The sequence below is a fragment of the Sinohyriopsis cumingii genome, chromosome 3, assembly GCF_028554795.1.
Source record: "Sinohyriopsis cumingii isolate HCF-2022 chromosome 3, ASM2855479v2, whole genome shotgun sequence".
NCBI lineage: Eukaryota > Metazoa > Mollusca > Bivalvia > Unionida > Unionidae > Sinohyriopsis > Sinohyriopsis cumingii.
The window spans coordinates 14,808,562-14,952,740 of NC_142963.1; the positions used below are offsets into that span (position 1 = coordinate 14,808,562).

The following is a 144,179-nucleotide window of genomic DNA, read 5'->3' on the forward strand; positions in this document are numbered from 1 at the left end:
AATTAAATGTGTAGGCATTTAGTAATGCAATTGCAAGAAGGCATCTAATTACAACATACTGAATTGCAACGTCCTGCACAATTATATGAAAATTCTAATATCAACATCATTACCTTTTAGGGTTAATTGCTGTTAATTTGCATTAAAGGGTTACAGAGTTCGACAATCTTAAATTTGAAATCATATATTGATTATCTGAGGTTCGTTTTACGTTTGCAGTTACCATTCTTTTGTAGAATCTTTGATAATCTTTACACTGGTAATTATCTATATAATTCTAGTATAAGCAGATGAATGATAGGTACGGCAGGTGCGGCGGGTACAATAATACCGCATGTGCTGTTTGCCAACCTTGATTTTATTAGATAATGATTACGCAATTCGAGAAAAGCGACCTCGTATTTTGTATATATATTGTGTTCATAAGAACCGTATGGTTTATTGAAATAAGCAAGTGCCGTGTAACCAATAAATGAAACCGTTCAGCTATGACTGGTTATCATTTGTGTTACATAATTTTAAATTTAAAGATGCATAAGATTTAGTATTATTGCTGTTAACACCATTTTTAATTTATATGCTTAATTCTTGATAATTATTGGAGATACCAAAGTATATATTATGAAAAACGCAAACAAGATACTTAAAATCAAGTAGATTTGTATTCAATTTTTTCAAATATATTAGTACTGTATTTGATTTGTGACCAAATGTTTCAAATCTATCAGCTACTTAAGAGTGGTGTTAACAGACCCTTGTATGAACTGACTTAGAATCATGTTAATGGTGAAATAGAAATGGGCCGTTGGAATAAGCCAAATGGTAAATTTAATCTTAAAGGAAAACAACAAAGACAGTTAGGTTGCCGTCCGAATAAATGTAGAGTGCTTCGAACTGAATTTCAGCTCCAGTAACTAAAATGTTGATAACGCTAATGTGTAAAATTTTATACCAATACTGTTTAGCCTGTTAACTTATGATTTTACTGGTACACCACACTGCTGCTTATCATTCGGCCGAGTGGTCTAAAGCGCTCTCCGTTACGGATCACTGCCATCTCACCTCTGTTTGCGTGGGTTCGGGTCTTGTATTCGGTCAGTGTGGGTATGTGAGAAAGCTTGCCAGTAGCTTCTCGTGGGTCGGTGGTTCTTCCCGGGGTTTTCCCGGGTTCTTCCTCCACCATTAATACTGGCCGCCATGCATAGCCTATCGTGTGCTGAAAAATGGCGTTATGAAAAATGGCGTTAAACCCCATAACATTAACAATAACAATTATTATTCGGCCCCGAGTATCTTTTATTACAGTTATGTAAAAAGAAATATGATCCAGACTCGTGCACCCTTAAGATGTGACTCTTGGGTCAATCAAAAGCATCTCTATTAAATAAAAAACAAAAATAAAATTGCCATTTGCTAAGGTCTATTCTTTTTCCTTCTTTGATTAATATTTCATGAATTTGGTGTCATTACTTTACATACATTGTGGCATATTTTGATTTAGTCATCCTTGTATCGTTTAGTTTTACCATCAACATTATCAACATAGTATTCCACAAGCGCCAGAGTCTTTGATTCTGCCGTTTTCGATGATTTCAGCCAAGTTCTTTGAGCCTCACAAGAATATCTGGAATGTTCACATTAGACATTTTAAGAAAAACTTTCTTGATCTTTAAAAATGACAGGCTCACCTTGGCAACACCAACAACATAACTAGTAAACTCAGTCAAATCCGATTTGGTGTAAAACCAGCTCAGATTCACATCAGCTCCGTGTCGTCGGGCTGAGTAACGTCCGTAATTGTTAATATACATTTTGTACAATAATAAACGTACTTCAGTGTAAAATCAAAAGGTTCTTGTGGGATTGAGCTTCCTGTCAGTGCATGCAGCGCTCCAACAACAAGATGGTCGCACGTGGGTCAGTCCATCCGAGTTTTTATTGGTATAGTTTAATAAAGCACTGGTTGCTTTTTCACGGTTCTTTTGTGTTAAATAATCAACAACCGCAGCTGGTGGTGCAAGTTCTTACACGTTAAAATACAATGGATGTCCAGGTGTCACCACATATGCAACCCTATGAGCACCAGGTCCTGTTGTCAACTCCAAGTTAACAAAACCGGTTTTACGTGTGCGTGGCACAGTCAATGCAAGTTCATTTCGCATATAGGCAACACGAAAATGTTTGATTTTACGATCGCGAGTAAATCGAGATTGGCCAATAGGATTTCATCAGTAGCGTGTCATTTTGCGTGTTGCAGCTGGTAAACGAAGACTTCTTCCGGTTGATATTATGCTACATGTTTCTGTTAATCGCATGACATTCCCTTTTTTCTTCGTATGCGACCTCCCAAAGCCTTTTTCAAAAACATTCGTGGTGGAGTTCCGACAGCCCCAAATGCCACAGCTTTTACAACCGCTGGAGCCACTGCTGCTAACAACGTTGAAATCGCTGTAAGGAATGAAAACATTACACCGTTGTTTGTTGTTTATTTTTTGTGGGTCTTTTTGTAATTGTGCCACCTCTGATTTAGATAATTTTAGCACCCCTGAAATTGTATTGTGTTTGTCCACATTATGCTGATTGCATTGTATCTAGGTCAACCATAGAATTACATTTCTGGTACATTTTGTTAAAGAAAGTTTCAATGTGACCCCATAATTGTTTTTATAGCTTTGTTTTTATTTTTCCCAGCTGATTTTCACTAAGGCCGACCTTCATTTTGTGATAGGACATCGTTAATTAAATAATAACAGGTTCAATTATGACTTTTATACAGGCGCGTCAGTGACTCATTCGACACCCACACCCTCCAACAGCAGAGGTGTTAGGAAGTTTATTTAATTTTGATGGAATTCAATTTTCAGTACAAATAAATACCAATGTATTCAACATTATAACGTTTACAAAGTGTATATGTCCTATTTGTTGAACGCGAACACATTTATAATATTTATCACGTCTGCTGGTTCGAAGCAAACACAATCAAGTTTACAAAATTTATCAGTTCTATTTTTTCAAGGTAACCGCGATAGCGGTTATAAAGTTATCACTTATAATGGTTCAAGGTAATAACGATAGTAAAAAAAAATCCCTTTTGAGTGTTGTTTAATTTAGCGTTCATTCAGTTGACGGTAATTTATAACATTTACGAGTCCATTGTGTACCCATGAAAGAGTTTAATCTAATCTTACATTTTATTACATTTCCTATTTTCGCATTTATTAGTATCCATTCTACAGTAATACATTAAACTGGTATCTTTAACTAATCTTTGCAAATATGCAAATATTTTTGATTATATTTAAGTTCTAAAGTCAATATGTAAAGGTAATAATTTCTACTGAACGCAATATGTAAAGGTAATAATTTCTACTGAACGCAATATGTAAAGGTAATAATTTCTACTGAACGCAATATGTAAAGGTAATAATTTCTACTGAACGCAATATGTAAAGGTAATAATTTCTACTGAACGCAATATGTAAAGGTAATAATTTCTACTGAACGCAATATGTAAAGGTAATAATTTCTACTGAACGCAATATGTTATGCCATCTTTAACTGAGATTAAATCATTTATGGATAAGAAATAACTTTATAAAGGTCATAAACGACACTAAATGATATAAAGTGTGCTCATTGTACGTGATTTAAATTATTGGTAATTAATAACATAAACATTGCGAATATTCTAAACACATCTAATTACTGGAATGGTATTTCATTAAATAGTTTAAACGTTGATTGCATTAAAGGTTAAAATATGTAATCAACTACAGTTAATGCAGTAATGATATTCAATCAACGTTTTTTTATTTATGCTTTACATTTCCGTAGAAGAGTTGGAGGTAACCAATTGATACATATGCCTACAATATCATTTCAATTGTTGAAGAGGGTACAATACGAAACGGTGTTGTACGCACACGGATCAGTATAAAATGATTGGAAACGGAACGAAGAACAGGCAATAATTTTGGGAAGAAAGTTCGCGTCTCTCTGAACTTATTTCCCCTTACTTCCTTGACAAATCCGCTGCGATGCATTTCTGAATCGGATTTGCATTGTTTTTCAGACAGGGTCAGGGACTCATGGTACTAATTCAGTTCAAATAGTAAACCTATGCAAACACCATGATATTAAAAATTCAATAACTTAAAATTTTTGAGTGCTCATGATCAAACCTATATTTATCAGTATAGATGAAACCTGGATGTCACCTTCTGTGTAGAGGAAAGGATATGAGGCGCGGCATTTTCTGGACCTGCATGTGTCTGAAACATGTGCTTTCAATTCCGCACCAAAGAGTCAGGTGTTAATTTTAGTACTGAGTGTTCCAAACTCAAGACTGCTAAATGACTGAAATTCCATCAAGAAAACAATGTCTCTGTTTTTACACTTACAACTAGGATAAGCTCTCAAAAGATTCTTTTTCCTACAACATAACTTACATTACTAACCAATCCTGGTCAGCCAAAGCTATATATATGCTCTATTTTATGTCACCCATTTCCAGGCTGGTTCCCATTTATCCATACCATTAGTACTGTGTGCCCTCAAATAGTTTACAAAATGACAAAACCGGAAATTCCTGCGACAGATTAGGTCAATCCAATCCTACTGCTTTCTTAAGTCACGGATACTTAAATCATCAAACTATGAAAGAGGTGAATTTACGCAAAGGAGATTGGGGTGATTGTGTTGTGCCGAAGAGTGAGTTTAATCTTGTAAACTTCGATTCTAGAGCAAGTTCGGTATACAACATAAATAAATGTTTCTTTTCCTAAGTTCATACCGGATATTTTTCATCGTGTGGTACAAATATGGCGTTTTTAGTACCAAATGATGAAATATATCCGGTATAAACATAGGAAAAGAAAATATCCTCTTCTTATTTAATTATTGTTGAAAAGTTAACCAGCAAATGTAATAAATCTCCGTCGATTTAATAATGATCTTACCCTCATGTCTATTACATTTACGGGACATTATAACATTTTCGGGACACAATGACATTTACGAGACATAATGACATTTACGGGACGTGATGACATTTACGGGACGTGATGACAGTTACGGGACATAATGATATTTACGGGACATAATGACATTTACGGGACATCACAACATGTACGGGACATAATGACATTTACGGGACGTGATGACATTTACGGGACATAATGACATTTACGGGACATTACAACATTTACGGGACATAATGACATTTACGGGACGCGATGACATTTACGGGACGTGATGACAGTTACGGGACATAATGATATTTACGGGACATAATGACATTTACGGGACATCACAACATGTACGGGACATGATGACATTTACGGGACGTGATGACATTTACGGGACATAATGACATTTACGGGACATCACAACATTTACGGGGCGTGATGACATTTACTGGACATAATGCTATTACGGGACATTATTTCATTTACGGGACATAATGATATTTAAGGGACATTATCACATTTACGGGACATTATCACATTTATGGGACATTATGATATTTATGCGACATTTTTACAAATACGGGACATATCGACATTTACAGGACATTAGGACATTTACGGGACATAGTGACAATTAGCGGACATAGTGACATTTACGGGACATAGTGACATTTACGGGACATAGTGACATTTACCGGACATAGTGACATTTACGGTACATAGTGACATTTACGGTACATAGTGACACTTACGGAACATCACGACATTTACGGGACATCACAACATTTACGGGACATAATAACATTTCCGGGACATAATGACATTTACGGGACATAATGACATTTACGGGACATAATGACATTTACGGGACATCACAACATTTACGGTACATAATGATATTTACGGGACGTGATGACATTTACGGGACTTTATGATATTTACGGGACATCACAACATTTACGGGACATAATGACATCTACGGGACGTGATGACATTTACGGGACGTGATGACATTTACGGGACATAATGACATTTACGGGACATCACATCATGTACAGGACATAATGACATTTACGGGACGTGATGACATTTACGGGACATTATGACATTTACGGGGCATCACAACATTTACGGGACATAATGACATCTACGGGACGTGATGACATTTACGGGACATAGTGACATTTACCGGACATAGTGACATTTACGGGACATAGTGACATTTACCGGACATAGTGACATTTAGGGGACATAGTGACATTTACCGGCCATAGTGACATTTACGGGACATAATAACGTTTTCGGGAGATAGTGACACTTACCGGACATAATGACATTTACGGATCCGGGACAAACAGTTAATAAATGGGAAACATTCTCGTCGTTCTGTTTCATCCATTTACGAGTATAGCATTTAGCAACGATGTTAAATTTATGGTTAGACTATAATCACATCAATTTCGCAAACACCCTTAAATGTGGTAAAATTACGACAGAAAGTTATGCCCTTGTCTACGAGTTTATTACAGTCACCAACTGAAGTTTAATTATTAAGCTTTATGACCTATAGTAAATATAAGAGTTTGTATAGGTTGAACAAGTATCACATTTACGGGACATTGTACGGTCTGAAGGTAAACCGTAAATGCACTGGACACCACCAGTATAATAAATTGTATCACTTGGCATAATAAACTATTGGTTTCAATTTGTTTCATGTTTTTACTCAAGGGTTAAATAGCAGTTTAACACATTCTAAATAATTAAATACATTGTTAATAATATACAATTGATGCCTTCTTAAACGGCCAACCAGTACTCTTTTCTTCTCAATCGGCGACAATTCTTTTGGGGGGTTTTCTCAGTTGGGGGCAGTTCTGTTTTTGCATGACTATTAATTCAATTGGGGGAAAAAATGCAGCCAGAAGATAAAATGTAACGCAAAATTTAACAGCTAGCATGATCTGAACTGCTCTTTAACCATTTTATTTATTTATTTATTTATTTATTTATTTATTTATTTATTTATTTATTTATTTATCAGTTTGAGCATGCAATTGATAGGTACAATTTCACATGCTTTATTTTTGTCAAATTTGAATCTCTTTTATTCAGAGGTATTGAAATGAACACAAATCTAGTCTCTATGTGAATTATTTGGGCTAATTTCAACTCTATATTGAAAACTGTGTACGTTAGATATTTTTCTACTTTATATCTATTTCAACCGAACATTTTTAGATTTTATTTGCTGAGTACAAGATGCACCCATTAGCCAAATTGTTAATAACGTAATAAGACATAATCAAGAATGCAGGATATAAATATACACGTATTTGATGAATTCAATGACACAATATGTTAAAATTAAAATCCACATTTTCATAAAATTTATTCCCACCTAACTGTTGAAAATACACTCTAAACACCCTCACTCTGACCATGCAAAAGATTGTATAAATTATCAATCAACGGTCCGAAATGACGAAAATACATTTTAAAATACAAATACATTGATAGACTGAATAATACAACGTTCCCGATATGTCCATAACAAACTAATCATAACATATCAAACGTACCTCCCAGACTGAAGAGGTCGTGGGAAGCAGGATGAAGTGTGACATTGTTTAATTAGCGTTAAAAAGCTCGCGACAGTGCGCCATCTTTTCTATTATTGAGTAACACTGTTATGTCTATCATTTTGGACTATTTGATATTTATAGCCTTGTATCAGGCAACTGAAGTCGAGCGGGTAGTAATATGATAGACCCTCATCAAGCATCCAAATTTTGGAATGATTATTTTCCATGAGAAGAGCTTTTGTGATAAGCTATAGTGCTGATGATGTTTGGATAATATATAAACTAAATTCAACTGAATTAGAGAGGCGTGATCTGCTAAATCTAGTTTTCTGATATTTAAAAAATTGTAGTCTACAACAATAATAATACCAAAATTAGTTACATCTGTTATGCTCAAACTAAAAGCGAATTTCTATGTAGGACTTCAGAACGATGAGTACCATATACCGACAAAACTAGTTTGTGTTTAGATAAATTGTCTCTACATGGCTCGTAGATCTATACACACCCTGATCAACCTGGGTGGTCTGCTTCAATGTATGCGAAGGAAAGGCACTCAGCTTCCAATGCCTCAACATTATATCGCCAAGTATGTTTTCAAAGTGTCGTTCAAAAACCAGCAAGAAATAAACAAAACAAACTGACCCCGAAGAATTATGGAACAGTCTTGAATAAAATGCAATAAAATATAATTTTTTGCCGATTATATTCTTTGTTGAGTTACGATTGAAATTGTCTTTCATGATGTTGGAAATTCTACATAGCAAATAAATCGTAATGCTAACGGAATCCTTCGAGTCACCTAGGAAACATATGTAATGATGAGGAAAATCCTTCAAGACACCTAGGTAACATACGTAATAATGAGGATTTCGAGGCTTCTAGGAAACATACGTAATAATGAGGAAAATCTATCGAGGCTTCTAGGAAACATACATAATAATGAGGAAAATCTATCAAGGCACCTAGGAAACATACGGACTAATGAGGAAAACGCTTCGAGGCACCTAGGAAACATATGTAATAATGAGAAAAATCTATCGAGGCTTCTAGGAAACATACGTAATAATGAGGAAAATCTATCGAGGTTTCTAGGAAACATACGTAACAATGTGGAAAATCCTTCGAGGCACCAAGGAAACATACGTACTAATGTGGAAATCCTTCGAGGAAACAAGGAAACATACGTAATAATGCAGTTATTTGCGTTGAAGTCATCCTTTTTGTCCTTTATCTTTGGATTTGTACAGAATTGGAATTTAAAATATTGACAATTTTCCTATTACTAAGTGAAAAGGACACGAAGAAAACTATCCATATATTAAAACATATCTGAGACTGACAGTTAATGAATGACGAACCCGTGGTTATGTTATCTTCTCAAGTGACAGTTAATAAATGACGAACACCGTGGTAATGTTATATTCTCTAGGGACAGTTAGTGAATGACGAACCCCGTGGTAATGTTATCTTCTCTAGTGACAGTTACTGATTGACGAACCTCGTGGTAATGTTATCTTCTCCAGTGACAGTTAATAAATGACGAACCTCGTGGTAATGTTATCTTCTCTAGTGACAGTTAATGAATGACGAACCCCGTGGTAATGTTATCTTCTCAAGTGTTACATAATTTGCATGACTTGATGCATTCGAAAATTCGATACCAGTAAGAGAAATGTGTGACACGAGGTTTGTCTTAAAATGAATTTTCAAAGTAGAAAACGATTTTGTGAAAAGCATGCAAAAGCTATTCTTGTACATAGAAAAATCTTTTCAAATGTTTTCATGTTACACGTTGCTGTTATCCAAAGTTATAGGCGGAAAATTGACGCCCCGTTCTAAGATACTCCAAATACAAAGTGTTTGTGTAAATATATTAATATCCCAACCATTATTGCTTAAGTACAAAATGTCAGAAAAAAGTTGGAAAACTTTACTATAGATATAGAAGTATTATTGATGCATCATTTTGACAATATCATGCATTTCACGCCCTTGATCCTTGAATGGAGAGATTTATACCCATGCAAAGTAAACAACAAATGTGTAACAATAAAAGCAGATTCCAAGTATTAACAGTTACATAAAAAGACTTCTCTCTTCAGCACGGAATGTAAATGTCATAATGAGGACAGTTTTAATTAGACTTAATGACCAATAACAAATTAACAAAAAGATGTGATAATGTCTAATTAAGGGTAAATGCTAGCCTGCATTAGTGGACATCAATTGATGATAATTTCCCATTACAAAAAGTCTTAACATACCTTCGAAGTTTACTTGCTATGTAATATATATATATATATATATATATATATATATATATATATATATATATATATATATATAAAAGTCTAAGACCTTAATGAGTAGGTGTTTTGCAGCAGTGTTTTTGTTTTGCAGTACTGCAACACACGAAGAGCATGCAGTATGGAGGCAATAGAAGTACAGTGTCTGGCTCAGGGAACCACACAATGGTAACTAATCTAGGTTGATTCAATGGTAGAATTTGAACCCTCAGCCTTCTGTTTACTAGTCTAGTACCCCAACCATTAAAATATCGCAATTCTTTTAACCAGTATGACCTTCACTGCGCACTTTAGAGCACAATCACGTTAGTCTGGGAGGTAAACATTCAGACAGTGATGCATATCTACGTATTGAAATTAACACAGTGGAAAATGATGACATTAGTTACTGTAGACAGACATGATTTCTAATTAAATGTATATAAAAGATTCACTGTAGCAAACTAGACATTGATAATCAAGCATACTGTACAAACGCCCATTCTAAATAACCGAATTAACCTCGCAAATCACGCATTACAAGCTACAATAGAACCAAAGATAAATAATTGAATCTTTTGTAATTGATAGTAGTACTCGCTACCGGTTAGGGGCGCTTCAAATAATCTAAGCAGCAGAGGGGGCGAACAGACCGACTTTGGAAGCGTCCAAAAACCGAAATAAGGCTTCTAACTAAAAATATTTCGAGCTGAATATTTGCTTGAAATAAATCATTGTCTAAACAAATTGAGGATTCTCCGGTTAATTAGACCATTTATTTTCGTAAATTGCTTTCCTGATCTGAAAACTCGTGAAATTAAAATTACTATTACAAAAAACGAACCAACTTGAGGTCATGCCCCCCTATGCTGCTATATTAATTTATCCAAATATTTTATCAAGTCCAGTACGATATCTTGTTCTAAGATCGTGCAAATTTATTGTCATAAACCCGTGCGGAGTAGCTTGCGCTCGTGAAAAGAAGTTTTTAAATTTAATTATATCTATATCACCGCTGCACCAGGTTTGATGAGTATTTCTCATCGTGTGTGTATCAACTCCATTAAACACAACTAAAATATTACAGTTATCTCTGATCACTTTTGGTATTTGTGTGTATCGTTGAGTAACATAAATAACATCGCTGTTTTTATGTCTACCTCGAGAAAAAATCCTAGCTGGATTTGATTGTTTGTCCAGCATCACATCGTCGTATACAACTAAATTATTAATAAATCCGTCTATGGAATCAACTGATGGTGCTTCATCAATATCGGTTATAATCTCGATAACATCGTTATCTTTATCTATATGCGCGTTTTCATTAAAATCCTTAAGTACATCATAACATCGTTGATCATCAACTGACGGGGCTACCAAATACAATTTATCCCACTTTAACCATCTCATTATAAGATTAAGTAACAACTGTGTCTTTCCACTTCCAGATGGTCCTATTATTATCATTCTGATGGAATTTGGTAACGCAGGATGGTGCTTGACAGGTTCTCGTTTTCTTGTCGCTGAGAAATCAATTATATTCATGATGTATAAAATATCTATGGATTTATATTGTGCGAAGTGCAGGACACGTATCCCGACGGATACACTAACTACTATTACCACAAAAAATAACATATCAGCGGTTACGGGTAAGTGTACGCGATGTGGTACAAAGAAGTTTCAATTTATTCCCGGTGATAATTCAAGGGCAAAGTCAGCGTTAAAAAAAAAGGCAACACGGGGGTGATATTCCAGCAAAATTAACAAAATTACCGGGAACTCCGTGGGCTAAATACCCAGGAGAAAAACACATACCAGGATATAATTATTGCGGTCCTGGTACTCGACTCGATATCAAGCTTGATAATCAGGGTCAACCAAAACCAGGCGAGGAACCAATAAACGCTATTGATAAAGCATGCCATGCTCCTGATGTTGCGTATAAAAGCAATGATCTACAACATAGACATATTGCAGATGTGAAATTAATTCATGCGCTAGATTCTATAAAAAATAAAAATATCAAAGAAAAATTAGCTAATTGGTTAGTAAGATCCGCGATGAAAGGTAAATTAGTACTAGGGGCTGGTAATATATAAAATGAAATCGATTTATTATTCATCAATTGGATACTGGAAGGGTTAAGCAGCAATTAGTAAACTGGCTGATGCAGCAGCGGTTAAACATTCTACTGCTAAAGCGTGGTTATCCAAACAGGCAATATGGCAAATTTACCTACCGCCACCGAAACAAATTCGATTTGCACATTTCAGTGTCAGTGTTCCTAATGAAGTTCATCAAGCTGATGTTCTGTTTTTACCACATGATACTGTACGCAGAAAAACGTGCAAATACGCGTTAACTGTCATTGACGTTGCAAGTAGATATAAAGATGCAGAACCGCTATCAACGAAAACAGCGTCTGAGGTAGCCGATGCTTTTAAACGAATTTATCAACGAGGTGGTCTGCGATGGCCACAGCTATTACAAGTTGATGCTGGCAAGGAATTACTTGGTCCAGTATCATCGTTAATGAAGCAACATAATGTCAAAATACGACAAGGACATACTGCAATTCATCGCGATCAGGCAATTTTTGAACGATTTAATCGAACACCTGCTGAGCGGTTATTTGGATATCAATACGCGAAGGAATTTATTCAGGATAAAAGATCTCGTGAATGGGTGGCAAAATTACCAAGCGTGATAGCAGCGTTAAATAATGAGATCACTGGAACAACCAACATGAAACCTATTGATGCAATTACAAAAAAAACATATATCCGTACAATGACGTGATTTTTCAGCACAACCATTATTAGGTAATATCACTGTCAGGTATTTATACGAGCCCGGTAAACTTGAAGGTGGTAAAAAAAGAGCCACTGATCCTATTTGGAGTATTACGACGCACAAGATATCCACCGTAACAAGATCCACTGGTAGACCCGCAATCTACAGACTGGATTCAACTGCTTCTCAGCGTGGATTTGTACGTGAACAATTACAAGTAATTCCTGAGGATACACAATTACCACCCAAATCACTTAACTAGCTCCTTTACGTTGGTTACATTCAAGACAGGTCAACATGATATTTTCTCGTGCATGACCAAGATTGTTATTTTTTCTATCTACGGTAAATTGTCTTGGATCATTTTTTAGATACCGCCATAACATAATACAATTACAACTTGCACAATGATTATTCTGTTGTCGTTTCAGCGCATTAATAAAATCAACATCAAGATCGAAATCGCGTTTGTTTTTTTTTTTGTCACACTGTTTATAACCAGATAATTTTTTTTTTATTATATCGCTTTGACATTCGTCAATATCATCACTAATCACTGACGAGTCCATGACGATTCGTCTCAATTGAGATATTTTTCTAACTCGAGACACTGCAAGATGAACTAGGTTCGACCATTCGATACGATCATCAACGATCCAAACACTTGTATCAGTAATAGTTAATCCCTGAGAGGAATGAATCGTCATCGCGTATCCATGCGTCCACGGGGATTTATCAGCACGTAGAGCATCTTCAACAACATCAACATCAACTGCAACACTATTATTCAATACAAGATTCTGTTTCCTTGACTCGGTCTGTCCTGGTATATCAACGTCAATATTTTGCCGTCGCGTATCTGCTGGTCGATAACACTGGACAACAAATTTTTACAAAAGTCATGTTACTGAAATAAAATTAGTCAATTCTTATCAATTTTTATGTGCTGAACACGAATATGACAGTCAAATTGCAAAATTGGCTCTAGTTCTTTTGTAATCGGCAAGAAATTAATGTTTACATAACGAAATGCATTCCAATAGTAAAAGGTCAACTGTAATAGCCTACCTATAAAAAATCAAGTCATTGACTACATCTTAGATTTCTTCGCCTGTCTCTTGTACAGCTGTTCGGGAGCATCTCTGAGGAGTGTCCAGCAGTAGTCAGCCAGCATTGTAGTGGACCATTTTCCCTGGTATCTTTGTTCCATTGTTGCGATATCTTGATGAAAACGTTCGCCGTGTTCATCACTAACAATACCACAGTTGCTAGGAAAGAAATCCAAATGGGAATGAAGGAAGTGAATCTTTAGAGACATATTGCAGCCAAGTTTCTTATACTTCATCAACATGTCTTCTACTAGTTCCTTATAGTTTTCTGCCCTAACATTTCCGAGGAAGTTTGTAGAAACTAGGCGAAAAGCATTCCATGCTTGTTTCGCGTCACCTTCCAGCAAGTTGTTGAACCGGTCATCTTTGAAAAGCTCTCGAATCTGAGGACCCACAAAAACTCCCTCTTTAATCTTTGCTTCGCTGAGTCGAGGGAATTTTTCATGCAGGTATCGGAATGCTGGCAAAGTCCGGTCAATGGCTTTCACGAAGTTCTTCATCAAACCTAGTTTGATGTGAAGGGGTGGTAGCAAGATTTTCTGAGCCTCAACCAGAGCTGGGTGTTGGATATTCTTCTCTCCAATGGCTACATTCTGCCTGTGAGTCCATTCCTTCCTCATGTAGTGCATTTCCCTTGCTCGGCTATCCCACTCGCATAAGAAACACATGTATTTTGTATATCCTTGCTGCAGTCCCATTAAAAGGGCAACTACCTTCAAATCACCACAGAGGTGCCAGCTGTACTTGTTATACTCAATGGAATTCAGTAGCTGCCTTAAGTTATCGTATGTCTCTTTCATGTGGACAGCATACGCTACTGGAATAGATGGAAGAATGTTTCCATTGTGCAAAAGCACAGCCTTGAGACTCAGTTTCGAATAGTCCACAAATAGTCTCCATTCTTGTGGGTCATGAGTGATTTTTAAAGCATTCATGAGGCCCTCAATATCGGAACAGAATATCAGATTACTTTCCTTTCTGAAGAAAGGCTCCAATTGCTGGTGGCGCTTTCGATATGCAGTAATTGTGACATCTTCTTCTAGAAGATTCCATTGTTGGAGTCTTGATCCTAGCAATTCTGCCTTGTTCTTTGATAAGTCCAAATCACGAATCAGGTCATTTAGTTCTTCCTGTGTTATTCTGTGTGGTTTTGATGATGCACCACAGTGAAAATCTGGATCACTGCATGCTGATGGACCAGGAGAAGAACAGGTCGACTCACCTTTGTCTTCGTCAGATGAATCAAGAGAATATTCTGCTGGAGGTTCTGGAATAGGAAGTCCCTCACCATGTGGAACTGGTCTCAATGCAGACGGAATGTTTGGGTAGACTATTCTCGACTTCTTTCGCTTCGTTATTCCGCCGGAAAGAGGAGGCACCAAGCAGAAGTAACAGTCATTTAGGTGGTTGCTTGGCTCTCTCCACACCATTGGGACTGCAAACGGCATTGATGACCTTTTGCAATTCAACCACTGTGAAAGCTGTGTTGTACATGTAGCACAGCATATATGCGGAGCCCAAGGCTTGTCTTGGTCACCAACCTTGCATCCGAAGTAAAGATGATATGCCTTCTTCACTTGAGAATTGATACTTTTCTTCTGGTTGGCAAATGTCACTTCCCCACAAATATAGCAAAAATTGTCTGCGGTATTAACACACTTTCGAGGCATTACTGTTCTTTATTGTACGTAAATGGATAAAATAATAAGTTTTATGTAACAGTAGCTTGAACTGTCTCGGACAACGTCTAAAATATTTTAAATGCTGAACCTATCTGATTGGGCTTTATATAGTACACTGCTTACGTCAGCTTCAGCAGCCGCCTGGCATTAGTATAATAGGCCTACACATGTATAGTACACTGCTGACGTCAACTTACTTCAGCAGCCGCATGGCATTAGTATTGCATTGCATCAGAAAATGATGCAATCAACTGTGGATGATGTGAGCATGATGGTATTATGCAATGTTACATCATTATTCCGGATGTTGCTGCAGTCCTACTGGAGAAATTTACACAGTGAAACATAGAAAATGAGGTATATGAATATCTTCAAAACGAGAGCCAATGCAAATTTTTCACGGTTATATTCGTGTTCGGCACACCAAAATACTACAGATTAGGGCCTTTTCAAGTCAGTAATGATTTCAGTGTTGACCAGTGTAACATAACGGAACTGGCAACGTTCGAAACTTTTCTCGTTGTAAATGAAACAGCTCCCGTTGAAGTGTATCACGAACTATCTTTCTACTTGCAACTGTCAAATCGTTTGGTCTCCACGCGCGCAAAAAGTCTTTCATGGGTGTTTCTGAAATTATCTCGCGCATTACTTCACAATGAATTTTATTCGGTTGTAGTCTGATTAATTTTTTAAATTCCTTCAACGTTGCATCAAGTGCTCTATGATCATCAGATACTTCTTCGAAGTGGTTAACGAAATTTTTCAGCCAATCATGTGCAGATGGTCCAACTACGGGTGGTGGTTGACCGTGATCGCCGCACATTATCACAGCAGTATTTCTTGTTAATAACCAATCAAGAAATGTGTTTAATGTTTCTAGCGGTACAGTGCATATTTTATCCCATATTATAATCCTTGGAACGTATTTCTCGCCCATCCTTAAAGATGTCCATGCATCACCTTTCCATCGGAAAAAGCTGTGATAAGTACATGATTGTACTCCTCGTTGTTTCATTTCTTGCGCGAGTCTATGTGTAGGTGTTAGCACAATCATATCTGAATTCTGAAATAGTTCGATAGCTCGAGTTGTTTTACCAGAACCTTCAGGTCCGTTTAGATAAACTGTTTTGTGTCTAGTTATTGCATCGTATACCGATGGTAACAATGAAGTTGTCGACGATATCTGATTATTTCTGCCTGATTTTATCAGGTAAATATCTTTAACCGCAACATCAATAATCGAGCATATATTCCTTTTTTATTCTCCACGAACCCCACGATGCATAAGTGCCCATGTTTAATTTTTCTAACAGTATTGAATATTTTTTACTTATATAAAACGAATCAGTAGCAACTCTGACAGCGAGTGTAGAAACCTTATTTATCATCGATAATAGGTTTATTGAAACGTACGCGAGCATCGACTATCTTAAAAGAGTACACTGAGGTGACTCATCGTCCATGTAGTTCACAACTGTACCTAGTTTATTTCCATTTGACAAGAAAGCTGTTTCTCGACTTATAAACGTGTTCTTGTTCGTTGTATCAGCGATTATAAAATCTAACTCAGCATCATCCACAATGAATCTTGTACAATGTCGTCTGTGATCATATGCTCCTCCTTGGGTAAACTTGCCGATTATTTTTCTACCAAGATCTTTTGTAATCTTGTTCTCGTAATCGGTTTCATCCGAATACTCCTTTTGTTGTGGTAACCAAACTTCGGTTTGTTTTCGATATGATATAATTGCTTCGCTGATCGTCAGCGATATTAATATCGCACAATCAAGCATATACCGTAATAACACTATTGGTGTCCACATTTTTTCTGAAAAATGTTCTCCAAACCAAACATAACAAATTGGATGAAGTCCTTTAGACATTTCGAATGACTCGATACGAGCAAATCCAGTTAGGTCAAAATCCGGTAATGGTCCATTTATCGATACTCGCGTCATTTCGTGCGTCGGATGACCGAATCGCTCAAAATACACAGAACAATCTCCGTATCCAAGAAAACTTCCTGGATAACACGCGACCATATCAACTTAAATAACATCTGTGTGATTGTATTTAGTATTCCACAATCTGCCTTGTCCATATTCGACACAACTCAGTATTATGTCATCAAGAAAATCAAACCGAGTTGGTTTCCACGAATTGTTCTGTCTAGCAAAATGAGCCGCAACTGACGGAACAGTAAAACAGTTGCTCAATAGTTCGTCAGTGTCATCAGTATATTGCAGTGCAAGATTTTTCATTTTCTCGTGAAGAAGATCTGTTCGATAAATAACGCCATTTGGCCTCACAAACTGATCAAATTTTTTTTTTTCGCAAGACTGAAATAACCGTACTGACACAGGATCGTTTATACTTATTTCGTTAATAAAATCAAACACACCTCCATCAGAATTATCTCCGGGATAACATTTAACAGTTCGATCTCGTGGAAATATTGTTACTGCGTTAGTCCACGCGTGTGCGTTATGATCAATAATTTCGATCGAAGCTCCTTTTGATCTATATTTTAATTCATACAAAATCTCTCCTGTTATCGTCGCTACGGTTATTAGAAATTTTAATCTTTTTCCTAACTCAGCGACATCTTTGATAGACGCACCGGTATCTTTAACCATTTCTCGCAATGTATTTATTATTTATCACATAGATTCCATAAATAACCGCTGTCACAGGATATGCTCGTTCATAATATGGTTTGTCAATACCTGTCAATAGACCTGGTTTGGAATCTTTACTTAGAACGACAGTTTTTTTTATTACCGTGGACAGGATCATATTTGTCACGGATAATCCAATCATCTGTTTCTGTGAACACGACAAATTTTATTCTTAAAAGATATTTGCGATTATCAAGATAGTTAATGATAATTGCTGCTCGTTTGTCGTTCATCATAGCGTCGATGATATCTTTATTGCGTATAATCTTGAACGTTGACCAGACATGAGATGCACCATCTGTGTGAAATTCGTTTTTGGCGTTGTGAATTTTATTAATCAAACCTTTGTTTTTCGGATCAACCAGATCTTGCATCGGTAGGTTAGGAGATATTCTGTCGAGATTAAATTTGTCTCCGCTCAGGGGCTTTATTCGGGATGATCTATCGAAATCGTTCATATTATATTTCAAGCAAATATTTAAATTAAAATATTATGTATACAATGTCTCAATGCAAATGGCTCATGGTGGGTTCATTGACTCGTTGTAATAAATCCTGTAAAAAGGAATTCTGCGGACAACACATGTAAAACGTTCACCGTGGAAGCTTAGGACCAATACCATGTCTGCGATGTGGTGCTGGAGTACGAGGAAAAACACAATTGTGTGCGTGTTGTGGTAGTAAACGATACAGAGAGCTTAAAAGATATTATGACAAAAAAAAAATAATGTCAGTGACGGAGCTATAAAATCCGTGGAGGATTATCTAAGTTTTCAGACAAAGTATGATTTAAACAAATAATCAAATAATATTATTGTATAATGGAGCAAAATAAATTTATTCCACATCCTATTATTACAATCTACGAATCAAATATTGATGGTATGATCAGAAATTGTCAGAAAAAGTACCAGTTGGTTATATTAATAATCATGGTTATCTATTGTTTACTGTTGGTAAGAAAACTTATCTCTGTCATCGTTTCACATGCGAGTGTCACAAGGGGTTGATCAAAGACGGTCTTGTGCTCGATCATATCAACGGTGTGAAAATTGATAATAGTTTATCCAATCTTCGAGCTGTTACACAGAGCGAGAATAATACACGTGGCGATACTGGGAGATGTAAAACAATTGTAAGGAGGGCGGTAAAATCCACAAACATAGAAACTGGCGAAGAAATTATATTTCAATCAATGAACGCGGCTGCGAAATATTTTGATATTATTCCGCCTTCAGTACAATTTCTCGCGGAAAATATATATAAATCCACTTTTTCCAAGAAATATAAACAGAAAATCACCTTCCAATATTGTTAATGAGATAAACTATCATCATTACCTCGAATTATATTTAAGAACCATTTTTCAACCATTTATCCTTTTTTGTCAGAAAGCCTCATTGTTACACTACTGATTTTTCGATTATGTGAAACGGAGATTACTTCTGTAATATATAGTTTTCTTCGTAGATTTCCAATTTTTATGGTCGAGATTGGTTAATTAATCATCTACGTCGTAATTAATTATACCAAAGAAAGATATTTATGGTTTCTAACTTATAAAATAGAAAAATAAACGTATTTCACATCGTACAATGTAGCGAGTTATTTTTAGATCTGTTACGAGAAATCGAGGCACAACACGCTGTTTTTAATGTAGATATTTACAATCTGTTCAGAAATACAGATATATTTAAACCGATCTGTAGGTGGTAAAACGTTTAATTGTGCCGTGGTAGTATGTAAATAGATAGATCACGCAGTTAGTGCAAGATATTATGAGAAATCTTGGCAGAACACGCTGTTTTTAATACAGAAATTTACAATCTATTCAGAACCACTGTTTTAATACAGAAATTTACAATCTATTCAGAACCGCTGTTTTAATACAGAAATATTTAAACCGATCTGTAGCTATATAATAACCTTTGAAACATATATGGTTAGATGAATTCGATAGCTCAATTGATAACGCATCAGGCCGTGATGCTCACGGTCCCAGGATCGAATCCCATGACTGACAACCGGCGGTGGTTACGCATATTAGCGATTTTTATAACTGATTGGGGCACCGCCAGACCCCCTCCGCTCAACAGAACCCCTACAACCACACGTCACTGGTGGTTGATACATGTTTTGTATCACCAACTGGCTGATTATTGGGGGGGGGTGTTCTGTTGAGCGTAGAAAATGGCCTCATATATATTTCATTCATTCATTCATTCAGTCCATCTCATTCATTCATTCATTCATTCATTCATTTCATTCATTGCATATATTTCATTTCATACTTAATGAACTTGCCAAAACACTCGAATTCATTTATATATGTTTGTGCCGTCCTTAATTCATTCATTGCATACTTACTGAACCTGCTAAAACACTCGAATAGAGGTTCATTCATTGCATATATGTTTGTGCTGTTCTTCCTCTTGGGCCTCTAGACCGTTTTTTGACGGGTTAGGGGCTGTCATAGGGGTAGTATTTCGTGTGCCCGTTGAACTTGGTAGAATGCGGTGGCAAGCTACGAGTTCCGGGTTGTGTGCCGTCCTTAATTAAGATTTCATTCATTGCATACTTACTGAACCTGCTAAAACACTCGAATAGAGGTTCAATCATTCATTGTATATGTTGTCCTGTGCCCCTTTCTGAACTTGCTAAAAGACTTGAATAGATCTTCATAGGGGAAATATTTTTTTTTATTTTAAATATATATATATATATATATATATATATATATATATATATATATATATATATATATATATATATATATATATATATATATACACACTAAATAATGAACTACGAAAATATTAATGATGTAATTGTTGCTATTAAAAATTGAAAAAAAATGGAACTAATATATCCGATGATAAGACTTGAATAGATCTTCATAGGGGAAATATTTTTTTTATTTTAAATATATATATATATATATATATATATATATATATATATATATATATATATATATATATATATATATATATATATATATATATATATATATATATATATATATATACACACTAAATAATGAACTACGAAAATATTAATGATGTAATTGTTGCTATTAAAAATTGAAAACAAATGGAATTAATATATCCGATGAACTAAATCCTGAAAAAATAGTTTCTGATTTTGAAATTTTACAAGAACGTAAAAACCAAGGAATACACACACTATCATCTGAATACAAGTTCATGAAACGGATTCAGGCGGCCATGTTCCGGTCGCTAGCTACTGTAGGAGATAATCAGGTGAAGGAATTCGTTCCTCTCTCTGCCGCAGTAGAAAAAATTAGATTGGAGTTATCCCACGAGTACGAGGGAAAAAAAAACAATTAGTACTCGCATAAGACTATTACGAAAAATTATGTTAGATCGTGAAACGATCCAAAGTAACCTCGTTGGTGAAGTAGTACAAAATAATTCTGGTGAAAATGAAAATGAAAGTTTCGGTAACTGGGGCCCCTGTCAACGCTGGCCACGTGTAGATCTTTGATCAGAAATATTATTCTGAAATTATATTTATTCTGAGCTTATATTTATTCTGGAATTATATTTTTTCTGAAATTATATTTATTCTGAAATTATATTTTCTGAAATTATATTTATTCTGAGATTATATTTATTCTGAAATTATATTTATTCTGAAATTATATTTTTTCTGAAATTATATTATTCTGAAATTATATTTTTTCTGAAATTATATTATTCTGAAATTATATTTTTTCTGAAATTATATTATTCTGAAATTATATTTTTTCTGAAATATTATATACTTATTATGAAATAATTTATTTTTTCTGAAATTGATGGGCTAGTTGGTACTCAGATTCATGCAAACCAATCAATTTCGTAATTTTGATAGGCTAGTTGGTACTCAGAACTATGTAAAATGATCAAATTTTCAGAAAAAAAAATAAAATATTTCAACATTTGTTATTTTTAGTCGATTTGTCAGGGAAAATTGATGAATTTTCCAATATCATCGGGTCAAACCTCAAGCGGTTCTCTAATTGATTTATCGATAAATCATTAAAAATCAGTAAAAATAGCTCAAAAAAATGAGTTTTTTCATGCGATTTTTTTTAATTTTCTGATAATTTTCGAAATCAACGAGGATTTTAACGATTAATCGATAAATCAATTAGAGAACCGCTTGAGGTTTGACCTGACGAAAAACTGTAATTTGACAAATTTTCCTTGACAAATCGACTAAAATAGCTGAAAAATAACAAATTTGACTAAAAATATTGAAATATTGCTGATAAAATAAAATAAAATAAAATATTTCTGATAAAATAAAATAAAATAAAATATTTCTGATAAAATAAAATAAAATAAAATATTTATGACAAAATAAAATAAAATAAAAATTTCTGATAAAATAAAATAAGATAAGATATTTATGATAAAATAAAATATTTCTGATCAAAGATCTATGATCAAAAATCAATACGATAAAATTCTTTAAGACGAAGATCTACGATCAGAAATATATGATCTTACAAGTAGATTGACAATCAATTGCTCCCCACGCAGGTCAATTAATCGTCCTATGTGGTCTGTTAGTTTAAAATTTATTCGTGTTAACATAGTATTATGACACCGCAGATAAACAGGATTGGTTGGTACTTGCACGATCAAATCCCCAAGGGGTACTTGTGGTGTGAACGTGTATAGGATGTATCCTTGTTGAGCCTGATTTGATTTTCCAAGATCTATTTGATAACTGCCTTCGATTACGTCACAAACTAGATTAACCGCGATTGTCGATGTTATATTAACGATTCCCGGAGATACGTGTCTGCCGCCGCTGTGTGGATCATTATTATATCTAAGAACAGTTGTTGGTGGGGCTATTTTTCTCCACGCAGCTAGTATTTTAGGAAAGTTCTTATCAATGATGTCATTGACAAATTTTCTCCGAGCGTCCGGGTCATAATCGAAAAATTTGAACGTTGGTGTATCAGATTCCTTGATTTTATGTTTATCAATTAAAAACTTGTTTGAAGCAGGAGAAGATTTTAAAATTAGATCTATACTTTTGTTGTGACTGCGTTCCATAGCTTCTGCGATATAATTCAGAATTTCTATTTGTTTGATAATTTCCCCTCGTGTCTCGTGGGATGTTATATCGAAAAGATACTCAGTGAGGGGTTCACGTAGTTTATTTAGTTGATCTTTATGATCAAGATTGGAACTGTCAACAGTTTTTTTCAATTTCTTCTTCATTAATATGGCCATGGAGTTTACCTTCTGGTAAAGCTGAAAATATGGCACCACCATAACCAATTAAATCATCTAAACTAATGTCCCAAGTTCGACCTCCACGCCACCATCACCAAATATATGTCATTGTAATTTCGTAACGAGAGCTATTTGTTGACGTAAAATCAGCTCGTTTTGGTTCAGGTGGTCCTTCATGCACTGGGGGAACATCAGACCAACCTAGCACGGATCTTATCGTGGACTGATAAATATCAACGACGTAATCAGGCGAGTTTATTTCGATTGCAGAAGACAGTGTTGGTTCATGAACATTAATTGATATTGCTTTTTTTTCGGTTATTGATTTTATTCTACGATCAAATTCATCATTGATTTGTTCGATCTCATAACTACCAGTTGGGATTTCAACAACAACCCAGTCAGGTGTTCCATCGGGTTTGTTTTTATTAGCAAATGCAAGTGAATTATTTGTTGGTGTACCATTAACTAATCTTGATCTGATGTTTGGCCAACTATGGTATATTCGTAATTGCGCTAGTGCAATTTCATTAGCGCGAATTGCAGTTGGAAAATTGATGCTAAATTCAGGATTAATTGAGCTTACCGAGATCATCGTGGTCTTGTGCGGGGTTGTGTTCGTCACGATCTGCTTGAGTTATTCCGTCATTATTAATACTCGTACCTTTAATACCAGCGCAGTTGTATATTTTAATCATCTCTGAAAACTCAAAATCGGATATAATTCCATCACTGAGACTCGCTGATAACAACGAGGATAACTTCGAGTGTGCGACAATTGCTATGTGTAATTTTATCATGTAATCGGATAATTTTTCATTCGTGCAAGTACATATTTTTTTTTTGCAATGATATTAAGCACACCTGCAATCGTTGTTGCTGCTCAAAATACAAATAGTCACAGCTACTGGTGCCATCATTGTTACCGCGGATAATAATATTCCAGCTCCAGCAACAACAGCGGATACTGAATAAACAGCAACGTCGATGATAACTAATCGTCGTTGATACTTTTTATTTTTACTGTATATTGTTCGACTCGAACTTTTAAGTTCGTGTGCCTTTCACGCGCTTGATTGTACCTAAAGTTTTGAACGTCGATTGAGGTACTCATTATATTTTATGCAGTAAATAACTGAGGTGTTTCAGTTACAAATTCCAAACACCACCAGAAAGATGTTGCGGTTAATTTCTTATCAGCTGCTTCCAGAATAAATTTTTCTTCGTTTCCGCTATTTAATACAACAGATGCAACCCCGGAAAACTTATCAGTTGAATGATACCATGGATACGTTGTAAATATTTCAAATTTTGCAGCACTAAACACAGACAACCTGTACACGCCAGTGACTGTTGCGGTATATTTGATAGTCTTATTTTGCTGCGACCATGTTGCGAATCCCGATGATACCGTGTATACGATGTTGGTAATATGTCCGGGAGTTATTCTGGCTAGAATTTTAATCAAACTGGTTTTATTAACGATATCAGGAATCTCCGCTACGATGTTTTCCTGTGTTTGTTTGATCGTGTCGATGTTCGTCTTGATATCAACGAGTTTTACGTTAACGGTGTGCGGATTACCAAAAAATTCCTCTGCGGTTTCATTAATTTTTCTAAAGTTTCTGCGAAGATTTGTGAACGCATTTACGTGAACGTCATACTCGGCCCGCAACGTGGATAATTTACCGTCAACGATGCCATAGTTGACGTCGACGTATTTTTTGTTACTGCGTCTTCGTCGGATGTTGGATCCGCTAAAACTAATATCTTATTTCCGTTCATGCTGAGTTCACCTGTCATTGTGTCACCGGTATTTTTCACGCGATTAGCAGCACTTGCTGTAATTTGATCTCTGATGGTTATAAAAGATATACTTGAATCCCTGATTTTGCCGCTGTCAGTAAACACAGGGATATTATCCGAGACCGCACCGAGTACTCGTCGAATTATATCAATCCAGTTGATATTGCTCGTTTTTAGTTTACCATGTCGATCCTGAAAAATAACACCCTCATCTGGGTCAACTCCAGCCAGGTTCATGATATCAGCGAGTTCATCTTTAGTCGTGTACTTTGACAGATCAACGTCGCCGGACTTTGTCTTAACGCGTGAAGATCTTCTTCCGTAAATATCAAAAATTATAATCTAAGATCTGTTTAAAACGCTTCACGCGCAACGAAGCGGTCGCTTGTATAATCATGCACGACCTTATGTGGCGGTTTGGATGATTTTGATATAGCGCTAAGTACATTAATTACTTCACGGCCGCATATTGGCGGATCTGTCATTGTTTGTGTGGGTAGCGTTGAATACCAAACTTGCGCGTGAAGTGGTGCAACATACTTGATAAATTCAACAGGTGGAGCTAACCCGTATGAATCAAAATAAACGATTCCACGTGGATCAACCGCGTATGATGCCCAATGAGTACCAGGTCCTGAATTCGAGTCAAGATTAATAATACCTATTTCGAGTTTTGTTCGGTTGTTTTGGTAATCGATCTCGCATAAAAACACCTCTGAAGTTTTTTATTTTTAATCGTTTAGCAGCATCAAGTATATCAAAATTTGATGCTGGAACATCTAACGAATTGGTCCTGGAAGCCTGAGATCTCTCCCCCAACGAGATCCTGGCAATCTTAAGCCGCATCCCTTTTTTTATTTCCATTTCCTGTTGTTTTCTTTAGAGCCATTGCAGCAGCTGTTCCAACAGCACCTAACGCGGCTGCTTTTGCTACGGCTGGAGCGGCAGCAGCTATTAACGCTGGAATAACCGCGAGAAGTGGAAAAATACCACCGGTTTTAGCTGAGTCCTTAATCGCACGCCTGCTTTTGATTGTTTAGCGCCGTTGAAATGTTTAAGCTGGCGTTCTGATTATGATAGTTTATTTTGACCACTCGTGATCTGATCTCGCTTTAGTGATATTTTGATTCCACATTTTTTTGCTGAATTTGATTGAAGGTTTTTAATCTGACCAGGAGTTACACTGAAACTAACGTGATGATATGGCATTTTATGATAAATACTTGCCACGCTCCAAGTAATGATTAAAGATTTTCCACTGGTGCATCAATGACTCTCATTCGACCACTACAACTTTCAAGTAACATGGCTTTATTGCTGAGTATAGCCGCGATTGCTCTGTAACTAACACCGCCTGTATTTAATGTTGCTTTAAGATGTATATCAACGGCAGATTGTTTTGATAGATCAAGATGCTCCAGTGAAAAATAATAAATCGGATACAAAGTTCTGAAATCATGTTGTGATATTTGCAACCCAGTATCTACATTTTGATCATGTCCCATGAATGACATCAATCGATGATATGCACGTCCTATATGATTTTGTTCATAATTTAGTTGTATATTATCTGTTGGTTCTTGTTGTCCGTTAATATTTGTGATACCTAGTTTATCAAATATCATATGAGAATGAACTTGTGAGCCTAATCGATCATGGTTCTGAAACGCAATAAAACTATACCGTTGTGTAGAAATACCTTGCTGTGATGCTATATGCCATGTAAACTGACCGTTAACGTCAGTTTGCATACTATCTGTGCTTGTTGTTAACCATGACAACAAGGATTTACCACCTGTGTCCATGAAAGAAATCAATTTCTGTTTTTCTGCGATCGTTGGAGTCATTTCCGGCATCCACAGTGAAAGTTTCGATAATGCTACTTTACCAGCATCACCAATAGGTCTCCACAGAGCATCGTTATCATCACCCTTTCTTACAAGAACAACCGCGTGTCTAGCTCCAAAAATAACCTTTTTAACATTCCTACAAAATCCAAAAATATGCGATAGTGGAATTGTACATGAAAAACTTCTATTGGCTCCTATCAACGTATTTTTACGTGCTGCAAATCCCAAGTTGAAATATGGATGAGAACAATGAACCACTGGCCACACAACAGCATCAGCGGTATTGGTATCGTTTCTTGGTCGTCTTATATTATACTGATCGCTTTCAGGGTTATTAGAATTATCTTTCACAAACATCATTGTGGGACTTGATCTTGTATAATCATCAGAATATCTTGCCAACCCTATTATTGTTGTAGCAACGTCGACATCATTCTGAATCGATTCAATATTTTTTCCATCGATCATGTAAGTGGCACTACTAAATAATGCCATGATCCCGTTGTTGACAAAACCAACTTTTACTGCATCTGCGTAATTAGCAAAGTTTGTTCTTACAATTGTACCGTCTACCTCAATAAAAGCCTCAGCGGGTAGAAAATATCTACTTGTGTCATGAACTTGTAGTTCAATTCTTCCTCCACGTTGATCTGGTGTTCGTGCGTCATAAGAATAAAACTGATAATCACGTACCGATTCATCTTTAAGGACAGGTGTTTCCATGTCAAATGCTGTGTCGGATACGCGCTTGAACATTTTATTATAATTATTTTCGTCTAACACGTTGATTACCGCGTTCGGAAAATTCCACCTCGGGAAGTTCCACTTCCTGATATTAAACTTGAAATATTATTTCCCGATTCACCGAGTCCCCGATCTGCTAACGCTGCTAGGTTTTGATTTGCAGCTTGATTTATTATTTTGCTTACGTCTGCAGGCATAATGTCAGTACCTGGTAATTTTACTGGTTGTTGTTTTCGTCTTATTAATCGTGCTAATCTATCTTTGATCGCCGAGAACGCCTTATCAGCAACATTGACAATTTCAACAGGTGCTACTTTTGGAGCTATCCTTGTAAATAATCCCTGAATAACATCACCAAGTCCATATCCTTAAATAACTCTATAGATTGGTAATCGTGAGTTTACCGCTCTGACCTGTACGGATTTACGATGATTATTGCGTACTATCATCTCGTTTTATTTACCATTTATCTAATCGCGGTGAGTAATCATCAACGAGCTCATCAATAAGTTCCCGGTAAACGCCAATATCCATGATGCCGCCGCGAAATAATCGTTGGCAAATATTAGCTTCTTCATTGGTTATTTCTGGTGAGTTATTTCCGGCATGTTTTCCCCCTATGAGAACTTCTAACCGTGATACGTCATTGAGGATATTATTGGGACAAACAAAATTATTTTCTCCTGATGCAGTCAGAAAACCACTTCCTACAGCGCTCGGAGGATCATCATCATCCTTTCCTGCCAACATCTGTTCTCTTTCTTTTTTAAACTCCTCAATTGGTTCCCTCAATATAGTACGTTGTAGGGTTATAATCGCTGCATGGGTGAAGGTTTTTGCTGCGGTGAAGAAGATTGTTGTTGTTCTATTTGTTGCAGAGGTGGAGGAAGTTGATATGAAGGTTCCTGCTGGGAGAGTTGTTCTTGTTCTAGTTGCTCCAGTCTCTCTCTATAAAGTCTTTTTACTTCTTTATCAAGATTTTTGCATTCTGGACCTCTGGCTTGTTTTTTGTTTCTATATATGCGATCCATCCATCTAATAAGATCATCATTACTTACTTTTTTACGACTGGGTTTTAAAATATTAGATTTATTAAATATACCAAATAACATTATTTCGGGTAATTTTTCTCTTTTAGTATTTCTAATATTTTCAACAAACCCTTCGTTAAATTTTGCAATCAATTCTAAGTTTTCTCCACCTGTTGGTTCAGATGCAAGTTCTTTTCTCACGTCGGCGACTTCAGTACGAAGTTTTCCAATATCTTCACCAACTGGTGGAGGTTGAGCTGCAGCTATATCAGTTGGAAGATCTCGTAAAATCTTTTTGTTTGTTTGGTTCTTCTTGCTATTTTTTCAGTCTGCGCTGCAGTTTGTTCTAATACTGGAAAAATACCTTTTTTCCCCTTCTCATCATCCTCAATATCTCCCCATATAGTTTTTTCAACAGCCGCTACAGCTTTCTTAGTAGCTGTAGTGATGGGTTTAAATAGTTTTTCAGTGTCTTCTTCGTACTTAACTTGTGATTGTTGCTGCGCTTGTAGGTTTTTTCTAAATGAATCTCTAACAGGAAGAAATTTTTTGATTGTTTCTAACCGTTCTCGAGCTATCCTTGCAGTATGAGATTCCGGATGTACCATTTTATTATAACATAATAATTTAATTATAGCAGCCGAGGGGGGCATGACCTCCAGTTGGTTCGTTTTTTGTAATAGTAATTTTAATTTCACGAGTTTTCAGATCAGGAAAGCAATTTACGAAAATAAATGGTCTAATTAACCGGAGAATCCTCAATTTGTTTAGACAATCATTTATTTCGAGCAAAAATTCAGCTCGAAATATTTTTAGTTAGAAGCCTTATTTCGGTTTTTGGACGCTTCCAAAGTCGATCTGTTCGCCCCCTCTGCTGCTATCTGATACGAATATACCTTTTCCAACAACAGGTAAACAGAAACAAAAAGCCTTGAGTTGAGAATGGTTTTATCAGAAGACAACAAAAACTTTTTCAAAAATTGTATATGAAAAATATTAGTGATTATATTGAATTGCCTGGCGCCCACATCATGCTATCCACAAGCTTTCATTTTCTTAGATCAAAGCTTACCAAACCCTTCAAGAAATGTTTTTGTTGTTGTTGTTTTTAAAGTAACACCCTAGCCCCAATCCTCAATATTTCAATTTTTAAAACCAACGCCCCCACCTGCAGTACTGTGAATCAAATCCCAAATAGTCTTAAACGTGCTATCACAAGTCAAAATGTATAAATATCAAACTTAACGTCTGTGATAATCTAAATAAGTTTTAATATTGAATGTGTTGATGTGCATGTAGTTTGGAGCGTGCTAACCAGCAAGTGTCCTGGAGTGTTGCGATGTACTAGAATTTTTTGGTGAAACAAAAAAATATAATCCAAAATGTTGTCTGAATTCACATTCTGCCAAATATTTCAGCCCAAGAATACTATTAATGAGCACTTTGTATCTTCAGTGAAGAATAATTTGGATAGATTCACCTGAAGGAAAAGCTGAAACCATCAAAAAGACTGATTCTGCTTCAAAATATTAAGGCAATAATGAGCAGTTTATCATGTCAACAACATGATATAAGATACTAAGACACAATAATAAAGTATAGATGTAGATCAGCCAGCTTTCGAATATATTCAAAGTTATCAACATGTTTTATGACTTTCCACATGGAAATCCTAGATCCAGACCCAAATGAACATATTGGCTTCCAAATATAATGATCTGGACATATAACCTAAAATCGTTGTCACGGAATTGTATAAATCCCTTTGTTATTTATTAAATACATGTACTCGGGTTTCATTTTTGTGTACAACGATGTCCGAGGGTGACTTATGTATGTTGTATAATAGTTTGAAACAGTGAGTTCGTTTCATCTCATGCCACACATGCGAAGTGCTTTCGATTGGAAAAACCGATATCAAGGATACAGATAATGTAGGGCTACATCGTCTGTGTATAAAGACCTCACTGTATGGCGAAAACATTACACTACGGAAACGTCTTGTCAGTGAGCAGTCTACTTAAGGACTTGCAGATCTCTAGCTGTAGAGGTATGCGAGTTATTTATTACTTTCTTATTTATATTATAGGTGGCCGCTCCGGTGGCCTAGTGGTTAGAGCGTCTGCCTCGGATGCGAAGATCGTGGGTTCGATCCCTGGCCGAGTCATACCAAAGACTTACAAAAATGGTACTAACAGCTGCCTCGCTTAGCTCTCAGCATTAAGAGGTTAATGTTAGGACTAGTCGGCCTGGTGTCAGGATAAACTGACTGGATGTAACATCATGATACATGTCTGCGGCATGATGCCACAGTGCTAGACATCACCATAAACTGTCACACTGCAGACATCATAGCGATATGACTGAAACATTGTTAAGCTACGTTACAAATCCAAATCACACACGCATTATAGGTTATAACTACTGCACCATTACGTTTAATTTTGAATATGTTCTATGTAGCTCCGGCTTGCGTAGTATTTTGCAAATATTTTATATTCTTGTACTTGACTTAACACGGGATATATATTAGCAATACAGTTGCATGTTATTAAGAAACCTTTAGTACAGTAGGATTCGGACACAGGTTGGTTCACTTCTGAACCTGTTTATTCCTTTGTAATGTTGTGCCCATAATAAAATTTGTATAGCTTACCGTATACAACGTCATCACGTGTCATCGTATATGACCGTGTCATTCTTAGTAAACAGTGTTTAATTTATTTTTAGCTGATCAGAGTTGACGGGATAGCAGCTGTAGAGATGACCATAAAGCTGACCACAGTAGCCATAGAGCTGACGATAGAGCTAACAACAGAGATAGTTGAATAGCAGCCGTAGAACTGATTGGACAGTGCTTCGCTGGTTTAGTAGCAGGTGACCGGTCGTTGCTGTCCGATTGTGGGCGCTGATTGCCTAACTGACCAAGTGACTAAATGGTGGTCGGTGATTACCTGTAAATCTGACTGCTTGATTGACCAGTGTGACTATTAGCGAAGTATGCTAGTGATGAAGTGTTTTGTCTAGCTCCATACATGTATTCTTTTAGCCGTGTGCTAATTTTTGGAGTTTGTTATACCCAGTGTTTTGGGACTGTACATATATATTGTTTGATATCTGTCCCATTTTTACATCATTTACATCATTTAACTATTTGAGAAAAGTACATCACTTTTCACTACTTGATTGCATACGTAATTTTTTACTATTTCAGTAAAACGCATTCTTTTCTTTGTGTGAAATTACTGTGAATCATTTACCTTTGTCCTAGTATTTTGTAAGGTTATTTACTTGTATTCCCATTTATGTTACATTATTATATTCCTGTGGATTATGTTAATTTATCCAATAATTGGATCTTATACACGCACGTATTAGTCATACTGTTTTTCCCCATCTAAGTCGTTCATCAATAAACATCGTAAATTTGTCACAATCAAAAGTGCTCTTTTATATATCTGAACCCACCCTGGTTATCTTATTATAATCATAGAGAAATACAAAATCAATGTGACTGGTCAGTACAACATGGAATAGATATTAGACAAAGTCAAGGAGAAAATACAAATATATATATATATATATATATATATATATATATATATATATATATATATATATATATATATATATATATATATATATATAATATAATATAATATAATATAGTCGCTAAGAAAAACTAACAAATGATACAAATTAACTATACAGAACAGACTGAAATGTAACAGACTTTCATATTATGACTGTGACGCATTAGTATCATAATGTTCTCTGAAAACCAAATCAGAGTCTGAAAGCAAGATATCATTAATTATTTCTCTTCAACTTGCGTCAACTTCGGTCTCACAGTAAGTATCCAGAAGACAGAGGTCATCCACGCACCAGGAAAGTCTTACAAAGAACCTACTATCACAGCAAATTGACAAATTATCCTCGCATGAACAAATTCACCAGTAAGTACAGAGGCCGTGTCAAGAAGCTTAACCATTTTCACATGGCTGCCTGAAGAAACTGACGAGATATCAGGACATGGTCCCAGACTCAGAGGTTCTCGCAAGGGCAGGCACTCCAAGCAGCCACTCTCCGCTGATGAAATCAGAAGATTTGCTACGGTTAGCTGAAGGAGGGAAAACAATCTCAGGTTGGTCACAATATGCACTTCAAGATTCCCTAAGTCAGCCTTGAAACATTTCAACATTTACCCTGTGTCCTGGTAAGATCTCGCACAGACCTGCTCCACATGGCGCAGTCTCAGCCATACTGGAGCTAAATACTTTGAACTGAGGAAAAATGCAGAAGCAGTGCAGAAGCTAGAGGCACATGATCAAGCTACCCCAAGTGGCTTCTCATCTGCAGTGTACCACAGACAGTTTGGCTCACTTTAAAGGTTTGTATCATGCTTATCTTTATTATTTTTTTTCAAATTGTAATATAAACGAATGCTCAAAAATTAGTGTTTCTAGTGCTAAAGGATAATTTTAAAGTAGTTGTGCAAAATACCATCAAACGCCTGTTACTTACTCGAATACATTATGTTTCATTTGTTCCCTGGTTGTCCATTGAAACTGTTAGTTACGCAAAGACACTACATTTCATCAATGGTTCTCGTTGCTCGCTTGCTTACTCATCTGAATTATTTGGACGGACATAAGTGAAACACGTTCAAACCCGTTCAGTTTTTGGTACTTGGAAATATAATTAGTGACATTGACGTTTCCATCAACGTTCATATTGCTTCATCATCTGCATATTATTTACAATTTCTTTTACCCTGTTTATCTGTCATCATACCGAATCCTCCTCTAATTGTTGATTTAATTATCTTGAATTTATCATGGACGTAAGCATTTCTAATTCTACCTGATTTAGTTTTGAAACTAGAATAATAATCTGGTGCAGCTGATCTTAAATGATGAGATCCAGTCTCTGATTATTTTTGGTGACATTCGTCACTCTTCAAAAATGTCGCTTCTTTCGTGGCATGTTAGAGTATAAGTGTAAATATACCATTCTGTTTATCTTTTTAAATATTAGTATTGCTATTTATCCGTCCATCTAAAACTCACACTTTCGTTTCCGGAAAAAAATTTATCAGGCATTTCATTTCCTCTTCACATTTTGTAAACCTTCAATGAAATATTTAACAAATACTACTTTATCCGAACAGAGATTTTGACGAAGTGGGAATAATAATGTCTCTCTTTTCTTGCTGTCATGGAAATCACACTACCCACGTATTAATGACTCTCTTTTCTTGCTGTCACGGAAATCACACTACTCACGTATGCTTCGCATTTCTTTAGAATCTTACACCCGAGTGGCCGAGTGGTCTAAAGCGTTCTTCGTTACGGATCACTGCCATCTCACCGCTGTCTGCGTGGGTTCGAGTCTCGGATTCGGCTAATGTGGGTATGTGAGAAAGCTTGCCAGTAGCTTCTCGTGGGTCGGTGGTTCTTTCCCAGGTTTTCCCGGGTTCTTCCTCCACCATTAATACTGGCCGCCATGTATAGCCAATCGCGTGCTGAAAAATGGCGTTAAACCCAACAACAACAACAACAACAGAATCTTACAGTGGTTTGCACGTTCATGTCAGTAATGTATACATATATTCACATGTAAAGTTTAATTTGTATTTGCGATGTCAATGACGATTGTTATAGCAACCTTAGATTTACTAATTTACAGCTGTAAATGAAAGGGGTTTATATTGTTTACTTCAAATGAAACAAAGCGTGTAAAATGGATGATGTAACCTTTAATGGCATCCACTTATACCCAAATGTTTTAAAAACAAAAACGCCAAGGAATGGGAGACACAACACATTTATTGAATGACTATTAAACATTCTAACAACTGATGTATATGTTAGACATACACTTAAGTTAATGAAAGCATTATAAAATTCCTCTTTTATAGTTAAATTTAGACATCAATTTCTGAAAGATGAATGAAAATCACATAATAGTTTATTTTTATTATTTCGTTATTCTGAATTCCTCAATTACTGTTGCTAGGATTTCCCTCAGTCAGTAAATGCAAGTGCATGTAAAGTTTAGCTTTTTGTTCCATACAGCAGTCTTTGGCCACGTTGTCCATGTTTGTTGATAATCTTAGTTAGCATAGTTTTTCATTACGCCTGAATACATTCCCAATTAGTGAAGAAAATTAAGAAAGTCCAAAATCATTTGGAGGAATTATCGGCTATACTGTGTAATTTGCGTGGTCCAAGAATCAAAACAATTTAGTGGCGATAAAATAAATATTGTGTTACAGTATAATCATTCGTATAGTTCAAGCAAATAAAATCGTAGCAGCAAAGAAACTTAGCCACCATAAGAAATTCAACCATTTAACTTTAAGGCATTAATGCACTGTCATTCCAGTTTACAACACTACTAAAAGGTCATTAATGCACTGTTGTTGCAGTTCATAACACTACTAGAAAGGCAATAATGCACTGTCATTCCAGTTTATAACAGTACTAAAAAGGCATTAATACACTGTTGTTGTAGTTTATAACACTACTAAAAAACCATTAATGCAATGTTATTCCAGTTCATAACACTACTAAAAAGGCAGTAATGCACTGTCATTCCAGTTTATAACACTACTAAAAAGGCAATAATGCACTGTCATTCCAATTTTTAACACTACTAAACAGGCATCAATGCGCTGTCATTCCAGTTAATAACACTACTAAAAATGCATTAATGCACTGTCAACCAGTTTATAACACAACTAGAAAGGCAATAATGCACTGTTATTCCAGTTTATAATACTACTGGTAACTAAGTCCACAGATTCAGTAAATAGACAAAGCAGTGGTTAAGAGATTTTGTTTCGAGAATCTAAACTGAACCGATTTTTACTGACCAATATTTAATTAAGAAACCTCTCTAAATATTGCAGTACCTTATTAATGGAACGTGATGTGCATGATAATTGTACAGCATGCCTCATTAAAAAATTTAACATCCGGCAAGAATCAACAATGAGAGAGAAAGTACTTGTGCAATAGCCTCCCAGTAAAGTCTGTTCGTCATCAACCATTCAGTTTGGGCGGTGTGAGAAACATAAAACAAGCTTATATAAATGGGTCACGATCAATTCATTTTGTATCATAATAAACCAGAAATATAAAGCCGATGCATCCGATTGATTCAAAGGACAGTGCAGCATAAATGTCTGATCAAAGCATTCTTTAATTCTGAACACGGTAGAAAAGTTATTTTATGGAAAGTGTAACGCATACTCTAGCCATAATAGTGATAATCCCATTAACGTTTGTGCTAGATAAACAGACTAACACAAACATTCAATATGGACGTAAATGAAGTGAAATAATAATTATTCTATTAGTACCGAAATTTTGTTAATTTGCAGCAAGAAACTTCAAAGAAATATTTTGTTTCTTTTCCTATTAGTTCTTTGTCTTCATGTTTCCATCAAAATACATTCACACTGAAATGCGAAAGTTATATCAAATACAATGAGCAGCCAAAAATAATAGGTTACTTTGCTATTTCGTGCTAATTCTCATTGTAATATAGGGTCTATAACAACAATAAATATGTGACGTTGTGAGTTCAGTATTTCTCACTTTACACCGAGAAGCGCCTTCGCTCGGTTCCACAGGAAATCCATCACCTCGTAATCGTTTTCCTTTTCTTTGGTCCTCTCCCTTACCTCATTGAATGCATCGCCAATAATGGTGAGAAAGATACTCATCAGACCAACATACACGATAAAGACGAACAGGAAAAAGAAAACTGGTCCAAAGATCTTCTGTGCGCCTTGCATACCCTCAAAATCGAAGCTGCCCAGAGTGAAGGCAAATATGGACTCCGCAGACTGAACAAACCCGGTGTAAGCTGTTAAGTTCTGCCCAAAAAGGAGATACCCAGTCAGCGTAAAGGCCAGAAAGTAGAGGAAGAAGGCCAGGGAAAAGACCTTGAGGTCCTTGGTTGCCAGCTTGACGGTCTCCCCCAGCATGTTGATCTTGGCATTGAATTGTAGGAGTTTCAGAAACTGCACTGATGCCAGAAACACAACGACGGCCACCATATAACCATAGAATTCATCATACATTGCCATGGATTGAAAATTCACAAATTCCGCTGCAAATATAGAGTAATTCGTAGATTTTGAATCAGATTAATACGTGACGATTAGCAGTGCAAAATGGCATATAATTCAAATATACTAAATAGTTCTAGTGTAAACGCTATCCATATACAATTTATAATGCTGGTCAGGTGATTACGCTAGATCAATTTATAGTCTTACACATATGGAAATTCTATTGTGCTGCATTGGCAGTCGCTTTATGCATGCTTTTACGCATGTTTAATAGGCTAAATAGAATTTTGAAAATCAATATTGAATGTTTATTAAAAAATAATAAAGACACACAACCTACCTTTAGCAGATTTCTTCAACGCATTTAAGGATACCTCGGTGAGTATATGCTTAAATGTAGACATGGCGATCACGCAGACTGCAAATACCATTAGTACAAATTCTAGTATGTTCCAGAAGCGAAAAAAGTACATGCATTTCTCTTTCTTCACTTTTGTGATGCAACGGAAAAAGAAGTACAAAGTGAAACAGCAGTAGATGACTTCGAAGATGATGACAATAACACCATATGCGCCGACATAGCTATGTAGTCGAAAAATCTGAAAAGAAAAGTATCTTTCGTTTTATTAGCATTGCTAAGACTGAATGGAGAGCTATTAGTTTAGTCAACATTTATCCATCTGTTTCTTCTAACTTTATCAATTAACATTGATAGTAAAACAAAACTTCTTACAATTTTTTATATCAAGTACTCTGGACAGAGTATGTGGTAATGTTGTGACCCGTGTGGATCTCATGTGGCCCAGGTGGTGCTGATTTGGCCAATGACGTGGAGCAAACAAATAACATGAAGGAAACAATGGCTTCCGCGGGCTGCTGCTGACACTTTGCACGTACTGGAACCAAAACTTGAACACTGAGAAAGAGGCGTTAAGTGTGTTACGTCTGTATTATGTAAGCAACTTTCATCTGTCAACGATTTGTTTTCTATTGTAGAACTAGCAAGGCGATCTTTAAATTGAAAAAGATGGATACAAAAGTCAGTCATGTCTTAAAAGTGGCAATACATATGTAATAGGGGCAAGGGCGAACATGTAGTGGTTAGCTATTACGTTTTATGGACGTACGCCAAAACATGTAGTGGTCAGCTATTATGTTTTATGGACGAATGCCAAACTTGTAGTGGTCAGCTATTACGCTTTATGGACGTACGCCAAAACATGTAGTGGTCAGCTATTACGTTTTATCGACGTACGCCAAAACATGTAGTGGTCAGCTATTATGTTTTATGGACGTACGCCAAACATGTAGTGGCCAGCTATTACGTTTTATGGACGTACGCCAAAACATGTAGTGGTCAGCTATTACGTTTCATGGACGTACGCCAAAACATGTAGTGGTCAGCTATTACGTTTTATGGACGTACGCCAAACATGTAGCGGTCAGCTATTACGTGTTATGGACGTACGCCAAAACATGTAGTGGTCAGCTATTACGCTATATGGACGTACGCCAAAACATGAAGTGGTCAGCTATTATGTTTCATGGACGTACGCCAAAACATGTAGCGGTCAGCTGATACGTTTTATGGACGTACGCCAAAACATGTAGGGGTCAGCTATTATGTTTTATGAACGTACGCCAAAACATGTAGCGGTCAGCTATTACGTTTTATGGACGTATGCCAAAACATGTAGTGGTCAGCTATTACGTGTTATGGACGTACGCCAAAACATGTAGTGGTCAGCTATTATGTTTTATTGACGTACGCCAAACATGTAGTGGCCAGCTATTACGTTTTATGGACGTATGCCAAAAAATGTAGTGTTCAGCTATTGTTTTATGGACGTGCGCCGAAACATGAAGTGGTCAGCTATTACGTTTTATGGACAAACGCCAAACTTGTAGTGGTCAACTATTACGTTTTATGGACGTACGCCAAAACATGTAGTGGTCAGCTATTACGTTTTATGGACGTACGCCAAAACATGTAGTGGTCAGCTATTATGTTTCATGGATGTACGCCAAAATATGTAGTGGTCAGCTAATACGTTTTATGGACGTACGCCAAAACATGTAGGGGTCAGCTATTATGTTTTATGGACGTATGCCAAAACATGCAGTGGTCAGCTATTATGTTTCATGGACGTACGCCAAAACATGTAGTGGTCAGCTAATACGTTTTATGGACGTAGGCCAAAACATGTAGTGGTCAGCTATTACGTTTTATGGACGTACGCCAAACATGTAGCGGTCAGCTATTACGTTTTATGGACGTACGCCAAAACATGTAGTGGTCAGCTATTATGTTTCAAGGACGTACGCCAAAACATGTAGTGGTCAGCTATTACGTTTTATGGACGTACGCCAAAACATGTAGTGGTCAGCTATTACGCTTTATGGACGTGCGCCAAAACATGAAGTGGTCAGCTATTATGTTTCATGGACGAACGCCAAAACATGTAGTGGTCAGCTAATACGTTTTATGGACGTATGCCAAAACATGTAGGGGTCAGCTATTATGTTTTATGGACGTACGCCAAAACATGTAGTGGTCAGCTATTACGTTTTATGGACGAACGCCAAACTTGTAGTGGTCAACTATTACGTTTTATGGACGTACGCCAAAACATGAAGTGGTCAGCTATTATGTTTCATGGACGAACGCCAAAACATGTAGTGGTCAGCTATTATGTTTTATGGACGTACGCCAAACATGTAGCGGTCAGCTATTACGTTTTATGGACGTACGCCAAAACATGTAGTGGTCAGCTATTATGTTTCATGGACGTACGGCAAAATATGTAGTGGTCAGCTAATACGTTTTATGGACGTACGCCAAAACATGTAGGGGTCAGCTATTATGTTTTATGGACGTACGCCAAACATGTAGCGGTCAGCTATTACGTTTTATGGACGTATGCCAAAACATGTAGTGGTCAGCTATTACGTGTTATGGACGTACGCCAAAACATGTAGTGGTCAGCTATTATGTTTTATTGACGTACGCCAAACATGTAGTGGCCAGCTATTACGTTTTATGGACGTATGCCAAAACATGTAGTGGTCAGCTATTATGTTTTATGGACGTGTGCGGAAACATGAAGTGGTCAGCTATTACGTTTTATGGACGAACGCCAAACTTGTAGTGGTCAACTATTACGTTTTATGGACGTACGCCAAAACATGTAGTGGTCAGCTATTATGTTTCATGGACGTACGCCAAAACATGTAGTGGTCAGCTAATACGTTTTATGGACGTACGCCAAAACATGTAGGGGTCAGCTATTACGTTTTATGGACGTATGCCAAAACATGTAGTGGTCAGCTATTACGTGTTATGGACGTACGCCAAAACATGTAGTGGTCAGCTATTATGTTTTATTGACGTACGCCAAACATGTAGTGGCCAGCTATTACGTTTTATGGACGTACGCCAAAACATGTAGTGGTCAGCTATTATGTTTTATGGACGTGCGCCGAAACATGAAGTGGTCAGCTATTACGTTTTATGGACGAACGCCAAACTTGTAGTGGTCAACTATTACGTTTTATGGACGTACGCCAAAACATGTAGTGGTCAGCTATTGTGTTTTATGGACGTACGCCAAACATGTAGTGGCCAGCTATTACGTTTTATGGACGTACGCCAAACATGTAGTGGTCAGCTATTACGTTTCATGGACGTGCGCCAAAACATGTAGTGGTCAGCTATTACGTTTTATGGACGTACGCCAAACATGTAGCGGTCAGCTATTACGTTTTATGGACGTACGCCAAAACATGTAGTTGTCAGCTATTACGTGTTATGGACGTACGCCAAAACATGTTTAAATGTGAAATTGGGCGGGGCTAGGACAAGTGCGGGCACAGATGATAGTTAAAATATATAGACATCTTTCTTATTAAAATAAATTTAACAGCAAGTACACAAATATTTTATTCCATGCTAGAAATAATAGTCGAATTCATAGAGTACAAATACTAGTTGCTAAGCAAGAACTTATTCCAGTAATTGTACAATTATTTGCAAGCAGTTCGGTATGATCAATCATTCTTCATTTAACAGAGTAGCTTCTTCAACGGTATGGATATATAAATGCTGACAAGAAATACCGATATGGAGTCAACAGTGTAACTTTTCAGATCCTGCATGAGACCTTTCTAATTCCAATAATCGTTTTGGGTTGGGTTTGTTGGGGGGGGGGGGTAAATAAATTTAAAGATTAAAGTGGAGCCATTCTGTGCAAAGCTGAAAAATATGTATGCACCGGTTCTAACAACAGATCGCAATTTAGTACGTATGCATGCGCACAATTTAAATGCACGCCATCAAACCCCTGACTACACTGCCAATGAAAGGCTAAGTTCTAAAACTTTAAATATATAAAACGTGTCTAGCAACTTCAGAATGCTACATCCTTCAGAATGAATATAAACACATACTGCATAACAAAGATAAAGATACAAAGAAAAATGATTAAAAGATTAAAAAGATAAAGGTAAAACATAAAGTAATATCTTTAAAACATAAACATCATATATTTTGATCAAACTTCATAACACAACCCAAGGCTTTCTCCGGTATGACATTGAAAAATGAGTTCACATCAAGTAATTTGTGTTTCACAGGTGAAGTCTATGCGCTGACATGTCCACCCTTCCGGAGGTAATTATGGGTATGCGTATCTTATACGCACATTGCCACCTCATTGCTGCAAGGTGTTCTATATGCACTTTATAATATTTCAATTCCACATATCTGCTGCCTGGTATATATATATATATATATATATATATATATATATATATATATATATATATATATATATATATATATAACATGCCAATCTATATACTATTTAAAATCATTGAATTTAATATGCCATTCAAACAGGACAGTTAAGATTACTTTGTTTCTTTACCCTGATGCTTTGCTCTCTCTCTCTCTCTCTCTCTCTCTCTCTCTCTCTCTCTCATTTTCTTTAGACCTTTAGTACAAGGGAAATAGACTGCAGACATTATAAAATTATCTTCCAAATTATATTAGTAACTCATGTCCCTGTAAGATTTGGGTTGCCCAATTTAGGGGTTCTTTCCCTGTAAGATTTGGGTTGCCCAATTTAGGGTTTCTGTCCCTGTAAGATTTGTTTTTCCCAATTTAGGGTTTCTGTCCCTGTAAGATCTGGGTTGCCCAATTTAGGGTTTCTGTCCCTGTAAGATTTGGGTTGCCCAATTTAAGGTTTGGCAAGTCTTTTAGTGTGGAAAATGAAAACAAATAAAACCATTCTGGAGAGATTTGGATGCAGCTGAGTGCTTATTAGAGTATAACTATATCGTTATGCTCGAGTTGTGCCTTTGTATCTTTGGAACCGTCTCTCTACAGGGATGTATGATCATGACAGATGTTTTTGATTTCGTTGCATTTACTTTCAAAAACAAAGAGTCTGTGAAAGAAATATTTCCAGGCTACAGTGCAAAACTGGTGTGTAACCAGTCCAAGCCCTTTGGCATTTTTCTGTGCAGACGTATCAAGGAACCAGTCATCGAAATCGCATGCTCTTGCCATTAATTCGTTTTTTCGAAAATATGGTTTTTACTATCTTTTTCTGTATGAACGCCAAATCTTTGGTTTATACTATCTTTTTCTTTATGAACGCCAAATCTATGTTTTTCCCCCTCTTTTTCTTCAAATCTAAAAAAAAGCGTCATAAATCCGTTCATCTTGAATATAGTTTCTACACGCTTTAGGAAACCGCCAGTTCCACAAAATATTAGATCCGGGACAAAAACATTTAATTAGGCAATTGTTGATGGCATAAAGATTTAATTGGTGATAAATTTACTTACGCTGATTATTCCATTGTTATCTTTTATGTAAATATCCAAGCAAACATTTTTTAGATTCTTATAGTAATATTGTTTGTGTTTTGTTCTTGGTTTCATTTGTGTAGTTGTCTTTTGCTGTTGTCTGCCTTTGGGAAAGGAATCGCTAGATTCCAAAAGTGCTTGGACTAGTTTCAAACAGAGTTACACAGCTGTTTCTCAGGTTTCCTTCGAAATGCACAATTAAACTTACTAACACGATCTTTCTTCATCCATTTACAGTGCTACCGGACATACTGTAAATTACTGTGTGAATTGTAACGTAAATATATATATCCTACCTACCTACCTACCTACCTACCTACATACTTTTTAGCAGCCTCACAGAAAATGAGGCTGTGCTTCACGATGAGCCTGGAAATCTACTCTGAAGGTCCATACATCTTTTTGAAAGTAGCGAGTTAGCGTACAGGACAGATCCCGTAGTCATACTGGTTGTAAAAATGCTGCATCAACACAGTAGCCCGGCACGGCAGATGGAAGTACGGGTAGCTCTTAGTATACCCATCTTTCGAATTCCAGTAGTAAAATCTAAGTGGATTATTTATTATTCTTAGGAAAAAATCTGAATTGACAATGGATCAGCAATGCAGGGTCATTTTATTTGGTAATTTGATTTCTCGAGTTAGCAAGGATTGCTTTATTTCAAGGGTTCTTTTCCTTTCGTTTGTTTAGCCACAATATAGACAGTTCTGACTTCTTTAGTACTGAGAATAATTGTGTATGAAATGCGATCGTATAATTCCCGATCGAGAGGCCCCCACCCGTTCTTTGGTTCCAGATAGATTATGATTTAGGATTAATAGCCTCTGTTTGTAACGCAGACACTGGTCGGGAGAACGGTGTAGAGATCTTTTGTTACGATGAAATGGTTTGCATGTGTGATGCCTCCCTTACCGTCCCCTTTCATCTCGATGATAATGTCCTTATTCAACGTTAGAGTTTAACAAGCTCTTCGTACTGATTATATGGCTGAGGTAAAACCATCAACATAAATCTTGTGCTGACCATTTGCAGGGTCCACCTGATTACTGACTTGGTGGCCGCGGTTGTTGAAGCGTCCAGTCATTGTGTAGGTGACATCAAGAATAACATCCGATTTTTTATTTAAATTGTTTCCAGTAATACCAGAAGATGACGATGTAGTATCATTATTATCCACAGAAAAATGCACATTTCCTATTCTACTTTCGGTCATCGCGAGAATTCCATTCATGCTGACGTCAGACATCAAATATTTGGTGGCTGCGTGGGTGTCACCATCTATTCAGTTCTGCCTTGAAGCTTGTTTGGGTCATCGTTCCTCTTTGGTTTCTTCTTTTCTACCATTACGGCTTCCCCTGTGCAGAGAATGTGAAGATTGAGTTGCCCGCTGATAACTATAATGTATCCTATGATTGTCTGTATGACAACCAGCTTCTTTGCCTAAGACGATGAGAAATCTGGAGATATTGCTCTCGACGATACACAGAACGCTGCGATGACCTTTTCTGCAAGCATTCAGAGGTGTTGGCTATTGATTTCATGTGCTCATTTAGCACCGCTCATGTAATTGCTAGTATTGTAATACCCTTCTCACGGATGGGCTTGCGGACGAGCTTGCCTAGGTTCGTGTCCTCGTTCAAGCATGAGTATGATGCTTTTGCAATGCAACTGATCTTAAAACGCACAGTTTCACGGTTAACACTACCAGCCTCAGGTGCACAGAACGCTCGTTCATCTTTATGATACTGTGTCTGGAGTTGTGACCTTTAGTTTCGACTGGCGGTGGACCGACTTCACTTTAAAATTACCAAGCACATATAATTCTAGGTGGTCTTTCTTCTCGTCAACGCGCTGATCCATACAGAGACTACCTCTGTCCTTGTTAGGCTAAAACTTGCTATGATCAACCTCTTGTGAATTTGGACAGGACATGTTTTCTACAACACCATTTAACAAATCCATGTATTCTCCTAACGTTGTTGTCATCGAACCTTGTCAGTAGCTGCTCAGGTTTCTCACCACCTCTGTCGATTCCATGATATTAATATGAACCAGTTACGACAAAATGTACTCTAGGTAATTCGATATATATCGCTTGTTCGTGAAGTGTGCACGTACGTTTGGCTTCTAATGTTCATTTACGTGCATATGTGGCGCTATTACATATACATCCACAAAGGCATAAATTCTTCCACAAGTGATTGGAACAACGGCACCAAAATGCAAAAACAAAATAGCATATTCACAATACAAACGAAAACTTGAGCTCTTAAGCCGCCTGCGGTAGCCTCTCGGTGCGAAATGCACGCATCTGTTTGCTGTCGTTACAATAACCCAAGTACGTTTACGCTGTCCATATTAGATGTTTCAGAATTTATTCTCAATTTCACAGATAGTCAGACCTCTGTCACATAGCGCCATGCTATCATAGGGAGTATGGTCTGTTTCAAGTTAGCCATTATTTTACAAGTGAAAAGACAAATTTAATTAAATTATACGTTGCATGTATCGAATGATGAGTAAGTTTCTAGTTCTTGTAATTCAGTGAGATTATTCATGTCGGGCACAGATTAATCTACGATCGTGGGTATAATAATACAAAACTCTCAACAATAGTTCTGATAAAATATATTAATGTGTAGCCAAGTATCATTCTGCGTAAGAACCACTCCGCCTTTGCAGAAACTATGTATCCAAGATAGTTAGCTGGACTTTATGCTCCTGGGAGAAAATCTCGTACTCATCCTTGTATGAATCGGTTCCAACAACCTAGCATTCTTCGTTTTTTGTTAGTTTCAGCTGACTCGCGGCGCTCTTGCTCTGCCAATCAGTTATGGAATGTCCTCCGTCAGGTCGATCGTTCGTGGTGTTGCCAGTTAGGCCTTGTATTTTCACGCCTGCTGTACTAGTGTCGGCCATGGCATTTTTAAGCTTGCTGTACTAGTGTCGGCCTTGGTATCTTTAAGCCTGCTGTACTTGTGTCGGCCTTGGTATTTTTGAGCCTGCTGTACTAGTGTCGGTCTTGGTATCTTTAAGACTGCTGTACTAGTGTCGGTCTTGGTATCTTTAAGACTGCTGTACTTGTGTCGGCCTTGGTATTTTTGAGCCTGCTGTACTAGTGTCGGTCTTGGTATCTTTAAGACTGCTGTACTAGTGTCGGCCTTGGTATCTTTAAGACTGCTGTACTAGTGTCGGCCTTGGTATTTTTGAGCCTGCTGTACTAGTGTCAGTCTTGGTATTTTTAAGCCTGCTGTACTAGTGTCGGACTTGCTACTTTTAAGCCTGCTGTACTATTTTCGGCCTTGGTATTTTTGAGCCTGTTGTACTAGTGTTGGCCTTGGTATTTTTAAGCCTGCTGTACTAGTGTCGGACTTGGTATTTCTGAACCTGTTGTACTAGTGTCGGCCTTGGCATTTTTAAGCCTGCTGTACTAGTGTCGGCCTTAGTATTTTTGAGGTCCGTGGCGCAGGCGTTGGCTTTTCCCAAAAACAATAAACGCAAGTTCTTAAATGTCGACTCAAGTATATTCATCGCACCTATTCGATGCAATGAATGAAGAGGTCCCGCGTGGTCTAAAGCGATCGCTTTTACTGATCACTGCTATCTCACCACTGCCTGCATAGGTTTCAGTCTCGTTTTCGGCCAGTGTTAGTATGTCATAAAGCTTCCTGTGAGTATAAGGCTTTTACCGGGTTTGTATCGGGTTCTTATCCACCAGTTATGCCGGTTGCATATATAGCCTATTTTGTGCTGAAAAGTGGCTTTAAATACACAGCAACAACCACTTAAGTAAGTGAATGGCCTTGCATTCATATGCTATCACTATGGTGTGTCTCCGTATGACGTTTATACTAATATCTACAGAGCATTCAACCTCATATATTTGTTCTGCCTTCAACAAATTCCAAGCATGATTTCGTGTTTTCCCCCTTTTATTTCCTTCTCGTGCTTACTCCATCGTTGCTCTCCTGTCTATATCTGGAGCGTAATTATTACTGTCTGAAGAACATATCGAGGTGATGACCTCATTCCTGTAGTTAAATATGGCATGGGATTTGGGATGAAAAGGTGGACTCGGATTTCAAAAATCTCTGCTTTTATTGATGCTGACAAAGTAGCATACTGAAACGTCAGAAATTTAAGCGCTTGTGAGAATGACGATTCCTAAACAAGCTCGAAACCATGCCCACTCTCGTTTACATAATAAAATCGTTTCTAGATATCAACAATTATACAATTTTACAGGATTATATTTTCAACTGAATGGTAAATAAATCACAAATTTGAGCAAATACACATAGTTGTTTAGTTATTCTTGCCTGCATATTGGCATTATTTTATTTCTGTCTGTGGGAAAGCCTTTAATTAGATCACCACTTACACCGGACATTAATTGATGTCCCTCCAGTTGGATTTAGGTAATTGGACAAGAACTCCTACCGGACATTAATTGATGTCCCTCCAGTTGGATTTAGGTAATTAGACAAGAACTCCTATGCAAGGGTCACTGACATGTCGGGAAGTCCTAAACACTTCCTGTGACAGTGAATGATATTTAATATCACCTGTAAGACTTTCTAAGATATGAGATTTTCAAGACAACCCTCAAAATATCTATAGACAGCCATCTTAATCCTTAAATCCTTACAGACGTCCATCTTGATCCCTAAAGACTTCAATGTACTTTACAGGCAAACTCTTCTAGCAAATATCCCAGACAGACACAGCTTTGTAATTATCAATGAAGACATAGCATTGTAAGTATCAATGAAGACAAAGCATTGTAAGTATCAATGAAGACATAGCATTGTAAGTATCAATGAAGACATAGCATTGTAATTATCAATGAAGACATAGCATTGTAATTATCAATGAAGACATAGCATTGTAAGTATCAATGAAGACATAGCATTGTAATTATCAATGAAGAAATAGCATTGTAATTATCAATGAAGACATAGCATTGTAAGTATCAATGAAGACATAGCATTGTAATTATCAATGAAGACATAGCATTGTAATTATCAATGAAGACATAGCATTGTAATTATTAGTGTTACTTTTAATATCATACTGCAGGATAGGATGTTCTTAAATAGACCCTTGAATCAAATGCTCGTTTCTTACTCAATAAATTTTAACTGCGACCATGTTCTCCCTCAACAACTATAGATATATACCTTAAACTCTGATCTAGGAATGGCTCCTCCTATGGCTGTAAACTCCTGGACCATTATTATGGATGCAAACAAGTTCATGTTAGGATTGAACACGCTGAACTCCAGGAAGACTGCTCTTGTGTTCAGGTCTAGCCAACCCTCGGAACGAAGTCTCGTCACGTTGCGTATCGTTCTTCTATAACTTCTCTCAAAGTTAAACGTATAGCCACCACCTTTGTATGTTTGAACAGTTGCAACGTATGGCGCGTTCTTTAGTTTCAAGGCGCTTTGGTAAACCCACGGATTGAGTTCATCCATCTTGTCCAAGATACCAGCTTGATCCTCGGTGGGCGTCTGCCAGCCTGGAAGATACGGTTTGGTATCGTCATCCATCCAGTTATAGTCATCGCGACACTCGTGCCCTAAAGGATTCATGACTGGCTGGACAATACAGGAATCTGAAACGGAAACTAGTCTGTTCATTCTTTACTACGTAACAACCCTAATATGGCCCACTTTGCACAGTCGAAATATATCATGGCCTCAAACAAGTAAGGGATATTTAGGGTGGTTACGATGTTCTTAAGAGAGAGATTATTTTCAGATCCGGAGTATTGTTTTACATATGAACTTTCTTCTGATGTCGAACGATATAATGAAGTCATTATTGTATTCCCCAATTTAATAATGTGGACTAACATAGATGATCGCTGCATTATCTGGAAAATAGTCTTCATTCTTGATTTTGATAGAAATAGCTAATACTGACTAGAAATGTATTAATTTGAGTTCATGATGTCGATAATGGATAGACATTCCGAAACTAAAACGAAACGGAGACTAATAGTTATTGACACGAAAACTCACCATTTTGTATTCTCATTTGTCTGAGCCGTGCAATTCCGATTCTCCTAGCCTCCAAGTCAGATATGCACATTTTGTCCCACCAGGCTTCAATATTTGCCCCGTTGTAGTAGGTTGACACGTACAGGGCTGGCAGCAGTACTGTTTCCAGCCAGTCCCAGTACTGACTCACCGTTTTGATCTGTTAAAAAAACAGGGAGATGTTTTAATTTACCTTCGAATTTAAGATAAATACGTCGTAGGAAAAGTGACTGGTTTCCTTTCACATGCAAGGAGAAGACGCATAGCTTTATGAGTTTTTGAGTCTTTCTTAAACTTTGAGTTTGACTATCAAAGTCAAAGTAGTGATAAATCTTAAGGTGTAAAAAGTAAATAATAAACGTCTTAAAATGTACGTAACTTTATTTTAGAACTTGTTTGTTATCGCCATGAAAATACTTCCAACTTTAACTTGTATCCATTTGGACTATAATAATATCAGCATCCCGTTGTTTTCTAAATGTTTTAGGAACATGGAAAATGTTATTATGTTGTGGCCTCTTTCCGGTTTACAATCCGTCTCGGAAATGACACTTAAATGTCTCAACCGAGGCATAAGCTTTTGGACAATTAAGATCTGCCTTAGCAGTGTTATAACAGAGGATTACATTTAATTTTCGATCGAGATCAAGAGTTCTATCTCACATAACATTGCCCTTATATCACTCGAAACTGCAGATTGTAATTTGTCAATGTTATCAACATATGCCAATGCATGAGGATACTTTTGTGGGGTCGAAGGCTCGGACCTAATAGAAGATCCAGAATTGATTGAACCACCTGCAATCTTATGTTTTTCAACCGATCCGCAACAATGTTTTGATACTATCAGTAACTCGCATTGAAACTCATTTAGCGATAAAACAGAGAGCGAATATAAGGCCTCAAGCACCTTGTGTGCTGGTGTGAACATTCCCTGAAAAACATCACCAACGCCAGCTCCGTAATATATTATGCAAGCGGTGTTTCTCGCGTTAACAACACTCACGGACGGTCATTATATTCTATCGGGATAATCTCTAATGTACAGCAGCATCGTCAAGGTTTAACAACGCAGGTCCAGCAAGTGCCCGCCCTGATCGATAATCGTGAAGCAAAGGCTCACCAATCGGGAATTGTTGCAATTAAGATACACGGGCATGGAATTAATCGATATTAGATCACCCGGAGCCTCAGACACGGCAAACCCAAACAATATATAAGATTGCGACTCTTACGTTGACTATGATGAAACTTCATAACTACCACAAATAGCATCACAGGGCAGCAGACTAACCTGAGTCGTGGTGGTAATTCTGACTATGTCTGGAGCGATTTTGTGACCGGCACTGTCAGGTCCTGCAGGTAGGATTCGTGTATCCTCTGAAATCCTATTAATATTTTCAAGAAATCCAAGAACCGTTCTCAAAGATGATTGCACAATATCAACCGTAGAAATTGGAGATAAAATCCAGATAGCAGAGCTAAGGTCATGTGTGCGTATGCTGACTTTGCAATGGCCTTTGGTCATAAACGTGTCCCTCCGACGCTTCTCTTCGTTGATTGACACGGTCTCGTACGTGCTCAGAGAAAGTGCAACTGCGTTCCAGGCGGCGCGATTGTCTGTTGAAACCAAAACCGGGGTATTTGCAGGGAAGTCTCCGAGCGGGAGCGGGAAAGTCTCCAAACGGGAGTGATGGAATATTAGGCCAACTACGATAAACGCGCTAAGACGTTAGCACAAAGCTGGTTTAAAATATTAGGCTGTGGTGTTCGTGACTTGCGTTTGTACGGTACTATTGCCTGCGACGCAACGTCGTGACTTGCGTTTGTGTGCTACTATTGCCTCTGACGCAACTTCGTGACTTTCGTTTGTGTGGTTCTATTGCCTCGGACGCAAATTCGTGACTTGCTCTTGCGTGGTACTATTGCCTCCGACGGAACTTCGTGTCTTGCTCTTGGTGTGGTACTATTGCCTCTGCAGCAACTTCGTGAATTGCGGTTGTGTGGTGCTATTGCCTCTGACGCAACTTCGTGACTTGCGTTTGAGTGGTACTATTGCCTCTGCCGTAAGTTCGTGACTTGCGTTTGTGTGGCATTATTGCCTCTGTCGCAACTTCGTGACTTGCGGTTGTGTGATGCTATTGCCTCTTCGTGACTTGCGTTTGTGTGGTACTATTGTCTCTGACGCAACTTCGTGACTTGCGTTTGTGCGGTACTATTGCCTCTGCCGCAACTTCGTGACGTGTGTTTGTGTGGTTCTATTGTATCTGCCTCAACTTCGTGACTTGCGTTTGTGTGGTGCTATTGCCTCTGACGCAACTTCGCGACTTGCATTTGTGTGGTACTATAGCCTCTGCAACAACTATGTGACTTGCGGTTGTGTGGTACTATAGCCTCTTCCGCAACTTCGTGACGTGTGTTTGTGTGGTACTATTGTCTCTGCCTCAGCTTCGTGACTTGCATTTGTGTGGTGCTATTGCCTCGGACGCAACTATGTGACTTGCGGTTGTGTGGTACTATTGCCTCTCCCGCAACTTCGTGACGTGTGTTTGTGTGGTACTATTGTCTCTGCCTCAACTTTGTGACTTGCGTTTGTGTGGTGCTATTGCCTCTGCCGCAACTTCGTGACGTATGTTTTTGTGGTACTATTGTCTCTGCCTCAGCTTCGTGACTTGGGTTTGTGTGGTGCTATTGCCTCTGACGCAACTTCGTGACTTGCGTTTGTGTGGTGCTATTGCCTCTGCCGCAACTTCGTGACTTGTGTTTGTGTGGTACTTTTGTCTCTGTCGTATCTTCTTAGACCACTTGACAGTCCTAACAAAGGACCATGTTATCCTTTCCCATACATTGTGATAGCTGTTTTCGCAACTTTTTTCACTTGTTCCTTGGTTTCAAGATTTGCTTTATCAGTTGTGCAAACATATGTAAAACGTCCGCTGTGCGTTTTATGCGTCTGACACAACATAAACACATATCTGACGCGTTCTCGTGCATCTTTATAACGGCTAAGATTTAGTCGATATTGGGCAGCATTGTCGCGTCTGTCAGCAGAACTCATCTGGAGTTTTTTTCCTGATTTAAACATAGGTCTAATTAATGTTGCAACACCATGCGCTTCAGTGCTTCGAATTAACATCGTACAGTTTTTTTGTCATCGTCGGAAAAATATGAGTTTACTTGGTGTTTAAGTTTCACATCATCGTACACAACAAGATTATTTGAGCTTGAATCAAGATCATGAATTGTATGAGCATCCTTGATTTTAGACTAGAAATCAGCGATGGAATATTGACTTCTCAAGGACGACTGACGCGCTACTATAAATTCCTTGAGTGCACCATACAATGGCTGATCGATAGCCGACGGCGCATTTACGTACAACCCACGTTAACAATCTCAAAATCATGTTGAGGAACAGTGTGATTTTCCCTGCTTTTTCTCGAAACTGCTTCGCAGTTCTACAATCTCTCAGTCCTGACGACGGTGACTAGAAAAAATCAACAAATTTCATAACGATGTGTGTATTTAAAACGCTCGATGGAAGAACATGCCATTAAGAATACTTTAAATCATCGTTGCTAGCGTTATGTGTTGGTCTAGGTGTTCAACCATGACTTAAATGTGGTAACGACGTAAAATCGGCCATGCGGCTTAGTCGGTCATGCGGTTCTGTTCTTTAGTATTATTGCGCGCGCAGGCGATCACTCTCTAGAAATGATGTTACGGAACCCATTATTGTAGAAACACCCGACGAAGTCTGTTGAGGAGACATAAACAAATGTAATAAAGTCAAAACAAATATTTTTCAGAAGTCAGAAGACTTGCATCAGAAACACAAAAAGTGTACATTACACGAGCAATTGTCGACCATTGGTAATGATTCCGTGTATATTTGATACTCTTGGAAGCACTTGGCAATTCTCATGGATCTGTGGTTTCGCTTATTAGGAGGACAGTCTAATGTTAGTTAGAAGGCTGTGACCTCGATCAGCAACCGAAACATGTAGAAACACTATTATAACACTAATGCTTTGCAATTACCTTGAACAAGTTTATCGGCAGTTATACCGGCGGAATCAACTCCTGTCTATTCAACAGCGTAGTTGAAACACTGGGGTGGGATTTAAGGAACCAATTTTTTATATTAATCTTCTTGATAAACACAGTGGAATATGAATTATCCGAGAGTGAGCATCATCTTGTTATCCCCTTCTTATAGTTTTCGAATATTACTGTCGGTTTTCAAATAATTTAACAGGTTCTGACATGGTCATTGTTCGATAAATTCAAAACTAATTTCATGTTCTTCTCCCTTCATTTCTATGCCTGGGAAATCCAATACTAGTTTTCACTTTTATAGCATTGACTTCTTTCTGTATATAGTATCTGTCTTGGGAGTTATTGTGTGTGTGTGTGTGTGTGTGTGTGTGTGTGTGCGGACAATTTCTTTCCTACCAAAGATGCCTTGCGATAACAAGATTTTCAGGCTGACCACCATGACTGGCATGATGCGTTAAATGAGGAATATTCTATATCAAAGGAATAGTTCTGTATCTGTAAAATATAAAGGATGCTAGTCAGCTAATTAAAATAGGCGTGTGAATCCAAAATAATTAAGCATTTAATTAGGTATAGACACTTACTGACTCAAAATCGTTCAGTAAAATGGACTTGAGGTTCTCAGAGTAGATGTAGGAGTCCGAATCTCGCTGGTGGTAGGACAAGAAGAAAAGAATTATTACAAAGAAGAGATAGACAGCAATCTCCTTGATGACTGTTTCCATCTGAATCTCCTTTAGACGATTTTTCCTAGATACCCCCAGAGCTTCCATGTCCGGCGGCTTAATCTCGGCATTAGCTAGCTTTCGTTTATTAACTATGTCTGAAAGAATAATTCAGATGGGAAGTTATGGTACGCATTTACGTCAACTCTACAGGATGTTCTAAAAGCTTAAAAACCTATACAGATTCCGCGCTCAAGCGTTGGAGCTTGGTGGAACTTGAGGGGGAAACAACAGGACATGCTGAGAAAAACCACCAAACTTGGATTGTCAAACACTTACCATGTCATCTATCAAATAAATATCAAGCCTGGGATGAAAGGATTACAGACCGAACTCTGCCGACAAAACACGCAAAGTTCAAGATTTCTGTGAGGGCGTGGCTGTATTAAGATACTATCAAGGAAACTAAATAAAAATATTTTTAAAGATGTCGTTAAGTATATGCGCAACATAGGCAAAACACGAGGAATAATTTGTAGGACGGTGATCTTGTTTGCGCAAGCGTGGACATGATGCTTTTTTCCAGTTGGTTCTGTGACATTAATTACACTGTTTTGCACTAAAGGCAGTTTCTTTGACAATGTTGTATATAGTCATGAAACCTGGTTAGTGAATATTGTAAATTTATCTTGAAAGGTACTACTCACTACAGACAAACGTTGTCAACAATGAGTAATTGAATCCATGCTGGCGTTTGCACCGAAACAAGGAAATTCGAATCAATGGGTTACATAATTTGTCTCCCCACGAGGCATAGCATCGTGGGGAGACATGCAATGTAACCCCGCAATTGGGATTTCCTTGTCTCTGTGAAAACCCCAACGTAGATTGTTTCTCTCACCATATAATTTCCTGCAAGGTCAAAAGAATTATTCACTCTTGCAATGTAGTTCACGCGCAAATGATTACATGCGGAATATAATACAAATATGATAAGGGGGGCTTTGGTGTTTTTACGTGTAACCAAATAATAATATAAAACGTTTGATAGTGTTGAGGTATTATCACATTTAATATATGGATCTTATATGAAATTAAAAAATAAATAATTAATATTTATTACAAGAAAATGTTTCATTTTCATTACTTCCAACTTTGAAAAGTTATATTCTAAATAAATAATTAAACGGTACTGGGTATAACGCAGAGTAACATGTATGAATGGCCGTGATGGATTATTCATGGGTAATTAGAGATATGTGTCACTATCTTATATAACTATCTTTTTTTGAAGGAGGTGAAACTCTGACATACTGGTGTTGTAATTAATATTGATTGTAAATTTACCCACCCACCCCCGTATGAATCACCCTCCAAATACAGACATAGCAGATAACCATGTGCTGAATATTCATGTTCACGGTGTCCTGGAACATTGATATTTTCTGTCTTGGAAATGTGGCAAGTGTTGCTATTAGTAGTGGAAAGATATGTCACAGGTAAATTTGCTTGTGGAATAACGTGTGGACGGATAAATGATTCCTTCTGACTGGTAAGTGTAGTATTTGTCATTAATGGTTGCAGGTACATGTTTGGTCCAACTGGGACAAAATAGGGTAAACATTTGCGAATTTGCTCTCCCGCCAATAAGAGTCAAGATGTTCGCTAGCATGTATTCCATTTCCTTTTTTCTTATCGCTATCGTTTTGTTTTTAAACATCTTCTTTTTGTAAGTCATTTGTTTCTCTCCCCCAAAAACTATTTTGGTAACTATCCTTAATTGTTGGCGTTTGTTTGATCGGTAAACAACTCTATCAGGCCAAGCAGAAGACAACAATGATTGCGTCCCTTGATACAGTAGTCCCTAGCGTGTGGTCACCATGACTGAGGCGACTGGTCTGAGATAACGAGACTGAGATGGGAAAAGTAAGGTTAGCAAAACAGGTAGATTTCTTTGTCACATAAGTAAGAAATAATGTTCACGCTCCAACGAGTCGTTACGTCTTACACGTAGGTAGGTTTCTCGGACGTTGCTGTGAGTCCAGTCATGACATTAGCTGGGTGTACTAATGTTTGGGAGTACTACTCACTACGGACAAAAAGAGGGGTGGGTTACATTGATCTACATCTAGAGACTAAAACGTGTTTGGACAATGTCACACCGAAACAGACGATTTCTAGCATGCGGCACCCCTTTTTATTTAATTTTATGATTCATACTATCGGCATACTTTTGATATATTATTTAATTATTCTTACTATCGGCATACTTTTGCTATATTATTTAATTATTCATACCATCGGGATACTTTTGATATATTATTTAATTATTCATACTATCGGCATACTTTTTATATATTATTTAATTAGTCATACTATCGGAATACTTTTTATATATTATTTAGTTATTCATCATATCTGCATATTTTTGATATATTATTTAATTATTCATACTATCGGCATACTTTTGATATATTATTTAATTATTCATACTATCGGCATACTTTTGATATATTATTTAATTATTCCTACTATCGGCATACTTTTTATATATTATTTAATTATTCATACTATCTTGAGTATTGCAGATCAGAGAAACAATTCCTCATTTCCAACAGTGTATACTATTTCTACACAAAAGATGCGTCTATATAGGATGAGTCTAATAAATAAATATAATTCTAACAAAACAATACACTCAGGCTTACTGCTTCATTGAATAAAGATTAAAGTTAAATATATTACAAATGTTAACCATTTCTGACGGAATTCCCTTCATCTCTGACATAAACATCAAATGTCCTGAAGTAGTGAATATATTACATCGTTGGTTATTAGTTGGTTATTATGGTTATTAGTTGGTTATTAGTTGGTGATTATTATAGTTTTATTAGTGACTTGGACGATAATGAAAAAAGCCAGATCAACATTTGGATCATTTGTACCCATATATTAAACTGTCATGGTAGACGGTCTGATCACTATAATTGTGAGAAGGTAAATCAGTTAAAAATCCACTCATGTGAAAAAATATATTCCTACCATTTGTGCAGCTTTCTCACCACATCTTTCATTTAACAAGAGACCGGTTTGGTTTATGATCGTTTTACAGAACCACGTGATATTGCGGAAGCTGATGCTCATAAAAGGATCTGTTCTAATCCTTTTACTTATCAGAATGTTATCTGATCGTTTTACAGATCAAAATGGTGTTGATCATTTTATAGATCAAAATCGTATTGACAGTTTTACAGATCAGAATGGTGTTGATCGTTTTACAGATCAGGATAGTGTTGATCGTTTTACAGATCAGAATGGTGTTGATCGTTTTACAGATCAGGATGGTGTTGATCGTTTTACAGATCAAAATCGTATTGATTGTCTTACAGATCAGAATGGTGTTGATCGTTTTACAGATCAGGATGGTGTTGATCGTCTTACAGATCAAAATCGTATTGATCGTTTTACAGATCAGAATGGTGTTGATCGTTTTACAGATCAAAATCGTATTGATCGTTTAACATATCAGAATGGTGTTGATCGTTTTACAGATCAGGATGGTGTTGATCGTTTTACAGATCAAAATCGTATTGATCGTTTTACAGAGCAGGATGGTGTTGATCGTTTTACAGATCAAGATGGTGTTGATCGTTTTACAGATCAAAATCGTATTAATCGTTTTACATATCAGAATGGTGTTGATCGTTTTACAGATCAAAATCGAATTGATTGTTTTACAGATCAGAATGGTGTTGATCGTTTTACAGATCAGAATGGTGTTGATCGTTTTACAGATGAGGATGGTGTTGATGGTTTTACAGATCAAAATCGTATTGATAGTTTTACAGATCAGAATGGTGCTGATCGTTTAACAGATCAAGATGTGTTGATCGTTTTACAGATCAGGATGGTGTTGATCGTTTTACAGATCAGGATGGTGTTGATCGTTTTACAGATCAGAATGGTGTTGATCGTTTTACAGATCAAAATCGAATTGATTGTTTTACAGATCAGAATGGTTTTGATCGTTTTACAGATCAGAATGGTGTTGATCGTTTTACAGATCAGGATGGTGTTGATCGTTTTACAGATCAGAATGGTGTTGACTGTTTTACAGATCAGAATGGTGTTGATCGTTTTACAGATCAAAATCGAATTGATTGTTTTACAGATCAGAATGGTGTTGATCGTTTTACAGATCAGGATGGTGTTGATCGTTTTACAGATCAGAATGGTGTTGACTGTTTTACAGATCAGGATGGTGTTGATCGTTTTACAGATCAGAATGGTGTTGATCGTTTTACAGATCAAAATCGAATTGATTGTTTTACAGATCAGAATGGTGTTGATCGTTTTACAGATCAGAATGGTGTTGATCGTTTTACAGATCAAAATCGCATTGATAGTTTTACAGATCAGAATGGTGTTGATCGTTTTACAGATCAAAATCGAATTGATTGTTTTACAGATCAGAATGGTGTTGATAGTTTTACAGATCAGGATGGTGCTGATCGTTTTACAGATCAAAATCGAATTGATCGTTTTACAGATCAGAATGGTGTTGATCGTTTTACAGATCAGGATGGTGTTGATCATTTAACAGATCAGAATGAAAATTTATCCTTTTTGACCAGAATGCTATTGCAGAATCTTGTCCTAATTCTAAATACATTTTGATATAACTCATCAAATTTGATATATTTAAACTTTTGATATGTTTCGCTACTTTAAATCTAAGATTTAATTGGATATCTCTTTACGCAGGAATGGTGACACTGCATACTCAAATACCGAAAAATGTGAAAGTAAAGATGCAATATAACTTTTGGAATTCCTGGATGACAGTTGTATTTTATTGACACTATCGTACTATCAAATGTAAGGGAAGACATGCCTGCTATTTGGGATTCAGCTCTTGTGAGAATTTCGTCCTCATGAGCTGCTATTGCTGCACTTAAGTCATGTCCTGTGTCTTCCTCTTCCTCGATGTCTGGCTTCTTCAGTACGCAGGCAATGAACGCCACGAGGCATAACACCTGGTTTGTTAAAGAAAGAAAACCTGTCACATATATGAATGACCTTTTACATGTGGTAGTAGTAGTAGTACCAGTAGCATGAGTCGGCAATATTACTAATAACATAAGTAGTAGTAGTGTAGTAGTTTTAGTAGCAGAAGAAGTAGTAGTAGTGACAGCACTGTACTAGTAGTAGTAATAGTAGTATATAATATGGGCTAAAGATGTCCGTTTTGTAGACCTGTAGTAGCAATGGTACTTAGTGACAGGATAGTCAACACAATTGGGACTTTGCAGTTCTGTTTACATACATTCCCGTGTTTAGTATTAATTTCGGACCGGCGTTCAGGCGAGTTGTTCGTTGCGAAAGCCTTCTAGGACTAGAACCAGCAAATTAAGATCAATAAGTCTACTTATGGTGTATTAGATTTACTTAAATCAAGTTGACTGCCCTGTCTCCTAGTACCCATGGATAATAGGACAATCTTGTACCGGTGTTTTTTTTTAAATATAATTTATTTATTTATTTATTTCCAATCTGTATAATATCTCCAATTAAAGTTTAAATGTACATGCATCTAGTAATTAAGATTTTAATTACCGTGCTTCTAGGAATAGTTCTACTCACAAATGTAAAGCTGTTCCTGCATGAATGTTTTGTTCAACCTGCGAAGTGAGAAACTTTAATTTGTTCTGCTTAATTGGCTTAATATTCTCAGGTTCTTGATTGTGAGGAATAAAGTCCGTTTTACAAAGCTTACAAGTGCTTAAAGTCACTTACGTATACGTAAAAGAATCTCCATGATTTACGTCTTTTACGTTTCGCGAAATCACCTGTACGATATGTGTACTCAACTCATGTGTATGCAAGTTATAATGTATATCATCGGAACATTGTATAAGATATAGGTTGTTATATATATATATATATATATATATATATATATATATATATATATATATATATATATATATATATATATATAGAGAGAGAGAGAGAGAGAGAGAGAGAGAGAGAGAGAGAGAGTCTTTGTGCGATGTATATTTAATTTGTATTGTTTGTTGTCTTTTTCTTAATGATTATAAGTTAAATACCAATTTACATAACATTTAATCAACAAGAAAAGCCAAAAACAATACAAATTAAATATACATAGCACAAAGACTATTTTACTTATTGGTACTTACCATCTTACTTATTGGCATGTACCATCTTACTTATTGGCATGTAATATCTTATTTATTGACATATACCATTTTACCTTTTATTTGCATGTACCATCTTCCTTATAAGTATGTAAATTCATACTTAACAGTACGTACCATCTTATTTATTTGCATGTACTATCTTACGCATTGGCATGTACCATCTTTCTTATTGGCACATACGATCTTACTGTCATGTACCATCTTACATATAGGCATATACATTCTAACTTATTAGTATGTACCATCTTACATATAGGCATATACATTCTAACTTATTAGTATGTACCATCTTACATATAGGCATATACATTCTAACTTATTAGTATGTACCATCTTACATATAGGCATATACATTCTAACTTATTAGTATGTACCATCTTACTTATTGTCACGCTGCTTTATTTGGAAAATGTTGCATTTGTATGTAATAATTATAAATAAAGTAAAAGTGATCTTTTGAGAACCAGCTGAATCACACCTTGTTTTCAGTAGACTAAATCAGTGCAAGTACTGATCTCAAAATGTCTGCGAAAATTGTTGTCTTGTTAACAGTTGACACACACACACACACACACACACACACACACACACACATACACACACACACACACTTACAAGAAAGAAAAGGGCAGTTTTGCTAAATCATTATACACACACATATACACACAAAAACAAACACACACAAAAACACACATATACAGAGGAGATAAAGAGAGGCAGTTTAGCAAAATCATTACACACACACATATACACACAAAAACAAACACACGTACACACACAAAACCCCACATACACAGAGAAGAAAGGCAGTTTTGCAAAATCATTACTCACACACACACACACACACACATAGGAGAGAAAGGCAGCACTGCAAATTCATTATACCTTGATTGGTTGCACCACAATGACTGACTGGAAGAAGGAGAGTAAGAAAGTTGTCAGCCATTGGTTGGCCTTTTCTGTTCCCCATTCCATGCTGTAGAGAATTGTGAAAAATGCCGGCACAGTGATTGAGAGGAAACAGACTGCAACAGACAACATCGTCCATTAATCTATTCATTATAAATGCCTATTCTGGGTAAATCTTTACTCGACTGGAATGCATTTTAATAGGATTACATTTAATTGACGATACAGAATGGGGAATCAATATAACAAGTCAGGGAGGGGAAGGGAGAGAGTCTACAATTAGATACTGTTATGCATGGTAAAGAAAGAAAAATACGAAAGGAAACATGACTCAAAAAGGATTACTACACATTAAAGCAGAAACATTCATAATGTAACGGCAGCATGTTTACACACGTAGCAAACACAGCGTGTGTTCGATTCATGTTAATTAAGGACTATAGATAAGCCTTGAAATTAATATTGTTATGTATATTTAATTGGTATTATTTGTTGGATTTTCTTACTGATTGTATGTTACGTAAACCTGTATTTTCACTAGACTTTTTCACTTTTCCAAAACAAGCTTACTGTGTACCTAACCAGGGACAATTATGTTGTAAACAACATAATACATAGCTAGTATTTCACTTTGAGTATAGATTAAACATTAGGATAAGTATCAATCGAGGTAAACACGTTTATTTTAATTTGAGACTAGGACATTGGTATTCACTCACGAAAAACCTGGTGGACCTAATGTTAGCCACTTTCTTTAATAAAATTAAATAATATACCTTATCTTGTTGACAACTTAGAATGTTCTATAAATGAACTTTGACCCTCGTCCTGGTTCTGTTATTGTGCCTTAGTGTTTTTATATAATGTTGTTTACTGGAAAAAATTACTCATTATTTCCTTAATATCTTGAAGCAGGATCAGTTTTATTATTAAGTTCACTTTTTCACTTAGGTGAATTTATTTATTCAAATTATTATTCACAGAAATTATATAGTGCCCAATAATATTCTTGGAATGGAACATTAATCTGGAATTATAGTAAATTAACACATGAACATTTGGATTCTATTATTGAGATACATTAAAAGACTGTTAGCACATCATCACATACCAGACCACTGGAACATTAACATATTCGAGGCTATAGGCACATCAACACATTCAATATGGAACTTATTTGGAATACCACTGGAATTCAATTGGAACTTCATGCATATGGACTTGTGATAGAAATTGTAGGATTATTTGAGATTTAATTCACAATACTTTAAATTCTTTTTAAATTTTCACTTTGCAATTTAGAGAAATAAATTATTTTGTGAATGTTACAAAACTTGTTCATTTTCACTCTCTTCTGTTACTTAGTTTAAGACCATAGAGTTGTAACACTATTTAGTCAGTAAACTACAACAATTGTGCGATACATAATACTAGCTTTCTCTAAAATGTCATACAAATTATCAGTTTGATTATAACAATCAAAATTAGAAGCTAAATACTTTTCTGACAGATGAAGAAATTCGTTGGGAAAGAAAAAACTTGCGGGGGACAACACCATCTCAAAATGTACAAAATTCATGTTTTATAATGTGTGTGTGTGTGTGTGTGTGTGTTTGAGAGAGAGAGAGAGAGAGAGAGAGAGAGAGAGAGAAAGAGAGAGAGAGCGAGTTGGGATTGTAACGTAGCTTTTACAATGTTTCAGTTATATCGCTACGATATCTGCATTGTGACAATTTACATTGCTGTCTAGGAGTGGGGCATTCTGCCGCAGACATGTAGCATGATGTCAAACCAAGTCACATTATCCTGACACCAAGCTAACCAATCTTAGCATTAACCTCTTAATTGTGAGTGTCAAGCGAGGCAGCTGTGAGTACCATTTTTATGACTTTGGTATGACTCGGCCGGGGTTCGAACGCCCGACCTCCCGCATCTGAGGCAGACGTTCTAATCACAAGGCCACCGGAGCGGTCCATGTTTAAAAATATGCAATCAAATGTGTATAATACAATAATATGGTGGAAGTACTCTAAGGACAATCATTTTTGAAACGCAATAGGAAATCACATTTTCACTTATTTTTGTTTCAAATTATGAAGTAATTTCATATGCGAAGGCGGGGGCCCCGAGTGGCCGAGTGGTCTAAAGCGCTCTCCGTTACCGATTACCGACATCTCACCTCTGTCTGCGTGGGTTCGTGAGAAAGCTTGCCAGTGGCTTCTCGTGGGTCGGGGGTTCTTCCCGGAGTTTTCCGGGTTCTTCCTCCACCATTAATACTGGCCGCCATGCATAGCCTATCGTGTGCTCAAAAATGGCGTTAAACCCCACAACAGCAACAACGCGAAGGCTATGTGAAATAAATTAAAAATAAATTCGCTATTCAATGTATCAGAATCATATTGCTTGGGTTAATACAGTACTGTGTCAAGCTTTTATATGAAGATGTCGTAAGACAAGAATAGATAAAATAATACGTACGTCCCCATGCAATGTAGTTACACCAAAACGGCAAAGTCTTTGTATTTTTCTTTTTCTTAGGTTTCTTCTTTTTAGCATTTGGGTCTCCCGCAATGGTTGCCTGTGGAATTTCCCCAGGAAGATTTTCTTCTTCATACGTGCCATACTTCGCCCGCTGTTTGAAGTTGAACATTTCCGCGACAGTTTCCTTTAGTTGCTGGAATTTGCTCTTTTGGGGAGCCTTTCCCCAGACTTGAGACCCAATCGCAATATTCTTCCATTTTCCTCTCTTCGGCATCCGCTGATGCCTTTGAAAAACAGTGTTCTCTCTTCGTCTACTTTTCCGGAAAAGCGTGATCAGGACGAAGCTTGGCGGAAATACGATTATGGTACTGATGAAACTTATGTACAGCTGCAATTAAATGCAAATTTTTAGAAACCATTTTAGTATTTTCACCTTGTGATAATTTGAGAAATGCTACATTCCCAAAAATGTTTAAAGTCATTTCAGCCAATCGTTTGAAATATAACACAAATGTAATTTTCCTTCCTCACGCTATACGCTATTTCCGTTCTATATTTTGAGCATTTAAATTTTAAAACATTACCTTACCATATTATATTGGATAAAAGTTGTGTTAGAAATTGTATAGAATGACGTGGGTTTCTTAAGGTTTTAGTAAACGTAATGGACAAATCTCTGTTCTAGGCGGATGTACGCCTCCTTCACTTAACCTCTGCCTGTTTCTGTCAAACAAATTATTTTTTTTAAAAAAAGGATGTGTAAATGCCGATTGATTTTTGCAGGATGGGAATAATATAACCAAACAGGGTGGGAATAATATAACCAAACAGGGTGGGAATAATATAACCAAACAGGATGGGAATAATATAACCAAACAGGGTGGGAATAATATAACCAAACAGGGTGGGAATAATATAGCCAAACAGGGTGGGAATAATATAACCAAACAGGGTGGGAAAAATATAACCAAACAGGATGGGAATAATATAACCAAACAGGGTGTGAATAATATAACCAAACAGGGTGGGAATAATATAACCAAACATGATGGGAATAATATAACCAAACAGGGTGGGAATAATATAACCAAACAGGGTGGGAATAATATAACCAAACAGGGTGGGAATAATATAGCCAAACAGGATGGGAATAATATAACCAAAGAGGGTGTTAATAATATAACCAAACAGGGTGGGAATAATATAACCAAACAGGGTGGGAATAATATAAACAAACAGGATGGGAATAATATAACCAAACAGGATGGGAATAATATAACCAAACAAGATGGGAATAATATAACCAAACAGGATGGGAACAATATAACCAAACAGGATGGGAACAATATAACCAAACAGGATGGGAATAATATAACCAAACAGGATGGGAATAATATAACCAAACAAGATGGGAATAATATAACCAAACAGGATGGGAACAATATAACCAAACAGGATGGGAACAATATAACCAAACAGGATGGGAACAATATAACCAAACAGGATGGGAACAATATAACCAAACAGGATGGGAATTATATAACCAAACAGGATGGGAATAATATAACCAAACAGGATGGAAATAATATAACCAAACAGGATAAATATCTTCCACAACAAGGTTATGAGCAACCGGATTCCTGAAAAGATAAGAACTGAATAACAGTTCATCGAAACATGTTAGCTTAGAAATATATAATTAATTTAAAAAAGTAACTTTTCAATATCTATTAAACTTTCAATACCTTAATATATATATATATATATATATATATATATATATATATATATATATATATATATATATATATATACAATCACACACACACACAGACACACACACACCACAGATATATATATATATATATATATATATATATATATATATATATATATATATATATATATATATATATATATATGTGTGTGTGTGTGTGTGTGTGTGTTTGTGTGTGTGTATGTATGTCTGTGTGTGTGTGTGTGTGTGTGTGTGTGTGTGTGTGTTCGTTCTGTATTCCTCATGAATAAAATTCAAAATGCCTTCCTCAGGAAAACGGTAAGGTTTTTGTCGCAGAAACAGGCAGAGGAGACTCAAACATATTGTTCGGATGTCCAATAAAGTAAGATTTTAAAGAAATTTTATTTAAATCGTATCGTGCTTTTAAAAAGATGGGAAAGTAAAGTAAAGGTTCGACTATTAGCTTCATTAATACTGTATGTATACAACTAACTGCCACATTATTATCACAATCAACGTCCTTGTCGTTGACAATGCTATCATCAACAGCAGCAAATGCCATTGAAAAAATCCGCCAACAACATCAACGTATGTATTAAAATGAGTATTATATCTTGCATTAGTACGTACTTGTTGAACCGTGAAGGAGAAGGGACCAAACTTTATGGCCTGCACGTTCTTTATGTTATCCTCGCTTTTGAAGAACATCGCGTTGGTTATCATTGTCAGGTATAACAGAGAAACGCAACAGGAGATGCGCTGCACCCTAGTGAACGAGCTACGTGTTGGGCGAGAGAATACGGAGAACCACAGGTGATCGTTGGTCAACTTTTTACGGACGGACGACGAGAAGAGCTGTTTAAATGCGACGAGATCTTCGATGCCTGCCACAGGAACTATTCTGTCAACCATTCCGTCATCCTCTTCCACTGCCAGCCAGCGATCAGCAATGAAAAAGTATCTAAAATTGCCAAAAATAAATAACATCTAATCTTCCATGATGAGTGATGAGGTTAGTTCTGTTTGGTTTTGTGGCATCATCTGTATTCAAATAAATCATTTGTATGTGTTAATTGAATATATATTGTTTTCGTTTTTAAAATTACTTTGTTTGATTAATTCTGGAAGAATTTTAATTAAAAATTTTAGCTTATTATGTGAATGATGTTTTTATATTAATTACATAGATAACGCAAAACCATACAGCATAGTAAAATTCAAGAAGTAATTTATTTCCCTATAATATAATGTGAAAATTTAAAAGGAGCTTAAATTTTTGAACATTTAATCCCAAATAATCCTAAACGTTCTATCCCAAAAGTATAGTGTGTTCCGAATGAATATCTGTATAGAATGTGCTCAATACTTGTACGTTCCTTTTAAATGTTCACTTTGTATTAGTCCACTATTAAGGCGGATCCATGCGGTTTCTATTAATCCTATATTTAGGCGGATCAATGCGGTTTGTATTAATCCTATATTAAGGCGGATCAATGCGGTTTCTATTAATCCTATATTAAGACCGATCAATGTTGTTTGTATCAGTCCTAAAAAAAAGGCCGATCCATGCGGTTTCTATTAGTCCTATATTAAGGCCGATCGATGCGGTTTGTATCATACCTATACTAAGGCCGATCAATGCGGTTTGTATCATACCTATATTAAGGCCGATCGATGCGGTTTGTATTCGTCCTATATTAAGACCGATCAATGTTGTTTGCATTCGTGTGTAGCATACTAGCAAGTCTATATCTTAGTTTACTTCAACTACATCACAATAACTGATAGAACTGTTCTTAACACCTGCAGTTCCCACTGAAGTGGAAAAAACGGGGGAACTGAAACAATCCATATACCGTGAATAGAAAAATACATACACATACCGGAATCGAAAATTGAACACAGAAGCGCAGCGGTGCAAAGCTCGTGCATTATTGCCACACCATCCACAATGTATCCTTAACATGAAGAATGTTGCTGAAAACAATCTTCTGACAATCGTATACTCATTATTCCCACTATGAAAACAAAGTCATATGGACAGCGTTCTTTTGTATACCAGGGCCCAGCAACGTGGAATGAATTGCCCACTGAACTTAGACACAAAGACACAGTGATCACATTCAAGGGGGCTCTTAAAACTCACTTATTTCGACTGCAAGAACAAACTTAAAGACCTAATAATGTTTCCTACCTTAAATATTCTCAGCATGTTTTTTTTTAATGCTTTCTAATTTCATGGTGTTTGTTTTTGTAATCATATTATATTTTTTTTATCTTACAGGTGTTGTCTAATGTTGTAAAGCGCTTAGAGCTTCTAAAGATTAGGCGCTATACAAAGTCCTCATTATTATTATTATTATTATTATTATTATCCTAACACAAAATAAATTTTAGTATAAATTCTCACACGAACACACAAGAAAGACAAAAGTATTTGCATTTAAATCAGCTGTGTTTGTACTTGATTTGTGTCATTAGGGATGTATTCTGCTTGATAAATAAAAATATAAAACTAGTTTTCGGTTTTAATGTTTGCTTTTTTAGATACATGTGCAGATTTGCAGATGAAATCTCCTTGAATTCTTTAATATATGCTACATTGTTTTCTCGGGTTAAATTAATCAAACTGAGCACCGTAAAGGGTGTGCGAGTAACTTAAAAATTAACTCAGCAACTTAAAGATTAATTATAGCAATTATACCACGTCCATTCCGGTAATTACCACTATTATGTTGATTCTACCACTAATTTTAATCTCAAAAGTCCTGGAAAGAATGCCAAAGCTATGTAATGAAGTGCTACTACTGTACCTCTCTCCAGTCTGTAAATCTGTGACTTGTATCTGATCCAGATACCATGAGCGTAATTTTCCGTTGCCGGTGTTATCGTGCCATATCCTAAGGAAACTTAGGGGCCCAAGACACCGTTCTGTACTCATAATAAAGTTCATGATGGAACCAGTCTCAAATCTCTAAAAAAAAACAAATGTCAACATTTAAAAAAATATATATATTTAAGACAATTCCATGACGATACATTGCATCCAAACGTTTCTAAGATGGAACTAAAGAACCCACGTTTGCTTCCCAAGAGATCTGTTACGGGATTGGCCAACGATTCTACCGCTTGAAAATAGAAATTACTATGAGCAATTACACATGGTTTGACAAGCACAGTATTTGTCTTCGACCATTTTTTAAAAATATTTTGTTGGCATGGTATTAGAATATTATGAAAATGAAGGGTTGAAAATATTTCCCCCATCATTTAATAAATAATATTGTAATAAACTTATGAGCTTTTCTTGCAAAATAAAACCACTAGAGGAAAAAAAAATTGAGGAAAACATTATGAAAATAATTAGTTTTAGAGCAAACATTTTGAATCTTTTAATCAAATCAAATTAATTAAATAATACCTTTCTCTTTCCATCAAATAGTCTCCTGACTCCAGTATCCATCTGCTCTCCAGAGATGATGAAGCTAATATTGGACTCAGTGCCCGCATTCTTCCGTACACCTGTCTGCACAGTGACCTGGTAATGATAGTTGTCCGTGGGCAGATTATCCTCCAAAAGGCTTGCACCCCACTTCAAGTTGAGAATACATATTTAATAAAAACAAAATTTTTGATTTATTAAATTGCAAATAAATTGTATGGGTCGTTGTGCCAGAAAAAAATACAACTAGATTTCGACCCGATAACCTTGCAAAGAATCACAATTATTACGAAAATGAGTAAATACGACAAAAATAATCTAACATAGTTATCCCACTCAAACATTTGATAATAGAAGTTTTACAAGATATCTAAATAAACACCCGATTCTATCGTTTTCTTTCTGAAGAGAGTTTCAAATAAAGGAACCCCATATATGGACCATCATCGCCTGAAGCTAGTTTCCATTATAGGAAAACCTGAGTCTACATACTTTAACCATGATAAGAAAGCGAGTTCTGTTTGGAATCTTTCTTCAATAAATTAGAGACTGATTAATCATTAGAATTTAGAATTGCAATAATATTTTTCTCTTTGGATAATGCAACTGGAATTTCTCTTAATTTTCATTGCAATGAATGCAATTTTACAATTTTCAACAACAACTCAGTGGCAAATAAGCAATCTAAATAACAATTCTAAATAACGTAAATAATGTTTCTAAATAACTTACCTAAATAACTCTTCCAACCTACGTTTCTAAATAACTTGTATAAATAACTCTTCTAAATAACGTTCTTTAGAAACGTACATAAATCACAACCGTATTTATGGACATAATGTGACAAATATATTATATCTGTATTTACAGGCATAATGTGACAAATATATTATAACTGTATTTACAGGCATAATGTGACAAATATATTATAACTGTATTTACAGGCATAATGTGACCAATTTATTACAACTGAAATACTGTTTGCTGACAATTCAAATCATTAGATTACAATATATGGTGGTCTTTGTGATCGCTAATAAACAATAATAAATCGATGTTGGTCATTGCGATATCTAGTATATAATGACCAATCTATGGTGGTCTTTGTGATTGCTAATATTTGATGACGCAGCTATAGTGGTCTTTGTGATTGCTAATATTTGATGACGCAGCTATAGTGGTCTTTGTGATTGCTAATATTTGATGACGCAGCTATAGTGGTCTTTGTGATTGCTAATATTTGATGACGCAGCTATAGTGGTCTTTGTGATTGTTAATATATAATGGCCACTCAGGGGCGCTCTATTGATAGCTAATATGCAAAGACCAATCAATAGTGTTCTTTCTGATTTCTAATATTTAATGACGTATATATTATGGTCGTAGTGATCGCTAATGCATAATTACCAATCTAAGGTGGTCTTTATGATTGCTAATTATATAATGGCCAATAGATTATGGTCATAGTGATTGCTAATACATAATGACCAATCTATGGTGGTCCTTGTGGTTGCTAGCATACAATAGCCAATCTGCGGTAGTCTTGTGATTGTTAATACATAAAGACCAATATATGGTGGTCATTGTGTTCGACCTGATGGTGGTCTTTGTGATTACCAGTATATATGAACTACCCTATGGTGGTCTTTGCCAAAGCGAATATATAATGACCACTCTATGGCGGCCATTATGATTGCTAATATACAATTAATCTATATTGGTCTTTGTGATTGCTATTACATAATAACCAATCTATAGAGGTCATATTGTTCGCTTATAAACAATGACTAACCTATAGTAATGTTTGTGATTACCAATATATAATGACCAATCATATGGTGTTTTTAGAGATAAGATACAATGACCAATCTATGGTGGTCTTTACAATTGCTAATATATAACAACCAATCTATGGTGGCCATTGTGATCGCTAATATAAAATGACCAATTACAATATTCTAGTAAATATTAGTAAAGTACAAGACCACTTTTCGTGTATGGTGAAAATCGGCCAAATTAAGAGGTGCGTGTTGACTTAACCACATTCCATTCAAACAATAATCAAAATCTAATAAATTAGATGCCTACTATCATTTTTGTTTCATTTTTCTTCATGATATTATGTAAAATCGCCCATCGCTGGTTGTTGACCTTTATTTTTTTAGGAATGAACCCTATAACACTCACCGATAAGGAAAAGCGCCGCTTATATAAAAGGGAGAGGGTTTCATTTAGTCTGAATTTAGTTGCCCATTGAATTTAGTCTGAATTTAACTGGAAAACTTTATCCCTATCAGGGTTTAATCACAATTCTTAATTTTTAGGCCACATCGGTAAGTTAGGAAGAATCATTTATTGAGAATTCCGAGAAACCTCATAAATTAAGTAGGTCTTGTTCAGTAAATACACGTGCTGACTGTGCGTCTGGAAAATATGTACGCCACTATCCTTTTAATGGACCTGCTTTGATGGTAGACATTTTAAAAAAACATAAGGCGGAGATTGAACAAAAAACGAAATGAACAGGTCTGTCTTATAACAAATATGTCAGGCCACACGCAGGTGCATTTTAGAGTACCATATTTAAATAATGAAATAGTTTATTTAGATTACATGCGACAGTGCAATTAAAAAAAGCGAATTTCAAGTTGAAATGGCATTGTTGAAATGTTGGTCCGAATATAAGCAGTAATTGTCTCAATATATTAATTGGAAATAAGCAGGAAAATATGTGTGGCAATTTTTTAATACTTCGCTAACATACATATTTTTGAAATAGGTAAACAACGCTATCCATATATAATCAGGTTTCAGAAAGATATATTTTGCGTGCAAGAATCACGGTCGTGGAGTATATAAAAGTAATTAAAACACACACTGGCCAGTTAGCGTACAAGAATCACGGTCGCGGAGTATACAAAAGTAATTAAAACACACACTGGCTATTTAGCGTACAAGAAAAACGGTCGTGGAGTAAAGAACGCTAACCATAAAAACGCACTGGCAATATTGTGTTATGTATATTTAATTTGTATTACTTGGTGGCTTTTCTTGATGATATTATGTTACATACATTTATGTTTAGTACTTGACCGCATCATTATTAACGTAAGCATGTTTACCTGAATTTAAGTTGAAAGCTATAGTCTTGATTCTGACCTCAGATTCTTCTCGAATGGAAAATTCCATTAAGTGCCAGGGTATTTGCAGATAATGGTAATTGCGACTAGGTCAAATAGAGGTCTATATTATTTTGTTTACCTAAAATTTATTCATTCTTGTCTTAACACCTTGAAGTAGAATCAGTCTTATTTTTGTGGTGTTCTCTTTTTAATTGGGGTGGATTTATTTATTCAAATTATTAATCACGGGAAATACAAAGTGCTTATCAATAATATTCTTGAAATGGAACATTAATTTTGAATTACAGATAATTCAGACAAAAACATTTTTGGATCATATTATTGTGACACATCAAAATACTCTTAGCACATCGCCACACTCCGGACCATTGGCATGTTAGCACATTAGAGATTACAGACACATCATCACATTTAATATCGGAATTTATTTGAAATACCACTGGAATTCGATTAAAACTTTATACATTTGGTCTTATGATAGAACCAGCAGCAGGGAAGTCGTACAGACCAGGTGGCTCAGATAATTTTAAGCCTCCTACCGAACATTTCTCCGTAGAAGCCTCAGAATTCAAAAATAAACCCTCCTACGCGAAATAATCCGCAAAATTCCCCCCAAATTTGCATTTTTGGACACAAAAAAAATGGCAGCTTTTTTGGGGGGGGTATTGTAAAATTTATTTGCTGTAATTGAATTTGGGTTGCAATTTTATGAGTAAATCTGATCAAGACCGATTCGATATCTACTACGAGGATCATGAAGATTAATCGTGACAAATCCGTGCGGTGTCGCCTGAGCGTGACTAAAGAAATTTTTGAACTTATTTATATCCATGTCGCCATTGCACCAAGTTTGATGGATATTCCTCAGCGTGTGAGTATCAACGCCATTAAATACCGATAAAATATTACAATTATCTCTAATAACCTTCGGAATTTGCGTATATCGCTGCGTCACGTAAATCACATCGGTGTTCTTGTGTCGGCCACGCGAGAATATCCTAGCCGGATTAGTTTGCTTATCCAGCATCACATCATCAAAAACAACAAGATTATTAGCATCACCGTCTAAATTTTCCACTGATGGAGTTTCATTGATATCCGTTATAAATTCTATTGTGCCATCCTCAGTATTATCGCTAAATTCCTTTAGTACTTGATAACATCGCTGATCATCTACGGATGGCGCAACTAAATACAATTTATCCCATTTTAGCCATCTCATTATCAAATTTAGCAATAACTGCGTTTTTCCAGATCCCGACGGTCCAATGATTATCATTCTTATCGAATTTGGTAATGCCTCGGTGTGTTTTACTTGCTCGCGTTTTTTCGTGGCTGAAAAATCAATTACATTCATGTTATTAGAATATTATGGATTCATATTGTGTTAAGTGTCGCACTCGAACTGCTACGCTAAATCCAATCGAAGTCGTTACGCGCAACAACAGGAATGCAATCAAAGGCGAATGTGCGGTTTGTGGAACAAGCAAATTTAGATTCGTAAAAAAAAAGATAGAAGAACCGGAGGAGACATTACCGCCTCCATGAAAAATCTGCCAGGATTGCCTTGGGCGAAATATCCAGGAGAGAAACATTTGCCAGGATACAACTATTGCGGACCTGGTACAAGGCTAGATATAAGACTTAATAATAATAATCAACCAAATCCTGGTGAAGAACCAGTAAATGCTATTGATAACGCATGCTACTATCACGATCTCGCATATCGCAGTGGAGATTTAGAACAACGACATCTCGCTGATGTGAAGCTAATTCACGCAATAGACGCAGTACCTAATAAAAAATTCAAAGAAAAATTGGCAACTTGGTTGATAAAAGGAGCAATGAAAGGTAAATTAGTTCTCGGTGCTGGTAAATTATAATGGAGCAGATATATTATTCTCCGCGAGGATTTTGGAAAGGAAAATCAGCAATTGCCAAACTTGCCAAGGCCGCAAAAGTAAAACACTCCACCGCTGCATCATGGTTATCAAAGCAAGCTGTTTGGCAAATTTATCTTCCTCCGCCTAAGAAAATACCATATGCGAGTTTCTCTGTCAGTGTACCTAACGAAGTTCATCAGGCCGACTTAATGTTTCTTCCTTACGATACCGTTGACGGAGTTATATACAAATATGTTCTGACGGTTGTTGATATTGCAAGTAGGTACAAAGAAGCGGAACCGTTATCGAATAAAACAGCAACAGATATTGCTAAGGCGTTTAGCGAAATTTATTCACGATCTCCATTAACATGGCCGAAGCTTCTCCAGGTTGATCCAGGTCGAGAATTTCTTGGCGCGGTTACTTCATTGATGAAAAAGAATAATGTTAAAATCCGTCGCGGTATTGTAGGTGTTCATCACAATCAAGCTATCGTTGAGAGATTCAATAAAACTCTTGCAGAACGATTATTCGGATATCAGTACGCGCGCGAATTTATCCAAGATAAACGATCTCACGATTGGGTAACAAGATTACCTCACGTGATTAACGCACTAAATAACGAAGTAACACGAACAATATCAATGAAACCCGCAATTGCAATTACAAAACCAAATATACCACTAAAGCGAAGTTCAATAATTTCGCCGGTGTTAGGTAGTGTCACGGTTAGATATTTGTATAAAGAAGGAGAAGCCGAGGGTGGCAGAAAAAGAGCAACCGATCCAAACTGGAGTGTTACAACGCATAAAATATCGGCCGTAACAAGATCATCAGGAAGGCCAGCAATTTATTTTCTAGATTCACTAGCACCACAACGAGGATTTACCAAAGAGGAACTACAAGTAATTCCAAAGGATACTCAATTACCGCCATCTTCGTTAATGTGAAATCTAATTCTACCTAACTGAGATAATTTTCTTACTCGAGACACGGCTAGATAAACTAAATTTGACCAGGAAATTCTATCATCAACAATCCAAACTTGGCCATCTACTGTTAATCCCTGCGATGAGTGTATCGTTGCTGCATATCCAAGTTTCCATGGAGATCTTTCAGCATTTATCGCATCATTGACAAGATTAATATCAACGAAAATAATATCATTCAAAACTAATATTTTTTCTTCTCCGTATGGCAAAGTAACATTAATATTTTGTTTTCTGGTATCAGCAGGCCTATAGCACAACGGAACCTGCAACGTTGGAAATTTCTCGCAGTGAAGTTTGAATAGTATTTCCTGAATAGCATCGCGAATAATTTTCCTACTAGCAACAATCAAATGATCTGGACGCCACAAAGTTAGAAAATTATCCATCGGAGTCTCATCAATTATTTTTCTCATCACATCACATTGAAATTTATTAGGTTGCAACCGAATCATTTTTTTAAACTCGGTCAGTAAAATATCATTAGATCTATAATCAGCATCAATCTCTTCATAATAATCCACAAAATTTCTAAGCCATCTATGAGGAGATTCACCATCAATAGGATCAGGTTGGCCGTGATCGCCGCACATTATCACTGCAGTATTTTTTTCTTCCAACCAACTTAGGAATGATTTTAGTATAACTAAATTTACTGTGCAAATTTCATCAAATACTATAATCTTGTTGATATATTTGTTTCCCATTCGAGCCGGATCCCATAATCCACCACTGTACTTGAAATAACTGTGATACGTGCAAGAACTAACGCCACGCTGCTTTATTTCTCTTGCTAACCTGTGAGTTGGAGTTAACACTATCATATCAGAGTTTGAAAATAAGTTTATCGCTCGTGTGGTTTTACCACTACCGCCAGGACCATTCAGATAAACGAATTTGTTTCGTGAAATCGGATCAAACGCAGATGATGCTGCTGATACTTCATCACATTGGTCTTTATGAAACTTATCGCAATCTTCTACATCAGCGTCTTCACAATAATCTAGAATATCCTCATTCTTTATTCTCCAAGTTCCCCATGAATCATTAGTGATTAAATTTTCCAACCTACACTGATATTTCTTATCGATATAAAATGAATCCGTTGCAACTCTTACCGCGATATCGGCAAATTTATTTATCATCGACAATAAATTAATACTCACATAAGCGAGCATCGATGATCTTAGATGAGTATACTGCGCTGATTCTCCATCGAGATAAGTAATCACGGTACCTAATTTTTCTCCATCAATAATAATATTTTCTCTGTTGCAAAATATTCCTCTTGACACCGTATCGGCAATAATAAAATCCATTTCAGCGTCATTGATGAATAATCTAGCATGGCGATGTTTATGATCAACTGATCCTCCTTGAGTAAATTTACCAATTATTTTTCTTCCAATATCTTTCGCGTTTTCACAGTCCGTGGGTAACCACACTTCAGTTTGTTTCCTATACGATATAATTGCTTCACTTACCGTCAATGATATTAACATCGACGAATCCAACATATATCTCAACAATACCGTAGGGACCCATCTTCGTTGAGATAAATGCCGACCAAACCAAATATAGCAAATCCTATGCAAATTCTCAGCAAGTTCGAACGAAGTAACATGAGCGAATCCTGTCATAACAAAATCGGGTAATGGTCCGTTAATTGCCACTCTTGTCATCTCGTTGGTAGGATGGCCGAATTTAGCAAAGTAATCCGCACAATCACCATATCCAAGGAAACTTCCAGGATAGCACGCGCTCATATCAACTGAAATCATATCTTCGAAATAATATTTGGTATTCCACAATCCTCCGTGACCATATTCGATACAGCTAAGTTGAATATCATTAAGAAATTCATTCTTCGTGGGTTTCCACGAATTTCTCTCTCTCGCAGCGTGAGCGGCAACAGACGGAACAGTAAAACAATTTGTCAGCAACTGATTTGGATTTGATGAATACTTCTCCGCGATATTTTTCATCGCTTCATGCAGTATTTCATTACGGTAAATATCTCCGCGTGGCAAGATAAATTGATCATATCTTTCTTCGCTTGAGAATAACCAAACCGATATTGGATCAGATGCGGCTAATAATTTGATATATCGGAACATTGCATCAGCGCCATCCGTGGAAAATTCCGCGGGATAGAATTTAACAACACGATCCTTCGGGAATATCATCACTGACTGCGACCACGCATGTGAATTATGATCAACGATTTCGATTGGTGTTCCTCGAGAACTATATGGTGAAGAATATAATATTTCACCCGATAGCGTTTTAACCGTAATAGGAAATTTAAGTTTCTTGCTCAGCGCAGCAACATCATCAATCGATGCGCCATCAGCAACTGTCTTTGCCCATGAATTAATTTTATCCAATCTCAATTGGGTCAGACCAGATCCGCGACGAGCATTTTTCATGTGCTCGATGACGCGCTCAGCAACGCAATTTATCATCGGTGATTCTTTCATCGCTGGTAAATTTTTCGCATCAGGATTATTATTCAACCGATAAATTCCATAAACTACAGCACTAGATGGATACGCTCTAGCGTAATAAGGACCATCAATTCCCAATAACAATCCTGGTTTTGAATTTTTATCAAGAACGACGTTTTTCTTACTGCCGCGTACCGGATCTCGTTTATCACGAATAATCCAAGTATCATCCGGCATTTGTGCAATAAATTTTATTCCAAATATAAATCGCTCATCTTTGTGTTCAGATTTTATATGCTCGATTATCTTCTTTGCTCGCTCTAGATTCATCGTAGCATCAATAAAGTTAGTTTTCCACGTCGACCAAGTATGAATCGCTCCATCATCAAAAAATTCCTTCTTTGCACGATCTACTTCAGGAATTATATATTCTGCCTCATCAAGATCAAATAAATCCATTATTATATTTTAGACAAATGTTTAAATTATAATGAATCAATGTTCATGGATAATAGTTGGATCAACAAAATCATGTGATAAATCTTGCAGAGGTGAATATTGCGGCGCTCATATATACGAAGTTCGACGAGGCAACAAAGGACCGCAACGGTGTTTAGTTTGTCAAGTTGGCATTCGAGGAAAGACTCGATTATGTTTTTCTTGTGGTGGAAAGAAATATCGTGAGCTACGGAGATATTATGAAAAGAAATCTTCCTCAGTAATTTCTTGTGAAGAAGATTATATTAATCGTTTCAAAGCAAATTATGATTTAGAAGTATAAAATATTATATATGGAAATGAAATCAACGATTCCTATGAGTGAATATAGATCACATCCTACCATTGATGATTATGAAGCATCCAAGGATGGAAATGTGAGACACATCAGAACGAAGAATCTTGTTGGTAATATTAATATGAATGGATATCTCAAATTCACAATCAGCAAAAATAATAGGCGAAGAAAAACAAATTACTTCGTTCACAGATTTGTGTTCGAATGTTTCCATGGACTCATCAGAGACAATTTGGTTATAGATCATATCGATGGAAATAAACTTAATAATGAATTAACTAATCTTCGAACTGTGACTCAGAGTGAAAATTGTTCCTCGGGTAACACTGGAAAACATCCGAAAGATGCCAAGTCAGTTAAGTCGGTAAATCAAGAAACAAATGAAGAAATTGCATTTGAGTCGATATATGCTGCTGCGAAATTTTATGAAATTACTCCAGTATCGATATGGCGAGTAGCGGAGGGAATAAACCACAGAACATTTTCCTACAATCTCGGTGAGTGGATCAGATTCTTCTATGTTCCAATAATATTTGATGATGATGAAGAATAATTAAATACTACAAAATTAGTATAATGGACGAAGAAATAATAAACGATATTATGGGAGAGATTAATAGTTTGAAAAGAAAAATAGATCTCCCATCGGACCTTGATGTGAATAAAATCAGATCAGAATTCGAAACAATTATTCTAGGGAGACTCGAATATAAATATACCCTGCCGTCAGAATATAAATTAATAAAGAAAATTCAAATTGCGATGTACCAATCACTTGCAACGGTCAGTGATGATCACATCGAGGATTTTGTTAAATTATCAACGCTAGTAGAAAAAGCTAGATTAATTTTATCCGACGCATATGAATCAAGGAAAATCACAAGTTCTCGTGTCAGACAACTGAAAAAACTTGTTGATGAAAAAACAAGAGAATTTTCCAATCTTTGAAATTTTACAAAATAAAAAAAAAGATTTAAATTTCCCTGGATTTTATTTATTTTTTTAATTTTGGCGGGGGTATTTACCTAACGGATTCACGAAATTATATAAATTACTTCGATTTGAGGGGTAAATACCCCAGCGGATTCACGAAATTATATAAATTACTCGATTTGAGGGGTAAATACTCAACAAAAAACATAAAATTACGAAACTTTCTTAATTTTTCTGATTTTTATTAATTTTTTTTTATTATTTACCAAAATAATTTATTTACTGAAATTACACAAATTTATTAATTTTGAGGGGTAAATACCCCAGCGGATTCACGAAATTATATAAATTACTCGATTTGAGGGGTATTTACCCCAGCGGATTCACGAAATTATATAAATTACTCGATTTGAAGGGTAAATACCCCCGCCAAAATTAAAAAAATAAATAAAATTCAGAAAAAATATCTTTTTTTTTATTTTGTGAAAATTTCCCTGGATTTTATTTATTTTTTTCGTTTGTTTTTCCCTGGGATACAGATTTAAAAATCAAAAACTTTCGCTTACGATTTTACCAACAAACTAATACTCAGCGTTTCTCCGCGAATATCAAGTAAATTTCCATCTTGATTTGTTAGTTTGAAATTTATTCTTGATAATAATCGATTATGACAGCGTAGGTAAAACGGATTAACCGGCTCCTTTATTATCAAGTAACCAGGAGAGACGTTAGGAGAGAATGTGTATAATACAAATCCCTGCTCCGCTCTTGATATTGCAGGATCAACATTATAGCTACCTTCTACAACATCAGCGTGAAGATAAACAGCAATCACTTCGGTTATATTAACTATCCCAGGAGAAATGTGTCTTCCTTGTCCAATTCCATCATTATCATGCATCAAGACTGATTCTGCTTGTGATTTCTTCTTAACCCACGCGTCGTGTAATTTAGGAAATAACCTATCGACTGTATCAGCGACAAATTTTCTCATCTCATCAACATTGTAGCCGGGAAATTTATAATTTGGCAACGTCCTCTCGGTTAGATTATGTCGTTGCATAAACGCGTTAATAATAAAACCCATACCAAAGACGGCGCTGTTTTGTATATAGCCCGTTGCTAGTTCGTTAATAAGTTCCATATCAGCAGCTAATTTATTTATCCGCTCTGTTGTAATTATAATTTCGTTGCATGAAGCTTGTACGTTAAATACGCAATCTTGGAAATAATGTTCTAACAGTTTCTTTTGTATTTCGTATTCGTTGATAATTTTAACAAATAATATTGTAATACTATCCTCGAACAAATCTAGCATATAAACTGATCCTGATGAAAAATCAAGACTCGCCTTAGTTTGTTCATACTGATCAATATAGTCCAAGTCAAGTCCGTGGAAGTTTTTTTCATTGCTGATAAAGTCGGATTTCTTTGGTTCTGGTGTTGTTATTCTGCCAGGCGGAATATCAGGCCAGCCTAATACTGTCCTAATAGATGAACGGTAAATATCTACCATATACGGCGACGATACTTCAATGATTGATGATAACGTTGGTTCATGTGCTGATATCTTTATTCCTGGATGAGCATCGCCAGTAATATTCGATATTCTAGTGTTGAACTCGCTATTTATCTGTTCAATCTCATAGCTGCCGGTTGGTATACTAACGACAAACCAACTAGGAGTTCCATCGGCGTGTTTCTTATCAGCAACAACAAGTGAATTGTTTGATAATAATTTACCGAATGATTTTGATCTGATATTAGGCCAGCTATTATAAACACGCAATTGTATCAATGCCATTTCCTTGACGCTAATTGGAGTTGGAAAACTAATACTAAATTCTGGATTAGTTGAGCTTAGTGATATTAACGTTGTTGTCGGCGGTGTTGTGTTTGTCACTATCTGGACTAACTCGGACATTATTAATATTTATTTGTTCAATCTCAGAGTAGATGCTGATCATCGAATAAAATTCTATATCGGATATAACTCCATCGTTGAGACTTTCGGAAATCAGCGATGATAACTTCGAATATGCGTCGTTAATTTTAGTTAGTTTATTTTTGTACGATAATAGTTTCTCGCTGGTGCATGAAGATATTTTTCTTGCAATAATATTGAGAACGCCAGCTATCGTTGTTGTTGATGAAATTATTATTGTTGCTACGATCGGCGCGATTGTTGTTACTACGGATAAAACAATACCCGCGCCGGCGATTATTGCTGATGCGGTATAAACAACAACATCAATAATAACTAATCTGCGCTGGTATTTCTTTATTTTTATTTGATATTCGTCTATTTGTTTTTTTAGCGAATCTTGCCATGATCGCGCAAGATTATATCGATAATCTGATGCTGTCATTTATTTAATCTACAATAATAATTACTATATTATTTAGTTTTGTACGGAATATTATCCCATCCGGATAAAAACTCATAAATTGCAAGATATTTGATTTCTCCTGTGATGGTTCTATCTGGTGGTTCTAATGTAAATACCTCCCGAGTATTTTCCTCCATGGAAATAATAAAAATTCCAGGATAATACTCATGAAATGTATTAATTTTGTGAAATTCAGTTGTTACCGTGAATTTTATTTTGGATATGAAATATACTCGATATACGCCAGTAATTGGTGCAATCCAACTCGTAATATTTGATTCGGGTCTCCATATCTTGTTTATCGCTTGTACCACAAATGATATATAACAACCAAGTTTTTCTACATTTTCCACATCCGGTGAGATGACAATACGGGACAATTTTTCAATTTTTGTGTTGATTTCTTGTGTTTTCTCGCTGAGATCATCGTGTGATGTTTTATCGACTTTTTCACCCATTGCGGTATTTATCTTGGTAACATCTGCGAGAATATCATCGTTGATTTTCTTTTGTTTCTTTTGGAGGTTATCGTGTATTGTTTTATCAACTTTCTTAATTGCGATTTGGCGTACTGCGTTGATATCTTCAATGATCTTAGTATTATCTTCAATGATTTTCTTGTGGAGGTCATCGTGTGATGATTTATCGACTTTCTGCTCACGAACTGCGTTAATATCCTCATCGATTTTCTTTGTTTTCTCGTCGTGTGATGATTTATCAACTTTCTGAAGCATTGCGGTATTTATATTTGTAACATCGGCGAGAATGTTATTAACGTCCCTGGTTGTTCTTGTTAGTTTTTCACCAAGATCGTCGTGTGCTGATTTATCGACTTTTTGATTTGCTAATCCACGAACTGTTTCAACGTCGCTGCTAATCTTAGTAATATCTTCGTTTATTTTCTTTGTTTTCTCGTCGTGTGCTGATTTATCGACTTTTTGATTTGCTAATTCACGTACCGCTTCAATATCATCATTGATGGATTTTATTTTCTCGTCGTGCAATGATTTATCAATTTTTTGAATCGCTAATCCACGAACTGCGTTAATATCGGCGAGAATGTTAGTAACATCCCTGGTTGTTCTTGTTAGTTTTTCACCAAGATCATTGTGTGCTGATTTATCGACTTTTTGTTGTGTTAATCCACGAACTGATTCAATGTCCTTACTAACTTTAGTAATATCATCACTGATTTTCTTTGTTTTTTCGTCGTGTAATGATTTATCAACTTTTTGATTTGCTAATACACGAACTGCGTTAATATCCTCATCAATCTTCTTTGTTTTCTCGTCGTGTAATGATTTATCAACTTTTTGATTTGCTAATCCACGAACTACTTCAATGTCCTTACTAATCTTAGTAATATCCTCATCAATCTTCTTTGTTTTTTCGTCGTGTAATGATTTATCAACTTTTTGATTTGCTAATCCACGAACTACTTCAATGTCCTCATCAATCTTCTTTGTTTTCTCGTCGTGCAATGATTTATCAACTTTTTGATTTGCTAATCCACGAACTGCGTTAATATCCTCATCAATCTTCTTTGTTTTCTCGTCGTGCAATGATTTATCAACTTTTTGATTTGCTAATCCACGAACTGCGTTAATATCAGCAAGAATGTTAGTAACATCCCTGGTTGTTCTTGTTAGTTTTTCACCAAGATCATTGTGTGATGATTTATCGACTTTCTGTTGTGTTAATCCACGAACTGCTTCAATGTCCTTACTAACTTTAATAATATCATCACTGATGGATTTTGTTTTCTCATCATATAATAATTTATCGACTTTCTGCTGCGTTAATCCACGAACTGCTTCAATGTCCTTACTAACTTTAGTAATATCATCACTGATGGATTTTGTTTTCTCATCATATAATGATTTATCGATTTTCTGTTCACGTACTGTGTTAATATCTGCGAGAATACCAGTAACGTCCATGGTTGTTTTTGTTAGTTTTTCACTAAGATAATCGTGTGATGATTTATCGACTTTTTGATGAGTTAATCCACGAACCGTTTCAATGTCCTTGTTGATTTGATTGATATTATCATTAATGGATTTTGTTTTCTCGTCGTGTGATGATTTATCAACTTTTTCACTTATTGCAGTATTTATCTTTGTAACATCGGCAAGAATGTTAGTAACGTCCCTGGTTGTTCTTGTTAGTTTTTCACCGAGATCATCGTGTGATGTTTTATCAATTTTTTGGTGCACTAATCCACGGACTGTTTCAATATCTTTGCTGATTTGATCAATATCATCATTGATAGATTTTGTTTTCTCGTCTTTCTGATTCATTAACACACGCATCGTTTCAATATCAGCACTAATTTTCTTTGTTTTATCACTAAGATCGTCGTGTGATGTTTTATCAGCTTTTTGGAATGTTAGTGAACGCACCGCCTCGATATCTTTATTTATCTTGGCAATATCATCGTTGATGGATTTTGTTTTTTCAACAAGATCATCGTAATCATCACTTCCACGTAACGATTCGATGTGTTTATTGATTTTTGCAATATCATCGCTAATTTTCTTTGTTGTCTTGCTAAGATCGTCGTATAACACTTTATCGCCTTTCTTATCCATTGTGGTTTTTATTTCAGAAACGTCAGCGATAATATTAGTAATATCTTCGTTGATCTTTCCTACTTTATCAATGAGGTCATCGTGCAATTCCTGATCAACTTTTTTCTTTGTTAATTGATCTGCGACGAATGAAGTATCAGTTGTTTTCTTTATATTATCATCAACTTTCTTGCTAAGTTGTTTTAAGGTTTCATCGAGTTTTTTAAGATCGTTAGTTAGTTTAGTTAGTTGCTTTGTAAGTTTTTCCTGATCTTCATTGTAGACTGCCTTATCCAACTTTAACAATAATGTCGCTGATAGTTCTTTATCAGATTTTTCTACATCTGCGATATTTGCCTTTGATGGTAAACTTGTGATAATATTAGTAACGTCAGTGATAGATTTTGTTACTGAATCTGATAACTGAGTAAATTGCTTGATGCGTTCGTTATATTCATCTCGGCTAATCATATCAGTTACTTTGACATTGCTAGTTTGTAATCGACCTTCGGTATTTTGAAAAACAGCAATTTCACCAGGATTTATCTCTGCCAACGATAGAAGATTGTTAATGTCTTTCTTGGTTGCAAAATTTGATGTATCGATTTTTTTTTCTTCATCTGTTTCTTCTTTCTTTCTAAAGAGAGATCTACCATAAATGTCAACCATGATATTTATCTACGGTATATTCAAATAAAATTTTGTGATAAGGGCGGGATGATTTTGAAATTGCATCAAGAACGTTAATTGATTCTGGACCGCATATTGGTGGATCGGTTGATGTTTGCGTTGGAAGTGTTGAATACCAAACTGGAAGTTTCAACGAAGAGATATACTTGAAAAATTCGTTTGGTGGTGCTAGTCCATACGAATCAAAGTAAATGATTTCGCGAGGATTAATCGCGTACGCAACCCAGTGAGTGCCAGGACCAGAATTTTTATCGAGATTTATTATTCCTGTCTCGGTAGAATTTGGTTTGTCCGGTAATTGATCTCGCATGAATACTCCTCTGAAAAATCTTATTTTCTTTTTCTTTGCTTCATTGATTAAATCTAAATTCGATGATGGCGTGATGATCTTAGGCCGGATCCGTACATTGGAGGTCGTCCTAGTCTCAGGCCGGATCCGCGATGGTATTTTTTTTTGCCGTATCTTCCTCCGGTAACTTTATCCAATAATTTTTTAACTCCGAATCCAGCCGTTGCTGATAACGCGCCCGTTATCAACGGAGCTAATAAAGGCAATAGGAAAGGAAGGAAGCCACCTACCTTGATCATGTCTTTCACTGCGCCAATGGAGAGAGTTACATGAACACCAGAATTCGCTGATCTGGCTTTGGTAAATCGTCCGTGTTGACCTCGTGTCAGTGATAGTTTGTTAGGTCCACCGTGAATCTGATTATTTTTCAAGATTAATTTTAAACCTCTTCGCGCTGTTGTTGCTGCTTGAAGTTTTTTTATCTGACCCGGGGTCAGTGTTACGCTGACGTGTTCGTATGGCATATTAATAATCACTTTATCTAAATTTAGAATTTATCACATATTTTCTACGGGCGCGTCGATGACTCTCATTCTACCACTGATGCCTTCTAGGATCATTGTTCTATCACTAAGAATAACCGCGATGGCTCTTGCCGGTCCTCCAGTGTTAATTCTTGCTTTGAAATGAATATCGACAACCGACTGCTTTACCAAATCAAGATGTTCCAGGGAAAAGTAATAGATGGGATAGAGAGTATTAAAATCTAACTGTGATATTTGCAATCCCGTATCAATATTTTGATCGCGTCCCATGAAACTTAGTAATCGATGATATGCGCGTGCCGTGGAGTAATTATCAAAATTGATAGCTATTTCCTCGGATGGCTCCTGTTGGCCATTTATTCTCAATGATACGTTTGTTGCCCCGAATTGATCAAATATCATGTGACTGTGAGTTTGATCGTATCTATTTGCATTTTGAAGAACAATGAAGATATGCCTGGGCGCTGAAACACCTTGCTGTGACGCAATTCGCCAAGTATATATTCCGTTCATATTAACATCGGAGGAGTCGGTTGTTGTTGTTAGCCAGGACATGATGGATTTTCCTCCTTGATTCATGAATGATAATAATTTTTCTTCTTCGCGAATTGATGGTGTTACTGCTGGCATCCACAAAGTAATTTTAGTTAATGTTACCTTACCAGCATCGCCGGCCGCACCCGCCTCTCGCCAAATGGCTCTATCATTACCCGCGGCATCTCGAATAAAGGAAATTGTATGTTTCGCTCCATAAATAACTTTCCTGAAATGCCGGCAAAATCCAAAAATGTGAGATAATGGAATTGCACAAGAGAAATTATTCTCGGCTCCAACTAACATTTTCTTTCGCGTAGCAAATCCAAGATTATAATCTGCAGTTTGATTAATTATCATATTTTCAACATCAGCAACAGCATTGCCGGCGTTATTATTCGGTCGTCTAACAACAAACGGTTTGAATATAGGTTCATTAGAATTATCCTTAGCAAACATCATGCTAGGACCAGCCGATCTGGTGAAATCATCCGAGTATCTTGCTAGGCCTATGATCGTTGTTGCTACATCAACATTGTCAGTGATTGATTCAATCTCTCTTCCATCAATCATGTAAGTGGCACTCTTGAATAATGCCATGATACCGTTATTGACAAATCCAACGTTAAAATTTGCATCGTAGTTGGTATTATCGGTTTTATTAAGTATCCCAACAACCTCGATATACGCCTCAGACGGAAGAAAATATCTTGTTGTATCGTGAACTTGAATTTCCTTGCGGTTAGGTGTATTTGGTTCAACTACCTCGTACGAGAAATACTGAAAATCTCGCACTGATGTGTCTCTACCCACAGGCTCGTCCATGTCAAACACTTCATTTGACACTTGTGAAAACATTATTACTAATGATATCGTCTAAAACGAAGACCATCTCCTGAAACAAAACTTGTATTTCCAAGATTTGTGTTTGCAATCTCATGCGCCAGATTTGTGTTTGCAATCTCATGAGCTAGATTTGTGTTTGCAATTTCATGTGCTATATTCGTCTTAGCAACTTCCTGCGCCAGATCATTTATTTTCTTATTTGCTGCTTCATTTATGGTTTTGCTAATTTCTGGCGGCATCTCTCTAGTGATAGGTAATCTGACTGGTTTTTTTTTACGTATTAAATTTAATATTTTACTTTTGACAGCGTTGAATCCTTTACTAGCTAAATTGCCAATACCAGAAACAGCAGTCTCACCAATCTTTCCTATTGCTTTTAATCCTAGTTGTTTGATCACTGGACCAATTTTAGGTGCTACTCGCGTGACAAGACTTCCAATGATATCACCGAGTCCATTGCCGTGAACGTATTTATATACTGGTAATCGAGAATTAACTACGCGGACCTGATTGGGTCTGCGTTGATGTTTGTGAATAATCATATTATTTCAATTATGTTGTTTTAATCGATAAGCTCATCAACAAGTTCTTTATAAACATGAGAATCAATCACGCCACCACGGAATAATCGCTGACAAATATCTGATGCTTCGTTGATTATTTCGTGAGAGTTATTTCCGGCTCGCTTTCCTCCGATTAATACTTCGAGGCGAGATACGTCGTTAACAACACTGTCGGGGCAAACTGAATATCCTTTTCCTGTTATTGGTTTCTCAGATAATATTTTTTCTTCTAAATCTAATAGATTTATTTTTGCTAAAAAATTTACATACCCAGGATCTTTTGTGTTTGTAGGTTTACCCACAGAAGCAAAATACACAGTAGGAATCCACTGGCTTCTTGTCGGTCTTGAAAGCTGATGTTGTGGATTCAAATATTTTTCTGGTTCCATAAAACCGAATCTAGCTATTTGAATTAATTTATCTTCGTCCCTAAATTGTTCAAGAGCATCGTCGGTAAAGACTTGTAATGGCATTGATAATTTTTGTCCGATTTTTGGAAAATCCTCTGGTTCAAATTTCTTTGGTTTAGTTTCAATTTTGCTAGATGAAGGTAGCGATAATGATTCAGGTTGATGCAATATTCCATAATTGTTCACAGCAGATAAAAAATTAGGATATTCTAGATCGTTTTTAACCGTTGTGACATCATTGTAGATATAGTATATCCACTTGGTCCATTGCGCAAATGATACATTTTCGGCGGTATTAGGTTTCATAAATTTTTTTCGTTTATCTTTCATATAATTTTCTGCAGTAAATTTCACAACCTCATTCGGTTTCATTGATTTTATTTCTGCGATAGTATCATCGGTAAATTTACTGGAGCCTGGGATCCTTAATCTTTCTTCTTGTTCTTCTTCTTGTTTCTGTGCTTGTGCTTGTGCTTGCTGTAACTGATCTTGCAACGCTTGTGTTTGCGCTCTCACCTGTGCTTTTGTTCGTGCTTGCTGCAATTGTCCTTGTAACTTTTGTGTTTGTGCTCGCACTTGTGCTTGTGCTTGTGCTTGACGTACTTGAGTTTGTTCTTGATGAATTTGATCAAGTTGACCAGGAACAACTCGAGTGTGTTGCTCGATATCTCTTGTCATAGGAATAAGCCCAAGATCTCTAAGTTCCTTATCTTTCTTTTGTTTGCCGTATGCTACTTGTTCGATAACTCCGGTGACTGGACTCAACCACTTTGACGATACTTCACCAATATGATGTTGCTCATCATCGTACTCACGAACTTTTTTCTTAAATAATCGTTTTGTCGGAATAAGTTTCCTTACTGCCGCTAATTCTTCTCGCACTAATCTAGCCGAATGAGGCTCTCCAACTGTGCTAGTTTTTTTACTCATCTTATTTTCAATGATATTGTTTTAATGTGAAATAAAATTAGCATCTGCAACCCAAATTCAATTACGGCAAATAAATTTTACAATACCCCCCCCAAAAAAGCTGCCATTTTTTTTGTGTCCAAAAATGCAAATTTGGGGGGAATTTTGCGGATTATTTCGCGTAGGAGGGTTTATTTTTGAATTCTGAGGCTTCTACGGAGAAATGTTCGGTAGGAGGCTTAAAATTATCTGAGCCACCTGGTCTGTACGACTTCCCTGCTGCTTAGAACCTTTAAGATCATTTGTGATTTAATTCACAATACTACAAATTCGTTTTAAATTTTCACTTTGTTTTATAGTGAAATAAATAAAAAATTGGAATTTTACAAAACCGTTGGATTTTTGCTCTTTTCTGTTACTTTCATACTGTAGACTCGTAACAATAGCATACAAAAATAACTGTCTTTGGGAATGCAAAATTAATTTAAAGACACACTGGCAATATATAATGTACGAGCGGTATTTAACAGTTATGACTATTGCGCTTTACAAAACGTTAGTTATTAGTGAGCAAAATATCAGTACATTCCTTCTCTCCAAGTAATCCCCATGCGCCTCTACACACTTTTCAGTCTGATTATGAAATTACTAAATGCCATTTTGTATTAACTTTTTGTTGTATTGCTCATCCACTTCAACATTGCACTTCCAGATCATCTGCCCCATACCAAATCTTTTGATAACGGGATTCAGCCAAACTCATTCAGAGATAAATCAGGCCTGCACGGAGGATAGGCTAAATGTGGTAGCTGTTCAGGAAGTCTGTCATGAGGTCTGATTTATGCGTCGATGAGTGTTTATGTACAAGATAGATACCTCGGATATCAGTAAGCGGGCGAATGGTTCAGTAGTGTTCCACAACATTTTGGCAATCCATTGGAGGCACATATATGTTTATTCACACCGGCACAAGTATCTGGATGACAGGGTCTTGTCCATCGAACAGTAACCGCATAACACTGGTCAATCTTTTCATGTTTGGCGAGCAGCTACTTGGAGATTTCAACCTGAGTCTGTTTTACAATCATACGTTAACGTATGCTGGACCTATCTTGCACAAACCTTTCAAAGCTTCAAATGATTACTCAATATATCAATCAACAGCTGGAGCAATAATGCCCGTGATAACAGAACAAATCAATTGCTGACGTATTAATGCCCGTGATAATAGAACCAATCAATTGCTGACGTATTAATGACCGTGATAATAGAATCAATCAATTACTTACGAATTAATAACCGTGATAATTGAATCAGTCAAATTATGACGTATTAATGCCCGTAATATTAGAATCAATCAATTGCTGACGTGTTAATGACCGTGATAATAGAATCAATCAATTACTGACGTTTTAATGGCCGTGATAATAGAATCAATCAACTGCTGACGTAGTAATGCCCGTGATAATAAAACCAATAAATTACTTACGTATTAATGCCCATGATAATAGAATCAATCAAATGCTGACGTATTAATGCCCGTGATAATAGAATCAATCAATTACTTACGAATTAGGCCCGTGATAATAGAACCAATCAAATGCTGACGTATTAATGTCACTGATAATATAATCAATCAACTGCTGATGTATTAATGCCCGTGATACTAGAATCAATAAAATGCTGACGTATTAATGTACATGATAACAGAATCAATGAAAAGATGCCGAAATAATGCCCATGATAATAGAAATATATTCGACTGTGTCTGTTGAGCATTTTGACAACTGCCCCCTTCACAGCAGCCACATCCCCTCATCAATGGCTGACAATGGTATTCCAAAACATGGATTATCCTCCATGGGTTCGCGTCCATCTAACAATGAAACCACCTAAAATTGTACGATATCACACGGATTACATCTGGATATTGTATGCATGTTGGCGTTGATATCAGTCAGAGAGTACGATAAAAGCACACAATTTACATTGTGCTCCCTGCTCTATAGCAGTGTTCTTCTCCGCCGTCACATAACTGTCATTTACCTATGTTTGCTCATCCGTATGTAGCAGCAAGTGTCCAGAGTGCTACATGTGCAGTTGCAGATCATCTTATTGAAAGTTATTACGAAATATTCAGAACTTTTCAAATAAGCCTCATAAGCTTAAATATAAGCACTTAAATCTGCTACGACGGATAATTGTTTATCAGTCGGGGTACAGGGATTTCGAGATTTCTCCAGCTACTAGTAACTTGGCCAAGAAATTGTATATTGTCCTGTGATTTTTTTAAGGTACTTTATTTTCAAAGTTTTCTTGTCGGAAAATAGAGATTTCAGGGCTTCCACTAATTCACTCGGGTAATTGCGACTAGTACCGAACTAACTAGATTTCAGTTTCGTCGCCATAAAATATAATTTTAACAAGAAGAGCAGCAAAATTTGGCCTCGAGTAGATCGAGTCTTAGAGCTTCGTCCATTACACAGCAGTTTTCTCAGCCCGCTTCGGTGGCCTAGTGCTCAGAGCGTCCGCCTCGGATGCGGGAGGTTGCGGGTTCGAACACCGGCCGAGTCATATCAAAAGACTTATAAAAATGGTACTAACAACTGCATCGCTAGGCGCTCAGCATTAAGAGGATAGTGTTAGAACTGGTTGACCTTGGTGTCAGGATAATGTGACTGGGTGGGACATCATGCTACATGTCTGCGGCATGATGTCCCAGTGCTAGACATCACTATAAACTGCCACAGTGCAGACATCGTAGCGATATGACTGTAACCTTGTTAAAACTACTTTAAAAATCCAAATCACACACACACACACACACACACACACAAGTTTTCTCCCGTAATGGTGAGTCATGTCTAGATACGTAACTTCGAGGTAATGGTGAGTCATGGCTAGATATGTAACTTCGAGAGGTCTCAAAATTAAGCATAAGAGGAAAACTAAGCATGCATCATCACCAAACAGACCTGATTTACGATATTGGGTATTCCCCACACCAAACAGACCTGATTTACGATATTGGGTATTCCCCACACCAAACAGACCTGATTTACGATATTGGGTATTCCCTACACCAAACGGACCTGATTTACGATATTGGGTATTCCCTACACCAAACAGACCTGATTTACGATATTGGGTATTCCCCACACCAAAAAAAAAAAAAGTTATATTTCTAGTGAGGTTGAAGGTCAATAAAGTTGTAGGCACGTGTTGTAATTCTGTCCGATTTAATGTGCGCCATTTCTCTGGCTGCACGGGCTTCACGCTCAACAACACGACTATTTTCACTGACATGTTATATTCTTGTACTAATAAAGATTGACTCAAAGTTGTCATCACTACTAAAAGTCTTAACTTGTTAAGATCAATGTTTCTAGCAGAACTATAAAATGATACGTATTGGTGCAAACTTGTGATAACTCTCTAGTGTTTCTGGGCTGGTCAAGTTGCCTCTACGATCATCTCGTGGTTCAAGTCATATGGACCTCCCCATCTAATCACAGCATTCCAGCCCATATAACCACTGTTTCCAGCTAATCGCGCAATATTTAGCGTCCACAAAATAAAGCTAAATCCAAGAACATTATTTACGTGACAAGTGATGCTTAACACCTAAGTAGCCAATCACCAATGTTCATTGGTTGGGTTTGGGAGTGCTATTTAGACTGCTATTAAACGCACAACGAAACTGACCAATTTGTATGACAGATTTAGGTAACTACAATCCATTACTCGACAAATCATAATTCAAACGTAGAATAGATACGTTCTCTAACTAGATACCGACCGGCCTGGGATCTTGGCCTTTAAAAGTCTTACCTTGATTAGGTCCTCCTTGTCTTTGTGTCTTGCCCATATGATAATAATAATGTACAGGCCAAGTACTGCTATAACGGTTGAAAAGACAGCCGCATTCTCATTAAGATTTTTGAATTTGGCCCACACGTTCTTGAAGTCGATCTTGTTTGGTGGTACAGCTGAATCTCCCCCAAATGATGTCAGATGGGTACACAAGCATTGTGTCTTATTGTAAGTCGTCAGAGGACCAACCTGAATATTATATGAAAGTTTGATGAAATTAATTTACAATATAATTACATGCATTCATTTTAACAAGAGGAAGTTATTGTATTTCCTAACAAACAAATTATACCTTCTGATTCGCGCATGAAAGCACGTAACGACGGCATGTACAAGGTGAATGTATAGGAAGCTTGAAAAATCTCACAGCAATAAATCCTGCCCATTAAATTAATAATTCGTCACCATCTCTCACACAAGCAGACAGTCTTTCTTCATGACCGTCTTGCATTTCAAACTGATCGTTAACTTTTAATTTTTACTATTTTCTCAAGTGTTGCGCAGATTGGAAAATATATACGCAATCGGATGTTTCGAAACATGGTGTGTCTTACATAGTTCAATACTCCAACAGAATCAGCTCACGCAAACTACTACTGATCCTTCAAAATAAACGTTCCCTTCAACTTACCACGCATCCACTTGCATCCCAGGTCTCTTCTTGCGCGTTCCAAAACCTACATCCTGCCGTGTACATCTGGAACGTGTAGTTAAAATACGTCACCGGCCTGCCAAAGTCTACTTGGCCCTCTTAATAAGTAAATAAATAAATAAATAAATAAATAAATAAAACATTTATTTATTAAAAACATAAATAAAAGTATTATTTAGTTCCTTTTCGGACGGCGTGCTAACTTGAAACTCCTGTAGAAGATTACACCAGTTATGTTCGTATTTTCAGCTCAAAATTTAATATGTGGAATGTTAACTTGTTAGCCTTAAAAAGTACAAGCTGATTTGAAATCGCTGTTTAACTATTACTTTCTCCTTTTCAGTTTACTATAAACAGTAAACATGGGGGGGGGGGCTCAGTGTCAATGTTGACAGAGTCGCGCCTCTCTTTATTCTGACATATTTAGATACGTCCTTTTACTTAGCACTTGTCAGATAAAATGTTGTTTTAGCTATTCTTCTTTGACAATCTTGATAGGTATACCATTCAGAGAACCGTATACAAGATTAGTAAATAACAATGCTCTTTAAAAACGTGTAGTAGTAGTAGTAGAAGCAGTAGTAGTAGTAACAGTAGTAGTAGCAGCAGTAGTAGTAGCAGTAGTGGTAGTAGTATCACTAGTAATAGTAGGAACAGTAGTAGTAGCATTAGTAGTAGCATTAGTAGTAGCAGTAGTAGTAGAGTTAGTAGTAGCAGTAATAGTCACGGTAGCAGCAGTAGTAGTAATAATAACGGTAGTAGTAGTAGTAACAGTAGTAGTAGCAGCAGTAGCGGTAGCAGTAGTGATAGTAGTATCCCTAGTAACAGTAACAGTAGTAGTAGCAGTAGCAATAGCAGTAGTAGTAGTTGCAGCAATAGTAGCAATAGGAGTAGTAATATTAGTAGCAGCAGCAGCCTTAGTAGAAGCTGTAGTAAAATTAGTAGTAGCAGCAGTAGTAGTAGCATCAATAGTAGCAGTAGTAGTAGCAATAGTAGTAATAGAAGTAGTAGCAGCAACAGTAGAAATAGTAGCAGCAGTAGTAATAGTATTAGTATCAGTAATAGCAGAAGTAGTAGTAGCAATAGTCGTAATCGTATATTAGTAGCATTAGCAACATAAGTAGTATCAGTAGCAGCAGTAGTAGTAGCAGCAGCGGAAGTAGTAATAGCATCAGTAGTACTTACAGTAGTAGCAGTAGTAGTAGTATTAACATTAGTAGTAGCAGTAGTAGTAGCAGTAGTAGTAATAGTAATATCAGTAGTAGCAGTAGTAGTAGTAGCATATGTAGTAGTAAGAATATCAGCAGCAGAAGTAATAATAGTAGTTATTATTGTTGTTGTTGTAGAGTTTAACGCCATTTTTCAGCACACGATAGGCTATACAATGCGGCCAGTATTAATGGTGGAGGAAGAACCCGGGAAAACCCCGGAAAGAACCAACGACCCACGAGAAGCTACTGGCAAGCTTTCTCACATACCCACATTGGCTGAATCCGAGACTCGAACCGGCGCAGACAGAGGTGAGATGGCAGTGATCCGTAACGGAAAGCGCTTTAGACCACTCGGCCACTCCGGGCCCCAATAATAGTAGTAGCAATAATATTAATAGTAGCAGTAACAGTAGAAGTAGCATAGGAGTAAAAGTAGTAGTAGCAGTAGTAGTACTAGTAGTAGCATTAGTAGTAGTAATAGCATCAGTAGTAGCAGTAGTATCTATAATAGTAGCAGTAGTAGTAAAAGCAGCATCAGTAGTAGCAGTAGTAGTAACAGTAGCAGTAGTAGTTATAGTAATAGCAGCAGTGGTAGTAGCAGTAGTGTTAGTAGTATCAATAGTAATAGTAGAGTAGTAACAGTAGTAATATAAGTATTAGTAATAGTAGTAGCAGTAGCAGTAGTAGTATTAGCAGCAATATTAGTAGCAATAGTAGTAGTAATAGTAGTAGCAGTAATAGCAGTAACAGTAATAGTAGTAATAGGAGCATTAGTAATAGCAGCAGTAGTAGCAGCAAAAGCAGTAGTAGTAGCAGTAGTAGTAATAGTAGTAGCAGTAGCAGTAATAGTAATAGCAGTATTAGTAGTAGTAACAGTAGTAGTAGTAGCAGCAGTAGTAGCAGCAGTAGTAGTAGCAATAGTAGTAGTCATATTAGTAGCAGCAGTAGCCTTAATAATGATAATAATAATAATAATAATAATAATAATAATAATAATAATAATGAGGACTTTGTATAGAGCTGAATCTTTAGAAGCTCTGAGCACTTTACAACATTAGACAACACGTATAACATAAGAAACATATATAATGATATGATTACAAAACACAAACACCATGAAATTATAAAACATAAAAAACATGCTGAAAATAGTAAGGTAGGAAACATTATTAAGTCTTTAAGTTTGTTCTAGCAGTCGAAATAAGTGAGTTTTAAGAGTACTCTTGAATGTGATCACTGTGTCTTTGTGTCTAAATTCAGTGGGCAATTCATTCCACGTTGCTGGGCCTTGGTATGCAAAAGAACGCTGTCCATATGACTTTGTTTTCATAGTGGGAATAATGAGTATACGATTGTCAGAAGAGGAGCGTAAGTATCTTGCTGGTGTGTACACATGGGTGAAGTCGGATAAGTATGTTGGACTGGAGTCCGTCAGTGAAACGTAGCACAGAGAACAAATTTTGTGTTTGATTCTGGATCGAATGGATAGCCAGTGTAGGGTACAGATCAGCGGGGAGGTGTGCTCTGATCGTGATACTGTACTGTAAGAATGATCCGAGGAGCTGTGTTTTGAACTTTTTGAAGTTTCTGGAGTATATATTGAGATGAACCAGACAGAATTGAGTTACAATAGTCCAGCCTTGAAGGTACTAATGAACATACAAGTGTTTTAGTGGCATCAACTGAAACATATTTGCGAATGGAGCTGATGCGTCTCAGCTCAAGATATGCAGCCTTGCATATGTTCATGACATGTTGGTGCAATGTGAGAGTACTGTCCAGAGTAACACCTAGGTTTCGTACTGATTGTGTGAATTTAATGTTGGTGTTGCTGATATTTATTGCTTGAGGTAAAGGATGTGAATGAGAAAGTCTTTGTGTTGTGATCAGAATGGCCTCAGTTTTATCATCATTCATCTGCAGCTTGTTACATGTCATCCTTGATTTCACATCAGAAATGCATTTCTCTACACCTTGGATGGTAGCATCAACTTCAGTTGGGTGGCTAGATTTGTATATTTGGGTGTCATCAGCGTACAATTGGTGAGACACTGGATGATGATCTATGACACTTGAGAGCGGCTGAGTGTATAGAACGAAGAGAACACGTCCAAGAATAGACCCCTGTTGAACACCACAACATAGATTAACTGGGCTGGAGTGTATTCCATTTGCAGACACAATTTGTGTCCTGTTGACCAAGTATGACTTAAACCACAGTAAGGCTGTATCATGAATGCCAAATACATGCTAAAGACGGTGAATTAATATATCATGGTATATTGTGTCAAATGCTGCAGACAAATCTAGGAGGGTGAGGACTGTAATCTTTCCGCTATCCAAGCGGAGAGAATGTCATTAGCTACTTTTAGAAGAGTAGTTTCAGTACTGTGGGAAGGGCGATATGCAGATTGTACATTGCTAAAAAGGGTTAGTAGCAATAGTATAAGTAGTATCATTGGCAGTAGTAGCAGTAGTAGAAGTAGCAATAGTAGTAGTAGTAGCAGTAATGGTAGTAGCATAGTAGTAATAGCAGTTTCAGTAGTAGCAGTAGAAGTATTAATATCAGTAGCAGTAGTATAAATAGTATCCGTAGTAGTAACAGCAGTAGTAGTATTAGCAGGAGTAGTAGCAGCAGTAGTAGTAGTAGTAGCAGTAGAAGTAGTAGTAACAGCAATTTGTGAGTCGTTTCCGTTTTTAGTTGGAATAGTAACATTCTGTAGTATCTTACCTTTAAATTTATCAATAAAGAACAAGAACAAAACATCACATCATAATAATGATAACTCAAATTGATCTAAGTCGTACCTTTTATGCCAATGCCAATTTTGTACACACCACTCATGGCTGTAACATTCTGCGGCGGGAAAAACGTGTGACGTAGCAAATCTCTTTGAGTTTCCGTTTTAGCGTCTGGAAATGTTTCTAATTGATGTGGTATGATAGCCATATAATCGTAATACGTTTCGTTAGGATAGTCTTCATATTTGATAAAAACTTCAAACTTTTCATTGTCATTTTCAGGGTGTATAATAACATGCAATGACGTATCGTTGTTAGTGATATTCAATGTGTGGTAATTCAGCGACCCTGCAACGTCACCTCGTTTGACCATCAGCGTGTACAGTCCTGCTTCGGCATTATTAGCTCCATTTCCTGTTTTTAAGAAAAGGAAAAAATAAAATAAATATATAGGAAAAGAAAAGTATACAATAAACAGTGGATATGTATACATGCAATTTTGATTGGAGCAAAACAGACTACTTTAATTATGAACCTCTATCTTGAATTACGTTGCATTGACTTATCTTCCTTAATGAGCTTGAGTTACGTTGCCCTGGTACATATTCAATAATATGCTTACGTTACGTTGCCCTGGTACATATTCAATAATATGCTTACGTTACGTTGCCCTGGTACATATTCAATAATATGCTTACGTTACGTTGTCCTGGTACATATTCAATAATATGCTTACGTTACGTTGTCCTGGTACATATTCAATAATATGCTTACGTTACGTTGTCCTGGTACATATTCAATAATATGCTTACGTTACGTTGTCCTGGTACATATTCAATAATATGCTTACGTTACGTTGCCCTGGTACATATTCAATAATATGCTTACGTTACGTTGCCCTGGTACATAATCAATAATATGCTTACGTTACGTTGCCCTGGTACATATTCAATAATATGCTTAAGTTATGTTGCCCTGGTACATATTCAATAATATGCTTAAGTTATGTTGCCCTGACACATGTTCAAGAATGAACTTTAGTTATGTCGCCATGACACATAATTTAGAAAGATTTAACTTCCTATAGGACACAAAATAATAGTCAATCGTCCTGATAAAAGACCTAAATTGATGAAATTTAAGTGAACCACTTGTCACGCATGGTAAATATGCAATGCATTTGTTCTTACTGATAACTGATTGAATTCCAGCCTTCCTTTTTTAAATTTTCTTTCGTACAACCACCATCATCCTTTGTTCCTTCTGTACACTCTCCACATTGCCTGCTTCCTTCTTATTTTTCTAATCACCCACTCAACGATACATTTAGTTTTTTCTTAAATTTGTTCATCTAGGTTACCTTTACCTTCCTATTTTACTAACTGACACACCAATGCAGTCCAATATATTTTATTTGTACTACCAAGGCCCGATTAAGGTGGCAAGAAAATCTTGAGCGCCCGCCATAGAAAAGAAATGATAACTTATTTTAATTAAAAATAAAATATGCTAGCATTTCACTGCAGTGCGGAGCCTTGGAGCATTCCATTTTTGGCCCTGATCATTACGTCTAGTTTGGCACTCCTCCTTCAATCCGGCCTTAAGTATTACTTGCGTATTACAGCCAGTTTGGCACTCCGCCATTGAGTATTACTCGATTATTACAACCAGTTTGGCACTACGCCTTTAATCCGGCTTGAGTATTACTTGAGTATTGCAAGTAGTTTGGCACTCCGCCTTTAATCCAGACTTTCGTATTACTTGAGTATTACAACTTTCTGCAATCGGCATTTGAGTATTACTTGCGTATTACAACTAGTATGGCACTCCGCCTTTTTAATCCGGCCTTGAGTATTACTTGCGTATTACAACTAGTATGGCACTCAGCCTTTTTAATCCGGCCTTGAGTATTACTTGCGTATTACAACTAGTATGGCACTCCGCCTTTTTAATCCGGCCTTGAGGATTACTTGCATATTACAACTAGTGTGGCACTCCGCCTTTAATCCAGCCTTGAGTATTACTTGCGTATTACAACTAGTATGGCACTCCGCCTTTTTAATCCGGCCTTGAGTATTACTTGCGTATTACAACTAGTATGGCACTCCGCCTTTTTAATCTGGCCTTGAGTATTACTTGCATATTACAACTAGTATGGCACTCCGCCTTTTTAATCCGGCCTTGAGTATTACTTGCGTATTACAACTAGTTTGGCACTCCACCTTTAATCCGGCCTTGCGTATTATTTGAGTATTACAGCTAGTTTGACAGTCGGTTTTAAACCGGCCTTGAGAATTACAATTAGTATGGCACTCAGCATTTAATCCGGACTTTCGTATTATTTGAGTATTACAACATTTTTGCACTCCGCCTTTGAATATTACTTGAGTATTACAACCAGTTTGGCACTGCGTTTATTTGCATCATTTTATAATTTACTGCCTTACAGTCAGCATTGGTTTGGGAAATATGGCGTTGCCTTGACTGTTGTAAAGATGAAGGACAATGCACACTGCCATGACCGAAACGTATTCCAATCATTTGACACTATCCATTTTCACCCTACCTTTTAGGTATATGGTTATTGGTGTAGTCGTATTCTCCACCTTTACTTTCTCAGAACTGCCAGGCTTGCTATACTGCAGGGTCACCACGCTCGTTCCCACGGTGTCAGAATTGGATCCGAATGTAAAAGGTGAATTATTGTTGATCATCATCTGTAGAATTTTACATCAAAAGTCGGTAAGTAATAACAATTTTCAATAAAGTGTACTTAATGATAACGAAGGAAAAATCAAATCCAGAATGTTGTTTTAAAATAAATTTGATACATATTGATTAGAACAGATGCTGAATTTAAAAAAAGCTCTGCTATATCGAGAAACATTTCCATAGCTGCATGTCACCCCAGTTGATTTGACTGTTATGATAAGAAAGCACCTTTCATTAACGCGTTTCTGCTAGTATACAAATTTTATCTTCAGTGATGTTAATAGCTCAAATAACATTAATCCATCTACCTGAAAAACGTCATGATATATGAATGAAACCCAAATGGACTCTAAATAGGGGTGTTGCTTAGGATAAATAATCACTTGTCTTATATGTCGCAGCAACCTTGTTTAATTTTATGCCTTAATAACGTAATATTATAGCAAATGTCTTTCGGGACGAAAACACAGCAATGATATCGTCAATTGCCTGGGAATGGAATTTTTTTTTCTTTGTTTATTCCCTTTTAATCATGAAAGTTTTTAACATGAAATCTGCGCAGAATGCCTGTGACAGCCATTTTCCCCTTAAATTGCAACCAATCACCACTAGGCATCAATACCCTTACCCTGTATTTTGGCTGGTACAGCCATTTTCCACTTAAATTGCAACCAATCACCAATAGGCATCAATATTCACACCCTGCACTTTGGCTCTGACAGCCCTTTTCCCCTTAAATTGCAACCAGTCACCAATAGGCATAAATATCCTCACCCTGTATTTTGGCTAGTACAGCCATTTTCCTCTTAAATTGCAGCCAATCACCAATGGAATCAATACCCTTACCCTGTACTTTGGCAATGACAGCCATTTAGATATAAATGGCACCTGTAAATATATTTCGGGACCGTATTGTTGAAACCATTTCAGCATGAAACTCAAACTCTGGTTTAAAAACACAAAATTATGTCATTGATATAGGCCGGTGAACTTTAGCAGCCTTGGAGAAGGACTTATGAAAGGCCCGGACGTGCTATAGTTGGATAATACCATATCTGATCACCCATGGCACAAGTGTCGTACTCGTACATTGTGGATAATACCATATCTGATCACCCAAGGCACAAGTTGGGACGGATATCTGTGACATTAAACTTGCATTGAGGAAAGCGTTCACATTTCGAGAAGATACAAATGAACAAACTTGATTTGATCTTCATGGAGTTTTGTTTTGCTTTGTTTTGCTTTGTTATGTTTGGTCGAAAATGTTTTGTTGAGTATGTTTTGTTGAGTTTATTTTGTTGAGTATGATTGGTTGAGTGATGATTTGTGAGTGATGACTGGCTGAGTGATGATTGGCTGAGTGATGATTACCGTTTGCCCAACATCTGACCCATTTCCTGTTGTCCCTAATACATCTGGGGGCATTTCAATGCCTCCATCTTCATCTTCCATTGCCTCCCCATTAACTGCAACAGACAGATAGTGTGCGGACATAATAGTACAAGGACAGATTGCAGTGTACAGACCTCAATAGTACATGAACAGATTGCAGTGTACGGATATCAATAATACAAGGACAGAGTGCAGCATTCAGGCATCAATAATACAGGGACAGATAGCAGTGTACGGAAATTAGTAATACAAGGAAAGATAGAAGTGTACAAACAACAGTAATACAGTGACAGACATCAGTGTATGGAAATCAGCAATACACATACAGATTTCAGTGTACGGACATCAATAATACAGGGACAGACATCAGTGTGCGGACAACAGTAATATAGGGAAAGATAGCAGTGTGCGGCCATCAGTAATACAGGGAAAGATATCAGTGCGCGGATATCAATAATACAGGGACAGACAGCAGTATGCGGATGTCAATAATACAGGGAAAGATAGTAGTAACAGAAAAGTGCGAAACCAACAAGTTTATCAGCTTGAACAAATAATTTATTTCCCTTTAATACAAAGTGAAAATTTAAAACAACTTACAACTTACATCTTTGTGAATTAAATTCCAAATAGTCCTAAAAGTTATCTCACAAGTCAGAAAGTATAAATTGTTCCAGTTGAATTCAGTGGTGTTTTGAATGAATTCCGATCTTGAATGTGCTGATGTACCAATATCCTGGAATACTTTCATATGTTAATAATCCTGAACGAACGTATTAATCAGCACTTTGAAAATCCAAAGAATAATTTAAATAAATAAATATTTTCAAAATTAAAACTGAATATAACTAAAAGACTGATTCCACTACAGATGATAAGAATGGAAATAGTAATTCAAATGTAAAAACAACAACCTTAATATACAGATGTAAGACGCAATAAGAGGCAAGGATGAGCTCAAACGATCGTTTCCAAAACATTCTAAATTGTAAACAAAGTCCGTTCTTATACTTCAGTGTTTGCAAAAAACATGTCATTTATCAGGTAGATCAGAAATTCTCGAGGGAAGACGCCATGTCCTGAGTTCACATCCAACCTAATAGTAGTAAATACTTTAATCCACAAACATAGAAAAAACCTAGCTACGCAACATTATGTTTACAAAATGACCATTACAATCTACAATTATGAAAGAATTCAAACAAACAGTATATATATATTAATAACACCTCAACTCAAAAAAAAAAAAAAAAGATTTATACAATACAGCTTTTTAACCTATTCTTCAAATATGGATATGATAACTATAATAATTAAAATCACATAAGATGTCTTATGAATAACACCAAATATACATTAAGCAATGAAGTACGTTTATAAACCTAAAAGTACATCTTCAATTAGATTATCTTTCCCCTTGATGTGCCTAATGTTAACGTTGTATTCCTGCAACATCAAACTCTATCGAAACAATTTCTGATTTTTGTTTTTTAAATTTTCTTAATGAAAGGGTGGGGTCGTGATCCCTGATTATTATAATTAGAGTAAGGACTAACTAGTATATACCTCAAAGTGTTGCGATGCCAATATCAAAGCCAACAATTCATTCTCGATTGGAGAATAACTTCCTTGGTGCTTGTTTAGTTGGGGTTTTTCTTTAGAGACATTGCACATTGAATGATTCACGCCATTGTTTTTCTTCTTCAATCAACAAGCAAGCCCAACATCACTCCCATTAACAGGTATTTTAAATGATTGACTGAAATTTGGAGCTCACAAAACTGGTGAACTCTTAAGTACGGGCTTTAATTTATCAAAACTCTCTGACATTTTTAGACCAGTAAAACTTGGATTTCTTACTCAACAAATCTGTCAGCGGTTCAGCAATTAAGGAAAAACTGGAACAAAATTTCCGATAATATCCAGGTATAGCTAATACGTTACCTTTTACTGATATGCACGGGTAATTCAGAGATGGTTTTAACCTTAACCTCTACCTGTTTAAGTGTCCCGTGTCCCCCAGTATGTCTTAAACTGTAACACAATATGTCTTAAACTGTAACACAATATGTCTTAAACTGTAACACACTATGTCTTAAACTGTAACACAAACACGGCAAAACTAACGTCTACCTAAATTCATTTTAAATTTTACATCATTCAGATGATCAAAGAATTTCCGAATGATTTCCAAGTGATATTTCCAGGCATCATTGTAGATGATGGCACTATCGATGTTTGCGTTACAATTATCTATATCGGATGTTATCAACTTAATCATTAAGTTCTGGAAAGTTTGAGGTGAACATTTCATAATCTATGGCATCACCTTATATTGATAAAGTCCATCTGGAGTTACGAATGCCAACATTTCCTTTGCTCATTTCTTGAGTGAAAATTGCCAGGATCGTTTCCCAAGGTCAAATTTGGTGACATATTTGCATTTCCAATATTGTTGATTTAATCAAATCGTCGATTCTTGACAAAGGAAATGAATCTTTTTGCTAACAATGTTCACTGTCTCAGCGCAAGAATACACAGTGAACTCCAGTTACCTCTAATTGGTTCTGTGAAATCTTTCCACAGGAAATATTTTATTTCTTTTTACAAACATTCATGCTTGAGACGATTACTCCCGTAAGGATGCTGCTTCACGGATGCAGAATCTACAATCTCAAGGTCATGGTATATTTTATTTGTTCGTGTTGGAACAACTGATAACAAATCAAGGTCATGGTATATTTTATTTGTTCGTGTTGGAACAACTAATAACAAATCAAGGTCATCGTATATTTTATTTGTTCGTGTTGGAACAACTGATAACAAGAGCTCTTATTCACGTAATAATTAATTTAGCTGGCTCTTTTCTTCTGGCTGCAAATGTAAAGGTTTCTTGTAAACCTTGTTTAATATATTCGACTTCCGAAGAGTGGTTAAATCAAAGTCACTACAGTCACATTGCACGCCTTAGTTGAAATCCTCACCGTGTGAGACAGGCACAACTAAATTGTTTAAATGATTAGTGGCACTATTTCTAACTTATTTATATGCACAGCTGTTTCTACTTTTGCCTCCCTAGAGTGTTAATGATATAATTTAAGTCACTTTCTTTTCGACACGGACAAGTTAGACCTATAGAAGTTAAGTTCAATGCTATCTCTAAACTTATTGTGACGGTCAGTAAAAACTAACTGACGAGATTTTGGGCATGGTTGAATATTGAGTTTCATTTGTCTGGCATTATTTGGAGACTCTTGAAAAAGTAATGCCAGGCTTAAGTCCTTTCAGCTCCATATTTCAATCAATTATTTAAAATATATATTGATGCGAGTGACGTAGGGTTTGATGGAGTTTTGATTCAAGAACACAAAAATGGTGTGGATCTTCCAGTATATTATTTTTCTAAACAAAACAAACAAGCACCAGAGAAAGTATTCCCAATCGAGAAGGAATTGTTGTCTTTGATATTGGCTTTGCAAAACTTTAAAGCTTTAAAGTTTACATTAGTTCATCTTCTTTTCCGATTAGTGTATTAAGTGATCATAACCCCCTTACCTTCATTTGCAAAATAAAAACCAAATTTCAGAGATTGTTAAGGTGGAGATTTGATGTTGCTGGAATACAACATTGACATTATGCAAATTACGGTAAAAGATAATCTAATGTCAGACGCACTTTCACGTTTGTTATATTGCTTTATCCATTATTTGGATCATTCATCAGCTATTTATGTAATTTTAATTACGACAGTATCATATGTATATTGGATGAATATTTAAAAGAAAGCTTTATTATATAAAGCGTTTTTTTCTTTATCAGGTGAGGTTTTATGTATATTTAATTTGTATCTTGTGATTGACATTTGTCCATAATGGAGGGCGGGGCCTACCTGACTAATGCCGTTTTTGTAAAGAACATAATATTGTTATTCATGATTGTAGTTTATATATTAAGATCATTATTTTGGTAGTGCTGTGTACATTAAATTAGTATTATTTGTTGCCTCTCTAAATGATTATATGTTATATACATTTTTATTTTTTCTTGACCTTGTCCAAATCAAGTTCAACGTATATCTGACCAGGGACATTTATTTTGTTAACAACATTTTCCATATGATTGTGGATTAAATATTCAGATCATTATAATGTAAGCATATTGACCAGAATTAGAGGCATGTAAACATGTTACTTGGATTTGAGCTCCTCTTAGGAATTCCTGGTATAACTAATGTTTGATAAATTATTTACTTAACATCTGGTAATAGACCTGATCTTGTTGACAACTTAGAATGTTATACCTCATGGTTGTCCTAATTTTGTGTCTTAGGTTTTTACATTAGGGTTCTTTATATTAATGTATTCATTCCTATTTTAATATCCAAAGAGGAATTCATCTTTCAGTATGTGTTCCTTTTAATTTTATAGCATTTATTTATTTCAATTATACACTGGAGTTACAAAGTGCTAATTTAATGTATTTTGGGGTTATTGTAAATTCAATCAAAGACAATTTTGACTATGTCATTACAATGCATACGATTGTTAGCACACTATTCCAATATAATGCTACATCAGGCACATTCAAGATCGCACTTCGTACGGAACACCACATGAATTCATTCGGAATAATCTATACTTTCCGAATTGTGATAAAACTTGTATGACTATTTGTAGTTTAATTCACAATATTGTAAGTTCTTTTCAAATCTTCTTCCTTGTATTATAGGCAAAAAAATTATTTGTTGAATTTTAATAAACTTGTAGGTTTCGTTCTTTTCTTCTACTTAGTTTAAGACCATAGAGTCGTAACAGTTGGTTTACCGAAAGATTTCTAAAATATGTGCAACTGAAATACCAGAGACTAAGAAAAGGAGAAAAAATTAATTTAGATTTCAAAAGCAATTTGGATTTCTGTGAAATATTTTAAAGAAATTTATATCCAGGACGAAAGCCTCTAAAAAAACTTTTTTTTGCGACTCTACGGTCTTAAACTAAACTACTCAAATATGTTGTACCTATAAGAATATGATGAGCTCATTTGGATTAATACGGATTAATACGGACTGATACGGATTAATACGGATTAATACGTATCGGTTATCAGGGCAAATCCGCTTATATTAAAATGAATGTTTCCTGTGGTTCCATACAATAGACCTTGTACTTATCTGAAAGAGATTGGATCTAAAATCGGTCATGTAATTTTATCGTTAATACAAAATTCGCTATCATGCAAAATATCTCTACAGCAAAGTTTTGTAAAGGTAAAGTTGTTTTGACAAAATAAAAAATAACATTTTGGACCATTTAACGATAAATTGTTACGACGTTTTGTTTTTCAGACAAAGCTGCTAAAATTATTAAACATTCGTAAAGTATATTTAATTAAGGCATACAATAACAGCAAAAAATACATTAGAATGGCCGATGTCGTACATGTGGGATAAACTGCTTAAATAATGGTGAAAATTGCTGAAATTTATTTATTTTTACCTCCTGTTGTATTATCCACTCTCTTCATGCTGACCTTTATACCTTTGGCTTGGAATGACGTTGTTTGGTTTCCCTCAGACTTGCCAAGGATACTGTTTGATACGGATCCAATCGCATTCAAAAACAAATGACTGACATCCCTATCCTGTTAAAAACAGAAGTATAGTCGTCAGTCACGTATGAAGCATCTCTAACCAAATTATTCCAAATGATAACAATTTTTAAACAAGAAAGAAAAATGTCCTGATTTTTGCTTTGACTATTCTTGCCTGAAGTACTGTACAATAAGTGTTTAAGAAAATATAAACGGTGTATTGAGTCATCCACGTGTGAGTTAAAACCGGAGTACTACAACAAGGGTCAGTGACCAATAGGCCTCATTGACACTGTGACGTACTAACAGACCTCACTGGTTCTGTGACGTACCAATAGACCGCACTGGCTCTGTGACGTACCAATAGGCCTCACTGGCTCTGTGACGTACCAATAGGACTTACTGGCTCTGTGACGTACCAATAAGACTCACTGGCTCTGTGACGTACCAATATGCCTCACTGGCTCTGTGACGTACCAACAGGACTCACTGGCTCTGTGACGTACCAATAGGCCTTACTGGCTCTGTGACGTACCAATAGGACTCACTGGCTCTGTGACGTACCAATAGGACTCACTGGCTCTGTGACCTACCAATAGGACTCACTAGCTCTGTGACGTACCAATAAGACTTACTGGCTCTGTGACGTACCAATAGGCCTCACTGGCTCTGTGACGTATCAATAGGACTCAAGGAGGTCTTAGTAAACGAATATTTGTAACTCTGGAAGCGAACCATCCTCCTTGCTGTTCATTCTCTGTCTTTACTCAATGTTGAGTTCTGGCACTTGCCTCTGCGTGGAAGATAAACACAACCATTATCAGTATCGTCTTTAACGTTACTAGAGTCACGGAGAGCCTTCTTCAGGTACTTCACCTCTAGCCTATTTATTATAATAAGTACATCCCGACTATCTTCTTAATTTTCCACTTCTTTAGTCTTCTTTCTTTGTGGACGATACACTTAAAAAACCCGGATTTAACTCGCCGCCGGCCTTCATATATATTGTTATGACGTGACCTATCACGTTACCTGGCAGTCTATTCCTATTTGGACCATCCCATTCTCATTACAAGGATACCTATAAAAACGGTCGACTTAAAACGCTGAGGAAAACAGCTACACTACCCATGCCTACGAGAAATGTGTCCCGCATTTCAAAACAAAACAAAACATAATGAAACAGTTTTAATAATGCGAATAAATCAGCCAAAAAATCATTCGTCATTCAGAATGTTTTAATAAGTTGTTTTGATTCACGATGATTCGACGCATGATAGAACAACTTATTTACCAGACATTTCAAGCACTAGACAAAACAATATCATCCATCCATTATGGAACACGTCGTTCTCGACGACGTGACACAGCTAATGGCTTATGAAATTGATTGACAATCCGCATAATTGCCGTCAATTTCGTCCACCATCGTATCGCCACATCTTTCAAGCAAGCCTACAATTCCGAAGTCCCGTGCATCCTCGTAAGCCTCTGCATCGTCTACGATGTATGGCATATTTAGTTCTCAAGTTAAAAGCTGCATACGACAAAGCCGCATAGGTCATAATGTAAAGTCTGTGGACGTCCGTTTCCCCAGCTTGTACGCTAGTTCAATCACTTTGTCTAAAATATTGAACGGTCCCCGCCAGTGACTCGAAAGCTTGGGAGAAAAACCAATATTTCGTTATCGAAAGAACACATCTTTTCATCGTCTGCTCTGAAACTTTCCCAAGACAAATGACAGTTATGATATCGCTATTGCCGTTGCATGGCACGTTTGATATTTTTCCTTGCTAGAGCGTGAACAACTTCCATTTGCTCTCACATTCTCGAACTGGTGAGGTGTTTTTCTTTCAGGAACACAGCAGACTGTGAGTATGACAATGTCACTTCTACAAGAAGCCAATTGCTGCAAAAGTTAGTTTGTAAAACCTCAGCGCTACTTCGAACCAGACAGTCAATGACTTATCGCCACTCTTAAATATGCCGTTAGCTTTGATGAGCTGAGGACGATTTTAGATAGGGATTTGCCAATAGAATTTCTCAGATACCCGTGTGACGGTCGATCCAGCATCACTCAAAAGTTGGTATCGAGGCCATGGATCTTGGTTGTTACATACATTCCTGCCTCGGTAACTACTGATTGGACTCCAACCGAGTTCTGTTGGTTATGGCCTTTATCCCCGTTTCGATCGATGTCGCGGTGTCAGCCATGGGGCCTGAGTAATCTTTACGCAACCCAGGCTGTAGCTTGGCCCGGTGTAAGTTTGTTATCATCTTTTTCAGGTTAGTTTAGCTTTGAACAATGTTTCTTTTCATGTATCCTCCATCAACATTTGAAACATTGGATCGTGTCATGGATTTCAAGTATTTTTTATAGGAATGCGCTCCAACGTTAGTACTCAGGGCTTTATTGCGCTCAGACGACTTTTTCAACGTATTTATTTCGTCATGAAGCTCTCCGATCATCTGTTTTAGTGGAACCAGCAGATGCTCAATCGCCATTTATTCTGATAGTTACTTCCGTTCTTTTTCATCGGCTCCTAAGTGACGATAGTAGCCACAATAACCATGCGCTGTTTTTCTTTATGTGCGATCAAAGGCTTCCAACTCCAAGGCTTGCTGTATGTAATCATTTAAACTTTCTGACCGCGCCTGATGAATATGAAGTCCCAATACAAGAACCAACCAGTGCGTCAATAAAATTCTCTTTCGCCAGAACTTCAGTTAAATCACTTATATGCTCATAATTATCCCCAGCGCCATCAATTCAGTTTCCGATTACTCTTTGCGCTTGTCAGAGAAGGGAAGCTGAGATACACGCCTTTTTGCTCAGTATTTCAGCCATTATACTGGGTACATGCTTCGAAATTGGATTTGTAGTCTAGCCAGGAACCGAGTGTCACAGGATTTATATGTTACGATTTTGTCTGATTTGCCTAATTTGGCAACTTATCTGTGATAGGCACATGCGATCGCAAAGATGGCTAAGGATTTTGATCCAGTATACTAATTATTGCTGCGGTATCGTGGAGCAAGTTACCTGTGAGTTTGATGGGCTCAAAGATTGTGTTTGCGTAAATACTTGGGGTCGAAAACATGGAAAGAGTGTTACAATCTGGGTTTGCTCACAACATAATCTGTGTCTCTCATTTTACTATCTTTCACGCTGTTAATATGCTGTACAATACTACTGTATGGCGCACAGATGCTATGGGACGTCCCATGCGCCCCAGATCAGATGCATGCGACCCCTGCGGATGTACATCAGCGCTTACGACTGCGTCACAGATCTCGGGGTCTTATTTCGTACATTCCCTACAACATTTATAATTCTAGTTGCTAATGGTACAATACTGTCATGAACATAGCACAGAGCTACCTCTAATTTGTCATCAATGCGCTTGCTCACTAACAATCTGAACAGCATCTTCATTGCCGTTAGGTTTTGAATGTCCTGCGCTACTCTTGGGCGAACAGCTTTCAACCATTACTAAAGTTTCATTGAAAGATTCGTCAGTCAGTGCGAACTCTGCTGCATCGACATGTCAATCCTCATTACCTTGCGTGTTGTAGCAGTGGTACAAGCAATTCTCATCTAGCTTATGCGCCCTGTTCCAAAACTAATTCTATATAAGCACCTTCTTCCAATTAGACCGCTGTACCAGTTAATACGTGACGTGAGTAATATTTACAACTTTGAACCTGCCCCCTTGATGTTCGAACTCAGAGATTGATATCGGCGTCCGATTAAACTTTATATAGCCCTGGCAATCAGCTATGAGAAGAAAATTAAAAAAACGATTATCTTTATCGTCTTTAACATTACTAGAGTCGTTGAAAGTCATCCACGAGCACTTCATCTCTAGCCTATCTATTATAATAATTACTTCACGATTACCTTTTCAATTATCCTAGCTGGACCATCCTATTCTCCTCAGTACGGGGATACGTATTACAACGGCCGACTTAAAATGCAGGGGAAAATTGCTAGGGTTCAGAGTTTAAATAAAAATTGTCCTGAAACGATGGATTTGAATAAGGTTCGAATGATCTCATTTCCTCCGAAGGCAATATTAAGCATGATCTACGTATAAATTGAAGAACTCCTCATCCCTTTGTCTTAGAATAAGAAGGCAAATTGCAGGAACAATTCAATTTTCTTAAGCTGGAGAATAAGGATGCAAAGTATAAAGATTAAATTCCTTATTATAGAATAACGGAGTCCATTAAAAGCGCAATGTAATTCTTTATAGAAGAATAAATGGGGGGGGGGGCGGCTATTAAGGATACAATTCACCACTTTCTTGGAGAATGAGAAAGCCAATTAAAGGTCCAATTCAACTCTTTATTGGAAAATAAAAAGCCAGTTAAAGGTACAATGGAACTATACAAAATTTTACTTTACCTGCTCTCCTCTCTTCGTCTGATATAAGTAATCGATAAGAGCTGACAGAAGCCTAATAAGGTAAGTTCTAATCTTACAGAGAAAATCGAGAATGTTCGTTAACCAGAAGTCAAGAACCTGACATATTTCCTAATAAGGTAAGTTCTAATCTTACAGAGAAAATCGAGAATGTTCGTTAACCAGAAGTCAAGAACCTGACATATTTCCTAATAAGGTAAGTTCTAATCTTACAGGGAAAATCGAGAATGTTCGTTAACCAGAAGTCAAGAACCTGACATATTTCCTAATAAGGTAAGTTCTAATCTTACAGAGAAAATCGAGAATGTTCGTTAACCAGAAGTCAAGAACCTGACATATTTCCTAATAAGGTAAGTTCTAATCTTACAGAGAAAATCGAGAATGTTCGTTAACCAGAAGTCAAGAACCTGACATATTTGTTTTCAGCACATTTTAAACGATTGAAAGTCCGAAGTTTCACAATGTACGTAGAATACAGGGATGTACAGTTTTTTAATTATATTTTTATTATCATATAGTGGTAGTTATACACAACGAGTGGATTTAAATCCAAAGAAAGTAGTATTTTGGTGCTCACTGAATTGTAGACATTTTTATTAACAACAATATGGTACAGATCTTTCGGATTCTCTTCTTTGCCATTAAAAGACTCACTCAGATAGATAATTACCCATCTCAAGACACACAAAAAAATGAACAAGACCACTGATATCATCATCATTACTATCATAATTATCATTATCGTCTGGGGGCCCCGAGTGACCGAGTGGTCTAAAGCGCTCTCCGTTACGGATCACTGCCATCTCACCTCTGTCTGCGGCGGTTCGAGTCTCGGATTCAGCCAAAGTGGGTATGTGAGAAAGCTTGCCAGTAGCTTCTCGTGGGTCGGTGGTTCTTTCCGGGGTTTTCCCGGGTTCTTCCTCCACCATTAATACTGGCCGCCTATCGTATGCTGAATAATGGCGTTAAACCCTACAACAACAACAACAAACACAACAGTATCGGCTGTCTATAACTAAATCATTAACACCATTGCGATTTGTAACTCACCGCATTTTTTCTTTCCAAATCTCTCCTTTGCTTTTCCTCATCAAACAGTCTGTTCAGATACCATTCTATATCATCGGGTTCCTCGCTGATGGCAAGGTAACAGAATATTTGATTTTTCCGTAGTTTCAGAATGTCTTTATTAATCATTATCTCTTCGCTCTTGTTTTTAATTACGTATGTGAATATCGAATCGTAGAAGCTGAGGTATGTGTACAATCTGTACAGTTGATCACTGTCTTTAAGTTGGCATCTTTTTAGAAGTTCTTTATATTGCATTATACCTGTTGTTGAATCATCGTCTTCCGATGAGATGGAGTCTAGGAACTCGCTTGATCCTGTAGCTACCCAGCTATAACTCCCTTGATTAGTGCGAAGGACAGTCTCGACTGTAGTTACTTCAAAATTTGAATTATCTCCTACATCAGTCGTACCACTTGAGGCTTGATTTATGTTCACTGATTCAGTTACTGGCGGATAATCTGTCGTGAGACCTCCCCCGACTGCCGCCTGCTGCTCAGCAAGTCGCATTTCCATTTTCTGCTCCACCAGTTTTGCTGTCGCATCCTCTATTGGCAAGACGTTGGCTATTCCCCCGACGACTTCTACGAAAATAAAACGAGACAAAATTATTATAAGAAAACATTTTTCTTCGAGATAAATAAAAGTAACTGAAGCGATGCTAGAACAAATTTTGGGAATAGGATTCTAAATGCAGAGCCGTATTTGTAATGATGCATACGACATCTCCACGTGAGAACTAAAGATATAACCCAAGTTAATTACTGCGGTATTATTCATCCTTGCGATATCTTAAGGTATAATTGCTCCCGTTTGTAGCGGTATTATTTATCCACGTGATATCGAAAGGTATAATTGCCCCCGTTTTGTTGTGGTATTATTCATTCATAAAAGTTAGCAACAAAAAATGTGTCACTTTGAATTTTAACTGCGGACGGAGCTATGGCATGCTCGCCTATCATTCTTGGTATATGAATATGACAGTAGTATGCTCGATAAGGGAAATTCACCTCCGATGGAATAATTTTAATAACACGTTGGAAAATTGGGGGTTCTTCTTTTTATATCGGACACAAATATGCATGTATTTATTAATGTATTATGTATCTGCTAACATCAATTTTAATTTGGTTTCCAAAACCAAAATAAATAAATAAATAAATAAATGAATAAATAAATAAATAAACGAGGCATCATTACTTACTTTGTCCTAAATCTGTCATAGTATGTAAAGGTTCGTCTACAAACTCTTCTGTTACCTTGGCAGTATTCTTAATAGCACTTGTAGCTTTTACCTGAATAATAATAATAATAATAATAATAATAATAATAATAATAACAATAAAATAATAACACATGAACAATAATAATAGTAACAACAACAACAACAACAACAATAATAATAATAATAATAATAATCTTTTGGAGGAAAATGACAGGAATGTCATGTAGCGAACATACATGTAATCATAGTAAAACCACGCCGTACTTAACTAATTACCCTTACAATTTTGCACAAGAAAAGACGTGTGACGTAAATAAAAATGCAACTTTCATTGCATTGAGAAAAGACAATAAACAACTTGGAAGGCGGCACAGATTTGATGGATAAAAGAAACGACAGAATCATGTAAGATTTACGTGTTTTATCTTCAACGTATGTCTGAGTATTAATTATGCTACCAGTGTTTTATCTACGCATGTCTGAGTTTTAATTATGCAACCAATTTTATCTACGAATGTTTGAGTATTAATTAGGCTACCCGTGTTTTATTTACGTATGTCTGAGCATTAATTAGGTTACCTGTGTTTTATTTACGTATGTCTGAGTATTAATTATGCTACCAGTGTTTTATCTACGTATGTCTGAGTATTAATTATGCTACCAGTGTTTTATTTACGTATATCTGAGTATTAATTATGCTACCAGTGTTTTATCTACGTATGTCTGAGTATTAATTATGCTACCAGTGTTTTATTTACGTATGTCTGAGTATTAATTAGGCTACCAGTGTTTTATTTACGTATGTCTGAGTATTAACTAGGCTACCAGTGTTTTATCTACGTATGTCTGAGTATTAATTATGCTACCAGTGTTTTATCTACGTATGTCTGAGCATTAATTAGGCTACCAGTGTTTTATCTACGTATGTCTGAGTATTAATTATGCTACCAGTGTTTTATCTACGTATGTCTGAGTATTAATTAGGCTACCCGTGTTTTATCTACGTGTGTCTGAGTATTAACTAGGCTACCAGTGTTTTATCTACGTATGTCTGAGTATTAATTAGGCTACCAGTGTTTTATCTACGTATGTCTGAGTATTAATTAGGCTACCCGTGTTTTATCTACGTATGTCTGAGTATTAATTATGCTACCAGTGTTTTATCTACGTATGTCTGAGTATTAATTAGGCTACCCGTGTTTTATTTACGTATGTCTGAGTATTAATTATGCTACCGTGTTTTATTTACGCATGTCTGAGTCTTAATTATGCTACCAATTTTATCTACGATTTATTTATGATTTAGATTTATTCATTAGAAGACCTTTATTATTTTATAGACAATTTAAACAAATTACATCCAACAATAAAACTTACATTCAATGAGTCTAAAACTAAAGTATCATTTTTGGACGTAGATGTCTTGAAAAATGAAAATAATGACATTACTACCATGGTTCATGTTAAAAACACGAATATTCATCAATATGTTGAATATTCTTCATGCCATCTTAAATCATGTAAAAACGGGATACCATATAGTCAAGCAAAAAGATACAGAAGAATTATTTCGGATGACACTCTTTTTAAATCATATTTGACTGAGTTAAGTCAGCATTTTTTAAAAAGAAATTACCCTGTTGACATCATTAATACTCTTTCCAAAAAGTATCTTCTCTTACACAACTTGAATCTTTACAACGTAAAATCAAAAATAGAAATGAATATATCATTCATTTTGTTATTGAATATAATCCAAGTTTGCCTAATATAGGTCAGATTATCAATAAATATTGGGATTTATTAAAATTATCATGTAAAGCAAGTGTTAAATCGCTATAGGAAAGCAAACCCACACTTGCTATAAAAGGACTAAAAATCTTAAAAGATTTCCTAATTCTAAATTAGAAAAACATCATATAAAATAGGATCTTCAACTAAATGTAATATACCTAGATGTTTGCACTGTTCTTTTATTAATGAAAATACTTTTTCAATAGTAATAATACGAAAGAAACTTTTAATATGCGTGGTGACACTAATTGTGCAACATTAAATGTTATTTATTTGATCACATACGAAAAATGTGGCATCCAATATATTGGACAAACCAGTCAACAAATATATAAACCTATGAACCAACATAGATCAGATATAAAAAAATTATATCGATCAATCATTTTCATCTAATGTTGCCCCACATTTTAGCAAAATTTCCCATACTTTGCAAGATTTCTCCTTCCATCCTATTGTTAAAGCTGATTCTGAGATCGAACGTCTGCTAAATGAAACCTAATGGATTTACCGTCTTAATACGGTATATCCAAAAGGTCTAAATTCAAAAACACTATACGACATTCATTAATCCTGTTCTTGTTCTTTTTTAAAAATTATGTCTCCTGTTTACAACTAGTCAAGAATATTTTTATATTATTCGACATTGCAGAATAACTTTATTAGTGAAAATATAAACTAATATCATAAAAATTAGTTAAATAATTCTTTGAAAATGAAAGTGTATTTTTAGATTAATTCTCAATATATTATGATTAATTATTTATAAAATACTTTACATTAAGTATTATGCACGCCATAATTTTTTATTATATAAATTGAGTTCTGATGAAATATTGAACATTCGTCAATATTATATCAAGATATGATATATTATTATAAATTTTTCAAAATTTATTTATTTGTCTAATTTCTATCTCTTTAATAAGTGTGCATTATACAAAATAAAAAAATTAAAAAACTGTTTATCTCTATTTAGTCATAAATTTTTTAGTATTAATTATACTACCCGTGTTTTATTTACGTATATCTGAGTATCGATTATGCAACCAGTGTTTTATCGACGTATGTCTGACTATTAATTATGCTACCCGTGTTTTATTTACGTATGTCTGAGTATTAATTATGCTACCCGTGTTTTATCTACGTATGTCTGAGTATTACTTATGCTACTAGTGAGCGAACTAACATTCTCTAATAACAGCCATCCTCTTTGTCATTTAATTATTAATGGTCGTTTGCTAAGATATGCTTCTCAACAACGCAATACACTCATTCAATCTATACGGCTAAATTTTCTTAAAATTAACATTTTGCTTGTCTACCACGTCATAGAATCCATGTATTATGTGACCACATGTATGTCGAACATCAGATGCATTATGTTATAAAGTACCTATGCATGTGTTTCTTTTCGTAATTTTATTTTAAATATACCCGTGAAGATTCCGTTATTTCAGAAGTGTCTTCCGTAAGAGCGCCGACCAAGGTCAACATTCCGTCACATTGGGTTACGTCTTGTACCCCCGTTGACACCGTATCTAGGGCTGATAACAACTTTCCTTTTATCTTTAAAAAAATGGAGAAAAAATACGAAATGTATCGTTGCTGATAATAGTTAATCTACGTGTGAGGTTTAGTCCAGTACAATTTTAATGCTGAAGAATATAAATTTCAATTGAAAACTGTATTGTAGCATTTTCTTGACATGAAATTTAAGACTTTTCTGCTCGGAATTAAATTAAAAATAATGACAAACAAAGCTATTAATTTATAACGCGAGTATCTTTAATCATCAGGTATAGAGTCCAATCTGATCACACCGGGTTTGTCTTTAAAATTCAGATTGTTCACAGTGGGTTAGCATAATGTTTCCCATAGGAGAAAAAATCAGAGTTTTTCACATCTTATCTTACACTGTAACAAATTATCAAATGCTGTGATTGTAAAAAAAAATATTCAAATCCAATTTTATACAATATTTTAAATAATGTTACTATCATATATGCAAGTAAGATTTAGTTAGACTTAAAAATTTGCTGTCTAGAGGGCATTTTAACAACTATTAAGTCAATAACTCCTCAAATGACCAAGCAAATTCCAAGAGTTCTCTTACTGACTCAATACCAGTCATGGTGATATGTTAAAATTATGAGCGAGTAAAAAGCGTATAATTTACCCCTGTTCTCTCTTCCTTGACATCAGCATCGCCGGTATTATTCTGCAATGTACGAATAAAAAAAAAGTTAGTGTAATTTTCCTAACGTCGTTGAAAACAAACAATATATATTGCCAGTGGTGCACGTAGAACATAATTCTTGCCGGTATGGTACCGACCTCCACCCCGTATTTCTGGTACGGTCGTGCCAGCAATAAAAATCTCGTAAAGTAACGCGTACCTAAGCGTACCGTCTTACTTGCACCACTGTATACGGATATGGTGGTGTATTTTCATACATCGACGTCATTTAAAAGTTCTCAATTCGTTGAAAAGATTCGGGCTTTGTAAAAGCTATCATTATCCTGTAAATATGATCGATTCTAATCAGGCTATTTTTAATTAAAATCAACAGATGTTGGCAAAAATTGAACTTTACCAGCAAGAACTAACGTCAGATTATTGCATGTGACTCCTAATTCATTACCATTCATAGCGTTATTACTTTGCATCTACAATTAAAATCAAGACAAATTCAGAATTGATACTATATGGTTATAGATAACAAAACTAATTTCAGGTAGCAAGTTTAGTTGCAAAGGATAACTGATTAAAACTTGTGGAAAAAATGTAGATAATATGTTGCAAAATTTGACAATGTATATTTTGTCTTCTCTGCCTAGTGTGACTGTCATGAGAAAAACATGTTTATATGTTAAAAATCAGTCTTGATACAATTGAAGTTTTCTCATGTCTGTTTTTACGTCTGTTTGTTGTCTCTCGTCTTAAACTTACGCCAGATGAACCAGCTGACAAACTGGAAGTCAAGTAGCTGACTGCCCTCAGGACTCCGGACGTATCGTTACTCTTCAGCAGGTCATCGAGTTGGTCTAGAAGATTGGTGGCATTACTAAGCCTGATCTCAAACGTCGTCATCACGTCACTAGTGCGCCCTTCCTTCGTGACAAACATACGAAAACCGAAAGAAGATCTCTCTGAAACAAACAACTCGGATGGGAAAGTCAGCACACCCTTTGGTGTTAGTATCTCACTTGTGATATTCTTCTTGTCGGAGAAACATTTACCATACTGGTACAAGACCAATGGGTTTTTGGTCGTATATTTGTAAGTCACAGTAGTTTTCACCACCGTTGAAGCAGACATTATTTCAGAAAATGATAACTTCGCTACTTTGTGTTGGTCCTCATCTCTAAAGCAGAATATATCGAACTCCAGTCCCTCTGTGGTATCAAAATCAGGATCTTTGGATTGTGTGAAATCGGCAATAGTAGAACCATAGAGAAAGAACCATGTATGATCCTCATCTCTAAATCTGGCAACAGGTGGAGAGGGTATCACTTGTACATAGAAGTCTACCATACTTGCTAGTACGGACCTTCCCATAGGTGCCACTGTCAGTGTGATGCGATATAAGCCAAATTCCAGTGACACGGCAGGAATGTGCAGTGTTGGATACGTGTTTTCATCCACACAGACGGCATGAAGCGGTCTCTCTATATTGCGTTGACCCTCCGTCACAATTCTCACAGCTCTCCATGCATAAGACGCCTGCCTTGGAGTCTGGCAATTAATGCTCACAGAAGCGGTCAAATTTATCATGGCTGCACGTATCCTCTTCAATGGATAGTCTGAAGAAGAGACGAGGCTTCCTACGTTTATGGCTGGCACCTGGCAGTCTGACGTGTCGGTATTATTGACGATTACCTTTGTGCAAGATGTGTCTTGGGCAGAGTTAAACCAGTTGTTTACCCTTATCTTGACAGTGAAGACTCCTTGAGTTACGTAATTGTGTGTAACCTCAATGGAGCCATCTTTAAGTCTCCGCGCTGTGCTAGTGTTTGTACTACCAGGCTCTTCATAGTCTCCCAGCGTCGTCGTGGTTTGCATAGTTGTGCTAGTAACAAAAGTCTTATTTGAATCTGAAATCACAGATTCCTCACGCTCAGAGACATCACGTAATAAGGTTTGTGATGTGGTGTGGTTATCTTCTACATTCATCGCATGTGTTCCATTTACTTCCCTTTTCTTTCTTCTCACGGAGATTTTATTGAGGCTTCCTATATTATCACTGCCTGGATTGGGTGATGTGAATAAATGAGACCCATACTTGTCTGTTGTAATCCCCCAGTCCTCAGACTCTTGCGTGTCCATCAAATATCTGTCACTAAACACGAAGATGGACCCGTCTTCAAAATCAACTATGTACGTCTTGTCAGAGCCTTTCGGGCATCTGATATTAAACACCGCAGACTGCATAGTTGTGACACGAAGAATGCTGTTAGTTTTTAGATCAATATACGTGATTTCCTCTCCAACTTGTACAGGGACACATTGAGAGACGGAACTGATCCGATTGTACGCTCGCACACATACTGTGTATATCCCCCAATCCTTGAACCAATATTTATGGATATATGTACCAAATGAATATTCCCTGTTAAAACTTTTGTAAGTTTCTAAATGTCCATCGTCATGATTGATTTCGAAATTAACTTTCATTGGTCCTCTGGTTCCGGTGTTTACGTCTATCACAAAGACAACGGGATCCACTTTGTCCGTAATGTTTTGAGTCTTCACAGAAATGTTCACGATTGGAACCTCAACTGAAACCAGGTCTTCAGCATAATTTGTGCTGATGTCATTTGAGACATTAACGATTATAGGGAAGTAGCCGAGGGATTCGAACTCAACCTCGAACTTAATAACAATGTCGTTCGGTGCATGATCAATATAGTACATGGGATTTTCACCGACGCCAAAAGATATGTTAATATGCAGGTTATTTCCAGCAGGGATTCTAATTGTAATATTTGTAGTCAATGTCCATGCTGCATCTAGAATGTCACATGATATTGAAGGTTGAACAATGATGTTTTGTACGTTCAAGATTCTCTTATCGATAATAATATTATTTGCGGTATAAGCCATATAATTCTCCGATAAAAACATACCTCTCGATAAAATTGTGTATGCGCGCACTGCATTCGTATTGTTCTTAGGCATAAGGACACCATTTTGAAGAATTGTAATAGAATTTAGAAACTGGTCATCACCAGCGACAATTGTGCTGAAATTGGTTCCGAGAGTATGGAAGTGGTAAGATGCCTCAAATTTACGCGAAATGAAATGTGATATGTTACCCGTGGTTCCGTAAGGATTAGTACACTCTGAAAGAAGTGTGTATTGTCCAAAATTAGTGTATGTCTGATTGTAGCTTGTGTTGTGCACGTACTTAGATAGCCCTTGAAGAACTATCGCATTCACGTTGTCATCAAGATTGACTTTGCAATTGCTCTTGGCGTAGTCCATCCTGGTAAAATCTATTAGCCCAACTTTTGATTTTCTCTCATGGAAACCAGATATCATCACATGACCTGGTTTAGTTCCTTCATCTACGTCTTCAATTTTTAAAGTTGTTTCAGCAGAAACTAAAATCAGACCGATGTTTGTCGAAATTTTAATTCGGAATGTCCCCGCTGTTTTCCACGAATAGCTAACTCCATTACCCGAGATTAATGACGTGGTTTCGTCCCCAAAATCTACATGATAGGGTAAAGTGACTTTGAAATTAGGCCTGATCCAAATGGCGACTGTTTCGTTGGGTTTCACATAGTTCCATGCGTTCATCTTCTCAACAGAGACGTTAAGACCATACGTACTGTCACCTGAAGGGTTAATAATGAGACAGGATGCGATGTAAGTCTGCCATTTTCCCTGTGAGCTACACGTGCTTTTATCACTAGACATTGAACCAAGGTCTGCGAGCACACCACAAGTGCATTCCGATTTGTCCATCACTAATGTAATAATAAAGCCTCGGGTTGAACAATAGCTTTTGCATTTCACGACAGTTGTCTCTTTTTCCTCCGCCTCGATTATGAGAGTTTCTCTCCCATCAAAACGTCCCTCTAGACAACCAAGCCAAAGGAGTTCATCCACTACAGAAGAATAAGAAAACTGCACATTTTACCATGGATTTTGTTAATGTTAACTTTAAATAAAAGAAAAGCATTTTCCATTAAGCATAATGCAGATTTTTTTCTAGATTGACCGCAGTTTACTTTTGTACAATCGTGTAGTTTGTCTGCAGAATTTTTACATGGCTTAAAGTTTAAATGCATAAAAAAGACAAAGATGCTATTTAACTTGTATGTATACCTTACACTATTTAACTTGTATGCATACCTTACACTATTTAACTTGTATGCATACCTTACACTATTTAACTTATATGTATACCTTACACTATTTAACTTGTATGTATACGTTATATTATTTAACTTGTATGTATACGTTACACTATTTAGCTTGTATGCATACGTTACACTATTTAACTTGTATGTATACGTTACACTATTTAACTTGTATGTATACCTTACACTATTTAACTTGTATGTATACGTTATACTATCTAACTTGTATGTATACGTTACACTATTTAACTTGCATGTATACGTTACACTATTTAACTTGCATGTATACGTTACACTATTTAACTTGTAGGTATACGTTACACTATTTAACTTGTGTGTATACGTTACACTATTTAACTTGCATGTATACGTTACACTATTTGACTTGTATGTATACGTTACAGGTCTTAGCTTACTACCCTTCTAATCCACGTGTTTGAAATTTGAATACGTAATAATTCAAATGTAATGGGTTCTAACAAATTACAAATTGTTCTTATTTATAAGTATGAATGGCTGTTCTCTAGAGACTTGCTGTTGTCCTAATAACAGCATATGTATTACAATAAACCACATTCGTACTAATGACAGTATATTATTACAATAAACCACATTCGTCCTAATGATAGTAAATGTATTACAATAAACCACATTCGTTCTAATGACAGTATATTATTACAATAAACCACATTCGTTCTAATGAAAGTATACGTATTACAATAAACCACATTCGTACTAATGACAGTATATTATTACAGTAAACCACATTCGTTCTAATGACATATGTATTACAATAAACCACATTCGTCCTAATGACAGTATATTATTACAATAAACCACATTCGTTCTAATGACATATGTATTACAATAAACCACATTCATCCTAATCATAGTAAATGTATTACAATAAACCACATTCGTCCTAATGACAGTATATTATTACAATAAACCACATTCGTTCTAATGACATTATATGTATTACAATAAACCACATTCGTTCTAATGACATATGTATTACAATAAACCACATTCGTCCTAATGACAGTATATTATTACAATAAACCACATTCGTTCTAATGACATTATATGTATTACAATAAACCACATTCGTTCTAATGATATTATCTGTATTCAGACAAGACGCATTCTTTCTAATGATGGTATTTGTATTCAAATAACACGCATTCTTTCTAATGACGGTATAGGTATTCATATAACATGAAATCTTTATAATGATGGTATTTGTATTCAAATAACACGCAATCTTTATAATGATGGTATTTGTATTCAAATAACACGCATTCTTTCCGCTAGGCAAACTTTCCACATAATCTGTTTTTAATAATCCTAATCCTGACATTATAAATTATGAATTACTTGACCTGAAATAGCACTAACATTATTTTGGCTTTGTGTACGCTTGAGGACATATCCTCTCATCTCTCAAGCCACCCGTTATCGAAAGAAAACACAGTAATCATCATCATGTATACATGTTCAAGTTCATCAAATAATGGAGTACCCGACTCCTTAGACAAGATTGACAGGCCGAAGTTCATCCGTTTTAAGATTATCCCCTTACAGCCACACCATCACCTTGCTGCAACGCGTTAAAACCATTAAAACTCGCGATTTTCAACCCTATAAATGACTTATAATAAAAACAATCGGAGGCATTACATTTATAAGGTAGAAATAACTGCGTCCATGATATTAATTTATTGAAGAGGAAAGTTGGGTACAAAAGGGATTTGTTCTCTCAATATTACGGACTATAAATATCTCGGAAACAAATAAAAACAAAACACCACTGTTAATAACGAGTGAGAATACAGCATGTAATGGTGATTCTCAACACCACTGTTAATAACGAGTGAGAATACAGCATGTAATCGTGATTCTCAACACCACTGTAAATAACGAGTGAGAAACATGGATATAAAGAATTAGTTAAATTCTCCAAAGCAAATGATAAACGACCGTTAATGCTAACGTAAGGAACTGGTAAATGTTCATCTAATCCACCCTCTACCTACCACGTGACATAACCTCATTATGAATAATACGGTATATTAAAACGGATAACCTCAACAGAAACATACGTAGGAAAGATATAGTATGATACTTTTCTTCCATGAAAGTTTTAATTCTGGGATAAATGTAATATCAATGAATTTAAGTATGCAATTTAAATCCGAAGGAGATAATTAAGGTAGCACTAAACAGGTTTCGGATTCAGTCGTGACCGAGGAAGCACCCTCTCACGTTTGAAGCCACCTGTTATCAAATTAATGCAACATAACAACCAACATTTTGAGAATGGAGGAAACAACACAAGAATAAGACTGGCATGGCTAATCCTTCTATGGTTACTCCATTTATTATTACAATAATTCCCTTCCAGTAACGTATGACACTTTGACAGTAATAGAACGTGTCACTTGTGGTACAAGGGGAAATTAACATCAGGCCGCCATCTTTGTGGGTTAATAGCGTCCATTTGGTAAATCATATGGCAAAAATGTCCATAGGATTAACATCATGAGATTCTACTCGTGGGAAACATACACTGTAACAATAAGGGTTTATATAGCCTCTAATGAAAACTGTAATATTACAAAGTCCATGGTGGAGTTCTCTGGGCTCAAAACAAGTCTAACGATGATTCCCATTGGAAAACAAGCGATATTCCCCTTTACAGAATCCTAGTATTCAAAAGTAAAAACTGGCCCAACAGCCTTTTCATTGTGACAACTATGGTTTGCTCTTGGCGACATTCGTCACGGGCGAGACAAACACGATAACCCAAAATCTAACACTTCGGGTATAGGGTAAGATTACAGAGCATTTTTCCTTAAATCCATTTTTATTATCATCATTTCATAACAGCAGTGGTAGAAAGGATAGGAGTCCAAAATTACCCTTTGATTGATATCTTTAATTAATTTTAAACTAATTATGGTTTTATTAGTCTTATTACTTCTTCATAATCTTTAGCCACTTTGTATTTGGTTCTTATTGTCAACTGTATCTATTCACAGGGCCTGATATGTAACATGTCGTGCAATCACGCCATAAATACGACTTACAATATCAACCGTATCTATTCACAGGGCCTGATATGTAACATATCGTGCAATCGCGCCATAAATAAGACTGACAATATCATCAACAAGTGGAGTTAATTAAACTTTCAACGGATTCGCTAACAACGGACTATTTATCATGATATGAAATACAATAGTGCTGATTTGCGTTGGCATCCTATTACAAATCAATTACCGGTGTCATCATTCTGATTTAACTACAAATCACTAAGAATACGTGCTTATGTTCCGAGTCCTAATTTTATTTTTCGTCTAATATTATTTTGCACATTTATTTATATCACTGAAATACTGACTTGAACTCTCATAAACTTTGACTTTCACATTAAGAAAGGATAATAGTTGGTAAAATAATGCTTACTTTTTCGAAGTTAACTACCCAGTTAAACGACGACAGCTAATTAAGAACTAAGAAAACCAAATATACTCAGGACATGAAAACACATTTCTAAGAAATCAAACTGACATGGTTCCTAAAGTCTATTTAACATCCTCTTGGGAAAGCCGTTATTAACAATTTCGAACTAAGTTCTTAACCACTACCATTTGAAAAAAGAAAAAACAAACAAAACAAATGGATATTAAATATTTAGCAATATTAGGCGATTTATACAAATAACAAAAACTTGTATAACTCTTTATGTGAATTTTGATTATATAAAAAATATTACCATCAGTAGGAGGCTGTGTGTCTGGTGTGGTTTGGTTGTATATGAATAGTTTTCTGACGAGAAACCGACTGTCTTGGGTGTGCGGGCGTCCGTTTATATCTATTCCCAGTGCCACATAGGGAAAGGGATCGAACTCTAATCCCTGATAGTCTCTTTTTTGGTGCTGTATGTTTGTAAAGAGAGCATCATCGACGTACACCCTCAGCCCCTCCTCAACTTTCCATGACGCAAATAAGTGGCACCAGTACCCGGGGACAAGTAGAAAAGTCACGCTCCAGCTGTCCCCGTAAAACGAAATCCCGAACTCAAACTCATGGCCATACCTCTGCCAGAGATACCAACCGTTAGAGTATAGCGAATGTCCTCCGGTGCTGAAGACTATGATGTCGGGAGTGTTCTCAGAAACATTTTTGAAACTGACCCAAATGTCAACTGCAATGCCACCATGGCAAAGAGATATGTTCCCCACACACCAGTGAGGATACTGTCCCAAACTGGCATAAGAACCATCCAAAAAAACGGTCTTCGAAAAGGAGACATCTTCGCTCTCATAATAGCGGAACTCAAGTGTCACATTTTCGGAAATGACTGACGGTAGCAGATACACTGAAAAATATAGAAGAAATGTATTTTACCCCTGGCGACCAAATTCTATAAAAGCACTTGTATATGTCAATAAAACGAAAACGAAGGGGCACAATCCTTATAAACTAAGCAACATCGGAACATCTGATGTTGTTTTTAATTTCCTTTCAACAAAGAATGCATGTGTAAATGCATAGAAGGTGTGTAAAATATGCTGACCCAAAAGAAGAAACGTGTCATCTACATGTGTAAATGCACAGAAGGTGTGTAAAATATGCTGACCCAAAAGAAGAAACGTGTCATCTACATGTGTAAATGCACAGAAGGTGTGTAAAATATGCTGACCCAAAAGAAGAAACGTGTCATCTACATGTGTAAATGCATGGAAGGTGTGTAAAATATGCTGACTCAAAAGAAGAAACGTGTCATCTACATGTGTAAATGCACAGGTGTGTAAAATATGCTGACCCAAAAGAAGAAACGTGTCATCTACATGTGTAAATGCATGGAAGGTGTGTAAAATATGCTGACCCAAAAGAAGAAACGTGTCATCTACATGTGTAAATGCACAGAAGGTGTGTAAAATATGCTGACCCAGAAGAAACGTGTCATCTACATGTGTAAATGCATGGAAGGTGTGTAAAATATGCTGACCCAGAAGAAACGTGTCATCTACATGTGTAAATGCATGGAAGGTGTGTAAAATATGCTGACCCAGAAGAAGAAACGTGTCATCTACATGTTTAATTCATACTTCATACAGTGCAAAACGAAACCCACAAAAAGCAACTTACTGACACCAGACACTATTTGCAAGTCTTTCTGAAAGACTCTGGCGTCTTTCACCCTAATGATAAGCAGGTCCTGCAAACGTAGACCGTTTTGAGTACAGATTCAATTGGCATAATAAATAAGTATTCCAGACTGATGCATTTCTTTTCTCCTTTTTGGGGTGGGTGGGTAGTATGCTTCTTTATTTTTAATTGTCTAAGCGACCGGGTCAGAGTGATTTTGAATGGATGACGAGTGTGAAGTACATGTCAAATTAACATTACTGCTGACAGTGAGAGTATAAGATTAAAACAAAATAAAAGTGCTACTACTTTTTAAAACAAATATTTGGACTTTTACCTGCAATTTTGTTCTTTCTTTTATTCCGTTCACAAAAACGAAAACATTACTTAGAAAATGATGACTCAAAGAGAAAAGTTCACACATGATTGCTGCATAAATATTTTGTTTGGTATCGCCTTTCGGGGAAAACGGCGTCTGTGACTTCCATTTGCGATTTATGAGAGTAGTCTGGAAACCAGTGCTTCTTTCGGTTTCTGCATACTGTCTAACTAGGTTTTTCATTGTTGCGTTGGTTACAGCTTAATACCAACTCGTTGATTCAATCCCACGATTATATTTATGAGATGTAAACATTTTAGACCTCTGGCTACTGGAAGAAAACACATTGAAAACAAGGCTGTATAACACGTGACTGCAACGTGCTATTGTTTTTTTTACATGAACCAATGGCTATTGTATCCAATATTTACATGACGAAATGACTACTGTATGCAATATTTACATGACGAAATGACTACTGTACGCAGTATTTACATGAAGCAATGAATATTGTATCCAATATTTACACGACGAAATGACTATTGTATCCAATATTTACATGAAGAAATGACTATTGTATCCAATATTTACACGAAGAAATGACTATTGTATCCAATATTTACAAATTGAGCTACTACAACTAAATACGATCGCATCCTTCATAACAAACAGCTTAAATTGTCCAAGGCAGAGGGTTGTATTCTGTACCGTCCGTTGATGTCTTCTACTACCCGAAACTTCAGGTTCCCGCTGATGTTACGTTACCCTCCGTGGCTGACAATTTAAGCGATTTACTATGTGGGGTGTGAGGATATATCACCTTTGTAAATGGCTTTCTAAAGGAAGAACCCAAATTCAAACATCACTATCTTGCTAAGGAGGAAAGAGATAATTAGAAGCTAAAACTAAAAGAAACTATACAAAAAGACAGATACCTACCGATCAGAAAGCACAATACTTCAGCAGAGGAACACCAACCACTTTTCATGTCAATGTATGTTGAGAATAGCATCTAGTCCATTGCTTTTTAAACCACCCTGTTGTCAAACAAACAAATCTCACTTCAGAATAAGTATATCTTTGACTTCTTGCACAAAAAGAAATGAACGATTTCACGTGGCCCTATCATCGGACTGAACCTTTCTTGGAAGAAATTATTAAATATTTATATCAAGTACATACGTATCTTAATTAATCTCCATAGACAGAAATCCTCTATTGCCTCTTGAGTGTCCCCAGGGATACCCAAGCACGAATTGTACGGTGGAATAAGGCATTAAGTAGGAAAGCATTCATTAATTATGTACACTAACCAAGGTGATGATGTAAATAATATCGTTCTAGAAAATTGGATTTTCCTCCGCTAATGATTTCAATATATACATTTAATCAACGGCATGACGGCCATGCAAATATTACCGCCACGTTACTGGTACCGATGCCATCCAATTACACCGGTGTAGTGGGCTGCTACCATGAAGGACTTTGGGGACAATTTTTCTAGACAATGTTCTTCAAAGTCCATTCTTTTTTCAGTCTTCTAATTATATTTCTAAAAAATTTTCAACTTGCAAGAAATCGCTATTTATTAAGTTTAAGCATTATTCTTCTTTTGATTAAATGTAATCCAAAATTAATTTTTGATTACTTTTCCAATCTTAAAATCCAAACATGCCCTCAATAAAAACGGTTAAAGCTAGATTGTATCTACCATTCTACTTATTTTAATATTTTGCTACAAGAAAATGAAACTAATTCATTCTGTTTCAAGGCAGATTTCAAAGGACTATGATTGGAAGACAATTTACGCACCTATAATGCAAACAAGAGTGTTAGAAAACAGGATTTATTCTTACAGACATGTCTAAGAGTTCATGATCTTTTTCCCTCAAGTAAACGAACATTTTGAGTTTCGCGTGCCTCCTCCCCACCCACCCCGACAACCAGAGGGAAAGAAAATTGTAAGTAATAAAATTCAAACAGGTGTTATGTTGTTTTCTCTTACACTTATGAGTTCATTGGTTCTATTGTATATTATTATATGCTATTTGTTTTTCTTCGTTAACTTTACGTTGTCAGATTCGTTCAGTATTTTACGATATTGCACTCGCGCGTAACTTCATACTGAACTCACGTGTACCCAGTAGTGTATTAGGAACTACTTTGTAAATAAATCATGTACACTCTCGTAGTAGACGCTTTACATTTTGGTTGCTACGTTTGTTTCTGAATGAACTAAACGAGATGTTTCGTGGACTGCCAAATACCAGCTGCTTTGACACATTCAGCGTTAACTTTGTTAATATGATGTTTCGGATTTAGGCAAGCTATAGACGCCAGAAAGGGTCCTTACAAATAACATGCAAGCGGCAAGGCATAAACTGTCTTCTTTAGCTGGTAATAAGCATGGCAAAAAATATACTTACAATTTTACATCCTGAATTTCCTCAAAATGTACTTTCTTAATTCTGCAAATCCGAATTACATGAGCTATGTCATAGGTTCTCAAGCTTGATTACACGTTTCGAAATTGTACTCTAATTTTCACTACATTCCAAGTTCAATTACATCCTCCTTACAACACTCAAATTGAAATAAACATTAAATTTAATAGCGTCATTTTGATAATTGCAATTGAAAGATTTCATATTTCTCCCACATTATGAATTCAAACATTCAATGATAGAACAGAAACACACTTGCAGATGTCAACATGCTTCTCCCTCGCTGCTTTAATCCGATATGTTTCATGTAGAACTGGCAGATAAATCCAGTCCATAATCACAAAATTCAATAGAATCGACAAAAATACCAAACTCTATTCATTCCAGAGTAATTGGAATAGTTGTTGCAATCCGCATTCATTCACAATATAACTCCAAATTTCAATTTTAAGTAGACCAAAACGCCATTTTCTTTTGAATGTTATGTCTGGCGCTCGACTAAGTTCAAATTTATTTTGACGGAGTTATGTGAGCATTAATAATGTTGTTGTTGTGTAATGATGAATCTGCGCATGTGTATTTAGTTTGGAATACGGCATACATTCAGTTACTTTGGTTTTTGTAGTGTATTTTTGTTTATATTATAAAGCCTTAAGTAGAATAAGAAAATGAGCATAAAATAGAAATGTTACAGCATTTGTATGAGGAAAATATGAACTCGTTTTGTCGGATCGATGTACTGCAATCCCAAGGTCGTACAGTATTTCCATCCCAAAAACTCGTTTATATTTTCCATTCAAATGCAGTAACCTATTATTACAATATAAACTCACATAGGATAGGGGCACGAAGTCAACATTCGCCCATTTTACCTGTTTTTAAGTGCATAACACTATTCTCAACCACGTCCTCTATAATTCAACCAATCATCAGGGGTATTTCAAAAATGCCATAAAACTCAATGATGTAGGTAGCCTGGTCTCGTAGACTGACCAATCATCAGGGGTATTTCAAAAAAGTCACAAAAGACAAGGATGTAGGTAGCCTGGCCTTGTAGATTTGATCAATCATCAGGGGGTATTTCGAAAATGCCACAAAAGTCAAGGGTGTAGGTAGCCTAGCAGCAGAGGGGGCGAATCGGACATTTTGTCCAATCGTCATTTGGCTTAATTATTACTTTCTGCACTCAACGATCTAGTGTCGTCAGCGCCTGGTAAAAAAAAAACGACGACGTCGTTGGGGGATCGTTCAATCGTCATTTGGTTTAATTAACACCTTCTGCGCGTCGATCCCCAGCGTCGTCAGCGTCCGGTAAGCACATCGACGACCGCGTCGATGTCATCGCCCCCTCTGCTGCTATGATCTTACAAACAGAGTGATCACTAACTCCTCCTCTTGCAGATCAATTAGGTTATTTGACTGATCGGTAAGTCTGAAATTAATTCTCGTTAAAAACCGATCATGGCATCGCATATAGACCGGATTAATCGGACTCTCAATGATCAAAAATCCCGGAGGGGCTGTTGGTGAAAACGAATAAAGGATATACCCCTGTTGAGCTTGATTTGATTGCTTGGTATCCACCTGATAACTCCCTTCGATAACATCACACACTAGATTGATCGCTATCACTGATGCGATATTTACGTTGTATGGAGCAATATGCCTACCACCATCTCCGTTATCGTGTCTGAGGATAGTTGATGGGGGGGTGTCCGCGGGTGGATTCTCAGGCCATCCTAGTATGGTTCTTATTGAACTGTTATAAATATCAACCATATACCCCGGTGTGCTTATTTCAATCGTCGACGATAACGTCGGTTCATGAACCGTAATAGCGATTTTTGATTCCTTTCCTGTGATCGATTTTATCCTGCGTTGAAATTCTTTATTGATTTGCTCTATTTGGTATGACCCAGTTGGTATTGTAACCTCCTCCCAGTTTGGGGTCCCATCGGGTTTATTTGTCCGTGCAAAAACCAGCGAGTTATTAGGTTGTTGTCCGTTAAATGCGTCCGCTCGGATATTAGGCCAACTGTGATATACTCGCAATTTTGCCAGCGCTATTTCCTTTACTGGAACCGGTGATGGGAAGTTCACACTGAATTCGGGTTTCGTTGATGTTATCGATATCATACTTGTTTGTACCGGAGTGGTGTTCTCCGCGATCCGCTGAAGTAATTGAGACCCTTCGGGGTTCAGCGACATTATTATTATTCGTTGTTTTTAGTGTCTAATTTTAACAACCAGGTGGTTTCGGCTTCCAGTTGAAAATCCTCGATTTTTGACATCGCGGAGCTATATAACTGGACCATCGTGGAGAATTCAACATCGGATACGAACAAATTATCAATCGATAACGAGATCAACCCGGATAATTTCGAGTATGCGTCGGATACTATTTGATGTTTTACTGTATACTCGTTGAGTTTTTTCTGAAAACACGATGATATCTTCCTAGTGATTGCGTTGGCAACTCCAGCAACTGTTGTCATTGCGGAGACAGCGATTGGAACAGCGATCGGGGTTATCGTGGTCACCGTGGATAAAATAACACCGGCGCCAGCTACTATACCCGACACCGAGTACACGACCGCGTCGATGGCGGTTATTTTACGACGGTATTTTTTTATTTTTACACGGTATTGTTCGGAAAGCGTTTTCAAGTTCGCGGAAAATTCTTTTGCGGTATCGAATCGATATTGATGTGACGTCGGTGATACCTCTGATTCAACTTCCTTGGTGGTCATTTTTATTTTAAAAGAGCTAGTGTTTTTAATTACTTAGATTCGCTGCAAATTCCACATACCATGTAATGTTTGCCCGGGCTAGATTTCTATCAACGGTATAAATTGTAAACTGTTCAGTTGCGTTCTTGTCTATAATTGTTGATATTGTATTGTTAAACCCGGATGAACTCGACGATAATATATTAAACTGCATCATTGAAATCAGTGTCAATCGATAAATACCCTTAACAGTTGCGGTGATATTTACTGTATTCTGTGTAGGAGTCCAATCGAATGATCCATGCCGAATTGTGTATACTGTGTTGATGATGTTCTCATGAGGAATTTTTATTTTTTCAAATTGCTCTGCTACTCTCGGTAGCCCGTCTTTAATCGCTTCAACATCAGTTCTGATTATTCCTATTTCCTGCCAATGCGCGTCTATATTATTCTTGTTCGCTGCAACATTAGTTTTGATTGTTTCTATTTCCCGTGTATTCTCGGTCATACTTTTTTTGTTCGCTGCAACATCAAGTTTGATTGTTCCTATTTCATATGTATGCACGTCTATGCTTTTTTTGTTCGCTGCAACATCAGTTTTGATTATTCCTATTCCCCGCCAATACGCGTCTACATTTTTTTTGTTCGCTTCAACATCAGTTTTGATTGTTCCTATTTCCTGTGTATGCGCGTCCACACTCTTTTTGTTCGCTTCAATATCAGTTTTGATTATTCCTATTTCTTGTGTATGCGTGTCCATATTATTTATGATCGTTGTAACATCAGTTTTGATTGTTTCTATTTTCCGTCCATGCGAGTCTACATTATTCATGATCGTTGCAACATTAGCGCCGATTATTTCTATTTCCCGCTCATGTACTACTACACCATTTCTGTTCTCTGCAACATCAAGTTTGATTGTTTTTATTTCCTGTCCATACGCAGTGATATCATTTATAGTTGTTGTAATCTCATCCGGTCTGGTATTTTTTTTACCAAAGAATTTATCAAAGTTGTCATCGATCCTGTTAACATTTTTCCGTAACGAGACAAATTGGCCCGACAGCGTTGCAAAATCCAAAATAGCACCCATTATTGCTGCAAGATTTGGTTCGGTTACCGCCGGGGTCCCGAAAAAACTAGCGGTAGTGAGTTGTATATCGGTGATAGATTTTTTCACCTCGGTGGCAGATTTTTTCACCTGCGCGTCAAGTTCGGTCACCGATCTATCCAACCTTATAAAACCGTCTTTGACTAATGTTACCGCCGATATATGTTCACCCGGTTTGAGTCGTCCGTCGCCGGTATACAGCGCGATAGTGCCCTCGGCGGCGTCACGCTGTCGTGTTAAAACGTCATTCAGCGACACATTACCGGATTTCAATTTACCCTGGCGGTCTTGAAATACAACTATTTCATCTGGGTCAACACTGGTTAAGTTCAACGTATCAGCGATTTCATCCTCAATTAGTTTTTTTATGTCATCGGTGGCGGCTGTTTCCGTGGATTCTTTCAGCGCCGAAACCGATCGTCCCCAAATATCAATCATTATTATTGTAAATGTTATTCTCTAAAATCCGTTGAGCTTCTACAACCCCACTAGTGTATTCGTTTACAACCACATGAGGTGGTTTCCGCGATGATGAAATCGCCGCAAGTACGTTCAATACCTCACGGCCACATATCGGTGGGTCACTTAATCGCTGTGTTGGCAGCGTGGAATAAAAAACCCGGGCTGAACACGCCCGGATATACCGCATGAATTCGTTTGGTGGGGCTAACCCGTATGAATCAAAATAGACGATTGCACGCGGATCAATCGCGTACGCAACCCAATGAGTTCCCGCTCCGGAGGACCCATCGAGGTTAATTATGCCTGTTTCAGTATTCCTTGGGGCCGCCGGTAATTGATTCCTCATAAAAACACCTCTGAAGTTTTTTATCGCTAGCGCGTTTGCGGCGCCTATTAAATCAAAATTAGACATGGGAGTCATAGACTCCCGAGTCAATAAACGGTTCCTGGTAGTCTTAGACCCTTTCCCGAGTACCATGAATACGGGGTTCCCGGTAGTCTTAGACCCTTTCCGGCCACGGGTCGTTTTTTTTTGTAGCCTTTCCCGGTTGCCTTCTTTAATGCCATTCCCGCCGCGGTACCAACGGCTCCTAACGCTGCCGCCTTAGCCACTGCTGGGGCCGCCGCGGCAATCAACGCTGGAATCGCAGCTAACAGCGGAAATATCCCACCGGTCTTTTCCATGTTTTTAATTGCTGCGGCTGAAAAATCTATTTGAACACCCTTTTTATTCTTCATCGCATCATTGAAATGTTTTATTTGACGCGCCGTCAACGATATCTTATGATTACCACCCGCCATCTGCGACGGCTTCAGCGTTATTGTGGTTCCGCATTGTTTAGCCGACTTTGATCGTAATTTCTTGACTTGACCATCAGTCAACTCTACACTGACGACACTATACGACATTTATTGTAAACGCGTTTTGTGCTTTCAATTACATGTTTTCCACTGGCGCATCAACGATTCTCATTCGTCCACCAACACCTTCTAGCAGCATTGATTTATCGCTGAGAATGACAGCAACCGCTCTATAATTAACACCACCCGGGGCTATACGAGCTCGGAAGTGTATATCAACGACGGATTGTCTCGTTAAATCAAGATGTTCCAGCGAAAAATAATAAATCGGATACAGTTTTTTAAAATCAAGTTGTGATATTTGCAAACCGGTGTCGACGTTTTGATCACGACCCATATATGACAGCAATCGATGATACACACGTGCGATATGGTTGTCATCGTAATTAAGCTGTATATCCTCGGATGGTTCCTGTTGTCCGTTTATTCTCAGCGAAACATCCCTGACTCCTAATTGATCAAATATCATATGGCTGTGTTCTTGATTACCCAATCGATTCCTATTCTGTAGCGCTATGAATATATGACGCGGGGCTGAAACACCCTGTTTTGATGCTAGGTGCCATGTAAACGTATCGGCGACGTTATCCTCTTTAGCATCAGTTGTTACCGCTAGCCAACTCAACAGCGATTTCCCCCCCTGTTCCATAAATGCTAACAATCGTGCTTCCGTGGTAACTGATGGAGTCAGCACCGGCATCCACAATGCCATTTTAGTTAAAATGACTTTACCGGCAGTGACGCCAGCAGCACGCCATATTGCATTGTTATCATCGCCCCTTCGCGTCAGCGCGATTGTATGCTTAGCCCCATAGACAACTTTTCTGACATTTCTGCAGAATCCAAATATGTGATGGAGTGGAATCGCGCATGAAAACTGTCGGCGTGGTCCTTGCAACATTCCTACTCGTGCTGCGAATCCTAGATTGTAATCATTGTTGGTGCTTTTTATAATATTGAAATTAGCGCCTGGTCTTGCTCTGCGGTCTGGATTGGCTGCTTCAGCCTGTGGGTCAACTGCGGTATCTCTTTCCGCCAGCACGTTAACGTACTGAAGATGGTCAGCGTTATTGGTGGTGTCCTTCGAAAACATCATAGATGGGCCCGCCGATCTTGTATAATCATCCGAGTATCTCGCCAACCCAATTATCGTTGTTGCAACATCAACCTCGCGTTCTATTGATTCAATTTCTCGCCCGTCAATAAGATATCTGGCGCTCTCAAATAACGCCATGATACCGTTGTTGACGAAGCCAACTCGAACACGATGGTCATCTGCGTATGGTGTATTATCGGCGGCATTTGTCACGAGTTCTCCCTCGATTTCGATAAACGCTTCACACGGCAAAAAATATTTACTGGTATCTTGGACTTGAAGTTCAATTCGCGATCGTAGGTCGGGTTGCGCTGCATAATAAGAATAAAATTGATAATCACGGACAGAATCATCCCTGCGCACTGGGGCGTCCATATCAAACGCGGGATCAGCGGTTCGCGCAAACATTCTATTATTTATCATGTTGATGTTTTCAATTGAAATCCATCAACGTCGTTTTCGTCGTAAATTCTTTGAATTTAAACCACTCCCGCTATCGCGTTCATGAGCGCGTTGGTTGCCGCATCGGCGGATGGCGAAGTCGCCAACGACTGAGTCGTCGCCAACGACTCTAGTTTTTCTTCCACGGCGTTATTTATTACTTTACTGACATTTGCAGGCATCACTGTCGTTGATGGCATTACCGGTGGTTTCTGTTTTCTTTTTGAAAATCTCTTGGATTTCACCAACGACATTAGTTTGTCCCGCGCGGCTGAAAGCGCCTTTCCGGCAACATCTCCAATGGCACTAATACCCTTATCACGAATAACATCAATAGCCTTCATTCCTAATTGTTTGGCTAACGGCGCTACTTTTGGAGCCATTCTTGTAAATAACCCCGCAATGGTGCTACCGAGACCATCTCCATAGTACGCGCGGTAAATAGGCAATCGCGAGTTTACCACGTAGACGAGTACTGGTTTATCATGGTTGTAGTGTATGATCATCCTTATTAAAAACACCAGTTTTCCAATTAATCATCCACGAGTTCGTCTATGAGCGTTCGATATGCATTAATGTCCATAATACCGCCTGCAAATAACCGCTTGCAAATATCAGCGGCTTCATTGATTATTTCCGGAGAGTTATTTCCGGCTCGTTTTCCTCCGATTAGTACCTCTAGCCGTGATATATCACTGAGAACACTACCAGGACAGGTAACGCCGTAGGATTCTTTACCAACAGAGTATCCCTTTCCTTTTTTTGGTGTTATACTCTTAACTTCCTTGTGGAATGCGTCGTAATCGGATTTACTACGATGTGGTAATGCATCTTTATGTTTACTCGCTAAATACACTATTCTTGTCCAGTCCTTTAACGACTTTATATTTTTCTCGTAACCGCTATTGATATGCTTCTTATCTCGTATGCTCTTAGCAAAATTGTTGGCAGCAAAATTAATTAATTCTTCCCTGTTGCTGAAGCCTCTAATTTCATCTATTGTGCTCTTCTTGAGTACAATACGGGGTATATTCCCCTCTTTTTCTTCCGGTATTTCTTCTTCCGGTGTTTCTTCCGGTATTTCTTCTTCTGGTTCTCTTGCGGTGGCGCCTGGTTCTTCCTCGTCGGCCATTGTAACATAAGGTTCTTGTGGTTCGGTTATAGCGAGTGGTGGTGGCCTCCGTGTTGTAGCAGCCGCTATTTTCGCAGGGAGTGTTTCTAAAGACCTTTTTGTTTGTTCGGTCTGAGCCGCTATCTTTTCAAGCGCACCAAGAACGGGTACAGTTGCCGCCGTAACATCTTTGGTCGCTTTAGTTACCGGGGCAAACAGTTGTTCGCTTCCAACAGTAAAATCAGTTTGCATTTGTTGCCGCGTTTGAAGTTGTTCTCGGACCCTGTCTCGTAACGGTATGAACTTTTTAAGCGCTGCTAGTCGCTCTCTGGCTAGCCGAGTAGTAAGTGATTCGCCTACCATTATTGCAATTGCGAAGCAATTTCTAATTTCTCGCCGGAGTTTTCGTCTATAATCCTTCTAATGTTTTTGATTTTACTAGAAATCTCCCGGCGTCGTTCATAAACACGTCCGAGTTTTTTTCGTATTATTTCAACGGCAGTGAATAGTCCAATGAATGCATTTGCGTCATTGTGGTACAAGTTTTCATTAATCGTATGTTGCAATCGTTTTACAAAAAAGTACTCGCGGGCCAGGGTAAAACGCCCCCGTTTCGACTGTTCGTTAATAATCTCATAATCGGATAATATTTTTTCACTGTCGAGACCATCAGATAATTCAATTCCTTGATTTTTTAATTTTGAAATCTCAGTTAATATATTATTGATGTCTTCGATATTCATTATTCTTATAAAACATCTTGTTTTTAAATAAAAAAAATGAAACCCCGTGTATCAATTCCGAGGTGTTCATACTTTGTTTTCTTCCGGAACGGACAATTTATTGTCAGCGCCGGTGGCCTTGTCAGCGCCTATGGCGCTGGTGACTTCGTATCTACATATGAAAATCGAATTCTATACCCGGTCTTTTTTGAGATTGCTGTTTGATATACTCGTTCTGCAACAAATCGTATTGAGGTGATACAAATGTCAAAATATTTTCCTGCTTCATTCATCGACTGAAATATTTTTTCCTCGTGAGTTGTTGTATCAAATGACCTTACGGGTTTTGCTTTCTTTGGGTATTTACCGGTTTGGCCTTTTTTACTATTTTCACTCTGAGAGACAGTTTGCAGGTTTGTAAGAGAATTATCAGTCTTATTACTATTAATATGATCAATCACAAGTCCATTCTCGATTAATCCGTGGAAACATTCATAGATGATTCTGTGACAGAGATATTTTTTCCCTCCAGCAGTAAACATCAAATACCCGTGATTATTTACGGTGCCAACTGGTTTCTTCAGTCTACGATTTCTAACAATGCCGTCGCGAGACGCCTCGTAATTGACGACCAGGGGATGCGGCTGAAATTCTTGGTCCATTTGTATAATAATACTACTTGTCTAATTTATTATTTGGTTTAATTATGAATCTTTCAACGTAGTCTTGGGGGGTTTTAATGACGAAGTCTGCGGTAGGGTCAATGACGGCGTTTTTAATTCGCTTGTCATAATAGCGTTTTAGTTCCCTGTATCGCTTCCCGCCACAATTAATACATAACTGTGATTTTCCTCTTACACCGACGTGGCAAACCAAGCACGGGAGAGGGCCAAGAGAACCATTACGAACGCTTTGTAAATGGTATCCGCAGAATTCACCTCTACATGATTTATTGCACGGGGTTGTCGACCCAATCATCAACCATTTACAGTGATTCATTATACTATATTCTTTCATTTAAATACTTGTTTTAATTATATGGATGAGTTTAAGAGATTGGCAGCAATTAAACCCCGGAAAAATATTAAGTTCAATCTCGATAGAGTCCTCAAGGACACACCAAAAGCGTTAATAAACGATAAAACCCTGTTGAATAAAATACGCGATTGTATCAATGAATTCAAGCGTGATGGCGCATCTCACAGTTGGTCAACATTTCGAATTGATGGCATTGTTGATGCTACCATGAACGACAACCGCGCAGCAACGATAATATCACAACTTGACGGTAAAAGATATTTCTTCAGAGTAAAATTCATTGTCCGGGTGAAATCAGGCGATTGGATCATACGTGATAAATTTGAACCGGTTCTCAGCGACAAGAAAACAGTCACTGTCAGCCGCGACTCCAAGCCGGGGTTGTTAACCGGAATTGACAAACCATACTATGAACGAGCGTATCCTGAAACAGCAGTTGTTTATGGAATATACCCGTTAAATAAGAAACCTGATATCGGAAAACTGAAACCGATGAAACAGTCAACTGGGATAAATTGTGTAGCAGAACGAATAATAGAGCATTTTACAAATGCATGTCGAGGAAACAAATTGACTGATTTACGACGTAGCAAAATCAACCAGTGGGAACTAACCGTAAAAGAGCGTGGAGCAACCATCAGCGACATAGCGAGATTAGAAACATCGCTGAGATTTCCAATAACCGTTACAACGATAACCGGTGAAGTATTATACGAATCGAAGTATAAATCGAAGGGAGCCCCAATCAAAATTATTGATCATAACGAACACGCATGGACGCCCGTGATCACAATATTTCCACGGGATAGAACAGTAAAGTATATACCCGAAGAATTCCTGGGAGAACAATTCTCCAAGGACGGTTTTCTCGCGGAGAGGAAACTATTTGATGCTATTGCCTACTTGTGTAAAAACGACCCTGTATCAATGTGGTTACTTCGCAGCGCTGAAAACGATGCGGATACCTTTGATCAGTTTGTAAGACCAAACGGCGAATTATATCGCACTGAAGCATTTCACAACAGGATGAAAAAAACCGCCATAGAATTTGAGGAGCATGATGAACAACTGCTAACAAATTGTTTTACGATTCCATCGGTTGTAGCTCATGTTGCAGCAAGGAAAAATGCGTGGAGACCAACGCGCAGGGAATTTCTACCGGATGTACAATCCAGTTGTTTGGAATACTATCACGGTGGACTATGGAACACTGAATACAACCGCGACGCTATGATCTCGGTTGATATGGTTGCCTGTTATCCAGCGAGTTTTCTCGGGTATGGATCCGCCGCTGAGTACTTTAGACGATTTGGACACCCCAGTCATGAAATGACTCGTGTTGCTATTAATGGACCACTGCCTGATTTTGATTTAACCGGATTCGCTCGCATAGTATCATTTGAATTCGCGGCAGGACTCCATCGCTGTTGCTATATTTGGATCGGTAGACACATGGCTGAAAAGAGATGGCTGCCAATAGCGCTGCTACGGTATATGATTGATTGTAGCATGCTAGTTTCGTTGATTGTCAGTGACGCGATTATATCATACCGGGCGCAGACTGAAGTCTGGTTACCAGAACCAGAGCGTCTAGATAGCATAATTGATGAATCCAGAAAACACATTGATGCCGACGAGGAATATATCATCGAATGGTCCAGGAGGATATTTAACCAACGAAACCGCGAGGCAAAAGATCTCGGTAGAAGAATAATTGGTAAGTTCACACAAGGTGGAAAAAACCACGACTACAAACGATATTGCTCACGGCTGATTATAGATGACGCAGAATATGATTTCGTAATCAAGGACACAGTGGCAAAAAATAGATACGTGAACTGCAAAACAGCTTTCTTGTCCAATGGAACGAGGTTGGGTACAGTTGTTACCTACAGCGACGGAGACAGCCCGGCGTATCCACATTTGAGGGCGTCTATGCTGGGTTATGCCGCTATCAATTTATTCTCGATGATAAATAGATTCCCCGATACCGCGGTTAGAGTAGCCGTTGATTCGTTTTATATAGACGTAGCGTATAAGGGAAACGTAACCGAGTTTACTAGTCCGGACGAGAGTTGGGGTACATGGAGAATTAAAAATGAAATACGACGCGATTATTCCCCGTCAGCAGATGTCACCGTTGAGAACGACTACTTACGCGGTGATAAATTGTCAGAATGGTCTAATGCACCATCGTGTTCTGATCCAATTTGTAGACACAAGACGGTTTATTTAAGCGGCTGTGGCGGGTCAGGAAAGACGACTCGGGCAATTGAATTATTTCGAACGCGGGCAAGTATAATCGTGCTTACACCGACCCATAGACTAGCGCGAGAGATAAAACAACGAAATGTTGACGCCGTTACTTATCACAGCTTCTTTCGATACAGCGGCGGTGAGTGGACTCCTGATCGAATGGGTGAAAAATTTATTCCCAACATTATCATCTGGGATGAGATATGTACTGTTTCGTTAGATACTTTACAAATGTTTCTTGAGTGGTTGCTGCGCGCGAATACAGCGGTAATCATGTGTGGGGACCATGGCCAACCACCACCATTTGTCGGCGAGGGTCCACATGATTGGTTAAGGGGTTTTGTGGACTATTATGAAGAAACCGATACTGATTACCGAGCACTTGATGAACAACTGCGCGAGGTTAAGAAATTAATCAGATTACAGCCGGATAGAATTCAATGTGAAATAATTCGCGAGGTGATTCCGGAAACGCCGTTAAATGAATTCTGGGAAACATGGAGACCAAACGATTTGATTGTAGCGAGTAGAAAGATAGTCAGAGACACACTTCAGCGGAAGTTGTTTACGTTGCATAAGGAAAAGTTTCCAACGCGTCCAGTGCCGTTATGTTATAGACCCGCGGACACACGGCGGCAGAACATTGAAGTTGAAATTCCAGGCCGGACAGCGTCGGGGACAAAAAAACAAATTCTCGTGCTGAATGATATTGTGCTCGTTGATATCAGCGTCGTCGAGGACGCGCTACGTGCTGATAAATCCCCGTGGACGCTAGGATACGCAACAACAATACATTCCTCGCAGGGACTAACCATCACGGACACAATTGTTTGGATGGTTGATAATCGCATCGAATGGTCGAATCTAGTCTATCTTGCAGTGTCCAGAGTACGAAGGATAAATCAGCTTCGAAGAATTGTTATTGACGAAGCCACCGACGAAGCCGGCGACAAAGTCACCATCGATGCAAGCGTCATTGATAGAAAACTCTCGGGTTACCGCCAACAGGATAAAAAAAAACAGCGGCGTTTTGATATTGATGCCGAATTAATAATCTCGCTACGACAACAACAGAATAATCACTGCGCGAGTTGCAATTGTATAATGAGTTGGCGTTATTCGGATAAAGACACTCGCCAATTTACCGTGGATAGGATCGATAACAGTCTCGGTCATGTCAAAAACAATGTGAGGTTGACCTGTCTTGAGTGCAATAGACGCAACGGCGCTAGTTAAGACCACGTGGGGGCAATTGAGTATCGTTAGGTATCACTTGTAGTTGCTCGCGTGTAAATCCGCGCTGAGGAGCAGTTGAATCCAGTCTATAGATCGGTGGTCTACCAGTTGATCGTGTTATCGTTGATATGTTATGTGTGGTAACACTCCAAATAGGATCAGTAGCTCTTTTTTTACCGCCTTCAAGTTCTCCTGGTTCATACAGATATCTGACAGTGACATCGCCGAGAATCGGCTTGGAAACGCTATCTATTTTTGATCTTCCGGGTATATACTCGTATTTAATCGCGTCGCTGGGCTTCATGTTGATTGCTCGGGTAATCTCGTTATTTAACGCTGCAATTACACCTGGCAACCTTTTAACCCATTCACGAGATCGTTTTTCTTGGATGAATTCCTTCGCGTATTGATATCCAAATAACCGTTCAGCGAGAGTCCGATTGAATCGTTCAACAATTGCCTGATCACGATGTAGCGCAGTATGACCTCGTCGTATCGCGACGCTATGATGTTTCAGCGTTGATAAAACAGCGCCGCGAAATTCACTACCGGGATCAACTTGTAATAGATTTGGCCAGCGCAGAGGGCCTCTTCGATAAATTCTTTCAAACGCAGCGGCTACTTCAGTTGCCGACTTTGTTTTTAACGGCTCCGCTTGTTTGTATCGACTCGCAACATCAACTACGGTTAGCGCGTATTTGTAACCGTTGTCATGCGGCAAAAATAGTATATCAGCCTGATGAACTTCATTAGGTACGCTGACATCAAAGCGCGAGAAGTTGATTTGTTTAGGCGGTGGTAGATAGATTTGCCATATAGCCTGTTTGGATAACCAATTAGCCGCAGTGGCCTTTGTTACCTTTGTAGCGCTTGCAAGCTTACCAATTGCGGCCTTCCCCTTCCAGTATCCTCTCGGAGAATAATAGATGGATTTCATGTTGTTATTAATTACCAGCGCCCATCATTAATTTACCTTTCATAGCCGATTTTACCAACCATGAGGCCAATTTTTCTTTGACGGATTTATCAGGAATAGCATTTAATGCGTGAATTAATTTTACATCCGCGATATGACGCTGTTGCAGATCGCTACTTTTGTAAGCAACATCATGAGCATGACACGCCTTATCGATAGCGTTTATTGGATACTCACCGGGTTTGGGCTGATTTTGATCATCGAGTCTAATATCTAATCGTGTTCCGGGGCCACAGTAGTTATATCCTGGGAGGTGTTTTTCTCCTGGATACTTTGCCCACGGTGTTCCGGGGAGTTTTGCCAATTTGGCTGCGATGTCACCTCCTCGCTTTTTTTTAAAACATCTCCGGGTCTAATAGAAATAAATCTAAATTTCTTTGTACCGCATTGTACACACTTGCCAGTAAGCGCCGATCTGTTATTTCTTGTTGTAGCGGTTGTCATATCATTTGTGCCAGTACGTACTCTACACTTCACACAATATAGATCCATAATTTATGTATAGAGATATGAATATAATTGATTTTTCGGCGACTAAAACAAGAGAACCAGTTAAGCATGTTGCAGCGTTACCAAACTCGATCCGGATGATTATCATCGGACCATCTGGATCCGGCAAGACGCAATTGTTACTCAATTTAATAATGAGATGGATGAAGTGGGATAAGTTGTATTTGGTTGCTCCTAGCGTAGATGATCAACGATGCTACGAGGTGTTGAAAGATTTCAACGAGAATGCATCAGCGATCGCTAAAAAAAATGTTATTGAGTTTATTACGGATATCAATGATGCACCGGGTATTGATGATATTAATGGCGACGTCAACAATCTAGTCGTGTACGATGATGTTATGTTAGACAATCAAAAAAACCCAGCTAGGATATTTTCCAGAGGCAGGCATAAAAACACT

At 36.9% G+C, this 144,179-nt stretch overlaps 1 protein-coding gene across 1 annotated transcript; it reads right to left on the reverse strand.

Annotated features, from left to right (window-relative positions):
• Positions 1-35,995: 35,995 nt before the first annotated feature.
• LOC149802478 (uncharacterized) lies at positions 35,996-120,911 on the reverse strand. The gene is made up of 22 exons (XM_089951520.1): positions 117,891-120,911; positions 117,117-117,158; positions 116,375-116,506; positions 113,123-113,213; positions 111,901-112,502; positions 106,331-106,475; positions 100,815-100,909; positions 99,295-99,445; positions 96,795-97,142; positions 92,755-92,873; positions 92,082-92,312; positions 68,293-68,463; positions 67,685-67,845; positions 65,502-65,832; positions 63,131-63,521; positions 60,629-60,768; positions 58,414-58,555; positions 53,439-53,677; positions 48,778-48,955; positions 47,932-48,368; positions 37,221-37,479; positions 35,996-36,918 (listed from the first exon to the last, which is right to left on the reverse strand). Exons 1-22 carry the CDS (start codon positions 120,909-120,911, stop codon positions 36,398-36,400), a joined length of 7,947 nt encoding a protein of 2,648 aa, XP_089807646.1. The 3' UTR covers positions 35,996-36,397.
• Positions 120,912-144,179: the final 23,268 nt, after the last annotated feature.

What these genes read in the sequence shown, in the direction of transcription:
- LOC149802478 (XM_089951520.1), bottom strand. Translation starts at nt 120,911, where the DNA reads ATGGACAAATCGGAATGCACTTGTGGTGTGCTCGCAGACCTTGGTTCA. An exon ending in TATGACAGATTTAGGACAAA is followed by an intron (nt 112,503 to 113,122) that starts GTAAGTAATGAT and finishes TTATTTTCGTAG; the next exon opens with AAGTCGTCGGGGGAATAGCC. An exon ending in GATTTACAGACTGGAGAGAG is followed by an intron (nt 65,833 to 67,684) that starts GTACAGTAGTAG and finishes TGGCAATTTTAG; the next exon opens with ATACTTTTTCATTGCTGATC.